We start from the raw sequence: 144,179 nt of genomic DNA, 5'->3' as shown, positions 1-144,179 counted from the left end.
TCACTGATTTACCTCCTTTTCATTCTTCCAGTCTTTCCTTTCTTACCTTCTTTTATTTAAAAAAATTGCATACCACTTGGGTGAAGACCCTAAGAATATAAAATTTTCTGTATAACAGTTTAATAATTCTTTGCCTTGAGTAACTAATGATATGATAGAAAAAAAACACAGATGAGTAAAGAGATAATTACAATCCAGTGTAATAAGTGCACATAAACATAAATATATAATGCAAGAAATAATATAGTTGGAGGGCATAGTCCAGATTGGGTGGGGGTACAATATTCAATGCTGGAAGGGAAGGCGTATTGAAATAAAAGTGATGAGTGATATAGCATGACACTCTCAGGAGAAGTTCAAGGTATTCAAAATAAGATTAATAAGAAATAAAACTGGAGTGTCATTTGAGTTCCTGTAGATAATGGAGAGGGTTTGGATTGTAACCTGGAAACAATGGGAAAACATTGTATAATTTAAAGCAAGGTCTTACAGAAACACTAGAGGTCCAATGCACGAATTTGTGCACAGGTGGGGTCCAGCTGGCCCAGCCCCAATCAAGGTGGATCGGGGCCAGGTCTGTCGGGAGAAGACAGTGGGAGGTTGGCTATCCCATCCCAATTAGGTGATTGGCCGGCAAGCCCAGTCCCCTATTGGGTGGAGGGGGCCATGGGAGAGGCTGTGCATGGTTGGCCAGCCAGCCCCACCCTCAACTGGTGTGTGTGGGGGCTGATCAGGGGCGGAGCTGGCTGGGGGGGGGGGGTGCTGCAGGCTGATTGGGGTGGTGGGGGCTGATCTGAGGTGGTCCAGCTTTGGGGCGGGGCTGTGGGCGGTGGACCAGCTAGCCCCACCCTTGAATGCAGTCGGGGGGATGGATAGGGGGCCAGCAGCCTGGGAGAGGGGCTATGGGTGGTTGGCTGGCTGGGCCTTCCCCTGATTGGAGTGGGGGGGGCCAGTCAGGGGTGGAGCTAGCTGGGGGAAGGGGCTGTGGGCCAATCAGGGTAGTGAGGGCTGATCTGGGGTGGGACTGGGTGTGGGGAGGAACTGCAGGAGGTTGGCCAGCCAGCCTTGTCCCCTGTTGGAGTAGGGGGGGTGATCAGGGGCAGGGCCGGCTGGGGGAGGGACCACAGGAGGTTGCAGATGGCTCCACCCCCGAATCGGGCTGGTTCACTGGCCTCAGTGGGCGTCATAGAGACCAGTTGTTCCAGTCATTACAGCATTCCGGTCATTGCTTTTTATATATAAAAAAGGTAGATCATTGAAAACAGTGAAGTGATATGGTTTCTGCAGAAAACTTAACAGAATAGAGATGGACTAGGGTCCTGTTGCAGCAATTCAAACATATTGAAGTTTTATCTGAGTGCTTTTAATAATCCCTTCATCATTTTTTTCCTATGTATCTATGATTCCTTTTCTGTCTCACATTGTTTCAGGTTCAAATTCCATTTCATTTCAAACACATTCTGTTCCTTCTCTCATATTTTAAGCAATCATCTCATTCAATATATAACCTTTGTAACCTTTCAATATATACTAGCAGTGCAGATGTTTGGAATTCTGATATGTATGCTTATTGATTGTATATCTGTGAATACATATTATGCATATGTGTGTGCCAGCCTCAAAGACTTTCTCATTTGATTTTCAGACCTCAGATTTTGCTCATGTTCAGAGTCATGCATATGGCACGGAGATAGTGGGAAGAATTTCTCCTCCCTGTTATGTGACATGGAGAAAAATGGCAATAGAACTCAGGTCTGTGTTATGATTTATGGTATGTCCACAGAAATTTCCTGGTATTGCTAAGGTACAGGTAAGAAGGATTTGAGTGACAATGTTAATCCTTGGCTGTTCCTGATAAGTGGCCTTTATGCCCTTTCTGTGTGCCCCTTCCCTCTGAGTGGAGTCATTAGAGAATTCCTATACCACAAGTTCAAATAGCAAGGACATACAATTATTAGAATCACCAATCCATGAAACATATCACAACAGGTAAGTTATGGCTATGTATTTCTCTGGTATTTCTTGTTCCCTCTGATTATTGGTTCTTATAGAACCAGAGAGTAATGACTTAGTTTCAGTTGTGAGGCATATTTTAATGGACTATTGATGCAACTTAAATCATGGGATTCTCTTTCTCCTTTGAGCTGTTGTACACTGATGAAAATCTACAGTCTTGACTAAGCCATTTGGTATAATCATATAAATCATTTATCTTATTTTCACATGTTACAACCCTACTTAGTGTTATTAAAGTTAAAATACAGATAAATCGATAAAGTTACTGCAACACCCATGATTATTTTGCTGTTATTGTATTTATTAATATTTGAGTGTTGATAAAATGCCAAATTCCTAACTATGGAATGCTAAAACTCTTACTATCCCAGCACACTCACTTGTTTAATTTGCTGTAATATATAGCATGCTCCAACCCAACAGATCTTGATATCAGCATGAACTTGAATTTAGTTCATGTCTCTGTGTGATTTTTACTCTTTATGATTTTACTAGAGGCCCAGCACTCAAAATTCATGCACGCGTATGGTCACTAGGACTGGCCTGTGATCAGGGCCATCTTCCCCAGCTTCTCGCAGCAGGCCCCTCCCTCCGCCACTACCCACCCTTGGGTCCCCATTCACCATTGGTCGATTGGAGCTTGACGGCCAGGGTTGGGCCTGAGAGGTCCGTCATTCCTGCCTGCTTGCTGGCCCCACCCCCACCGTGGGTTGCCTTCTGTGTGTGGGGTGACTGATGGGATGGGAGCCTTGGTCTGATGCCACCCACATCCTCTGCTACCCAACTCTGATTCCCCATTTGCCATTGGGTGATTGGAGCCTGCTGGCCAGGGAAAGGGACCAAGAGGTGGTCAGTGTGCCTCATAGTGACTGGTCAAGTGGTCATCTGGTCGTTCCACCATTAGGGTCAATTTGTATATTACCCTTTTATTATATAGGATAGAAGCTTGATGCACTGGTGGGGGCTGTCCGGCCTGCCCTGATGGGTGCCCCAGATCGGGGTGGGGGTCCCCGCTGGGGGATGGGGATGGCCAGGGCAAGGGGCCATGGCAGGTTTGCAGGCTGGCCACACCCCCGATCAGGGTGGGGTTCACCCGTGGAGAGCAGAGCCAGCCAGGGTGAGGGACCGTGGGTGGTTTGCAGCCCAGCCATGCCCCCAATTGGAATGAGGGTCCCCACTGGGGGATGGGGCCAGCCGGGGCGAGAGGCCACTGGAGGTTTGCAGGCTGGCCCCGCCTCTGATCAGGGTGGGCATCCCTGCTGGGGCATGGGGCTGGCCAGGGTGAGGGGCCACAGGTGGTTTGCTTGTTGGTCCCACCCTGCTGGGGGGTGGGGCCAACCGAGGTGAGGGGCTGCATTGGTTTTGATCTCCGGTCATTCTCGTCATTCTGCCATTTTGGTCACTGGGCTTTTATTATATAGGGTAGGATTACCTGAACTAGAGGCCCGGTGCATTAAATTTGTGCACAGGTGGGGTCCCTAGGCCTGGCTGGCAATCAGGGCCAATTGGAGCCAGGCATCAGGGCCAGGCTGGAGAGGAGGCAATGGTCATGGGGCTGGGCATGGAACAAACGGATGCCAGCCATCACTGCCACCATTGTTGGCACACTTCTACCACATGGTTTCCCACCTCCCCCCTCCTCCTTCCCTCACCACCATGCCACCACTGCAGTGGGCAGGAGATGGGCTGATTGGGCCTGCCAGCTGGGAGAAGGGACAGGGCACAGGAGATTGGCCATCAGCCCCAAGGAGGGAGCTGGCCCTTGGACCCCCTGGGAAAGGGGCTGTGTCTACTGCCACCAACCCCAGTTCCCTGTCCCAGCCCAGGGCCTGCCGGCTGGCGGGGAGGGACTATGGGAGGTTGGCTGGCCGGGGGAGGTTGGCAGTGGGAGCACACTGACCACCATGGGGCAGCCCCTGCATTTAGCATTTTCCCCCTGGTGGTCAGTGCATGTCATAGCACCCGGTCGTTCTGGTCGTTTGATTGCTTAGGCTTTTATATATAGACGAGAGGCCCAGTGCACAAAATTCATGCATGGGGGGCGGTCCTCTCAACCCAGCCTGCACCCTCTCCAATCTGGGACCCCTCAGGGGATGTCCAGCTGCCGGTTTAGGAACCGGAAATTAGATATCCCTCTCATAATCTGGGACTTCTGGCTCTTAACTGATCACCTGCCTGCCTGCCTGATCACTCCTAACTCCCCCCCCTGCCAGCCTGATCACCCCTAACTGCCCCCCTGCTGGCCTGGTTGCCCCCAAATGCCCCCCATGCCGGCCTGGTCATCTCCAACTGCCCCCTTCCCACCTGCCTGGTCACCCCTAACTGCGCCCCCCACTGGCCTTGTCACCCCACACTGCCCACCCCTGACAGCCTGGTCACCCCCAACTCCCCTCCCCCCCTTGCTGGCCTGGTTGCCCCATGCAGCCTGCTGTTCAGTCGTTTGGTCATCCCTCACTAACCCACCTGCAGGCCTGGTCACCCCACATAGCCTGATGTTCGGTCTTCCATCTGGTCGTTTAGGTCGTGATGGTCCCTGGCTTTTTATATATTAGGATAGATAATTATTTTTGTTGTTGTTGTTAATCCTTACCCAAGGATATTTTTTCCATTGATATTTTTTTAAAAGAGAGTGGAAGGAACAGAGAGGAAGGGAGGGAGGGAGGGAGAGTGAAAAGAGAGAGAGAGAGAAATGATGTGAGAGAGAAACATCAATTGGTTACCTCCTGCATATGCCCTGACCAGGCCTGGGGTTCTAACCTGCAACCCAATTACATGCCCTTGACAGCAGTCAAATCAGAGACCCTTTGGTGCATGGCTGACATTCTAACCACTTAGCAACATTGGCCAGGGCATTGACTGAATCATTATTTTGTCCCTTTTGAACTTGATTAATCCAACTCTATTTTCAAATTTTTACTCTGTTGCTTCCTTGGGAATTTACTTCCATTACAGGAGGCTCAATTAGTGGCTTTCTCTTTTATATTCACACATCACTATATTTTTTGTCAATAGCTATAAATGTGTCTGTTTTGTTAGACTTTTAGTTTCATAAAGATAAAGTTTTATTCATTTTGTATATCCATTTGTAATACTGAGAACACTTTAAGCCTCGCTGAAGTACAAGGTTTCTTCAATAGCTTGATTTTAAAAAACTGTGCTCTTTTTTCTATAGGATTATACTTAGAATATCAAAGGGGAGACATTTCATTGTTTTAACATGTTCTTTTTGATAATTAACTTTATTAAAAAGAGAAACATCTCAATCAAAGAAAAATTAATAAACTATTAAGAAATTAAGAAAAATTAAGAGATAAAATTGTTTTTAGACTAAAATTAATTAGATATGAGGTATGAAAGAAAGAGAGCAAACTATGATAATTTTAAAATTTCTATCTTCTTTTTTGTTTGTTTCATTAATCCTTACCTGAGGATATTTTTTAATTGATTTTTTATAAAGGGTGAAAGGAAGAAAGGGAAGGAGAGAAGGAAGGAGAGAGAGAGAAACATCCATGTGAGAGAAATGCATTAATTAGTTGCCTCCTGCACATGCCCACACCTGGGCAGGGATCAACCTGCAACCCAGATATCTAACTTTGACTGGGAATCAAACCTATGATCCTTCAGAGAATAGGCTGACACTCTAACCACTGGACAATACTGGCTAGGGCTTAAATTTTTTATCTTGAATTTATACATAAGAAAACAATGATCCAGTGTATGTGTGGCATTTTTATGTTTGGAACTGATATTGAGTGTAAACTCTAATATGTCAAATTTATGTGAGAATCACATGAATAAAATATAATTTTGCTTGGAAGTGAATGGGGGATGACTGCAATGGAAATTTTTTTTAAAAAAATTATCCATTCATAATTTTACTAAACATTAATTACTTACCAAACATTTACCAATGATCACCATGTTCTTTTCATTGGGAATGCCAGAGGAATAAAGTACTGATCCCCATTATCAAGGGGTATTTGAGCCTGGTAAGGAAGATTTTGTTTAATTAAAAAATCAATAGGCTGGGTGACAACATCCAAAATGAACTGAGAAAAGGAGAAGCCACAGGATAAAATCCTATATATTGTACCACATGTGGGTCAGGAAAATAGGAAAACCAGCATAAGCACTTAAGAACAGATGATTTAAAAAATAGGGAGAAAAAAGAAGGCATGATCCAATGGGAGCTGATGATTAAAAAAGGGGGGACAGTTCAAAGAATAATGTAATCAACAGTGGAAATACCTCAAAAAAGGCTAAATAATGCACAAATGATGACAAATACTATGTATTACATGCCTATAATGAGCCACAAAGACTGAAAAAGACCTTTCTATCTAATGTTTTATTTAACCTTAAAACAGTCTAAGATGTAAGTATCATTATCCCTAAATTTCAGATCAGGAAACTAAAGTTCATAGAGAATAAGTAAATTTCTTAAGGTCACGTGAGTAATAAGCACCAGAATGCAGGCTCAAATCTTAGTCTACCTATTTCCCTTTATATATATATATAATTGATTTCAGAGGAGAAGGGAGAGGGAGAGGGAGATTGAAACATTAATGATGAAAGAAAATCATTGATCTGCTATCTCCTACATGCCCCCTTCTGGGGATCAAGCCTGCAACCCGGGCATGTGCCCTGACTGGGAATCAAACCTTGACCTCCTGGTTTATAGGGCAACTCTGAACCACTGAGACACACAGGCTTCTAGTCTGCCTATTTTCAAAGCCTAAGACATATCTAAGAAATAAAGTGTTAGTTAACAATTAATAGATGTCTCTGGCAAGAGTATTATAAATGAAGTCATGCAGATTAATTATTGGTAACATTATTTTTCAAATATTTCTTGTGCCTACTAAGGTCGGCAACATATACTAAATTCTGGGGATGTAACAATAATAATAAGCCCTTCCTTCATACATCTTACAGAAGCTTTGATCTAAGGTGAATCGAAACAATAAATCGAGAATAATGCTAATGATTATTTTACTGCAATTATGCTATTTCATATCTAAAAAATGAGAAGTACAGTGCTCAAGGAGAATGTTAGAGATAGCTTAAAATCTGAATGAGGAAGAAGCAGTAAAATAAAGCTTAAGCCTCAGATTTTCTCTTTAGAATCTTTGAGGGTAGTGGAAGACGTTACCTTTTATATCACTAAAGAAAATTCATGACATCAGGAGAGTTTTAAAGACATTATGACTTACTTCAGGATAGGGCCCAATGGAGAGGGAAAGATGAAAAGAGTTGGAGAGAGGGTGGTAGTAAGTTGGAAAAGAGTATAAAGGCTAGTCTTGAACGAATGGGAACCCATTCCACAGTGGATGCAGAAAATAAAATTAGAACCTCTACAGATGTAGATATGGTGGTATTTGGGGGACGAGGACTTAGCTCATCTGATACCTTCTGTTTTTGTTTATCGTATGCTGAAGGTTAAGAGAGTGATGGTGTTAAGTAGGAAACCTGAGAATAAAGACGGTTTTAACGTTTCACTGAGGGAAAGGGGACAAGGAACCAAGAAGAAGTAAAATGATTGTTGAGTGGAATTTGGGTGACATGAGTCTGGTTCTGTTGTAGTTGAATTAGCTCCCAGTGGGACAAAGGAGCAGTAACTGATGTTTCTTTTGTGTATAGCTGTTCATTAGGTGTCTCCCATGACCTGTCTCCTGGATGCATCTGAATTGTACATTACCCAAGAAAAATAAGAAGACAGAATATGTTTCAAAATTTTGCATTTTACCTGTGAGTTAGCCCCTTCTATTTTGTCAATAATAAAGGAATGCCTGGTATGCTAATTTTGGATACATTTATCTGATGGCCATCCTCCATATATGATCAAAGATGAAAAAGAGAAGGCAAGAAATTATGGGAGCATTTGTCTATACCCCAAACAATTATTTTTTTTAGCAAAATATCTATTCTATATAAAAGGAGACCCTTGGAATTATGAGCACAGAAAGTAGAAATTCAGAAGTTTTGCTATACTTCCTAGCCCTTCCTTTCGCACTAAGAAGTGGAAAGTATAAATGCAAAATCAAATCATGGTCAAGGGTGTTACCCTGTGTGACACACAATAATGTGTCCCTTTGTAGCCAAGAAAATTCTGCTGTGTTTCTACTTTGCATATTGTTTAAGTAAATAATATAAGTTTACATACTTTATTAAAAGAAGATTATGCAAGTATTTTTAAGAGACTTGCAGTGAGGGTAACCTTATGCTTTATTGCCCAAACCAGAACACTTTTCAGAGTGAAAGGAGGCACTATAGATAGTTACATCAAGACATTAGGCATAAAATCAGATGTGTCCCGAACAAGCCAAGGTTACTCATGACCTCTTGGATGAAATTGGGAACAGAAGGCCAAGAGGTAACTTGAGGGTTTTAGAGAGTTGAGGGCTCTTGTGAATTCTCACAGTGGTGTAAGGAATCACCCTAGCTATTGTCACTTTTTTTCTCTTTTAACTTAAATAATCTAACAAGAAAATTAAAAAAATAAGTTATGGATATAACAGATTGGATTCATGAAGTAATTATCCCTTTTTTAAGATAAAGGAAACATGCAATCCATTTTTATTCATTCATTTATTTACAGTTTTGGCACTCTCATAAATGTTGCAAGTGATGAAACAGTAAAGTAGGCAATATTCAATGGAAATGAAATAATTGGAAAATCTGATGACTCCAGTAGTTAATATTTGTGGAAACAAAGTAGATATGCCACATTTTTTATCCTAGGTAAATGCAAACTTATAGCTTATTGTAACACCACAGGATATAGAAAGCATTATATCAGCTGAAGCCATGCACAAACAATCTCAGAATCAAAGGGAAAATTTTGATTGTTTTGTCTCAAAAGATTAAAAACTATATTTCTGTTGGTGATATAAATGTGTGTGTATATATATATATATATATGTATATATATATATATATGGAAATAAAAATAGTGAAATTAATATTAGTACATTATCATTTAAAATATTAGAAACATTAAGAATTAAAGTGGTTTATTTCATTTTTTAAGAATTGCATGAACACCTAGGCCCGGGTGAGGCCACGTGCCCCTGGGTCTGGGAGAGGCCAAGCGTCCCTGGGTCCGGGAGAGGCCAAGCATCCCTGGATCCGGATGAGGCCTCGTGCATCTAGGTCCGGGTGAGCCCAAGTGGCACTGGGTCTGGGAGAGGCCAAGCGTCCCTGGGTCCGGGTGAGACCATGTGTCCCTGGATCCGGATGAGGCCTCGTGCACCTAGGCCCGGGTGAGCCCAAGTGGCCCTGGGTCGGGGAGAGGCCAAGCGTCCCTGGGTCCGGGTGAGACCATGTGTCCCTGGATCCGGGTGAGGCCTCGTGCACCTAGGCCCGGGTGAGCCCAAGTGGCCCTGGGTCTGGGAGAGGCCAAGCATCCCTGGGTCCGGGTGAGACCATGTGTCCCTGGATCCGGGTGAGGCCTCGTGCACCTAGGCCCGGGTGAGCCCAAGTGGCCCTGGGTCGGGGAGAGGCAAAGCGTCCCTGGGTCCGGGTGAGACCATGTGTCCCTGGATCCGGGTGAGACCTCGTGCACCTAGGCCCGGGTGAGCCCAAGTGGCCCTGGGTCTGGGAGAGGCCAAGCGTCCCTGGGTCCGGGTGAGACCATGTGTCCCTGGATCCGGGTGAGGCCTCGTGCACCTAGGCCCGGGTGAGCCCAAGTGGCCCTGGGTCTGGGAGAGGCCAAGCGTCCCTGGGTCCGGGTGAGACCATGTGTCCCTGGATCCGGGTGAGGCCTCGTGCACCTAGGCCCGGGTGAGCCCAAGTGGCCCTGGGTCTGGGAGAGGCCAAGCATCCCTGGGTCCGGGTGAGACCATGTGTCCCAGGATCCGGGTGAGGCCTCGTGCACCTAGGCCTGGGTGAGCCCAAGTGGCCCTGGGTCTGGGAGAGGCCAAGCGTCCCTGGGTCCGGGTGAGACCATGCGTCCCTGGATCCGGATGAGGCCTCGTGCACCTAGGCCCGGGTGAGCCCAAGTGGCCCTGGGTCTGGGAGAGGCCAAGCGTCCCTGGGTCCGGGTGAGACCATGTGTCCCTGGATCCGGATGAGGCCTCGTGCACCTAGGCCCGGGTGAGCCCAAGTGGCCCTGGGTCGGGGAGAGGCCAAGCATCCCTGGGTCCGGGTGAGACCATGTGTCCCTGGATCCGGGTGAGGCCTAGTGCACCTAGGCCCGGGTGAGCCCAAGTGGCCCTGGGTCTGGGAGAGGCCAAGCGTCCCTGGGTCCGGGTGAGACCATGTGTCCCTGGATCCGGGTGAGGCCTCTTGCACCTAGGCCCAGGTGAGCCCAAGTGGCCCTGGGTCTGGGAGAGGCCAAGCATCCCTGGGTCCGGGTGAGACCATGTGTCCCAGGATCCGGGTGAGGCCTCGTGCACATAGGCCCGGGTGAGCCCAAGTGGCCCTGGGTCTGGGAGAGGCCAAGCATCCCTGGGTCCGGGTGAGACCATGTGTCCCTGGATCCGGGTGAGGCCTCGTGCACCTAGGCCCGGGTGAGCCCAAGTGGCCCTGGGTCGGGGAGAGGCCAAGCGTCCCTGGGTCCGGGTGAGACCATGTGTCCCTGGATCCGGGTGAGGCCTCGTGCACCTAGGCCCGGGTGAGGCCACGTGCCCCTGGGTCTGGGAGAGGCCAAGCGTCCCTGGGTCCGGGTGAGACCATGTGTCCCTGGATCCGGGTGAGGCCTCGTGCACCTAGGCCCGGGTGAGCCCAAGTGGCCCTGGGTCTGGGAGAGGCCAAGCATCCCTGGGTCCGGGTGAGACCATGTGTCCCTGGATCCGGGTGAGGCCTCGTGCACCTAGACCCGGGTGAGCCCAAGTGGCCCTGGGTCTGGGAGAGGCCAAGCGTCCCTGGGTCCGGGTGAGACCATGCGTCCCTGGATCCGGATGAGGCCTCGTGCACCTAGGCCCGGGTGAGCCCAAGTGGCCCTGGGTCTGGGAGTGGCCAAACGTTCCTGGGTCTGGGTGAGAACATGTGTCCCTGGATCCAGGTGAGGCCTTGTGCAACTAAGCCCGGGTGAGGCCACGTGCCCCTGGGTCTGGGAGAGGCCAAGCGTCCCTGGGTACGGGTGAAGCCAGATCCTGGGTCCGGGTGAGGCCGTGCGCCCCTGGATCCATCCGGGTGAGGCTGGGTCCCAGGCCCGGGTGAGACCACGCGCCCCTTGGGTATGGGTGAGGCCACGTGCCCCTTAGTCCAGGTGACGCCGTGCCCCTGGGTTCGGCCGAGACCAAACTAGAGGGAGTCGGACCTCCATTACCACCATTTGTCCACCATCCAGAGCTGAGGGGTCAGTGCTGACATGTACACATAAGGAACTACTGGACATCGAAATTGGGTCTCAAAAGAACTGTTGGTCCAGGGGGAAGCTCGCTACAGATTGATTCATTTGCCTGTCAACATAAATATTATTGCTCGTCTCACATTCAGTTCTTATTAGTATATATCTAGTGACATTTGATCTCATTCATCTAGAGGAAATGATGAACAACATAGACTGAGGAACAAGAACAGAACCAGAATCAAGGAGGCATCGATCGGACTATCGGGCCTCAGAGGGAGGATAGGGGAGGGTAGGGGGAGGGTGGGGGGGAGGGGGAGAGTTCAACCAAAGGACCTGTATGCATGCATATAAGCCTATCCAACGGTTAAGTTCAACAGGGGATTGGGGCATGCGTGGGGAGAGGGGTGGGATGGGAATGGGGGGATGAGGACAAATATGTGACACCTTAATCAATAAAGAAATTAAAAAAAAAAAAAAAAAAAGAATTGCATGAATGCATGAATAGTGGTACAACTTCTTCTGGGGTGGTACAACTTCTGACTAAACAGATTGAACATCTTTTCCATGCCTTACCAAACTGCTATACTTCTAAGTTGAGACCAGCTTTTAACATTTTATCCTTTGTGCTCTCAAAGATATGAAATATTTTCTACAGTTCCTTTCTACAGTGAAGTTTTTGGCTGGTACCATTTATCACAACTACTTTTCTTATTTATGTCAATAAATTTATTTAGTTTCTCTGAAGTAATAGCAGGGTCAACATTTCTATGGTCAGCTATTCCTTCTGTAACTGTATTTAGATGATTATTTAGGGTATCATTTGTACAGTGTGGTGAAAGTTCCTGTCATACTTCCTTTTGCTGTTACTTCCTATCAGGATGCTTGAATATTTTCAATAGTATCCTTCATATCATTTTTAAACAAAATCTCCACTAAAGAAGTGACATGACTGTAATATCAACAACCTGTCCAAATGTCTACCAAAGGTAAAAGATTTTAAAAGATGAAATAATGCTTTGGTTCATTGACTGGATTAATGAAGTTGTGTTTAGAGGTAAAAATCACATTATCAGCTCTAGCCAGTTTGGTTCCGTGGATGGATCGTCAGCCTGTGGACCAAAGGGTTCCGGGTTCAATTCCAGTCAAGGGCACATACCTTGGTTGCAGGCTCCTCCCTGGCCTGGCCCTGGTTGGAGCACATGCAGGAGACAACCAATCCATGTGTTTCTTTCACATGGATGTTTCTCTCTGTCTTTCTCTCTCTTCTCCACTCTCTATAAAAGATCAATGGAAGAATATCCTCGGGTGAGGATGAACCTAAATAATAAATAAATAAATAAATAAGTAAATAAATAAGCCACCACTCAAGGCCCTAAGAGAATGTGTGACATTTTTGTTTTGTCTTGTGAAGACAACAAAATTAGACTCCAGAAATTGAGTTTGTCTTTGCAAGCAATTTATTTAACACAGGCCAAAGCATACAAGAAAATCTCTCTTACTAAGCCAAATAAAGAAATAACATACTGCAAACCAATGTCAGATCAATCTCTCTATTGTTCTAGGCCAGGGGAGATGAAAGGAATAAAGTATAAATTGTGATATGCGAAGTTCTCTTTCTTCTGTTTTCAATTTCCAGATCACCTTTCCTCGCCCCATCTCTAAAAATTTCTAACGCTGACTCTCTTGACATCAGACTGCTACAACCACTACACAACACTGTTTCAGTCATCTTCCAACTCGTGGTCACTTCCCCGATTCCTTGAAAATTTCAGCTCACTGTTAATCTCTCTAGCACTAACACTCTCCTAATATTTAGCACTTTGTCTACATAGACCATTTTTCCAGCATTCTAGACACTTAATTACTTGACCTCTAGTAATCTTGTATTTTTTCTCATTTATTCTACTAACCCCTTTGGTCATAATCTAAAATTTATTATTGTCAATATCTGGAACCCCTCCATAATCGTAATTTGAAGTGACCCATGCCCTAAATTCAGCCTCCTGCATTTCCAAATCATTTCCTCCATTATTCAGACTCCATAATATGTTTGCTTCACCAGATCATATTATCCAATGGCCCTTTGCCCTTTTGTCACTTGCCTCCCTCATATTCTTACTCTCCTCATTTCTCACTTAAGTTAGTAAAAAATTTATAATCATCCCCTCAAATATACTCTCAACTCTCTTTCTCCTATTTTACTTCCTTATACTAGAAAAATACAAACAAAAGATACACTGAATCTTAGGCTAGCTCACACCTACACCTATTTAGTTGATAGTGAATAGACAAATCCATAACTTCTAACCTCAAGTAGGTCTTAACACTGCTAAAACCTATATTTAATCTCACTAGTTTATTTACTCATCAGTTCACCTATTTATTTCATATATTTTCCCTTCAAAATTTAAATACTTATTCCTTATCCTCACTCACAATAATAACCTTACTTCTTATATCACTAAAAAAAAAATAAATAAAAAATAAGTTCACTAATTCCATAACTAACATAGCTATGAAAGTATGTGCATCATTGTCCACATAGTCTGCTCTCATTTATTTTACTATGGATAGGATATCCATGATCCTAACAAACATTTCCACTTTTTCACTATATTCCAGCCCCACCCTGCTTTACCTACTCAAGGTATCATTATAGCAGTTTTCTTTTCTCTCTCCTATATTATCCAATTTTCCTCTCTACTAAATCATTCCCTCATACATAAAAACATGTACTAGTACTTCTTTAGCTATTACATAGTACCTTTTCTGCCCTTTATAGGAAAGTTCTAGAGTTGGAAATACATGTTGTTTTTTATTCTCTCCCTGTCCTCTCCTGAGCTTACATTAACCAAGCATTCTGTCATAACACCAAGTTTTTTTTCAACATCTCTGACAACAACATAAATGATGTTAACACTGGCACCAAGGAGATCTATTAAGAGGCTGTCAGGCTGTGTCAAAAAATATGGAGTAAATTCAGTGACTCAAATACAACTCTAATTTATGGTGCCTATGAGTGAATGATACAGACCTTCCAAAGTTACTATCAGGAAAGACAAATATGACCTAGTAAACTTCTTGCTAAAAGTGCCTTCACTATCTGTTTCAAATAATCTATTCTATTCTATTCTATTCTATTCTATTCTATTCTATTCCATCCCATCCCATCCCATCCCATCCCATCCCATCCCATCCCATCCCATCCCATCCCATCTTGTTCTACTCTATTCTATTTTATCGTGTTCTACTCTATTCTTTTCATCACATCTAATTCCTTTTTCTATTATACACATCATGCTCTGGAAATAATCTTTTCACCATTCCTGTCATTTTCGTTGTTTTTCTTTGCAAACTGGCCCATCATTGTACAATGTGCATCCCTCTCTTCTAAATCCGATATACTCCCATTTTATTAGAATTGGTAGGAGAAGAAATCCAAATTAAAGTCAACTTTATATTTAAATGACTAGATGGTAATATATTTCATAAAATGTAATATAAAGACAAGAAACATCTGAGAGATGAATTGTGTTAGAAACTCTATTGAGTTCAATTTTTACCACATGAATGTAAACATTTAAGATTAAATCTAAAAAAGAGAGAATGACAGGAGAGAGAGGAGGGAGGGAGGGAGAGGAAGTAAAATCTGGAGATATACATTTGAGCCATCAATGTGTATGTTTATTAAATACTTATTTAATAAAATGTGTTAAGCAGCAATTTTGTGGAAGGCACTTGGAATACAAAGCTAAATAAGTTATAGCCTCCCTTTAAAATATGTTAGAATTATTACAGAATAATAGGTGCTGGTTAAAATAATAAGAGTGAAGAATTAGGAAAGAAATGGCCAAGAACATAGGAGCATACAAGTTATGAAAGGGGAGTAGATAAGATCTATATATTAGTCAGGTTTCTCCAAAGAAACAGAAACAATAGGATATATTTAGATAAGAGATTTACTATGGGAATTGGCTGAGATTTGCCACAATCTGCCATGTGCAAATTGGAGATCCAGGAAGCCAGTGGCGTAATACAGTCCAAATCTGAAAACCAGAGAAATCAATAGTAGAAGTCCCAGTCTGAGGATAAAGGCCTGAGAACAGGGGTACAGGCCACTGGTTATCAATCACAGATTCTGAAGGCCCAAGAATCAGTAGCTCTGATGTACAAGGGCAGAAGATGGATTTCCAAGCTCAAGAAGAGAGAAAATGTGTCATTCCTCTCTGTCTTTGGTCTATTTGGGGCCTCAATGGATTGGATGATGCCCGCCCCGTTGTTGAAGGTGGATTTTCTTTCCTCCGTCGACTGATTCAAGTGCTAATTTTCTTTTCTTCTGGAAATAGACTCACAGATATAACCAGAAATAATTTTTTTTAAATCCTCAACTAAGAATACATTTTTATTGATTTTAAAGAGAGAGGAAGGGAGAAGGAGAGAGAGAGAAAGAGGAACATTGATCAGTTGCCTTCTGTGTGCACCCTGACCAGGGATGGAACCCCCAACCTAAGTATGTGTCTTGACTGGGAATCGAACCCATGACCTTTTGGTGTATGGGATGTGGCTCCAATCAACTGGTTCACACTGGCCAGGGCCAGAAATAATTTTTCACTAGCTATCTGGTCATTTCTTAGCCCAGGCAACTTGACACATAAGATTAACCATCACAATCAATCTAGTACTGAATAAGTGTTAGGTCTAGAAAGTTGCATTGTCCAAGGGAATGATATAAGTGAAAGTAGAGGAAGAAAAAAAACTTAGATGATAATAAGTTAATGCTTTTTTATCATAGCAGTGGATAAAATGACACTGCATAACATATTCTGGGAGTTATAATGTGAAGTACACAAGCAATTACCTATTTTTTTTATCACAATATGAAAACTTTTCATTATAAGAGAAGCTTATTAATGGGTAATTTTATTTATTATTTGCACTTTCTCACCTTTAAATTTCTTCTCAATACACTCTAGAGAACTTTAGTGAGTTAAGATCACTGTTGATCATAAAATTGCTGGTTATAGAGGCAGTTTTCAGTTCTAGAACATTTCACACTATAGATAACTAATGCCTTTGAAATGCTTTCATTCTTAACCTCACTCATGGTGGTCCTCTTGCTTCTTTGACTACTTTTCTACCTCTACAAACTCTTTCTCTCTCTCCACTGTCTTTTCTTAAAGTTCTATTTTCGACCTTCTTCTCTTTACACATGCCGTTTTCTTCAAATGCATAAATATTAACACCCAAATGTAGATAAAGTTCACATTATTATTGCAAGTAGTCCTCTCTCTTAATCTCCAGAGCAAACTTTTTATCTTCCCAATTGGGCAGGGTTTTTTTTCTGATTAATCCAAAACAATTAACAACATCAAACTCAATTAAAACTTCTAATTTTTCAGTGAAGAAATATGGGAAACATTTTCTATTACAATTTTACCCCCTCTCCTAACAGAGCCAAATAATTTCCAATATAGAAACTTTATTCTTCTATATGTCACATTCTCCACTTTAGCTCACTCTATGTTCTAATCATCTCTCACCACTGATGATGCAGTTTTCCAATGTCTCCTCAATCATTTTTTTAAAAAAATATATTTTTATTGATTTCAGAGAAGAAGGGAGAGAGAGAGAGAGAGAGAGAGAGAGAGAGAGAGAGAGAGAGAGAGAGAGAGAGAGAGAGAGAGAGAGAGAAGCATCAGTGATGAGAGAGATTCATTGATCAGCTGCCTCCTGCACTACCCCAACCAGGGACCGAGCCCAAAACCTGGACATGTGCCCTGACTGGGGATCGAACCATGACCTCCTGGTTCATAGGTTGACACTCAACCACTGAACCACATCAGCCAGGCTGTCTCCTCCATCTTAATGTCCGCTTTTAGATTAGTCATATTTCTTTTAAAAATCAGAAAATGTCCAATCCCTAATTCATGCATTTCATTGATATAGCCAGATTCTTAGCACATTTTTCACAAGGTCCTTAATTATGCACCATGACATTAATACATAGAACTTATGCCCAATTATATGTTATGCAAATGTACATGATCTAAACACATGATCCTTTTACTCTTAACCTATTCATGCTATTTAAATAGTAAACCAGTTTAAGATAACCCAGACCTTTGTAACTCTTTTCAGTTATTCCCTACTTCCCATTCCATTTACAATACTAGAGTAAAATAATTTTGATGGCTTCTGTTCCTTTTTCTCTTCTCCCAGAACATTGTGTGTCTATCTGCTATATAAAGCTCTTAATTATATAGAAATAAATATCTCCAATGTTATTTATTGTGAACCACATTGCTTCAGAAAATATCTATAATGCTTACTTTCCCCAAACCCACAATACACACACACACACACAGCACACACACACACACACACACACACACACATATCTTGCATCAAAACTTTTGCCTATGTTTCTCCTTGCAACTTTAATATTATATTTTACATTTGCCAGATTAATTGCTAACCATTATTCCACACCTAGTGCAGGTGATTTCATGTTAGTAGAACATATCAAAATCATGTAATCAATTAAAATCAACTTCACTCAAATTATTAATTGGCCAATAGTTGAGAGAAGATACAGAGTGGTGATCTCTTGAAGTAGCAGCAGCAGAAAGAAAAAAAAAAAGAACCACACAACTTTACTGTACTTCATTCTGAATTTCTAAATAAACAAGCTTTTTTATACTTTAATTTTACCTATCATCCAACCATTTAAGTCAAGCTGTTTATTGATTGTGAACTAGCATCCTACCTAATAAAATGGTAATATGTAAATTACCATCACTCCGCTACTCCCACGATTGGGCTAGCGGGAGGTGCAGGGGGCAGGACTCGGGGTGGCCGGGGTAGCCGATTGGGCCAGCAGGATGCTGAGCTCGCATCGCCAGCGGCGGCGTGAGCTCAGCGTCTGCGCGAGCTCAGCGTCTGCGCCATGGCTGTGCTGCGGAACAGAAGGGGCCTCTGGGGCAGCGAGCTCACGTCCCACCACGGACCATCAAAAGGGGGGGAGCTGGGTGCCTGTCTGCTCCAGCACCAGGCCTTTCAGAAGCCTCCATCATGCCGAGGCTTCCGAAAGGCCTGGTGCACCAGCGGACAGGCACCCAGCTCCCCCGTGATCAAAAGCGAAAGCGTGTAGGGGACCCTACATTCAATAATGCACTGGGCCTCTAGTCTGAACATAACTTTGAGCGCTACTATTGAATTCTTAGGAGTGGGAAATGTAGAGCATGGGTTTCCACTCAGCCCAAAAATATGTCTGCTATAAGCTTGCCTCACTCAGACCTTAGTAGAGCCCTTTGGAACGACTTCTGGTTTCTCAAGAAATGATGTTTTGAAGATGGAAGAAACACCCTTGCTCAAGTGTTGTAATCTTTTGTGAGATTACCACAGAGGATATCTTTGATGACTCAATCTTTTTTTTTTTTTTTTGACACCAAATATCTTCCAATTTCCCCATTTAGACTATGCATGCAATTTAGAATAACTGGAGAGGAAAATAAGAGAATATTTAAGATTAAATTGAAGGGGAAGATGCATACAAAAATTTTCCCCCAAAAAAATGTGCATTGCTTTCAAATATAGTAAGTGGAAAAATTAATTTTCTCTTGGGCATTAAAAATACAAAATTTTCATGTAGGCGATGGCAAAAAGTTACCACAATTCCTTTCTTTTTTATGGCTTAGAAAAGTGTGCACTTAAGTTTTCTATTGAGCATCTTATCGTCAATAGGTCAAATATTTTACCATGGATATGCTTTACAGAAAAAAATGCAGTCTTTTTCCTGAAAACTATATCTGTCACCTTCATTTCTTCCTTCATGACTATTGCAATTCACAACTTTTACTCTAAAATTCCTAAGTTGCATTCTCTGCTTTATACCTTTCAGTTATATGTTGGGGTTTTGGGACTTCACATGGACATAAATCTAAAGATTCTATTACATTCATGACTGCTCAACTGGAGCTTGGAAGAATTGCTCAGCACAAGTTTTTTCTAAGGAATTGAGTGATAACAGAATTTTTTAAATGATTCCAAGTTTTAGTGAAGTAACAGAACAAAAATGATCTGAGAGAACATAGAAAAAATATATGTTTTCCATTGTTAACTTTGATTTTAAAGCCTTGTCTTTTGTCCTTAAATCAAGAGATCCTTCCTACTTTCATAAGGCATAGAATAATAATTTTAAAAAGGTAGAAGACAACATGTGAAGAATTACTGATGAGAAAGAAGATTACAAGGCCAATCTGAAGTTTAAACCAGAACTAAAGATGGAAGCATAAAAATCATGTTTTTAAACTTTGCTAAGAACCTACCAAGATAAGGAATGACCTGAAAAACTTCTGTAGTACAATAGTGAATTCAATGAACAAGAGTTTTCATTCTCTGTATTGACCGTATGTTTTCCCAGTTTTGTTTATCATGTATTATGTTCCATAGTGTTCTTTGAAATAAAATGCTTATGTTGCAGCTTTTCTCAAAGTATTGCTACTTTTATTTTTACATTTAGATTTGAATCTGAAGTTTAGCTTCATGTATAATGTGAAACCAGGATCTACCTCTAATTTTACGCCTTTATAATTGGAGTTCTACCATGTTGTACCTTTGAAACAATACCTCAAAGGATGGAGAAGAAAATGATGCTAATGAAAAATTAATTTGTAAAGCACTTGACATTAAAAACAAATGATCAGATATTTCCTTTTTGTCTCACATGTGCCTTGTGATTTGCATAGATTATCATTCTAAGTCTCACAATTAAAAAGAAATTGAACTTTACAATTTAGGTTTGATGTCTAAGGTTGTATTTAACACATTATGAAGCCAAACATTATCATAATTCAATTATTCTTGTGCTCTAAGCTCTGTCTTTATTTTTTTTTTTTCATTTTAGTACATTACTATGGGACTTATATAATGGGAATAAATGGAGGACCATGACTATATATCATTCCACAATTCCTTTTATTTAATAGAAGTAGATATGGTTATAAAATTTTTAAAAGTGTTAAGAAAATATTTGATTAGAAAGTTCTAGGACTCACTCAGTTGACGCCCCTAGTCAGTAAATTAATTTATCCCCCGGCTTTTTATTAATTGGTTACAATTGTCTTTATTTAGTGGAAAGATGAGAATTATGACAATAGTGGTTAACATAAGATTAAATAGCATCAATAGTTTCCAGGTTGGCAAACCCATATTGTTCGTATGGAAAATAATACAATAATTAACAAATAATAATACAAGAATAAACAGTGTTTCAGGTACTCACAACTGTAAACCTACTTTTGCCTCACCCTGTATTTTCTCTTTTTGTTATATATTTACTCTTGAAGGCCTTGTCTTTGAGCATAGCTTTAAATAGGAAATATATACAATACTCAAATTTTGTATTTCTAGCTAGAAACAAATGGACCTGAGTAACACACAAACGAGAAATATGTTGTCTCCAAAATCCAAAGAGGCCCACTAGTCATTGTACCTGGTTTTGGTTGTATGAGAGCCCATCTACACTAATAAAAGAGAAACATGCAAATTACCATCACGCCGCTACACCCAACATCCAATCAGAGTGAGTATGCAAATTACTCTGAAAAGATGGCAGCATCCCCGCCCCCCAGCCGCTCTGGGCCTGTGGTAGTCGGAGAAGTTGGGCACCAGTGCCTGAGGCTGGCTGCAGCCAGGGAGCTCAAGATGCCACCTGCCCCATGATCCCAGGTCGCAGCCAGCAGCAAGCCTCACGTCCGCCTGCCCCACGTCCTGGGGGAGACCGAGAAACTGGGCCCCAGCTCCTGAGGCTGGGTAAAGCCTGGGAGAAGTAGAAGCTGCCTGCCCAGTGATTCCAGGCTGCAGCCAGCTGGAGAAGCCACCCGCCTCACATCCTGGGGGAGACAGAGAAACCGGGCCCCAGCACCTGAGGCTGGTTGCAGCCTGGGAGACGAAGTAGCCCCCTGCCCCATGATCCCAGGCCACAGCCAGCACCAGAAGCCTCACGTCTGCCTGCCCCATGTCCTGGAGGAGACGGAGAAACCAGGCCCCAGCGGCTGAAGCTGGGTGCGGCCTGGGAGATGAAGAAGCCGCCTGTCCCATGATCCCAGGCTATAGCCAGCCAGAGAAGTCACCCACACTGCATCCCAGGGAAAATGGAGAAGCCGCCCACCTGCAGTCCAGGCACCAGCACCTGCAGCTGGCTGTGGCCCAGGAGACAGAGAAGCCGCCCAATTCTGTGGTCCCGGGCATCAGCACTTGTGGCTGCATCCCAGGCAAAGCCACCTGCCCACCATTCCCTGCAGCTGCAGCCGGCCTGGGCACCTCTGACTGACCAGAGGGAGGGAAGCCCGGATCCCGGGTGCCTGTGGTTGGCTGGAGGAGGGAATCCTGGGTCCCAGATGTGGGGCCGAGGCAGAGGTGGTTAGGGGCAATCACGCTGGAAGGCAGAAGCAGTTAGGGGCAATCAGGTAGGCAGGCGAGCAGTTAGGAGCCAGCAGTTCTGGCTTGTGAGAGGGATGTCCGATGGCTGGTTATCCCCTGAGGGGTCCCAGATTGGAGCGGGTGTGTGCTGGGCTGAGGGACACCCTTCCCGCCCTCCCCCCCCAATCGTGCACAAATTTTGTGCACCGGGCCACTAGTATACAATATATAATCTTATCTTCAATTTCTTGATATGCTCTATAGCAATGCACCCCTAGAAATTTCACTGAGAAAAAAATGTCCCTATTGTAAAATTTATTTTCCCCCCTCTGACACACAAATGTGTTACCAATAAATTGAGAGTGGTTGCTACTTCTTACTCATTAGGTCCAGTCTGCATAAAGTCATCAATGTAATGCACCAGTGGGATATCTGTGGAATGAAAAGTTGACCACAATTCCTGTGAACTAAATAATGACATGGGCTTCGACATTCCTGAAGTAAAACAGAGAAGGTCTATTATTGGCCTTGACAGCTGAAAGTAACTGCTTCTGATTGGTTTTATTTGCCAGATTGATAGCTTAATACCAGCTATCAGGAAAGATATTAATTTGCTCAAGCAATGCAACTAAGCTGTTAGAGCAACTCCAGTTAACTTACAATACGCTACTTTCATTCTTCAGGACACATCTTGTCTTCTTCACAAACCAAATAAGCAAGATAAATGAAGATTGGATGGGAATCACCACCCCTGCATTTCTCAAATTATGGCAGATAGCACTGAACTCTAAATTCCCTCTATTCTTAGGGAGCTCATAGGATTTGAGTGGGACCAAATCCATGACTCATTAAAAGGAAAAAAGTATGACATTGTGATGACAGTGTACCACATCCTGAGAACCAAGAAGTGCAAGGTAGGGGTTTGTACCATCATGGTAGGCACTTCCCTTCCCCTCAACCCAGCAGGTTCAGCCAGAAATCTCTGTTCCTCAATAAAAAGAAGCTCTAGTGGATCTGCAATTCCCACCTGGATGTGCAAGACAGATCAGAAAAATAGCTTCTACTTGGACTTTCCCACCATAGTAGCACTCACTGCACAGATTAAGAAACCTATGTGGGTTGAGTTTATCTTTTCCAATTGTGCATTTCAGATAAGGAAAATAGCCGGATTGGTTTGGAGATCAACTGGACCCACTGTGAGAGTAATCAGAGCCAAAACTCTTGTGAACATCTGGCCTCCATAAGCATCTACTCTGACTGGTCAGCCACAGTGATATTTTTGGTGTCCTGGAATTAGTGTCAGTTTAAAGACAGCAGTCTCAATAGAATCAGCTAAGAACTTTCTTGCATCTGCCTCGTATGAATGGGTAACTTCTCACTTTACCCAAACTTTCTTCCCTAACCTCAAATAAGGACCTTGGAAATTACCACTCCCATCCAGACAAAAACAAAAATGAGACATAGGTTGCTGAGCAGTTAGTTAACTGTTTCTTGTTTCATTTGGTACTATAGATAGCAGGGGTAGGGGGGTGGGGGCGGGGCGGCTAACAAGGAAGGCCCTGGTTCGCCTGCAGGTAACAACAGACTGGAGGATGAAGGAGCAAAGTGAGGCATCTGTCTCCTGAAGGAGATGTGTGGAGCTTAGAAGTGGTTCTATATAAGTTATTCACTGGGAACCTGTCTTTTGTGGGAGAGAACCTCTGGGAGCTTTGGCATTGGACAGTGAGCTAACAATATAACATTTTATTGTCTATATCTTTGAAAAAAAGAATGAACTGTTGAAAAAATAATCCTAGATCTCCAACAGCAGAAAAACTTTAAAGAAATAATGAGATGCCCCATGGCTAAACATGGACCAAGAGGAAAAGCTGAAGCCCTACAGTAAGCAGCTCTGTGACAAATGGACACCCATGTGACAGAGGTCATGATGAACATGGGGTTTGAATGAACTCAGAGCCACAAGTCACTAAGAGGCAAGAGTTATGATGGTGTGATAACCACATACCTTAGTCTAAGTACCAAGAAATCCAAGATGGAGTTCTATACCATCATGGTAAGGTCCTTCCCTTTCCCTCAACCCAACTATTGTCCTTCCCCAACCAAGAAGGTTCAGCTAGAGGTCTCCACACCTCAATAAACACAAGCTGTACTGGATTTGCTGTTCCCACTTGGATTCTGTTAGTTGGCTAGTATATCTACTCCAATTGTGCATTCCAGATAAGGAAAGGCACAGGATAATTTGGAGACCTACTGGACTTGTTTTGAGAGGGACTAGAGATCAAACTCTATTGATTACCGACCTCCTAAAGCCCCTACTCTTGACTGGTCAGCCACAGTGATGTTTTGGGTCTCTTGGCATTAGTGTCCATTCAGAGCCAGTAGTCCCCATGGAACCAGCTGAGGCCAAAGATGCACTAGACTTATATGCATAGATAACTTCTCACTTTACCCAATGTTATTTCCCTCATTCTCAGTAAGTGATGCCATTGTAATTAGCTATTTATTAATAAAAGGAAAGGAGCATAGGGAAGGCCAGGCATAGTAAGCATGGTCATTTGACTGCTTAACCAATAAGCTACAATTCCACATTCTATGGGGAACTACTGGCTCATTCCCTGAAAAACATACATAAAGGGGTCCAACAAAGGGGAGATAGATGCATATATAGTGAATTGTGGTGAGGAGGGAAGGTGCTGGTCAATCAAACCTGGGGAACCATGGATTGGTTAGAATAGGCTGAGCCATTACCGTTCTGTGAAAATTTGGGAATATGTAATCCCCTAAACAAAGGAGTTCTTTCTCTTGACTCTCTTGTTGTGATTGGCTCTTGACTATCTTGCATTCGCCCAAATGGCCCACGACCACACAGACCTCACTCCTAATGGACTGATGACCTGCAGTAGGAAACAAACCAGCTACTCTGATGCTGGGCTGGAGGATGCAGACATAGAATGGACTCTGGCTCTGATTTTAGCTTTGCTGAAGCCCCAGATACTCTTCTTCTATGACTGGACTAAAGGAAATGGGACATTGGAAACTCAGGGATGTAATTCTGCAGAAATAAAAATCACTCATTCTCTTGTGCAAGTCTTAGGAAAATTATTTTTCTTGAAATATCGCAAGAATTCCGATTCCATAAGCAACAGGTGGGGACTAGTACCTCTCACCACCTATTAACATAAGGACCTTGGAAACTATCACTCCCATCAACACAAAAAAACAAAAATAGGTTGTTGGGCAGGTACTTGCCTCTTGTCTCATTTGCTACTTTCGATAGCACGCGGGGGTTTCAGCACTGCCAGGGTGGCCCAGGTTTATCTGCCTGCAATAACTGTACTAGAGTTTGGAGGAGCAAGGGGAGACTCTGTCTCCCAGTTTAAAATAATAATTCATTACTTTGTTGAAAAAAAAATGTGCATCCTTTCCATTTTAAAATTGTGGCTGATACACCTAAAAGATGTGCATACAAAATACATATGCCTAAGAATCACCCTGATATTATAAAATTATTCAAGGTATTGCCACTGAAAACACATTGTTTCTCATTATGGGACATGTGAATGGAGAGGACATGCAGATAATGTGTAGGACCACTGCATTGCCTGCAGTGAGGCCTGAGGCAAATTCCAGCAGCTGGTATTCACTGTGCTGGACTGCCAGCAGCAGGGCTCTGTCCTCAGGGACCTTGAAGCCAGTGAATGTGCCCTGTCATGAGGCAGTGAATATAGGCATGACAGACTTTGGCCTCCGCAATGAGTTTACCAGCTATAAGCTGAGCACTCTCTGTGACAGCCCCTCTTATTTCGTTCCAGAATTCTTCCTTGGGTCAAATCAATGCCCTGGAGTAGATGTGTGGAGCTTGGAAGTGGTTCTATGTAAGATGTTCACCGGAGACCTGTCTTTTATGGGAGAGGACCTTTGGGAGCTTCTGCAGTGAACACTGTGCTAACAATACGATATCCAATGTTTATACCTTTCCAATGAGGGTAGCTGTTAAAAATATTGATGACCATTGACCCCCAACAGCAGAGAAACTTTAAGAAAGTATGAGGGACATATGGCTATACATTGGGCAAGAGGAAGAACTGAAGACTTATAGTGAGTGGCTTTGTGACAACCTGGACTCCCCACATGGCAAAGGTCATTATGAACATATGGTGTGAATAAGATCAGTCACTAAAAGGCAAAAGTTATAACAACATTATGGTCATGTACATGATCCTAAGTACCAAGAAACCCAAGGTAGAGGTTTGTGCCATCATGGTAATGCCCCTCCCTTCCCCTCAACCCAACAGCTATAGTCTTTCCTCCGTTTGTGTGGTGGGGCTAGAGGTCTCCACCCCTTAATAAAAAGAAACTGTAGTGGGACCGCTATTACCACCTGTATCTGCAAGACAGATCAGCAAAGTAGCTTCCACTTGAACTTTCCCACCATAACAGACTCTATGTGGGGATTCTGCCACATAGTTTATCTATTCAGATTGTGCCTCCCAGAAAAGAATAATAACAGGATGGGTCTGGAGACCCACTGGACCCACTGTGAGAGGGATCTGAGCTAAAACTCTATTGGTCATCTGACCTCCATAAGGCCCTGCTCTTACTGGCTGGCCATAGTGACCTTTTGGGTTTCCTGGAATTAGTGTCAGTTCAGAGCCAGCAGTCCCCCAAAAGTCAGCTGAGATCCCTTATGAATGGATAATGTCTCATTGTACCCAATGGTTCTCCCCTTACCCTTAAATAAGGACCTTGGAAATTATCACTGTCATCCAGACATAAACAAAAATGGGTCACAGGTTGTTGAGCAGTAACCTGCCTCTTTTCTCATTTGCTATTCTCCATAGCATGGAGGCTGTTGGGCACTACCAGGGGAGGCACTGGTTCATCTGCCCGTAACAACAAGGTTTGATGTTGGAGGGGGGAAAAAATGAGGGTTCTGTCCCATATTTAAAATAATAAACCATTACTTTGTTGAACAAATGTGCATCCTTTCCATTTTTAAATTGTGGCTGGTACACATAAGATGCATAGAAAGTATATATGCCTACCTATACATCACCCTGACATCACAGAGCTATATAGGTGATTGCCACCAAAAAAACAGTGTTCCTCATTATGGAGCATGTGAATGGAGGGGACATATAATTGACAGGACCACTGCTGCATTACCTGCAGTGAGGCCTGAGGCAAATTCCAGCAGCTGGTATTCACTGTGCTGGACTGCCAGCAGCAGGGCTCTGTCCACAGGGACCTTGAAGCCAGTGAATGTGCCCTGTCATGAGGCAGTGAATATACACATGGCAGACTTTGGCCTCAGCAATGAGCTTATCAGATAAAAGCCGAGCGAGCACTGTGCCAGCCCCTCTGATGGCACCCCCTAACTCTTCCTGGGTCCAAAACTATGACCGCCCAGGAGTAGATGTGTGGTGCGTGGAAGTGGTTCTAGATAAGATGTTCACTGTGAACATCCAACAGCAGAGAAACTTAAAAGAAATCATGAGGGACCCATGGCTAAACATGGGTCAAGAAGAGAAACTGAGACCGTATAGTGAGCGGCTCTGTGACAACATGGACCCCTGTATGACAGAGGTCATGATGAACCTGGGATTTAAGTGGAACCAGATCCACAATTTATGAAGAGGCAAGAGTATTGATAGCATGTTGGCCATGTACCTTATCCTAAGGACCAAGAAACCCAAGGTGGAGGTCTGTACCATCACCGTAATGCCCTTCCCCTCAACCCAATAGCTATAGTCCTTGCCCAACCAGGGAGGGTCAGCTGAAGGTCTCTGACCACCAATAGAAGGAAGCTTTAGTGGGCCTGCTATCCCCATCTGGATCTGCAATACAGATCAACAAAATAGCTTCTACTTGGACTCTCCCACCATAAAAGTAGTCATTGCACATATCAGAGAACATATGTGGGTTCCAGAGAAGAATAATAACATGATGGCTTTGGAGATCCACTGGACCCACTGAGAGAGGGATCTGAGCTAAAATTCTATTGGTCATCTGATCTCCATAAGCCCCTACTCTTACTGGCTGGCCACCGTGATCATTTAGGACTCCTGCAATTAGTGTCAGTTCAGAGCCAGTAGACCCCAAAGAGTCAGCTGAGGTCTCTGTTCCAACTTTACCCAACGGTTCTTTCCTCACCCTCAGATAAGGACCTTGGAAACTATCACTCGCATCCAGACATAAAAATGGGACATAGGTTGTTGGGCAGTTACTTGTCTCTTGTCTCATTTGCTACTGCCCGTAGCCTGGGGGATGTTGGGTACTGCCAGGGGAGGTCCTGGTTCATCTGCCTGCAACAACAAGGCTGGAAATTGTAGGAAAAAAAGTGAGGCTCTGTCTCCCTTTAAAAAGAATTAATTTGTTGAACAAATGTGTATCCTTTCCATTTTAAAATTGTGGCTGGTACACATAAGATGCATAGAAAGTATATATGCCTACCTATACATCACCCGAACATCACAGAGCTGTATAGGTGATTGCCACCAAAAAAAAAACAAAAAAAAAACAGTGTTCCTCATTATGGAGCATGTGAATGGAGGGGACATATAATTGACAGGACCACTGCTGCATTACCTGCAGTGAGGCCTGAGGCAAATTCCAGCAGCTGGTATTCACTGTGCTGGACTGCCAGCAGGGCTCTGTCCACAGGGACCTGAAGCCAGTGAATGTGCTCTGTCACGAGGCAGTGAATATACACATGGCAGACTTTGGCCTCAGCAATGAGCTTATCAGATAAAAGCCGAGCGAGCACTGTGCCAGCCCCTCTGATGGCACCCCCTAACTCTTCCTGGGTCCAAAACTAGGACCACCCAGGAGTAGATTGTGGTGCTTGGAGGTGAAACTAGAGAAGATGTTCACTGGGAATTTGTCTTTTGGAGGGAGGACCTCTGGGTGCTTAGGTAGTGGACACTGGGCTAACAATATGACATCCTAATGTTTATATCTTGCATATTCCTTTAACTGCTGAAAACACTGATATCCAACAGCAGAAAAACGTTAAGGGACCCATGGCTAACCATGGGCTGAGAGGAAGAACTCAAGCCATATAGTGAGCAGCTCTGTGACAACATGAACCCCCATGTAACAGAAGTCATGATGAACATGGGATTTGAATGGAACCAGATGCTCAATTCATTAATAAACAAGAGTTAGGACAGCATGGTGGCCACATACCTAGTCCTAAGTACCAAGAAACCCAAAATGAAGCTCTGTACCATCATGGCAAGGCCCTTCCTTTTCCCTCACATCAACATTCATAGTCTTTATCCAACCATGGTGGTTCAGCCGGAGTTCTCTGCCACCTTTCCCCCTCTATAAAAGGAAGCTGTAGTAAGTCAGCTAGTCACACTTGAATCTGCACCACAGATGATCAACCTGAGCACCGGGAGTCAGGGCAGAAGGCTGCCACTCCTCCAACCAGTTCAAAGTTTAAGATAGCCACCTTAGGCCAGCTCCCCTGCATGGGTCTAGGGCTCCCCAGAGGGAACCAAGTGCCCCCAGGTTATTTCCTTCTATGCTGGGTAGCCTAATGGTGTGACTTCAGCCTTGTCACAGCCAGGTTTAGGCAGACAGGGAGCAGGGAAGGGGTGTTGCTGGGAGGTTCTTAAACTTTATGTTTAAAAAGTTCTGCTTTGGGCCATCCAACAAGAAGCAGCATGGAAAAAAACAGGGTAGAGCCCATGTAAACTGTGGACTGCCAAGGCAGGACCACAAAGACTCTGGGCAGTCAAATTGGCCTCCCTTTGTTTTAAATGCTGAACTTCAAGATGCTGAGCTCCGGGGATGCTGGCCCCAGTCATGAGGTGCAAGAGACTGGCCAGAGCCTGGACCCAGTCAGGGTTGGAGAGGTACAAGGAGTGCACACTGTGTGTGCACAGACCCCGGGCGAGAGGACTTGATTCAGGGGATGACGGAGGTATGCAAACTGCCACAATGTTCTCAGAATGGGATTAAAATCAAGAGGGTATCTGGCATCTTCATGGCCTTCAGAAGCTTTACAACCAAATACCTGGTGAGTTGGGAGGATGGCCTGGAGCCTGTGGACAGTAAGAGGAGAGGCCACTTTCACGGCAGGTCTGTCACTCGGCCCCAACCTGGGTGAAACTTCAGAGACTGGATTACTTTTCCTGGGACCCTTCTTACCTCCCATGCTCTTCCTTTTTTCCATGTTTGTGGGAGGGGGGATAGTTCTTACTAAAGTACTTGGCTTTTCCAAATCTTGCAATAATCTTGATGCTTCAGAAAGTTATATTGGATGCTCTGTTTTGCATTCTTCTGGCACAGAATTGGGCCTGGGCAGCCTCCAGTTTGAGAAGCACATAATGATGTAGTACTTGGAATTAATCACAGCAACTAGATGGGAGGAAAAAATAGAATTATCATGGTAATTCCTAACAGCAAGAAATGTGGGAAAAGGCTGTGAGCCACACTGCAGGGCAGAAATGGAAAATTGTTCCCTTTCTAACACATTATCAAATATTTGCAGAAGGACCGTGGAGAAATTTTGGTCCTCTGTCCTGTGTTAATTATGACCAAAAGGTCCAAATAAGATAACACAATCCTATGACCCAGCCTATTTGGGGAGTCAGAGAAGTGGCAGGGTGTGGGTCCCCCAAGCGACTGAGCAGTCACCTACCTGTGCAGCTGAGTTTCCCACTATAACACAGGAGCCAGGCCTTTCCCTTTCCCCTTCAGGAAGGAGCCCTGGAGCATGGGTTTGACCACAGGAAATAGAGAAGAGGCTTGGGGTCAGGAGGAAGCTGGGATGTTACTTACATACAGAGAGAGAGCTGGGGAGTAGGGGGTTGGACCAGCACCCCTTGCTTCCAGGACCAGCCCCACTGGTGCATTTTGCTCTGTGTCTCCATCGTTGAACACCCCCCAGCTCAGAGCCTGGAAAGCAGTCAGCTCCAATGACTGAATGCTCTACTAAAGAGACTTTCTCCTCCTGTGAGCTCTGACCTTGACCAACTGGGCTTGTGGCTGCCCCACATATCCCTCATTAGTCCCAGCTCAGTTCCACAAGAGGGGCTTTGAGTTGTGTTCTAAAGAGCAGTGGATTCATGAGCAGGGAGTGACATGATCAACTTCCACTGGACAAGACACCTCTGGCTGCATGTGCACAATGGGCTGGGGTGAGAGAGAGCCTCAGAATCAGGAATATGGAATCCTACCACGATTTGATAGAAAAATCTAGTGAAAGGTACCTACCAGCCCATGATTTTCAGCTAGTTCCTGAATTATGAACTACTTAATGCAATTTGTCTGATGAACCCAAGGTAGAGAATGGTTGGTTGGAGGAAGGAAACATTAAAAGAGGTATGGTGGATATGTCCAGGTGTCTCCTAATCGCCTTGTCCACTACTTTGTCTGAGCAACCAAACACCTGCCTTATGCGGTGGGTTACATGGTCACTTAAGACTACAAAGTTCTGCCCTGACCAGTGTTGCTAAGTGGTTAGAGCATCAGCCCATGAACCAAAGGGTTGCGGGTTTGATTCCTGGTCAAAGGCATGTACCTGGGTTGCAGATTTGATTCCCAGCCCCGGTCAGGGCGCATATGGGAGGCAACCACATGAATGTCTCTCTCTCTCTCTCTCTCTCTCTCTCTCTCTCTCTCTCTCTCTCTCTCTCTCTCTCTCTCTCCTTCCCTCCTTTCCTTCCACTCTCTTTAAAAAGAAAAACAATCAATGGAAAAATATCTTTGGGTGAGTATTAACAACAACAACAAAATGACTACAGAGTTCCCAGCCTCCTCTGCAGCTAGGCTGAGTGTGTGACCAAGCTCTCCTTGCAGGGTGGGAAAGGAAGCCATTTGCGCAACTTCTAGAATATTTCCTAGAAGAGAGAAGTGGGCCCTTCTCTCTGCTTCTTCTTTTGTCCTGTGGCTGGAAGATGCGCTTTGAGGCTGAAGCTTTGTCCTGGCATTTGTGGATGAGGGAAAGTCGTCTAGGATGATACGACTTGAGAGAGAGAGACCTTCCTGGGGCAGACTGAGCAGAAGAGAGTTGCAACCTTCTATTTTTCACTCTCGTGTAGATGAACCTTATCCTAACCAGGACAGCAGTTGCTGAGGGCCAGGCTACTCAAAGAGCCAAAGGGAACAGCTAAGCGCAGCTCAGTCTCCTCTCCTCTCAGGGCTCTTCTCTGGAAAGCTAACCTGTGAGGGACAATGCTCCCAACTAAACCAGCCTGGAGCGCGTCTCCTCCAGAGGCATCGCCTTGTTCACTCCTCCCACAGTAGTGTATCACCCACGCTCTTCCAAAGATGCAGCTTGTGAAATGTGCTATGCTGACACTTTTCGTGCCAATATCTGCAGATTCTCATGCAATAACTCAGGGAACAGGCTGTCTCACGCCTGGTGTAACTTAATTATTGCTACAAATTCCCTGCTAAACTGACAAGTTTAAAAGCTTAATGTCAAAAAAAAAACAACCAAATCCCACGTGCACTATGAAGGCAGAGCCTGGGACTTAGTCAAGCCTTGGCCTGAGCTCTCTGTTTAGAGAGACAGATATTTTGGAATTGTCTGGTATCTGGTCTTATGCACGTAATTCCCTACAGTCTCTCCACCCTTATGGTATCTGAGATTTTATGAAGAAAAATAATCCTAATATGCACTGAGTGGCCAGATTATTATGATCTCACATAATAATATGGCCACTCAGTGTGTGTGTGTGTATGTGTGTGTGTGTGTGTGTGTGTATATGTGTGTGTATATATATATATATATATATATATATATATATATATATATATATACTAGAGGCCCAGTGCACGAAATTCGTGCATGGGGGTGAGGGGAGGGAGGGTCCTTCAGCCCAGCCTGCACCCTCTCCAATCCAGGACCCCTCAGGGGATGTCCGACTGCCAGTTTAGGCCCGATCCCGCAGGATGTCTGACTGCCCTCTCACAATCCGGGACGACTGGCTCCTAACCGCTCACCTGCCTGACTGCCTGATCACCCCTAACAACTCTGCCTGCCTGCCTGATTGCCCCTAACTGCTCTCCCCTGCCCCCGCCACCATGGCTTTGTCTGGAAGGACGTCCAGAAGATGTCTGATCTAATTAGCATATTACCCTTTTATTGTGTGTGTGTGTGTGTGTGTGTGTGTGTGTGTGTGTGTGTGTGTATTAGAGACCCAGTGCATGAATTCGTGCATGGCTGGGGTCCGGCCAGCCTGGCCAGGGGAGGGGACATGGGCGGTTGGCTGGCCTGCCTGCTGGTCAAACTCCTGGTCGAGGGGACAATTTGCATATTAGCCTTTTATTATATATGCATTCAGGGATCAAAATAATCTGGTCACTCGGTGTATATTAAATTGGGATATTGTCAAAAAGTATAGAGTGCATTTGTTCTTATTTGTTTACTCTAAGTGTCTACAAAACATCTTGTATGTCTGGTTTAAAACAGAATGCATTGACCAACTGGTGTGGCTAAGTGGTTGAGCGTGCCCCTATGAACCAGGAGGTCACGGTTCAATTCCTGGTCAGGGCACAAGCCCAGGTTGTGGGCTCAGTCCCCAGTAAGTGTATGGTGTGCAGGAGGCAGCTGACCAATTATTCTCCCTCATCATTGATGTTTCTATCTGTCTCTCCCTCTTCCTTCCTCTCTGAAATCAATAAAAATATTTTAAAAATAGGATGCATTAATAGAATATATGAGGTTAATTGAGGTCAACAGATCAGGAGGTAACTGCCACTGAAAAGGTAGCTTATTACCCACAGTTCCAGAAGTGAAAGCAAGCCGTGACGCACAGGGCTGCACAGGGAAGCACGGGGTAGGTCAGGAGGCAGAGGGAGCCAAAGGAACTGTGGGAAGGAGCCTTTACTGTTGTTTCTGCAGGAAGGAGCAGATGAGGTAGGGTAAACAGGCTCAGGATTGGCTGGTTTGAATTAATTTCATGGGGTCTATAGCATGGGAGCTGCCCCAAGTTGTCTGGTACTTGTCCTTGGGTGGTTAGGGCACAGGGGGAGTGTCAGAAGTATGACAGTTGATAGAGGAGGTCGTTGGGCCATGTATACCGCATTGGTTGTTTGTATTTGAAAAGTGGGTCCCTAGAAGGACGACTCACTGGGGGAAGGAGGGAGGTAGCCAACAAGAGAGGCAGGAGGCCAAGTGGAGGTGACTCAGAATAAGGTATGTCCAGCATGTAGGTGCAGGGTAAAGTCATCTACCCTGCAGAAGCTAGAAACGCGGTCCATACAAGGGCTCAGCTCAAATGTCATCCATCCCCTTCGAGGAGCCTTCCCTGCCTACGCAATGTGCTGTGACAGTCTCCCCAGCTGGGACCCACTTCCTTCCCTTCATGGCATTCAGGGACCTGCCCTCTGCTCAGCACCCAGCTGCAGCTTCCCCCAGCCAGAGTAAAAGTCCTCACAGGGGCCAGCTGGCCCTGCATGATCTGAGTCCCTGACCTCTCTCTTCTCCTTCTCCTCTGTCCCCTCTTGGTTCACCCCAGCACCCACCCCGGTGGCCAGATTTCCCCGAGCTCTGCTTTTCTCGGCAGCACTTATCCTTTCTAACAGGCTGTGCTCACTGTCCCCCCTTCACAATGGCAGCTCCACAAGGAGCAGCAGGGTTTGTTTGTTTGTCTCCTTCTCTTCTGAGCCTACAACCCAAGTGAGTGCCCAGCATTTAATCGGGCCTCGGTAAGTAGTGAGTGGACAACTCATCACCACCGGAAACAGTCTTGTCTGTGGTCTGCAGTGTTTACTCACCCAGCACCCATTCACTGAAGCCCTACTGCATGCTGGGCCCGTGCCTGACACTGGGACACAGCAGTGGATGAAGAAGGCAGAGGTCTCTATTCTCACGCAGCAGACTGCCTAGTGGAGGAGACAGAGAAAAAAATAAGTAAAATGCATGCAAACTCGGGCAGGAATATGTACTATGAAGAAAAATAAAGTCAGGAAGAACATCTGAGGAAACTCCTGAAGGTATTTAGGGAACAAGCAATGTAGACGGCCTAGTGTTCCGCTCAGTCTGAGAATAACAAGAGCAAAGGCCCTCAGGTTGTGGAGTCTTAGATATGAGTGTGAATTCTTAGTTTTGTCTCAAGTCTGTATTTTGCTTTCATTTGTAATCTTTAGTTTAGTTTTTCTAACTAATCTACCTGAGCCTGAGTCTTCAATCTATTAATTCAGCAAACTCTATCTCAGGAATTTAACATGAAAAAGGGCGAATTTGGGTCAAGTCACCACATGTTTATTGAGTGTTGGGCACTGCAGGCTGTGAAATGAACATCACAGTCCGTCCACCCTGACAACCCTAGTTAATGAATGTCTAGATGTACTCAAGCCTTTTCCATTGTACCCCTACCCCATCTTGTCTAGGATCTACCTCAGAACCTGACCCTTTGTCACACATTTTTGCCCCTTATGTCTAACTCCTCATTCTGGGGTATTTGTTCCTGACCCTCCCTCCTGTCCAGTGCTCCTTCCCCTACCACGGCACACTCAACCCTCTGTTCTTATCTCACCTGATTGTAATCTCCTGGGGATGTGGGCTGCTGTAAACTAGTTCCCCAGCAGAGTTGGGTCTCTGACCTCTGCCCCCACCCACCCTTTCACCCTTGAAAGCAGTTCATGAGCTATGGTGCTCTGGCTGGCTGGCTGGTATGTCCATATTTGGACACCTCTAGGGCAGGCCTCTGACTTTTTTCCTCTGTGCACTGTGAGCCTTCACACAGTGGGCTTTTAGGCCCTCAGAAACCTCACCATCTGGGGATGCTCTCCCAAAGCCAGAAGCCTCTAGCCATCAAAGGCCATTCAGATTCACGTTGGCCCACGCACTGCTTCCTGGAACCCTGGGATTTCTACAGCCGCTTCATCTGAAGTGTGAGGTCCTGGCTGCCAGATCTCACCTTAAACACGCCTTCAGGTGCTGAGCTATTGATTTTTTTGACAGGTCACTCTCTTGCAGCAGCCATGGGAGGCCACAGTACAGGGAGAGGAGTGCATCAGCTGAGTTTTAAGGGAGACATGGAAAGGCCAGTGATGAATACAACCCATTCCAAACTGAGTGAGGTCCTCTGCATATTCTGGAAGAGACCTCTAGTGTGCAAGTGGGAAGTAGGGTTTCCCAAGGTCCAAATGAAGGAGATGTCCCCAGGCATGGTGGGGTGGGATGGGGGGTGAAGGTTACTTGCTTACCCTGTAGCAGCTCCAGATTCCAGCCTGCGAGAGGGGAATTGTCCAGGTGGTCACCTGAGCATGATTCTGTAACTGCCAAGCAAAACATGAGAAAGGGATGCTGAGTGTTGGGGAGCTAGGAGGGTACACATTGCTTCTGTGAGTCTCCTAATGGCCAATGGCATTTGCCAAGTCTCAGGGGCCCACAGTACCCTGGGAGTGGGGCTGGGTGGCTTAGCTCTTATCACATGGACAGCCACACCATGTGGCTTCCCAGAGTGCAAGCCGCAGACTCTGGGTTTGCAGTCAGGCCCCACACTTCCTCACTATGGTCCAGTCACTTCCCTTTTCTGAGCCTCCATTTTGCCCTCTAAAATGAAGACATCAGTTGCTACCTTATCAGGGTTAATCCCATGAGGATTAATTTGGGTAACATGAGTGGCCTGGCCTATAGCTGGTCCTCAACAGATATTGTTTGAATTCATTTGGATCTCTAGAATGAACTAGAGCCTTGCGATGTTATCTGGAAATTATTCCTTGAAGATAGCCTAAATCCATAGCATTGCTGTTCCAAGGTACTCTATTTACCAAGCTAGAAGGAACAGTCAGAATTTTTTTTGATAGCCAGTAACAGAAATCCCACAGTGGCTTAAACAAACCATCAAAGCAGGAGGAAATAGTTTATGTAACGAAGAAGTCTAAAGGCAGATAGCTTTAGGCAAAGCTGTACCTGGATGCTTGAGAACCTCAGCAGGAATCATCTCTCTGGACCTCTTGGCTTTGCCTCCTCTCCTCTCTGTTGCTGTCATTCTCTTTGGGGCTTTCCTTTTATGAAAGCAAGTTGGCCACCAACAGCCAACAGGATATGATCTCCTAACCCCTCAGCACTCCAACGGAAATAGAGCTTCTCTTCCCCTAGGATTCCAACACTAACTGCTGCCCTGTGGGAGCTGATTGGTCACATGTTCAGCCCTGAGCCAATCACTGTCCAGGAATATGGACCATGTTGATTGGTCCAGGTCATGTAACCACCCTCTGTGAGGAAATTTGTAAAAGAAAACCTGAGTTGGAAGGAATTTCCAACATCACGATCACCCACAGACAGTAACTTTTCTCAGAAACAAATTCTGTCTAGAGTCAAAGGAAGTTGGAGAAATGAAAATGATGGTCTTTTCATTTGGTAACTATTACAATAAAAATAATGTTTTCTACAATTTCCGTGTTAATGAATCTAAAAGATGAAAGGGCCTAGACTCTCCCCTTGCTTACCTCACTTCTGACCCCAACACCACAGAGGGCACAGAAAGCTCAAAATAATCCTTATGGCTTGCCCAGTTGCTTCTTGCTCTTTTTACTCCAATGAACTGATGTTTGGTTGCAGGCACCAGCTTACTTTATATCTGTAATAAAAAAAGGTGGCCTTTCTGTTTACACCAAGATCGATTTCTTAAAAACCTTGAAGGTAGCTCTAGCCAGTTTGGCTCAGTGGATAAAGCATCAGCCTGTGAACTGAAGGGTCCCAGGTTCCATTCCAGTCAAGGCACATGCCCAGATTGCAGGCTCAATCCCAAGTAGGAGGTGGGCAGGAGGAAACCTATTGATAATTATCATCATTGATTCTTCTATCTCTCTCTCCCTCTCCCTTCCTCTCTGAAATCAATAAAAAAATCTAATATATAAAAAAGCTTAAGCGACCAAATGACCAGAACGACAGGTCGCTATGATGTGCACTGACCACCAGAAGAAGACATTCAACCCAGGAGCTGCCCCTGGTGGTCTGTGAGCTCACACAGCAGGAGTGCCGCTCAGCTGACCGACCTGTCCTGGTGACCCACCAGCCCGGCAGCAGCCACCCACTCCCTCAGTAGTCCTGCAGGTCCAATTTCTGGAGAATGGGCCAGGCACCGACGGACTGGTGCCGCCGGCACGATCCTGACAGCACCACTGGCTTCCTGGAAGTTGGCTTCAGGCACCGCGACCACTTCCCCTCCCTAAACACTCCACAAGGAAGAAATGATATAAAAGTGGCTGTCAGGTAGCTCCCGATAACTGGTGTGAAAGTCCCAGGATGGATCTGGATCCTGGGCTGGCAAGGGCATCCCACTGCCAGCCCAGATGGCCGATGGCATCCCACCCTCCCACCCTCCCACCCCCCTTGGGCTGGGCACCAGATGCAAGACTCATGGCTGGTGAGCACCGCTATGGCGACATGAGCCTCTCCCTATCAGGACTGACTGGGTGCAAGCCCATGGCAGGTGTGGTGCAGAGGGGTGGGATGAGTGGAAACAGCAGGCAGGAGCAGCGGGCGGCATTGAACTGCCGGTTTCAGCTGATCCCCACAGGCCATGCTGAGGGACCCCACCAGTGCACAAATTTGTGTACCAGGCCTCGTGTGTGTGTGTGTGTGTGTGTGTGTGTGTGTGTGTGTGTGTGTATCCTATCTAATAAAGAGGGAATATGCTAATTGACCCTCACACAGTCACAAAGATGGCAGCGCCCACAGCCAATAAGGAGGGAATATGCTAATTGACAGCCCTGCCCTCAAGGATGACGGAGCCCACAGCCACAAAATGGCAGGGCCCAGGCGCCTCAGCCCTGCCTGGGCAGCAGGGGCGCAGCAAGGCCAGGCCCACACCATGCACCTGCCTCTGGAGTCCCCCAATACACTCAGCCTTCAGCCACCCAGGACCAGCCCGAGGCACATGCAAGCCTTGGATGGTGGCTGCCCAGCCGACGCCTGAGGCACAGGCAAGCCTCGGATCTTGCCCAAGGCTCTGGTAACCAGGGCCGGCTCAGGCTTGCACTGCAGGCAGTGGCAGCAGCAAAGGTGTGATGGGGGCATCGCCTTCCCCTGATCACCGGGTCACCCCTTACCCCTGAGGGCTCCTGGACTGTGAGAGGGGGCAGGCCGGCTGAGGGACCCGCCCCCCTCCAGTGCATGAATTTTCATGCACCGGGCCTCTAGTATGTATATATGTGTGTGTATATATATATGTATATATATATGTGTGTGTATATATATATGTATATATATATATATATATATATGTATATATGTATGTGTGTATATATATATGTATATATATATATACACACACACACAAACACACACACACACACATATATACATATATGTATGTATATATATATATATATATATATATATATAGAGAGAGAGAAGAGAGAGAGAGAGAGAGAGAGAGAGAGAGAGAGAGAGAGATGGGGGAGGGGGGGAAGAGAGAGAAACCTACATCTGCCTGACTTCAAAAATATATCATCTTAAGCACAAAGTGATACAACTCCTCAATAAAGACTAGGATGCATCTGTATCTTGGAAGCTAAGGCACAGTTTGAGAAAACTCAGGGGAGGTGCACTTGATCGTATTTATGTTATTATATATCTTGAAGGAGAGAGAAACACCCATGCTATTACCTGAAGTTAGGCTTATTTAGCAAGACTAACATAGCTGAGAAATGAAGAGTTACATTTGCTTCAGGACCATTAGTTAATTTTGGCCATCTGTTCAGAATCTGACCCTCACTTTCAGTCCTCAGCTTCCGAATGAATTCTCCATGTCCTAAGTTAATCATTTCCTCTTCCTGTCTTGCTTTGCTACCATCATACATACCCTGAGGGAAACAATGTTAATCATATGTTTGTTACATTTTTCTCTATACAAAGTCAAACATATACAAGAGTAATTACACATAAATCAGTCAGTATATAGCCTTGACTATATAGTCAACCTTAGCTTCAAATAATAATCACTGTGTTCACTGCTCCAACCCCATAGAATCCTCACCAATGGAACTAGCTCACCTGCTTTTTTTTACATGATAATGGAGGGTTGGCTATTTTGCCAACATATTACCCCTGCATTGACCCAACATAAAGGTCAGTGGAATGACCTCATGAAATGGTTTTCAACCTTATCAACACGTCAGAATCACATAGGAAGCTTTAAATGTTTTCAATACCTTGTCACACCCCTGATCAATCAAATCAGAATCATAAGAGGTGGGATAATCTCAGGCATCAGTGCTTCTTCAAAGCTCCTCATATAATTTCAGTGTGCAGACACACTGAGAACTACCACAAACCCAGACAGATCGAATTGCATATGGCCAGTCTGTTCTGACCATCCAATTCCTTCCCCTCATTAAGAAGTTGTTGATCAAAGTTACAACAATGAAATAGCTGCGATTAGTAGTTACTTCTGTCCCAGTTTTGACCTGCCCTGACCTTCACAGACCAAACAAATTTGCTAACATTGCAAAAGGAGCCATTCCTTTGAGGTGATGGATGTGGCAACTAAATACTGTGGAAATCATCTCGCAATACATTCATATATCAAATTATGATGATATACATCTCAAACTTATAGCAGCATTATATGTCTATTATCTCAATAAACCTGGGGGGAGGGAGAGTAAAATATATAAAATTAAAAAAAAATAGAAAAGAGAGAGAGAGGAAAGAACGAGCCATCCATTTTAGGGATGGTTCCTGCACCTTTGCCTCTGCATATTTGCTCAGGAAGTTCAGGTCATTTATCCAAACATTGCACAGGCTAAGTTAATAAGAATTACCAGTGGAGTTTGTGAAATTCACAGGATTTTTAATCCTGCTCCCCTCCTCCCCTAAGTCATTCTGAACCTATAGATCTTAGATGCAAACTTTTAAGAGACCGTTTGTCTAAATATGATGTGAATGCTGGTTTGGAAACCACATAACTACTCAATGAGGGAAGAAAAGTTATCCCAAATAAATACAAACACAACCAAGGGAACCAGGAAATTTGATTGTGTGTGTGTGTGTGTGTGTGTGTGTGTGTGTGTGTAATATCTTCCAGGAATATATCTTCCACGGATTTTGAGTAGGGGGGGAGAGAGAGAGAAAAAAAGAGAGAGAGAGAGAGAGATTCCTGGGATATATCATGTTTCATAAGCCAAGTTATCAGTAAGCAATAAGGATAAATTATTGTGACATAAGAGGTTCCCCAACAAGAGCTTTAGATTTACTCGTTACCTGTAGAGAGGTGCCAGGGATAGCATGCCGATGGCAGGGCAGCACAAGAGGTCTATGAGCAATAAGGTCTGATCAAATTCCAGAGCCACTCTAAGGTCAGAAACACAAATGTTCTCTTCTATTGAATGTGAAAGTCAGAGTGTACATGAGATGAGAATTAAAAGATACAAGATATCTGGGGGCTGGGAGGGGGAAGGGGGGGAAGGACCTGTAACTTCTTTTTTTATTATTATTGTCTAAAGTTTTACATATGTCTTCTTTTTCCCAATTGACACCCCCCCCAGCCATTTGTAACTTCTTTATAGGAACAAAAAATAACCAACCCAGATATTTTAATTATTAACAGCAGATATCTCAATGGTTAGAAATAGAGGAATAAAAGAAGAAATTATGTTTACTGTGGGGAGCAAGAAAAACCCAAATGTGTGGGAGTCAAGGGCACAGTCTTAAGCTTCAGAAAATAAAATTATCTTTGTAAGAATGACATTGACAGTAGCTACTACAGAGTAATGAAACAAAGTTGTTTTTCAATCCATGTATATGTAACTTGTATTGCAGTCTCTGTGTGAAAATTGGTAAAGCCTGTTTACTTGAGCAATGATGAAATAATGATCTCTAATAATTTGTGCTTAAATATGTTTTATTTGAAATTCTCGCTCAATTTTCACATTAGACTTTAATTCCTTTATTCTAGACTGTCTGTTGGTACAGATATAAAACGCTGATTAGCTCACAATTTTAAATCTTTAGAGAATAATAGGTTACTAGATGGTATGTATGAAGATATTCTTTAAAAAAAACGGTCAAAGTATTCTGAAATGCAACTAGCTTTGATGTTGGATCATATCAGTTTTTCCAGTAAATTCTATATTTTTGTTCTAGCAAAATCAGTATCACAAATTAGTTTACCATTTTCTTTAGCTTATACATAGCTGTGCAATTATATGAGGACATAAGAACCATATTTTTCATTGATATCCTCAAATCAGCAATTTTGTCCCAGAAAAACTCTTGACCTCTAAATTTCCAATGTTTATCCTGTAATGTGCAAGGACACCGACGAACTATGTCAAAGAAAAAATCTGAAAAATAAAAATTAATAATTCTAACATCTTAATCTCTCCAATTTCTTAGAACTTTTCTCAATGAAATAAAATCTCAACTATAAGAGAATAAACTTTGAATAATAATTCCCAGATTGCCACATGAATAACCTCAACATTACTAATTTAAATAAATGAGGATATAAAAGCTAAATGATGTGCTACTTCACCTAGATTACAAATGATCTAAATTTTAAAGATTATTAAAAGTGTATTTTCATAGGGAAGTGGAGGAGGGCGAGTTATGTTGTACTTGCAGGCTGATGCGGACCTGGTACACAGTGGTGCAGGCCCTCTATTTGCTAAGATATTTCCAAAGCATTTGGTATAGTGCTGCTGTCCAGAAACCGGAATCCCTACTTGGGGATCCCCCACCTGCTACATGATCCAGCAACTCTCGCAGCAAGATCTCCTGGGCCTTGCTCCAGGGCGATGGCCTGTGTCAGTTCTGACTGTTTAGTCCTCACATAGCACCCAGTGCACTTATGAATATGTAACAACAGAGCTAAAAAAGAGTCCTTTATTTGAGAGAGGAAAGTCAGTAAAATGATTTTGCGACAGAATAGGGCCCTAGAACAGCTAATCCCCCTAGGACTCCAGCAATAACCAGAACATCAGATCAGAAGGCATCAAAAAATGACATGGAGAATGTTCTATAAAGCACATTTATTTGCCTGATAGATTCAATACACAGTCACGTTTTAATATGTTTTTGGTTCTGGTTGGGTAGCTGTCTCCTTCCTCACATGAACTTAACCACAAGTCCCTCACTTTTTGGTGAATTTGGAAGAAGCCTATTAATCTAAGTCTTCAATCTTCACTAACGCAGCTGTCTTCTCACAAATCCAAGAAATCTCAGCACTGCAGCGGGAAGTGTAAGTATTTCCTTCTTGAAAATAGGCACATCCTTGGGATCCATTGATCTGGGCATATTCTCTAGTATTAAATCTGAAAATTAATCAATTCAAAATTAATTATATATTTTTAAAAGTTAAGTTATACATCAAATATTTTAAATTTGATCACAGTTCAATGTTCTCCACTACTAAATATCATATACCTGAATGTTGAGAGACTTATGCTTCCACAACACAACAAGATCCCTGAAGTTGGCAGATTTGAGTTCTTTATTTCAAGTAAATTATAATTACATGTGGAATTGTTTAAGAAGGATGCTTAAATTCTGGGTTGAGAATTTGTATTCCCCCCATTAAAATGGTAGAAACTACTATATATATATATATGGCTAAGTGAGTGCACTGACCACCAGGGGGCAGATGCTCAACACAGGAGCTGCTGAGCAACAGCAGCTTTGCAGAGTGCCCTCTTGCACTCCAGGACACCTTGGGGGAAGTTGGACTGCTGGTTTCTGCCTGATCCCTACAGGCCAGGCTGAGGGACCCCACCTGCCTGAGGGACTCTGCTCACTCCACAGACCTCGCCCAGTCTCGCCCCACTGGCCACCTTCTAATTAATTTCCTTTCAATGTGCACGAATCTGTGCACCAGGCCTCTAGTGCAGATTACATTAGAAGTACTAGATTTTCTTTAGTTTGGAACTTGATGAAGAAAAACAAACAAATGAAATAACTTTCTGTGTATAAATTTGTTACATTTTACTATGTACAAGTATATTTTTTATATATATATTTATATATATATATATGGAGGGTGAAAGAGAATAAGACAAAGTTAAGAGTGAAATGAATGTGGCCCTAGTATCAGTCCCCAGTTCCTCTGTCAAGGAATTGGTGATAACTTAAATAATGTCATTAGAAAATTATACTCATCTGATTTAAATTTTCTGTGTGCACCAATTCTGTCCCCGCTCCCCCCACCTGCCAAATGATCTGCCTTACACTGCAATGTTCTTTTCTTGCTTCAGGGCTGAACTTACTAAATCTTATTCCTAGTATGTGCGTTTGCTCAGACTGTCCTTTCCTCAGTAGGACATGGCCATGTGATCCTGAAGTTCAATGTTACTATGCTGAGTGTGCCGCACTGGTTTATCAGACAGCTCAATCTCAGGGAAACAGTGTTCCCAGGCTCTGAAACTTGCTGTGTGGGCCTCCTCCTCCATACTTCAATTAGGTGTAAATGGGGAGGTGGGGGGCCAGGAAAGATTAAAACTCTTTTGGGAAGAGGAACATATCTTCTTAAATTCCAAAATGGAAACAACTGAACTTGCATGGTGTCATGGTATGCCTGTGAAACCTCAGTCTAGCATCGTCAGACTCTCAGATTAATTTGTAATCATTTGATGCCCAATATTGCTCCATTGGTAAAGCAACTGTGATTTTTGTGTGTGTGTTTATTACCTTGCATGTGCTTTCTCCCATTATCTGCATAAACCCAGGTTAGTCAATTTAATGTAAGTAGTGGTGATTAGAGGGAGGGAAGATTGGGGTTGAGTAGAAAAGTCCAGGACAAAACTTGGGGAAATGAATGAAGATAAAGTGTAACCAGGGAGAAAAGTATAAACATATTGTTTGTTATTAAAGGAAGTCCATGAGTCACAACTGAAGCACAGTATCTTTGACAGAAAATGGGCAATTATAATTCAATTTAAGGAAACTTTGACAATACGCATTATTTTTTAAAATATATTTTTATTGATTTCAGAGAGGAAGGGAGAGGAAGAGAGAGAGAGAAACATCAATGATAAGAGAGAATCATTGATTGGCTGTCTTCTGCATGCCCCCCACTGGGGATCAAGCCCACAATCAAGGCATGTGCCCTTGACTGGAATCGAACCTGGAACCTTTCAGTCCACAGGCCTATGCTCTATCCACTGAGCCAAACCAGCTAGGGCAACATGCATTATTAAAGAGCGAAATAGGAGTTGAATCCTATCTAATAAAAGAGTAATATGCAAATTGACCATCACTCCAATACACTAGATGGCTGCCCCCAGGTGGTCAAAGATGGCTGCCCCCATTTGGACACAAGATGGCAACCATAAGATGGCCAGCAGGGGAGGGCAGTTAGGAGGGACCAGGCCTGAAAGGGAAGGCAGTTGTAGGCGATCAGGCCAACAGGGGAGGGCAGTTGGGAGGCACCCGACCTGCAAGGGAGGGCAGTTGGGGGTGACCAGGCTGGCAGGGAGGGCAGTTAGGAATGACAAGGCCTGCAGGGGAGGGCAGTTGTGGGGGGACCAGGCCAGCATAGGAGGGCAGTTAGGGTCAAAGAGGCTGGCAGGAGAACAGTTAGGCATCAATCAGGCTGGCAGGGGAGTGGTTAGGGGGTGATCAGGCTGGCAGGCAGAAGCGGTTAGGGGCAATCAGGAAGACAGGCAGGTGATCAGTTGGGAGCCAGCAGTCCTGGATTGTGAGAGGGATGTACGACTGCCTGTTTAGGCCCAATCCTGGTAGGACATCTCTCAAGGGGTCCCAGATTGGAGAGGGACACACACCCCCATGCACAAATTTTGTGCACCGGGCCTCTAGTATGTTATATTAAAAATACAAATATGATTGTATCATTTGAATTTAGTTGTGATGAGAGGTGTTCCTCAAAATATTTGGTTTTGCAGTGTCTGTTAAAAGAATTTTGTAAAACTTTGTGCCCCATGACATATTTTTAAGTTAACCTATTTTTTCATATCTTTTAATAGTTGCCAAAAATCCTTTTTTCAAAATACTATATAGACTATAAATACTTTAAATATTTTTATCAAAACCATAAAGTCGCTCATGTTAATTCATGAAAACATTTGCTATATAATTTAATTGCAAGTCCCCATTGTTAAACTGATCAACCAATGTAGACTTACTTTTTGTTAGAAAATAGCTAACAATTGTTAAATTTAAATGTGTGTTAATGTAGGTTCTTATAAAAAATACTAGAGGCCCAGTACATGAAATTCATGCATGGGGGGGGGGTGTCCCTCAACCCAGCCTGCACCCTCTCCAATCTGGGACCCCTTGAGGGATGTCTGACTGCCAGGAGTTGGACATCCCTCTCATAATCCAGGACTGCTGGCTCCTAACCACTCACCTGCCTGCCTTCCTGATCACCCCAACCGCTTCTGCCTGCCAGCCTGATCACCACCTAACCGTTCCCCTGCCAGCCTGATTGCCCCAACTGCCGTCCCCTGCCAGCCTGATCACCCACAACTGCTCTCCCCAGCTGGCCTGATCGCACCTCTAACTGCTTGCCCCCCTGCATTGGCCTGATCTCACCCCTAACTGCTTGTTTTCCTGCCATCCTGATCACCTCTAACTGCCTCTGCATCGGCCCTTGCCACTCTGGCTTTAACTAGAAGGAAGTCAGATGACTAGTCAACCCAGTCTAATTAGCATATTACCCTTTTATTAGTATAGATTATCCTTCTGGATTTTAAGTATCGAAGAGCCAAGGTAGCTGAGAGGCTGATCTCATGATCACAAGATTGGTCCTGATTTTGCTACTTATAAGCTGAGTGACCATGGGCAAACTATTTAATCTCTCTATGACAATTTTTTCACCTATAAAATGGGACTATAATAGTGTTTTAATCATAGGGCTAATATTTATAAAGTATTTCAAACATAGTAAGTATGATTTATGTTTGTTAAAGAAATTTAAACTAATAGATGAGAGTCAATGTCTTGACATGAGTTTGTCACACACACAAAGGAAGGTACTCCTCCTTTCAGTATTTTTTTTAATCCTCACCTCAGGATATTTTTTCCATTGATTTTTAGAGAGAGTATAAGGGGAAAGAGAGAGAGAGAAACATCTACGTGAGAGAGACACATTGATTGGTTGCCTCTCGCATGCACCCCAACCTGAGCTGGGGGCTTAGGATCAATCCTGAAACTGAGGAAGGTGCCCATGATCAGGAATTGAACCCAAGACCTTTTGGTCAGTGGGCTGACACTCTAACCACTGAGCAAAACTGGCCAGGGCATCAATATTTGTTACTGAAGCTCTATTTTCTTTGTAGGTTCTACTCTTTCTTATATCTCGATTTATAATTCTTAAAATTAACTTTTATTAAGGTAGATTAATTAATAGCATATGTTTCAGATGTACACTATTGTAATTTGATATCTATATTTACTCTAGCATATTCACCACCAAAATTAAAAAATAAGCAGAGGATCTGATTAGCCATTTCTCCAAGAAAGACCTACAGAGGGCCAACAGGCAAATAAAAAGATGTTCAACATCACTAATTATTATGGAAATGAAAATCAGATCATTTTGTCAAAATCCCATTTCTTAGAGTTATTAGCTTGGATTTTTTCCAAATAGAGACTTACAAGGATGGAGAGGGGCTAGAACCATCTTCCCACAGCCAACTTCTGCCAGATGGATCCCATGATAATCCCAACCAGAAGAAAGAAAACTTGGGTAATGGTTGTGACTTCAGAAAATGCTGAGAAAGAGAAAAGTTGCAGAAGTAAGATAAATGGAAACATACATTAAAACCATTTATTAATTCTCCTTCAAAATGTACTGAATTCCTACTGTGTGGATCAGAAATTCTATTTATTTGCTTTACATTACATGGGCAATTTCTGTAACCAGGAAAGGAGATTCTGACCTTTTCTTCTAAGCTGTCTATCTTCACCAAGGTGGAGTTCTTGTCCTTGCAGTTTTTTCTACTCTTACTCCAAGTTTTCTCTTCATTTGTTGCAAAATAATAGCAGCTGTTTTGGTGCCATTGCCACATCTTAGGACAAGGATTGCATTTGTGGTCTGAAAAAGAAATTATATCTAAAGGTACAAACTAAACAACTCTGGAGTGATTGGGGAAGGTTTTGGAAACTAAGCTACTTAATTTGATAATAGAGTTTGAGACCCAGCACCCTGAAAACATACTGTTGTAGGAACCTTTGAAAATGAAATCAACCCCAATTATGGGTTGGGGCAATGGTGATTAAAATTATCTTTGTAGGGCTCAGTCTTCTGGCCTTAGAAGGATCAGTTCTACTTTTAACTTCTTATAACACCAGGATCCCCTAAAAATAGATCATAAAGTGAAGGGCTGAAGTATCCAAATTGATATAAGTCCACGATGCTTCCCCAAATTTGCCTCTGTTTCAAAAATATTAAATACTTTAAAATCTTCCCTTGTCTTCTGTAAAATCAGTGTGATGTCATTAGTGGTCTTTGGACAGCATGACTCTCTCATACTCCCAGAGGTGATGCACATAATTAACCTAAACTGGGACAACAGATTTGATCTGATAGGTCATCAGATCCTGATTACCTGAGGTGTGAATGACTAGCTCTTGACAGAGTTTGATGGCCATTTGTCCCTGCTTCTTCAATAGATTGGAGATCTGTGATTTGAGAAGTTCCTCCTCCTCCGTGGGAAAGTTCCTATAGTTGCTCAGCTGCTGGGATAAGTTATCTTGCTGGTGGTGGACGGTTTTTTGAAGTTGACTCAAATTCTCTGAATCTGAGTTAATTTCATTAGAGGTCTGCAAAACTCCAAGACATAATAGTAAATAAGTTCATACAGCCTCCCATTCTCACGTTAGCCGTGGATAATTCTCTTAACACAGAAATATTTCTTATATTGTTTAAAATTTATTAGTAACTCCTAATAATGGGGGTATCTGGAAGAAGCCTTTCTATTTAAAGCTGTTTAAAGCTCATTCTTATAACTTTATTTATATTTAATTATTTTGTGCTTATATTAAAATAACAAATTGCTGATTACATAACTCTGACATTTCATCTAAGGCAGTGCGGGTCATTTTGCCATATGCTCGTTGGAAATTTTGTCTTTTTCTGTTTGGAGTTGGTTCACATAATTGTTTTAATAGAAACAGAATCCTTTGGAGAAATGGCTATCTCAAAGTATGGTCTGCAGACAGATTGTGTCAGAATCACTTGGGGTATTTGTTTATTTGTGTGTGTATGTTTTTTTAAAGGCAGATTTTAATGCCATACTTGATCATTTCTGATCTTAGATCCATAAAAATATTCATTTTTAATAAGCACTTTAGGTTATTCACCAGCAGAATAAATTTAAGAACAATTGCACTCTAAGCACTGCACTTTAATTGAAAAAAACTCTTCCTTCTATGGAGAACCAATGAATACATATTAAATCTTCTTTTTTATTTTCTTATTTTATTTTTTTAATATATTTTTATTGATTTCAGAAAGGAAGGGAGAGGGAGAGAGAGATAGAAACATCAATGATGAGAGAGAATAATTGACTGGCTGCCTCTTGCACACACACCCCTCCCCCCCTCTCCACTGGGGATTGAGCCTGCAACCCCAACCCGGGCATGTGCCCTTGATGGAATCAAAACCAAGACCCTTCAGTCCACAGGCCAATGCTCTATCCACTGAGCCAAACCAGGTACGGTGCATCTTAATTTTTTTAAAACATGCATCATTGTTAGGTGGGCTAAGGGGGTTAAGGGGAACATCTATAATAATGTTAATAATTTAAAAATAAAACATACATCATTGTAGAAGAATGACTACTAAGCTTCATAATGATTGGCTGCTGAATAGTTGTTACTACTGCTAGAACATAATACTTGTTTTCAAAAGAGCAAGTTACATCATTAACTTCTATTTGTATGTCCAAATAGGTATGTCTGAATCCTAATTATCCATGAGATTTTACACATATAAAAAAAATGAAAGTATCAGAGGAAATGTTGGTATCATTTAGCAAATAAATGTTCTTGATTGCAAATCCCTTGAAATTGAATACTGTGCTCACTCACTACTCTACTCTGTACATCACATACTTAACATCCTACAAAGTGTGTATTCTCAGGATGTTTTTGTACTTGTTAGTTCCAGATTCCCTACCCTGAATAGCCCTTACTGTCCAAATTATGGGTCAGACTAAAAACAATACTCTTTTCACTACTGTGCTTGGAAGTGGAGCTTCCATTGTTGGAGGTGGTTCAACTTTCTATTTTCTTGATTTTTTAAAATATATTTGTATTGATTTCAGAGAAGCAGAGAGAGGGAGGGAGAGATAGAAACATCAATAATGAGAGAGAACCATTGATCAACAGGCTCCTGCACGCCCCACACTGGGGATCAACCTGGGTATATGCCCTGACCCGGAATCCAACCATGACTTCCTGGTTCATAGGTCAACGCTCAATCACTGAGCCACGCCTGCCCGGCAGGTTCAACTTTCTATCTACTGGCTAAGGAATATCAGGCAACTCTTCCTCCTTGTTTGTATCTCTTTTTCATTTATAGTAGTCAGGCTGTTTCTGCTGCTTAGACGTTTCTCTTCTCTAGAAAGGTCTTACGTGAGCAGATTAAGTCAGTCTTGCACAAAGTCTTAGAGGTAAATAAAATGGTATGCTTTTCCTTGAACCCACCTTCCTTGGCTTTCTGTTTCTCACCATTGGAATCATAAGCGGATGTGTGCCTATGCAGAAAAGAGACTCTTTATTCCAACCAATAACTGGAAAAATAAAAGTTGACTTCATAGTCCAGTCTAGCTTATCAAGAGAAAGCAATGGACTTAGGGAAAAATCCTCATAATAATATTTTCCTCGTTGGTTTACCTTGGAGACAGGGGGAATGAGAGAAATAGAAAGTAGCAGAAAGCATTGGATGTTTTAGGATGCAGCACTTACCATATACCAAACCTGAATTCACATAGTTTACAATTGTGTTTCCTAATCATCTTCCTTGGGTTGGATGCAAATATACTTACACATAATCCCCAAGGTCACAAGCCCAACCAGCAGCAACAGACAAAGGGTCAGCAGACTCAGGGCTGCCCAACGCCATGTGTGGGATAGACCTGGAAACAATGAAGAAAGCCATCAGAGGAATGAACAAGCAGAACTCCCTTGTAGGAGTTGCATGTGGTGTTTATTTTTTCCCACCGAGGAAGCTTCCTAAGCTTCTTTAATGCCCCTTTCTAGAAAACACCTAAAACAATGTGCTGTGAGGGCCCCACCACCAGTGCTCCTCTTTTTATTCTTCCTTTCTTTCTTTTCCCTTCTCCTTTCCGTTATGAGTGTCTTCTAAGCGTTAGGCTTTTATTTTCATCATTACACACCTTTCTTCTTCAAGTTTATTGAATTCATGAATAAGATGTTGTAGAAAGTGGTTTTCTGGATGACCCTAACAGTAGAAGAGATCCCAAGTTTTTAAAATCACAAACCTCCACAACACAAGTGTTATTATGGGTTTTATTTTTATCTATTACCCATTTTATTTATCACCCATTAGATAATGAATGGATACTGAATAAAAGAAGGGACAAATGTACAATCTAACTTACAAACCACAGAAAAGACCAGGAAGCCAGTGAATAATACTTCAAAATTTGACATTCCATATACAAGGTGGGGCAAAAATAGGCTTAAATTAGTTTGTATGGAAAATAATACAATAATAAAAGAATAAACTTTGTGTTTCATGTACTCACAACTGTAACCCTGCTTTTGCCCCATCCTGTATATCTCACAAATGGTTCTCTTACATCATTTTCTTATTCCTCAATTCAGGATCTAATGGCATCTAGCCCAATATTTGAGAATGATTAATGTAACCTCCAGGTACACTATTACATATAATATATCCACTACTCCCTCTTTCTCAAAGATTAGAATTAAACTTTTCTAAAAAATAATGTATAACTACCTTTATTAGACAAATGCAAAGTCTATTCCCATCTTCTTTTTTTATATCACCCCCTCTCAAAACACACACACACACACACACACACACACACACACACACACACATACACACACACACTTAAATTAAAAAAAATAACTCTAAAGAAAAGAACATAGTTTATATATTTTAGTTGATGATTCAGGACAACAACCTGAACTGTCAATGGCTTTTTTAAAGTGAGGGATGTAGTCTGATACATTAAATTGGATTCTTGACCACAAACACCATTCTTTCTTTCTTTCAGTTGGATATAAGGGGATGAGTGAAAGGCTAGAACTGAGTCTGGACTCCACCACATGAACTTGGTTAAATCATTTAATTGCTTTTAGCCTCAGTTTTCTCAACACATTGTCAAAAGTACTAATATTACTTCATTTACTTAACAACTATATTTTAATAAAGATGTGATGCACAGCAAGTAATATACTTTTAAAAAATACTGTTGTTATATATTCAACACTACTCATTATTCTGGGAATTTCAATTTCTTATTTTTTTTAAATACTATAAAACTGAAACTATCATCTATTTCTGACTCACCCATTCTCCAATTATCCTGTTCAGTTTTTTATACCTTTGAAAAGAAAAATTTCCCTGCCTTCTATGTTTTAGAAGCTTCCAATCTGCCTTCTAAAAGATTCCTCTGGCATCTCTTGCAGGGACTACATTTATAAAAGGACTACATTTATAAAAAACAACCTTTTAGTCCTCAATGTCTGGCATGTCTAATCAACATTTTTACTATTACACATGGCTTCATGAAACATAATGATAACACACCATTTTTTCCTCAGTATTTGGAACACTTTTTCTACTAATATATTCCACAACTTTGTCTCTATTTCAAAGCTTTCACAGCACCCTTCTCTTTAGCACAGGTATCAAAGTCAGCACCTCAAAGCATTGAACACCTGTCCATCCCCCAAGGTCAAGTCTCACTTTCCCTGAATCCTTACCTTTTTTCCTTAGGTTATTTCTATTCTGGTTATTTCCTGCTCCAATAGAATCCTGAAATGAAAGTGTTGCATAGGTCACTTCTTCAGACATTGTAGAAGAAAGCACTACTGTAAATTGTGTAATTAATGTTTCAGTGTCTTCAGGCCTGAAACAAGATGTTCTTTCCAAGGCTTGGAGCTTTTATACAGACACTCAACTGGCTCAAGACACATCCCACTGCAATCTATGTAAGGACAGAATGATACTCTGTTTTTCTGCAGAGAATGTGAGTGAAGTCAAATAGTCTCCTTAGAAATCAGTATAGTGTAGATTCCAAACTGCTATTTCATTATTGTTTCATACTATGAAGCAAAGAAGTGGTGCTTGGAATCAGTGCAGAAGTGGTAGTTTTATGCAGGAAATCCTATGATCCTCAAGGTTTCAATAAAGGGTTAGGTTTCCTCTTTACATGCGTTAAAGGTAAGGCAAGCTAATTCTGCATGGACACATTGGATGTGGTTTATACTCACCTATATTAGATACCAAGCAGATACACATACTAAAACAGGAAGGAGTGTGTAGTCACATGTACTGAGATCTGTGTAGTTAAATACCAACCACACTTGGCTGATGTTTTAGGAAATTCAAGTGTGTGTGTGTGTGTGTGTGTGTGTGTGTGTGTGTGTCTGTGTGTCTGTGTGTGTGTGTAAGAAAGGGAGGGAGAGACAAGAGAGAGAAAGAGAGAGAGAGAGAGAGAGGGCAATGGGGCATGGAGAAGAAATGGATAGCTATTAAAAACGATGTGAATGGAGTTCCCTTCTGGCATGGCTAACTTCCTATGGAATAATCTTCCTGCAAAAAGCAACTAATATTCAGAAGAAGATTATCTTGGAAAAATAAAAACAATTAGAAGAGAATTTTCTCTGTTTCACTGACCAAATATACAAAAACATTTACCTCTGTATGCATGGTAATATCATTTTCAACCATCTTCCATGTTAAATTTTACAAACTCTTATCTATGTTCAATTCCATCTATACATTGAAATCCATTCCATCTACCTACTCAAAGATTTTCAACTTATAATTTTCTGTCTCTGGGATCATTATTTTTTACTGCTGGTTGACTCAACTTACAAATATGAGATATCTTCTATTTTAAAAATAAGCAGAAAATCTCTTGTTCATCCCCCTCACATGCTCTATACATTATCACCTCATTTCTCTAATTCTCTTAACAATTAAAGTGTTCAAAAGCTGTCTATTCCTGCTGTTTCTTCCTATTTTTCTTAAACCCACACTAATTAGTCTTTTCCCTTCATTTTATATAAAAATGCTTTTTTTCCAAGTCACCATTAACCTCCACAGTAACACATCCAAAGGCTATTTCTGAGGATTCATCTTAGCCTACAAGCAGCATTCAACATAACTGATATTTAAAATTCATCTTCAAAAATATTTACAAGAAGGGATGAAGAAAAGTAAAAATTAAATTTAGAGGCATCAAAGACATAAAGAGAAAAGCAAAAAGAAAAAAAAACTGGCCACAAGGAGGAGCCAGAGGATGAGTATAGGATGGAATTTATTTTGGAATGTATATTCATCCAATAAGGATAATACAATATCCTGATTAAAATAAAGGACTATGAAGGCAGACTGATTGACTCATTCAAATCCTAGATCAACAGCATTTCATAACAGGAAATCTTAGCTTTTTCAAAATTAAAAAATAAACAGTATTTAATTTGTGTAGGAGGTTAGTAAGTAAAAGTTGAACCAACACTTTTAATGCAGAAAACTGAAAGGGAATAGGATATCATCAATAAATGCACTGAAGGATTAGCCTAAAGGTTATACACATTTAAAAGTCCATTAAAAGATATCACCAACTGTAAAATGCTCAGCTTCTTTATATTTTTCAGTTTAGAGACACGGTTAGAGCATTCATAGTAGTCAACATTATTTCCTTTTTGTATACACTACTAACCATCATTATATATTTACTAGAGGCCCGTTGCACGAATATTCGTGCAATAGGCATTCCTTCCCCTGGCTGCTGGCACCAGTTTTCCTCCAACCCCCCGGGACCAGGCCACAGCGGAGCCAAGACTGCAGACTTCAGCCTTCAGCCTTTAGCCTTCAGCCTTCAGCCTTCAGCGGAGCCAAGCTTGCAGCCTGCAGGCTTGGCTCTGGCCGCAGGAGGAGCTTCATTCTTCAGTCTTCAGTCTTCAGTCTTCACTCCATGCCTGTGTATGCAAATTAACCCACCACCTTTGGTGGGTTAATTTGCATTCTCACTCCTGATTGGCTGGTGGGCATAGTGGAGGTACGGTCAATTTACATGTTTGTCTATTATTAGGTAAGATCAGTCTTATCCACAATGTTATGTATTCCACTAATTTCCTTTCTTATTGTATCTACAACTTGTCATTGTGATCCTATTTTCTTGTACTCATTCTCCAGCTAGCAGTATAGATAATGAAGTCTGGACTAAATTTAAAATACATCATACTGTAGAGGAAAGAATGTGGAGGTAGATGGTACTACTTTTTATAAGAAGTGTAAAAATAGAAAAGTCCCAAGATTCCTTAAAATTCTCTTTTTACATGTAGAATGAAAATGCCCATTGTACATGTATGTATGTATGTATGTGTGTATGTATGTATTCATTCATTCATTCTTTCACTCATCATATCTATTGGATGATTGCTGTATGTCAGTCACTATTTTAGAGTCATGGAATACACTCTTGAGGGGATAATTACAAAAAATTAAATATCTAGGGAGACTCTGTGTGTTAGAAAGGAGTGAAGCTTTTCTGTAGGGACAAGAATGTGGGCTGGTGTGTGGTGTGATGAGGGAAGTTGTTCTAAATTCTGGAAAATAAAAATTAGGTAGCAAAAATCTAAGATTTTATGCTCCATAAGGACTATTACCATGACTTTGTCCATGAATATTCACCAATGTCAGTGTTTGAAACAAAATGAACATCACTTAAATATTTACTTTAAACTAAAAGAGATAATTTATGTAATAGTGCCTCTTAATCTCTAAAATGTTAAACAAATAAAGGTTTTTATTCCAAATTCAAACTCATAAGGCTGTTTGGACTAAAGAACCATTTTTTCAGGATGGTGTTTTTTTCCAGTTTCCTGAGCTATGAAAAAAGGGAATAATAAAATATGCAAAAAATAAAATATGGCAATAACATGCCTTGTAGTGTGATTAAGAGATATTTAGCAAAGCCCCTGGATTTTGGAAAAGGGGAGGGGAAGTTATTACATCTACTTGCTTTCCTGCAGTTCTCTGATTAACTGTTGCTGAGTAACTCAGCTTGTATTTATAGGATATGTATAGCAAGAAAGCAGAATTAAGACTAAATGTTATCAGGAGTTCCTTTGACCCTGAGAGTCTCTATACTCAACTAGCGTATACTTAACACCGCAAAGCCATGCTTGGGGAATAAAAATAAAGGCAAATATATTTTAATGAAACAAATCTAAATATAAGACCCTTAGTCTGTGGCTAGAGTAATTGAAGTTCCAAAAACAATATGAATTACAAACCAGAAGCTAAGATAAAGCAAATAAATATCCTCTGAGGCTTACCGTTACCCTAGTTCAGCTTTACCTACTTCTGGTGTTAAATGTGCAGTTTTAAGAACTCATGGATCAAACTCAAGACCAGCACCTTCCTGGTGGTTTACAAAAGGAATAAATGGACTATTTTTATAATTAAGCCAATTAGCCAAGACCTAGAGAATATGGTAACCCTGACAAAGCAAGCTAATTGTTATGCTTCATACCTTCTTAAAGTGTCTGTTAATTGAACAAGAAAATGTTTACAAGAATTATAAGTGCTTCCAAATGCCCATCCATCTTCATTTACATATTTGATTTAATTTAACTGTAAATTTTCATAAGTTACCTACATGGTTATTAAGGGAACAGAGTCATGCTTTATTAAAAAGATGTCATTTGAACCATAACCTCCACATTCTTCTTTCTGTCACTTGGGCACAATTATTTTTCAGTGTTTCTGTATATTTTAGGGGGGAAAAACAACACTAAAGTAAGGCAGTGTCAGAAAAAACTGAAAAAGAGAGGAGATAGATGAGAAGAAAACCCCATGACTTGGTAGGAGAGTAGACGTGGGCAATAGAAGAGAGGGAAAGTCAAACATTCTCAGACTGTGGTGGCAGATTGGGGTGATCAATGTTAGGAAGAGTGAACAGTCCACTTTAACTGAAATATGTTACTTGAACAGAAACAGAAGTAGGTAAGTGGTAGAGTAATGATCTGAAATTACCCTGCTTATGACTGGGAATCACTGAATATTATAGCTGAGATAAGAAACTCAGTGACAAATATGGGTCTGGGAATTTTAAAAATTTGATTACTTAATTTTTATAACATTATTGAATTTGACTTCTATTTAAAGTGGGATATTTTATTAAGGATTGGGTTTTGGTGAAAATACTCAAATCATGCTAAGTTTGAGTTTTTAAAATCAGCAATGCCTTTCATGCTTGTTTTGTTTATTCTTTTCACCCCTTCTTAAAATAGTTTGAGGTGTGTATGGAAAGAAATTTTAAAGTAAAAGGTTATTTTATGTGAACCAACAAAGAATTCAGAGTGAAGGAGATAACAGGAAGAAAATATATGTATACTAGAAGCCGAGTGCATGAAAATTCATGCATAGGAGGGGGAGGTCCCTCAGCCCAGCCTGCCCCATTTCACAGTCCAGGATCCCTCAGGGGCGGGAGGCGACCCAGCGATCAGGGGACGGCGACACCCCCATCACACCTCTGCTGCTGCCACTGCTGGCAGCGCAAGCCTTGGTCAGCCCTGGTTACCTGAGCCTCGGGCGGCCCTGGGCGGCTGGGCAGCCTCCATCTGAGGCTTGCCTGTGCCTTGGGCGTCAGTTGGCCAGATACCATCCAAGGCTTGCCTGTTCCTCAGGCTGGCCCTGGGTGGCTGGGGGGCTGACGGGACTGGGGGACTCCGGAGGCAGGTGCGCAGAGTGGCTGGACCCACTTGGGGGCAGGCACGGCCATGCTGCTTGCCTGCCACCCCAACAGGGATGAGGGGACTGGGTGCCACCATCTTGTGGCTATGGGTGCCGCCATCTTTGAGGGCATGCCAGTCAATTAGCATATTCCCTCTTTATTAGAACAAGATGTGATAATTAGAAAATGAATAAATAAAATATCTGCCATGAGATCCTATGTAATTACTATATTGAATAATAAAGTCTAACACTATTAACTGAAGAAAGGGTAGAAATAAGATCATTAAGAAGACAAATGCCTAATAGTTTCAGAAGAAGAGTAGCTTTTCTGGCCCTGAAGTTTTAACAAAAATATGTAAGAACTACCCTAGTGACAGAGTAGATAGCACCCTCACCAATATTTTTCTAGTAAGCACAGCCGCTAGCTTTCTATGGTTGTTCTTATAAATACTTTCAATTAAGCTAAAAGGACAATTAAAAATCCATTTCATAAAGTTAAATGTGTGGGAGATCTGGATGTCATATGAAGACAGAAGCAGCCTCACTTATCTGTATCATCAGTGTGAGCAGACAAGCAGTTTTTTACTTTTTTATTTATTAACTAGAGGCCCAGATCACTAAATTCATGCACAGGTACAGTCCCTAGGCCTAGCCTGCAATCAGGGCCATCTTCCCTGGCTACCCGCAGCCAGCCCCACCCCACCCCCACCACCCACCTCAGTTTCCCATTCACCATTGGGCGATCGGAGCCTGCCGGCTGGGTAAAAGGATCGAGAGCTGGTCAGTGTGCATCATAGTGACTGGTTGAGTGGTCAGTCTGGTCATTCTGCCGTTAGGGTAAATTTGCATATTATCCTTTTTAATATATAGGATAGAGACTTGATGCATGGGTGGGGGCTGGCCAGCCTGCCCTTATGGGGGCTTCAGACCGGAGTGGAGGTCCTTTCTTGGGGACAGGGCTGGCGGGGTAAGGGGCCGCCCATGCCTCTGATGAGGGTAAGGATCCCTGCTGGGGGACGGGGCCAGCTGGGGCAGGGGCCACAGGCAGTTTCCAGACCGGCCATGCCCCTGATTGGGGTGGGGTCCTTGCTGGGGAGCAGGGCCAGCTGGGGCGAGGGGCCACGGTTGTTCTGGTCTCTGGTCATTCTGGTCTTTCTGCCATTTCGGTCGCTGGGCTTTTATTATATAGGATTCTACTTCTTGTTCCAAAAATGACTAAAGAATGGGACAGATTAAGTAAACTGCTCATATGCTAGACATTATAAGACTTCAATACATTTAAATCAAACTAAGTGGTGTTTTTGAGAAATAATTAACATTAAAATTTTGTTATGACAAAGGTTAAATGTGTGGAATAAATAATATATCATGATGTAAAGGACTAAGAAAACATTTCTTCTCCAAAATAATATCTCTTCAACTATAGCACCACTATGCTTAATATTACATTATTTCATTGAATTAGGATTTTTCCATTCCTGGGAATTCACTTGAAAGTGCAAACATTATTGAAAAGTAATAACACATCAAGTCACTAACTCTGCGTTATTTCACTTTATTTGATGTTGTCTTTTGAAGCCTAAACCTAAGAAATATGATGCCTGCCTCATGTGGAATCCATGAATTTATGAAGAATTTCATTTGAGAAAGATGCAAGTATTTGGTTGAATTCTAGGTCATAATTAGAAATAGCTCCTTCCAATGTAAGTCCATGAAATATCTAACTAAGCCCATATTTGATCAACTGCTATTAGCTTTTTCTCCTCACAATAGAATAGACTATATATTTACTGGTGTTTTGCCCCTGAATTCTCATCAGAAAGTAGTTTATTTTAACAACGTGATCCAGACTCTGTTAGGGTTAAGATCAAGCATGAACTTTTGTTCTTTGAAAGGATACACATGATGGGATATCCCTCCATTTAGAGTTGAAGATAAGGAAACGAGAAACAAATGCTGTTATCTACTCCTTTCAACAAGTTATTATTATTTTTGTGTTTTTATGTTCAAGGTTCATGTATCCCTAAGCAGCTATGAAAGGGCTTCCTGGAAAGAAAAAACAAAAACAAAACAAAAAATGGGAAGAAAAAAACCCCAAATCCCACACATCCCCAACTCATGGCTCCACCTTATGAGAGAGAGGAGGATCACAGACTGACAGACACTGAAATAATAAAAGTGGACACTACATTTTGCAAAGTCATTGGACCCTGAGCTCACTTGCAGAGCAAAGGAAACCATGCAGGATGAAGATGGATACATCACCTTAAATATTAAAACTCGCAAGCCAGCTCTCACCTCAGGTAAGAATGCCCAGAGCAAGCCATTTGAAAATTAATTATATAAATGGGTCAACTCTAGTTTTCTCTTTTTTTAAAAAAAAAAAACTAGTATAGCATGTATAGTTTTATTTTCCTAAATGGACTTATTTTCCTATAGCACTTGAATACTATCCACATAGATTCAGATAGACTTGTTTAGGCAGCAAACAAGAAAAGATACAAGCAAGGAACACTACTTTACACTTACAGAGTTTAATGCCAGAGGGACTAGAAACCATGAGGATAAAGGGAGAGAATGTTTGAAAACCCCATTTTTTAACATGTCAGCAAATGGGTTTGATTCTCTAGGTCTTGCTCATTAAAGCAGTTACTTATGGGGATGACCACAAAACAAAACAAAGACAAACACACACGGTGTAAGTTATATTTGGACTCAGAGAGACGTGCTCTGAGAATGGGAATGGATGTATGGAGTAGGGGTGGGTTGTGCTTACGGTTAATGATCACCAAGGGAACATGGCAAGATCTGCCCATGATGCTGTTTACATCACTGAAAAAAATCCGGAGAGGGCAGGGCCAGGAGGGTCGCTGCCCCATAACTATACCCACACCTGTTCCCTGACATCTTTATTGTATGTCCACAGTTGAGCCTGCGTCCTCGTCATTGTGGCGGGTAATGGCTTTGATTCTGCTGGTCTTGTGCATTGGGCTGGTTGTTGGACTCGTGGCTCTGGGGATTATGTGTAAGTGTTGACTCATTCAATGATTGCATGTGAGAAAGGCAATACCTGAGGGTCCTGGTGTATGCCACTGAGCTAACTGTATTTGTCACTACTCCAATATTTATTCTACCCATAGCTGCCATGATATTGTCATTAAAGGGGAACTCTGAACTTTCCCTCCTGATTAAAATCATCTTTTAGATTTCTTATTAGTTAAAAATTATTTTCAAGAATTTTAGACTGGTTCTTAAGTTTCTCCTCAGTATATTTCTACGCTATCTTTTGAAACTTTTTTTTCACTCTCCTGCCTATCTTAAGATCCTGCCAACAAGGAATTTTCTCCACTTTACAAATAAATTCTGTCCCTTGTCTGAGATTTTGTTCATTCTATTCCCTGTATTTTCCCTATAAACCTAAAAGCCCTCCAATGCCATATTATCATCTGTTTAGTTGTTGTTTGTGTTCCTCTATATTTTTTCATAAAATATTTTAGAATCATCCATTCAACATTTTTTACTTATGTGAATATCACAGTACTTTTAGCATAAAATAAATTAATATGCATTTTTAAATAAATGGATATTTTGGTAATACATGGATAACAAAACAATAGAGTTTATTCACCCACATGAAATCCGCTTAGAAATTTAAACTTTCAAAATAATTGCTGTGGGAATGCGATTTGATCATGGCATTTTCTTATTTGTTATTATTTCCTTCAAATAGTTCACTTATTATTTGGGATAACCCTGTCAGCTTTTCTTAGTTCTTAATTTGTTCTTTATGACCCCTCCTTTTTGCCTTGACCCCTTTTCAGCACTCATTTATTCATGTGTATCTAAAACAGTGATTTTCAACTGGTATGCTACAAGAATGTTTAAAACATGCATATACCTGACTACTTAGTCAGGGGCACTGACTTCTTTTCCCTTAGATTGTCAAATTAAAAAAAAAAACAATGACAACATCACACAACAATAACCATCCAGTGTGAATGAATCAAAATTATACCCTTTTTATTTGTCAGATTAGCAAAAAATATTTCTGTGTGCCTCAGTTTTATTAATTAGTTTATGTGTGCTATGAGATGAAAAAGCTTGAAAATCACTGAGCTAGTAAACACTTCATAGATTGATAACCCTAGTGAAATTAGTTTATTGAAAGATCCTTGCATTACCCTTATTATCCTTACTACAAATTATTAACTAACTTTCACATCTAGCTGTCACGCAGCAAAACTACCTACAAATTGAGAATAAAAATCTCTCAGGAATTCTGCAACAATTATTAGCAAACCAGTTCTGCCAAGATTTAATGAAACCATCAGAACAAAAAGACAGTTTCAGTAAGTATAATTTGGTAACCGTATCTCTTCTACCCTAGAGTATTTCTGTAATGCTATCTGTAGAAAACATTGAATTTAGAGGAAAAGTAAATTCTACTTAGAATAAAAGGATTCCTATGCTTGATTTCTCCTTAAGGCCATAAGGACAGCCCATGTGACAAAAATTGGAGACATTATGAAGGCAATTGCTATGGATTCTTCAGGCACAACCTGACTTGGGAAGAGAGTAAGCAGTACTGTGCCAACATGAATGCCACTCTACTGAAGATTGCCAGCCAGAACATTCTGGTAAGGAGATTCCCATGCCAAATATTTTGAAATCATAAGGAGAAAAATCTGAAGTGAAAAATTTGACTTAAAAAAAACACACACACACATAATTTTCTTCTCATGCCTTCTGGTTTGTGAAAAATCTGAGAACTTTATCAAGCTCAGTAAGTATCAACATGTTTTGTGTTTTTTATTTTATTTTTCATTCTCTAACAAGTGAACTTGGTACAATTCTAAATATCAAATATAATTAATTGATATTAACATAGACATATAATCTAACTTTTGTGCGGTCCGGGGTGTTATAACGAAGCTTTGTCTTTGTGCCTTTAAAGAACTGTGGAGTGAGTTGCCTCCTGTAGGCACCGAGACCCGGCATAGAACCTGCAACCTGGGCATGTGCCCTGACTGGGAATCGAACCCATGACCCTTCTGTTCACGGGACAAAGTCCCAACCAACTGAGCCTCGCTGGCCAGGGCCACTCACGGAAGTTTCAAAGGCCCATTGCTTAGAATAGTGCCTGGCCCATGGGGATGGTCCGGCACCTGCTGCCTCTTGGGGATGTTGGCCTTCCTGGTAAAACCCACTCCCAAGGTCTGAGGGACCCTGAAGACCACCTCAGAGGCAGAAGAATCCCACGGGGTCAGGAAATCTCGAACCTTTGAGTCAGTTGTAAGGGCTCTGAGTTCACAAAAAAGGGAAACTGAGGCCCCCAAAAGTGAGACTCATCCAGCACCCTCTGAACCATGGTGGGCAGCACGAGCAGGAGACCCCGCACCAGAACCCCAGGAAGCGGGCAGGAGCAGGAGAGGCAGGTGAGGCTCTGGCCCTGTTCCCCTGCCCCGCTGGGTGACTGGGGACAAGCCAGACCACCTCTCTGAGTCTGCTGCCCCAGCAAGGAAGCTGCGTGCTCTAAGAGGCTCAGGCCCAGGAGGGCTCTGGACTCACCCCTCCGGAGCCCCCCACCGTGGAGCCGCCTGGCCTTCCTGTTTACTCAAGGCCCCCCTGGAGGCTGGGAGGCGACAGCCTTGGCCTCTTCTGCTCCCCGCTTCCTTCCTCTCCCACTTGAGCGCCTCCGGCCAGGCCCTCAAGGCCCCCGAGGCCAAGACTTAGGAGCACAGTCCAGTGGGGGCAGCTGAGGCCACCACCCCAGAGGGCCTACCGAGGTCCATGCTCTCTCTCCGGGACCCTGAGGTTTCAGAGGCGCTGGGCCATCCCTCTGGCACCTTGGGACAAGCCATTTCCTGGAGTGTCACTGGAGACATGAAGACTGTCCTGGATCCGACACCAGGCCCACCTCTCAGCCCACCAGTAGAGGATGAGTACACAGGGACCTTAGAGGTGTCCCCTGCTCTCCCTCCTCCCTCCCCCTTCCCCGGCAACCGCCTCACTGAACTCCCCAGTGTGGGCCTCCCTCCCCAGATAGACCTGCTAAATCAGAAGCAGCTTTTTAGCGAGACCCTGGGGGGATTCGTGTGCCCTTAAAGCCAGATGCTGCCCAGCTGCCCATCCTGCCTGGTTTTAAAACCCTTGGGAGCCTCACCTATTCGGTATCCTTGTCCAAAAGGCTTCCCCTGAACATCTATGATATTAACATAGACATATAATCTAACTTTTGTGCGGTCCAGGGTGTTACAATGAAGCTTTGTCTTTGTGCCTTTAAAGAACTGTGGCGTTAGTTGCCTCCTGTAGGCACCGAGACCCGGCATAGAACCTGCAACCTGGGCGTGTGCCCTGACTTAAGTTTGACTCTAATAAATACGGACATTTGTTAGAATGTACTTCAGCGTACAGGAAATTCAGGGAATGGAGGAACAAGTCCAGCGACACCACAAGGAAGCAACAGACACATCTGGAAGGAGGAATTTTCTGCAGGACAACCGGTCCCTTCACAGGTCAATGTCATAAAAAGAAGGAGCGAGTCAGAGGTTGAAGTTAGATGGATAGCGAACATGCAACATGTGGTCCTGGATTGCCTCCCAGTTTTAACAAAGACATGTTTTGGGGGGAAATTGCATGTGGACTGATTATTACCTATGATATTAGTGTTAACTTAGTGTCTTCGAAACTCTGAGTTGTAGCTATATAGCAAAATGTCCCTTTTTATTATAGTCATACTGAAGTCACACTTTGGGAGTGAACTTTGTTCATATCTGTACTTTACTTTAAAATACTGCGACAGCAATAAAACAGAAGTGAAGGAAGTATGGGAAAATGTTAACGATTACTAAATGTTGGTGATGGTATATGAGTGTTCATTATATTATTTCCTCTAATTTTGTTTGTGTGAAACTTTTTATTAAAAATGACACTTTCTGGGCCTCCCATTGCCCTTTCTGGAAAGACTAGATACTTGGGTTGGCATTCAAGGCCCTGCGACCGTGGCTTCTATCACCGACCAAGCTTGTCTCCAGCTAGGACACCCCCTCTAGCCTGCCTTCCAGCCCCCACTAATGACTCAGCCCTCCCTTCACTCAATGGGTCCTCTCCACCTCTGCAGCTCTGCAGAGCGGTTCTCTCTGCCCTTCCATGCCCTCTGCCTCGTGGTGAAGTGAACTCCTCGGTGTCTTTAGGGCCCCACTCCAGAGCTCCAGGTCAAGGAACCTTCTGCCACCCAGGGCCCCTCTGAGCTCTGTGCTCTGAGCTGCCTAGAACTGGTCTCAGGTGAGTAGGTCTGATGGAGTTTTGCGAGCATGGGTCCCCTCCTAGTGCCGGGAGTCACAGCACAGTGGGCCAGGGCTTGTAAGCCTCCATGGCAGGTGAACACTCATATACCATCACCAACATTTAGTAATCGTTTGTGCTGCTGAAGGAACAAATGTGCATGAAGAAAACCCTCAAAGGAAGGTTAATAGGGGCAAAGTTTGGCTAGTAGTTACTAGAACTTTTAAAATTTTTGTTTGTTTTTAAGTTTTCAAGACTTTTTCTTTTTCTTTTTTTTTTTTTTGTGAACAGAGTGATTCTATGGTTAAGAATTTGGGTCAGCTTAGGTTTTCATAAATTGGCACACACCTGAATTCAGGAAGCTATAATACTAAAATAAAGGTAATGATGATTTAAAAAAAACACTAAGTTTTCTGACCATTACTTTTATCTGTGTTTGCAATAGGAATATATCAAATCCAGGACTGGATTAATTCGTTGGGTGGGACTGTCCCGACAGAACTCCAATAAAGTCTGGAAGTGGGAAGATGGCTCAGTTCCCTCCAAAAATATGTGAGTCACTGGGCACTCAGAATATAGTAATTTTTATTCCCGAGATACTCTATCCACTTGGGTACAAGTTTATAAATTGGGAGGTAGTTCTGTACCCTACTGTGGGTTATATAAGCGGAAGCTGAGTAACTTACACCCTAATCCTAACAAGAGAACACTGGTAGTAAGACAATTCTACTTGTATTATCCCATTCCTCTGTTCTTTACCTAAGTCACATTCTACCTCTATTCCCAATATTTTTTCTCATTCATTTCTACTGACCACTTTACTATTGGAACAGTTTATGTCTTTTTTAGCTTAATCTAATTTTCTTCATATATTTTTACAAGAAAATTATCTTTATTATTTTGTGGTTGAAAGTTATTCATGGATTCTTTTGACTTTTTTTGTAGCATCTACCTACCCTTCCACCCTAGGGGTCTCCAGGAATCAGACTCATCATCATTCACAAGGTGGTTCTGATGTCCTTGTCATAAGGCTCCATCTCTCTGCAAATAATCCAGTCAAAGGAGCCAATTGCATTGAGTTACTTAATGTGGCTTTCCGATCTTCAGTCTCAACACCTTTTGTTTATCTTGCATATCAAAACTGCAGTGTTTCTCCCACTAAAAGTTAAACTCATTAACCAAAATTTACACAATCTGATTATTACATTTTAATTAGTTTATTTACAAATATTTATTAAGTATTTACTATGAGTAGGAGACAAGGATACTTCAACTACAAGCAAGTCTTTTCATAGACCTTGATCTCCGATAACTTGCTGTCTCATTCACAATATTGCAAGCAAACTGGTATTCCCTCCGTCCTTTCAGCAAATCAGTATCCCCCAACTATTATGTAAGTTCCCCAGTAGAAAGGACCTTGTCTTTCTTAACCACTCTATCATTGACACAGAGAAAAACTTTGGCACATAGTAGGCATCCCATAGATATGTAGCAAATGAATTAATAAATTACATTTTTGTCCTCTTCTCATAAGCAGTGTGGCAGAGAATATAAACAAGTTAACAGGCAATACAATATAGTGTGCTGCTTTTTATATCTTCTATTTTATAACATAAACCTTTATTTCGAAGAAATTTTATCAACTTACTTTTCCATGAGCTCATTTCCATCCTATGCAACTACTTTCCCTCTGAAGCTCATCTAAATCCTACCCTTCCTTCAAGACAAAACTAAGGTATTATCTTCTATAAAAGATAAAAAGATAAAGCCTTTCCAATTACTTCAGATTCCCATCCATCTCTTCCTCTGGACTACTATTGTATTTACTGTTCACTTGCTGTTTAATCTTATTCTATTTTAAGTTATTATTGACCGATTCAAATGGACATACTTTATACTCCCAAGCAGATTGGCAGTCTCTCAGTGATCTGAATGTTGTTTGTAACTTTCTTTTCCCATAATTTCATCTCCACTTTATGTAACAAAATTGTACACAGAGTTTTATTGCTGATTGTTTGGCTTTCAAATGAACTCATGTCTACCTTTTTCATTCACAGGTTTGAGCTTTCTGAAAATGCAAGAGAAAATATGAATTGTGCTTATTTTCATAGTGGGAAAATTCACCCTAGCTTCTGCAAGAACAAACATTATTTAATGTGTGAGAGAAAGGCAGGCATGGCAAAGGTGGACAAGCTACTTTAATGCAAAGAGACGGGCAGGTTGTCACAGACAAATATTTGATTGTATAATAAAAGATCTGGATGAAAGAATCACTAGCCATAAAATTACTTATTTCTTCCTTTATTCCCCTTGGAGTCACCTTAACATTATGTTTCCTACCAGCACCACGTGGTCCCCTCTTTATATATCTCTTTATATGAAGGGGTAACTTGGTCTCTTCTTTAGACATCCAGAAGCTAGTCTGTGAGTTGATCTTTTGTTCTCAATGGTGCTTTTTCTATTAATTTCCCTTCTGCTTGTCTTCCATTCCTAATTATGTCAACATTGTATTATTCACTGTATCTTCAGACCTAAAATATATTTTCAATTGGAACAAAACAGATCCAGAGACAGAGAAGCATAGATCAGACTGTCAAACTTCAGAGGGAAGGCAGGGGATGGCGGGGGTAAAGGGGAGAGGTCAACCAAAGGACTTTTATGCATGCATAACCAATGGACACAGACACGGGGGGGGTGGGTGAGGGCATGAGTGGGGGGATGGGGGCAATGGAGGGTTAAGAACTCATATGTAATACCTTAATAAAGAAAAAAAAGAAAGGTTTGGACTTAGATGACTTAAGCTGTGCAAAATATTTAAGTTTGAAAACCATATCAAATATCCAAGTTTGAAAGACAGCATGAGGTGGTGGGAAAAATATGAATCTTGAAATCAGAGAATAATTTAGATGGTGTGATTATCTAAAGTACAAACACAGGCCAATTATGTAGTCTCTTTAACTTCCATCTTTGCATCTTTAAAATAGGTTAATACCTATCGTATATACCTCAAAGTTCTACAACATAGCATAAAACTTCAGAGTACTAACTATATCAGAAACTCCATGAAGGCAGACACCTTGGATTTCCTGTTTGCTAAGGACTAAGCACAGTTTCTGCCTCACAAGAAACAGAAAAAAATAGTGACTTCTCATTGTGTATAGCTCATTACAAAGCATCAATTTAGTAAAACACTATGTAAATACAATTTCTATTCTAAATCTACCTCTTGTGAAACTCAACAGCAGTAATTTTCTGTGCAAAGCAGGGAAATAAAGTTTGCAAGAAACCTGATGGAGTTTAAAAATGAGTAAATGCTTCTTATCAAGGCCATAGGCTAGGAGACAGATCAGCAAGTAAAAATACTTTATCTAGTTCTTTTCCTGACAGTTCTGTGCTTGTTTTTTTGCTGAGTAACTCTTGAAATATTTATAGACATGGGGAGAGGCACCCTTTAACAGGATAACAGGCAAAAAGTGCATTTCCTTGCCACAGCTCCTCTGAAGGTACACTTTCTTCTTAAATTAGTGCTAATAAAATTTATAAACATGATTCTCAAACTTCTCAACTGAGGTGTTTGTGAAAACACTAGTTGTTCAAATACAAATAGTTATGTTAAAAGGCTAAGGAGACAGTCCTATGTTTTTAATAAGCTCCCTTAATTGATTCTGATATGTCAACTTCAATAGATTTCAACTAATATTACTCTAGAACTCAATCCCTGTGTGGCTTTTGTAAGTTACTTAGTCTCTTTCAAACCCAGCTTTTTGGTGTCTATAAAATTAGTTTAATATTATTACCTTACTCATGAGGTAATTGTGAGGATTATTGTGATTATATAAAGCATCAAGCAGAGTACCAAGCATGTAATGAACACTCAATAAATGTGTATTACTTTTACAGCTTTGTATACTAACAGTGAAAGATATTTAAGTCTTTATCTTGTTTTATACTATCCATACATGAACAGGATTTTTTTTTTTTTTTTTTGCGGCGGGGCGGGCAGAGGGAGGAATAACAGAAATACCTCAGATTCTTCCTCCACTTAAAATGTCTCAAGATCTTGGCATTTTCAGGTTAGTATCACTATTTTTCTATTTTAACTTTTTATTTAGAAAAAACAAATAGAAACTAATAATTCCAAAAGCTATCTAAAAATCAATCATATCTCTGGACTTTAATGTTTTATGTGCCCCAAATGAAAAAAATATACATCACTATGGCACAACAAAATTTCAAAGATTAATATCTCAATGCATGGCAAAAATGTAATTAATTACAAATGTGACCAATAAAACTGTGCTTACAGAGATTCTTTGTTTTTTGTTTTTGTTTTTGTACTCATATCAAAAGCATCTTGTACATGAACTCGGAATACCACAGATTATAATAGCACAAGTACTGTGATCAGACCACTTGGTTTCAGATGCTAACTCTTCTACTCACTACATAAGTAAACCGGTAAATAACTTGACTTCTCTGTGCCTCAATTTACAAATAAGTTAATAGTAGCACCTATATCATAGATTTGTGACAATCACAATAATTCATGTCAAAGCCCTTTGACACAGTACTTGGAAAATAATGAATAGTAAATAAGTATGATTAAAAACATCAAATATAAAACAGGTAACATATTAGTCTTCTATTAGGAGAGCCCAATGGTATGTATTAGAGAATGCAAAGTGCTGATGAAATTTAAGAGAATCCAGAAATTAATGGCAACACTTTGAACAACGGTCCTGACATTAGTCTTAATGTACATTTGGTATGTTTATTGTTTCTACCTTTTTTTTCTCCTGAAGATAGAAATATTTCCATTGATTAAGTCACACTATTTTTCACATCAGAATCTCAGGTCACACGAAAGTCATATAAAATACTTGGAGGATTTTTTTGGATATTCTTCATTTGCCTCTTGAGTTCTTCTTATCCCCGCTCTGTGCCTTGGGAGGCAGAACTCAAATGAACAGCATGATCAGGGTAGACTTGGCCTGTGGCTTCCTTATCAAAACTTCATAAACAGCATCTGTATGAATTAGAATACCCTTGAGAGCCATTTGTTTCCTTCTGTAGCAGAGATCAATGATTGATCCAGTGAAACACTGACACAAAAGAGAACATTGCGATTTTGCAGACTGTTGGAGTTTGCAGACGGTAAATTACTGAGAGATGACCTTTAGCCCTAAGGACAAATGACCAATGATAATTAAAGCATCAAATTTCCCAATACCAGTGCAATAGGCACAGGATGTGGCAGAAATAGCCATCTAGCTACTAAATAATTCATGCTTTCCTTCTAGAGTGAAGTTGTCATAGAAAGTTTGCCAGCCAGGCAAAAGTTCCATTTATCAGGCCCAGCCTTAGATCCAAACACAGGTGTTAACATTAGTGCATGTGGAGGTGATCTGTTATATCTAGGTTATGGCTTTCAAGACGGGGATTTGCCATCTTCTTTCCTCTTTTCCAATGGCTAGAAGTAGAAGACTTAATGTTTCACAAGACAGAAGGCATCTGGGTTCCATTTCAATGAAAACTACCCAGTAACCAGGATTACTGGAGCTAGAATGTTATGTGAGCAAGAAATAAACTTCCATTGTGTTAAACTGGTATTTTGAGATTTACTTCTCACAGCAACTGCATTAGCCTAACACAGTGTGCAAATTTATTTTAGGGATGCAATCCCTTCCTAGCTTTCTTACTTAAGGATACACAGTGACGGACGATGACTCCTTACATCCTGGATTGCCCAAAGTGAGCTACCTTTGTATCTTTGCTGTCTAGGTCATTCCCATGCTTTGTGTCCTATAACAAATATAAGTACATTTTTTGCACTTCTTTTCATTGTAACAGTAACTCAGTGCTATCACCTTCAACATCTGCTACATCTCACAAACCAGACCAATCGCAGGTTCTATCATTGGCCATTTGAGTTCAGTTCCTTTCTCATTTCCTTCTTTAGCAAGTTGTGCTTTGGCTTAAACTTCATAAACTTCTACTTTCTGGATGAAGATGCATTATTCTATTCCTTAAACCCCAACATATTTTCCCACTGGTGTGTAAAAATAGCCAATTTCAGTTCTTTCACCGATCGGCTCCTGACAAAAGGAGTTATTTGTCTTAGCTTCTCGTGCGGACTGCCTCACCTATCAAAGCCCCTCAGACATGCAGGATGAAGAACTCTATACCTCCCTTCAGTGGGACACTCCAACACCAAACCCTTCCCAGAAACATCAGTCTTCCACCAAATGTTCAGGTAACCTGTTCTAATTATTTGGTCCAAGACTTTGCAGTGTATGTTTTGTTTCCCATTACATATTGAGCCCAGGTGAATTTTCTAGTGAGGTAACCCATTTTAGAATATGATAATGTGCAGGCTACGCTAACATTAAAAAATGAAATAGCCTGGCCGGAGTGGCTCAGTGGTTGAGCATTGACCTATGAATAAGGATCTCATGGTTAGATTCCTGGTCAGGGCATATGCCTGGGTTGCCACTCTATCCCCAGTGTGGGGCATGCAGGAGCCAGCTGATCAATGATTCTCTCTCATCTCATGGTTAGATTCCTGGTCAGGGCATATGCCTGGGTTGCCACTCTATCCCCAGTGTGGGGGCATGCAGGAGCCAGCTGATCAATGATTCTCTCTCATCATTGATGTTTCCTGGATCTCTCTCTCTCTCTGAAATCAATAAAAAATGTATATTTTTTTAAAAAGAAATGTCTTTGAACCAATCATGTTCAAGTGACACTAAAAAGAGATGAGGAGATGCACCATACCAGTAGTATTTTTGCTTTAAAAAATAAAAGGTTGCTGCCTGATTTGCGACAATCTCAAAAATATTTTGGAAAAGAACACATACGTATATCTAGTTAGTCAGTTTGTGGCATCACATATACATATAAAGGTAGAAGAAGTGTGTTATTAAAAATGTCAGTTTATTTGACATTTTTGCAATCAAATGTATTACAAGTTATAACTTGCATTTCAAAGAGTTGGAGTTCTCTTTTTACTGTTACAGTTACATGGTGTCAACAATTCTGTGGTTGAAATGCCTAAGGTTAATTCCTTCTTTCACTCAGTCTAGTCTTATCCTGGCCCATCCCTTTCACCTACTGTTTCTAACTCAATTTTATTGTCCCGACTCCTTGTTTAGGAACATGGTGTCTCATGATGGTGATAGCCTGTATTTTCTGCGTGGGCTCATTAACTGCCTCCATTTTCTTGGGTATTAAGTGTAAGTACAAAAGGATATCTTTAAAAAAAATCTGTATGTATTATATATGACATGTCATTTAACATGCAATTACATCTGTATATTATAATGAATAAAACTTCATAGTTTACAAATGGATAAATAAATCAATTACAAACATATAAATGACAAAAATAATAACTTCCTAAGGTAATTTATGGAACATTGGTTTAATATAACACTCTAAGCCCTTGGATGCTGTTATAACTTTTAATGTTCAATGGCATGGTGTTGAACTCAAATCTAATGCTATGAGTCTCTTTGGGGAAAATAATGTAAATAATTACTTATGTGAATCGTGTTAGCATGTGAAAAATTTCAGTAAATGCTCTATATATTCTAATATGCATTTATTCTAAACTTGTGCATATTATTTTAATATGAGTTTTCACTTTATTTTAGACAAGGAGCAATTTAATGTTTAATGCAAGCCTGAGAACTTTATTTGGGCCATATTTAATCACATTTATTTATTCCAAATTTGAGATGTTTCCACCTCTAGCAAGTGAATTTTTTATGAATTATAATAATTACAGAGCTGCAAGTTCCACAAAAATGACTAAGAAAATTTATTATCACTCATGCTACCTCCAAGAAATATGCTGAGACAGAGATGAAGGTTATTGTCGAGATAATTTTTCTCTCTTGCATGCTTTGGCAAATCATTTCTCTCCCTAGGAGGCATTAGCTGGTGACTGAGAATTATGAGTTCTGAAATGAAGAAGAGAAAGGCTCAGATTTGCTTCTACAAAAGTACAGGAAACTTGACCTGAATCATGTTATCTATGAATTCATTTTCCTGGTGGTTCTGAGAGGAATGCTTTAATAATTACTAGGAGCTCAAAAGTAATTGTTACTCTATCTATCTCCTCAGATAAAATTTTACAGCCTAGCATAAATATTAGAGCTTCCAGAAAGCTTTTTATATCATCCCATTCTCTCTCTGTGCTTTATTAAATATATACATACTTAAGTACATATATTTAATAAATACATTTAAATCAAATGCCAGTCTTTTTTTTTAAAAGAAACTCACATTTACATATTTGTTTATCTAGAAGATATACTGGAAGCAGATTTGCAGAGTTGAAAGAGAACTAACAGTTAAGTTAATTAACATACTAATCTAGTTTCTTCTGTAAAAACTGGGAACTTTAGAATATGGCCAAGTTTTATTCTAACTATAAGAATCCATATTTTTAAAAAATAAGCCTTATTTAACTGACATTGCAAATATCAACAGCTATGGTTTAAGTATCAATTCTATATAATAAATGTCAATGATGTGTTATAAACTACTTGGGATGAAAAAATGAAAGAAACTACAAAAAACACTTTCAATTAAAAAAAGGTTAAATGAAGATGCAACATTTTTAAGCAACATTTTGAAGTGAACAGGATATAGAATTTGTTTTTTATATAAAAACTAGAGGCCTTGTGCATGAATTCATGCACGGGTGGGGTCCCTCAGGGTGGCCTGCAGGGATTGGGCCCTACCTCTCACCCCCAGCCTAACAGCCCAGCAGCCCCACCTGGGACTCAGTCATGGCTTGGTGCCGTCCCCTCACCTCCTCCACCATCCCGCCTGCGGGGCAATCAATTGGGGCCGGGCCCCCCACCCAGCCCCCTCAGTGCCTGGGAGCCAAGCAGCCGCACCGCCCCCTGCCACCGCTGCTGGTTGCCATCTGCAGGGAGACCAGCAGGGCGATTGGGCCTCCCACCCACACCTGCCTTGGCGCAGTGCTGCTCGCTCACCTGCTCTACCATCCCACCACGGTCCCACTCTCATCAGGGCCCATCGGGGCCGGCAGTGCCTCCATTGCCTTCCGCTGCCAGCACTGCATCGCCAACGCCTGCCATGTTCTGAGCCACCCCCTTGTGGTCAGCTCACGTCATAGCGAGCAGTCAAACATCTGGTCAAACTCCCAAGGGGACAATTTGCATATTAGACTTTTATTATATAGGATAATTTATTTAAAAAATTAATAAAAATAATTTGTCATCTGCAATCAGCAATTCTTACATCACTGAAAAGAATGTAGTACATACTAAGTATGTTAATGAAAGCATACTGTAAATTTCCTCAAAAACTTGCTATCCAATGGATACGTAACTTTTTCTTCTCGCATAGTTCATGAAGTCTGTTTAGATAACAAAGACAATCATGTTCCTAACAAACTTTGTATTGGTTGGTTTTGACACATAAATCTCACTTTTGAAAAATTTTCCTGTAGATAAACCTGCATGTGTAGCAATAAGGAGTACAGTATATTAGACAAAACTCAAATGCCTATGATTAAGGGACCATTTAAATTAATAAAATTTAATTAATTCCACACTATGGAATACCATAAAGCAAAGCAGAGAAGGAGGAGGAATTAAAGGAGTGGTAAATTTAAAGATAAGTAGAAGTAATTTCTTGCTTCCATGTTACTATTTTGTATTTTTCTGGTTTTCTCTACCATATTACTTATATTAATTGACTTACTATTTTAAAAACTCAGTTGTGCAAAACATTTTCTAAGAAATCAGATTTTTCATTTGTTTTTACTATTCTTTTTTATTTTCCTGATTCATTAGTTAGGTAAAACATATAACATCTTATAACAAATACTTTTTTTTTACCCTCACCACTAAGCAACACTGGCCAGGCCTATAACAAATATTTTTATTTCCTTCTAAAAATATGTTTAGTATTTGGTAAATCATTTCCCCAGGTAATTATTTTGTTTAAATCTTTTATTCCTTACTGGTTCCAAATTAATTATAACCCCAACACTAATAAAGGTGCAGTACATTCCTTCCCTCTTGGGGCGAAACTAAAGTCTCATTTCCCTTTCTCAGTTTTATTACAGTTTTATGTGGTACAAGCTCTTCAAGTAGTAATAAAGCAAAGCAACAATAACCTCCCAAATATAGTGAATCTAAGATAGTCATCAAAATTAACCACTTTAGATTAATACTTCAAAGTCCTGAAAGGAAGTTTGTTATTTTTCATTGTTTAAATGTGCCAGGTTATTAATAGGATAAAGTAAATAACACCACTATCCTACTCCCCACTCATGAGATCCAGCCTTTTGTGAAGAAGGAAAATAAATAAGCCACTGACAGCTGCGTTACTTGTATTATCCAGAGATGGATGGGGCATAAGCATCTGCTTTCCCTAGTCCAAGGCTCTTGGTTTTAGCATTTCCTTCTCAGTAGCAATGTTGATGACTAAAACAGGTCAGAATATGCAGATACGCAATTAAATAGTTTATTGTGAATGTTGACCAGTTAATTGGGAGACAAACAACATGAAAATGCAAATTGCTTTTTTTTTATACACAAACTTCCCCTTCATGACAATATTCACTATTAGGAACACAGCAAAATTAAAGCTCAGCCTCCCTTTTTGAGGCAGAGCTAACTACTGTATGTGCAATAATAAACCCAAAAGTAGAAGAAAGAGAGTTGGGCAAAAGTAGTATAATTATAAGATCTATTGGATAAGTATTTTCCATAATTGATTAAAAACATTAAGCCACCGGTTCAAGAAATTCTATAAAAATCAAACAGGATTAAGAAAATTAATATTCATGCTTAGATAAATATTTAATTAAATAGGGATATATAGATACTTTATAACATGCTTTTGAAAAAGAACTGACTTAATGAGCTAGCCAGAGTTATAAGAAGGGAATAAGCAAAAATTAATATAAAAGTAATCTGAAAATAAGAGGAGGGTTGGCCCTATGAGATATTAAAGTAAAGTAAAAGTCTAAAGTAACTGAAATAATGTGGTGCTGATATATGAAAAGATAAGTAGAAAACTTGAATATCCTCAAAACAATAAAAATGCTGCATAATCAGGTACTTCGATGGACATTTGCAGTAATTGAAGGATGGCAAATAAAGAGTATGGAGAGGAAAGAGTCAATAAATGATACGAGACAACTATGAGCCATCTGGGGGTTGCTACAGAAGACTTGTAGGACAGTGATTCCCCAAAGTCAAAGCATTTACAGATCGACAGTTTATTACAAGAAGAGGATATAACTTAACAACGGTATTAATACGTGTTACAATAAGAGGCCTGGGGAGGCCAGATGCAGACAGGCATCCTTTTCTTCCCTTGCAAGGTCTTTTCGGGACACAATTTCTCTCTTGAATCAGGAGCCACTGATGTGTACACAGAACACCTTGGTACCAGGGAGTCCCAAATCTTGCTGGAAATTTTGATATTTTGCTGACCACCCAGGCACATTCCTTCTCGGTAACCAGCCTCAATAGCAGGGACTTTTCAGGGTCTCTTTGTAACCAGGGGTGAGTCATCAATCATTTGTCATTAAGACACAAGACTGCCTTAACCGGTTTGGCTCAGTGAATAGAGCATCGGCCTGCGGACTGAAGGGTCCCAGGTTCAATTCTGGTCAAGGGCACGTACCTTGGTTGCGGTCACAGTGCAGAAGGCAGCTGATCAATGTTTCTCTCTCATCGATGTTTCTAACTCTCTATCCCTCTCCCTTCTTCTCTGTAAAAAAAAATCAATAAAACATGTTAAAAAAAAAAAAAAAAAAAAGAAAGAAGACTGACCAGCTAGTATAATCTTGCCAAAGAAAATTCCCAGACTGATGGCCACAAAGCTACACTCTTTAATTAGTGTCTGAGGCCTTGTGCAGGGATCAGCTCCATGCGCTGCTTAGGCTGATTCCAGGCCTTCTCAATTAGGACAATAAGGAACTCATAGACACAAAAAGGAAAAAAAAAACAACTAGGAACCCAATGAAGAAATTCACAAAGGATATAATTATGCACTTCATTAAAAAAAGAAATACAACCGACTTTTATTTATATATATGCAAAAAAGGTTTCAACATCAAACATAAAAAGGGAAGTGTAAATTCAAATGATATTAAGATGGCATTTGCACATGTGGAGGGTAATTTGGAAGTATCCAATATGGTTTAAATAAATGCACAGAAACTGACCTAACAACTTATCTTAAAAATATACTTGCACAGGCGTGAAATTACATATGACTAAGGTTCTTTGTTACAGTAGTCAGTAGTCATTTCTGTAATACCAAAAGATAATAAATAGTCTAAAAGTCAATAGAAATTTTCTAAAATCATGATACATCCATTCAATGGACTCCTATGTAGTTATACTGAAATAATGAGAAAGTTCTTTATGTACTGACATAAAATTTTGTCCAAAATATATTTTAAGTACTTAAAGGTGCAAAACCATGTAAACAGGTTGTTACCATTTGTGTAAAGGTAAGAAAGGGCAGTTTATGTTCATTTGCTTGTAGATTCAAATTACCTCTAGAAGAATAAAAAGGAAATTACTTTAGAGGAATAGAATTGAGTGAATACAAAGACAAGGGTAGCAAATGAGCTTTTTGCTGTGTATTCTTTTTAATTTGTATTCTTGAACAATATAATTTTTTTCAATAAGTATTAATTTTATTAATAAAGTTTTTCTCCACATTTCCTTTAGCTATATATTTTTTAGTTTTATTTTTCAATTACAGTTTAAATTCAATATTATTTTTTATTAGTTTTAGGTGTACAGCATAGAATAGTAGATAATTCTTAAACAATGTAAATTTTTAAACAAAAACAAAATAATGCAAACTAATATCACAAAAATCATCAGTAATTGGTAGTTGTGTTTAAGTCTGTGTTGAAAGATGACTGTTATAAGTTGTCAGGAATTTAGTAGAAATGATTGTTATTGTTTGAAGTATTCCAGGTGTCAGCTATTGCAAAGAAGCAGCAAGAAAAACTCATGCAACAAGACAGAGCGCTGTTGAACTTCACACAGTGGACGACAAGCCATGACTTCCAGATAAGATATTGCCAAACCTTGATGCAAAACTCTTTCAGATCAGGTAACTGATATAAAAATAAGTTTTCACTTTGTAGATATGAATGTGTGCACCAACTTTGCACCCCAAATCAGTGACATTCATTTTATTCTCTGCAAAATTGTAGTCAGCATTTTATAATAGAAGAGACATCATTTGATCCACTCACCAGTTCAATCTTATTTCTGTACTAGGGGCCCGGTGCACGAAATTTGTGCACTGGGGGGATGGTGGTCCCTCAGCCCAGCCTGCCCCCTCTCACATACTGGGAGCCCTCAGAGGATGTCTTACTAACGGCTTAGACCCGCTCCCCTAAGCCACAGTCTGGCCTCCCTTTGTGGGAGGCGACTGGGCTGATCAGGGGAAGGCGCGAGCCCCATCACCCTGCTGCTGCAGCCACTGCCAGTCACCGCAGCCACCAAGGTATTTTCATCAACATGGACTCCAGTCCCTTCACCATGAAAAATTGACAACTTTCTTTAGGCATTTTCAGGATGTGTCTTTCATAGGATATGACATTTCTTTCTTTCTTTTTTTATCCTCACCTGAGGATATGTTTCCATTGATTTTCCTCCTTCCCTCTGATCGCAGGATTGGCCCCTGCCCAAGCCTAAAGCCTCCGCCTAATATGCTGGTCATCTGGTCGTTCATTCAACCAATCAAAGTGTAATATGCTAATGATATGTTAAGACCACTCAACCACTCGCTATGACGTGCACTAACCACCAGGGGTCAGACACTCAGACCAGTAGGTTAGCTTGCTGCTGGGGTCCAACCAATCGGGACTGAGCGAGATGGGCTGGACATGCCCTGGAGCCCTCCCACAATCCCTCCCCAGCTGGCCAACCTCCCACATCCCTCCCCCCCCAGTCCTGATCATGCACCACTGGGGTCCCTTGACCTGGCCTGAACCCTCTTGCAATCCAGGATCCCTCAGGGGATGTTGAAGAGCCAGTTTTGGCCTAATCCCACAGGGCAGGCTAAGGGACCCCACCGGTGCACAAAAAAGTGCACTGGGCCTCTAGTTTACATATATAACTAGAGGCCCAGTGCACAAAATTTGTGCATGGGAAGAGGGTCCCCTCAGCTCAGCCTGCACTCTCTCCAATCTGTGACCCCTCAGGACCTCTGGCTCTTAACCGCTCATCTGCCTGCCCACCTGATACCCCTAACTACTCTCCCCTGCTGGCCTGATCCCCCTAACTGCTCTCCCCTGATAGCCTGTTTGCCCTAACTGCTCTCCCCTGCCTGCCTGATCCCCCTAACTGCTCTTCCCTGCCTGCCTGATTGCCTCTAACCTCCTCTGCCTTGGCCCCACCAACATGGCTTTGTCTGGAAGGACGTCTGGAAGATGTTCAGTCTAATTAGCATATTACCCTTTTATTAGTAGAGATGCCACCTTTTCCTAAAAATGCAGGTTGTTAGCAGGTTTTCCTGTCGTGGAAGGGGATTCTGCAGTAGCATCCTGGGTTCTGACTAGGGCTTATGTGCTTGTGCTTTATCTTAGCAGATGTGATTCCTAGAAGAAGACTCTTGGATGTACCTTGAACATTTCTATCAAATTTGCCAAATCATCCTCCAAAAATGATGAACCACTTTAAACTCCCACCAAAAACCATGCATGTGCCCTCCATCCCATTTTGATGCCAATATCATTGATTTCCCCCTAGAAGCTTCCCTCCCGTCAGCCGGGACTGCTTGGTACTTGAGCCAACCTCATTGTTCAGCTGGGGACTTGATTTCCCAAGATAGAATTATGGAGGAGGAAAAATAGTTTTCCTCTACCTTTCTGAGTTCTTAGTGGAGGCCCTTATAATGAAAGACAGATCACCAAGAGAAAAACAAAAGTTCATTAGCATGTGTACCTCGTGTATACATGGGAGATCCCAGGGAAAAATGAGTAACTCCCCAAGGTGGCTTAGAATGCAGATTTAAATACCTTCTTCCTAGGGCAGTGATGGCGAACCTATGACACGCGTGTCAGCACTGACATGCGTAGCCATTTCTGATGACACGCGGCCGCATGCCGAGGATGAAACATTTGCTGCTGCTGAGGATGAAACATTTGCGACTAGAGTCTTGGGGTTAGTTTTTTTCCTCAAAGTGACACACTACCCGAGTTATGCTCAGTTTTTTGGCGAATTTTGACACACCAAGTTCAAAAGGTTGCCAATCACTGTCCTAGGGAAAGGGGATGGGAGTTGTAGGCCTCTTAGAGGAGAGTAAATGATTTTTAGGAAAGATGAATGGGGGTGGAGGGAGATAGTTTGTAACAAAGTTTGGGTGTGATGTCAACTTCTACTCTCCTGTCCTGTGACAGGAGTCAGTCTTCTTTGCCTGATGACACTTCTCCCGTCAAGGGGACCTATGACATTTAAGTTCTTTTGGGGGGTCCGATTTTAGGCAGATCAGACTTCAGTGAAAGCCTCTGCATGCATTTGCTGTTTTTCAAGCATCTGCAGCTCAAGATCATCAATATAACAACACAGCATATGTTGGGGTGGCATGTTCTCTGACCTTCAGAATAAACCCAACAAAAGCTTGTTTCCTCTCTTAGATGACTTGCCACAGTAGCGTTATTCCCTGAAGACGGTATTCTAACCAGACCTTCCTGGGAGTGGTCATAACATACCCTGTGCTTTTAGAAAGGTGTGGGCCACATCACTAAATAAACCAGGGTCAGTTTTCTCATCTTGTGGAAAGGGAGATAAAGTTATGATAGGTTATCTCCCTTTCCACAGGTTTCTTGTGGGTTTGTGTCTCGACCATGGGGCTTGGGGCTTGGGGGTACTGGATGCCGGGACTTTGGGTTTGTGTCTCTAATCTGTCCCCCAGCAGCCCCAGCGCCGCCATGGCGGGGTGTGGGGCTGCTTAGTGCCAGCCTCCCTGCGTGTTTTTGTCTCCGATCCGGCCCCCAGCAGCCCCAGCGCCACAGTGGCAGGCCTTGGGGCTGCTGGGGGCCGGGCCCCTCTGTAGGTTTGTGTCTCTGATCCAGCCCCCAGCAGCCCCAGCACCATGGTGGTGGGCCTTGGGGCTGCTGGGTGCTGGGACTACAGGTTTGTGTCTCTGATCCAACTCTTAGCAGCCCCAGCGCCGACATGGTGAGCCTTGGGGCTGTTGGGTGCCAGGTCTGCGGGTTTGTGTCTCTGATCCTGCCCCCAGCAGCTCCAGCATTGCCCGGCTGCTATGGGCATTGCCAACTTTGTTGGGTTAATTTGCATACTCACTGTTGATTGGCTGGTAGTGTAGCGGAGTGATGGTCATTTTCATGTTTCTCTTTTATTAGTGTAGATTGGTTTCAGAGAGGAAAGAAGAGAGAGAGATAGAAACAGCAATGATGAGATGGAATCATTACCGGCTGCCTCTTGCATGCCCCCTACTGGGGATTAAGCCCAAAACCCGGGCATGTGCCCTGACTGGGAATCAAACTATCACCTCCTCCTGGTTCATATGTCCACTCTCAACCACTGAGCAACACTAGCAGGGCAAAATTTTCATGTTTAACTCTCATAATTTAAGCATTAACTTGAGGCTTATTACTCAACTTGCCTAATGGTCCAGTACATTTCCAACTAGACTGGGCCAGTAGGATTAGCAGATAGAAAATTATAAGCAAACAAATGAGATCTATAAATGAGGTAAACTTAAGGAAAGGAGATATTTATAAAAATAGAATAATCATATCAATTATTATAGAAGAGGAACAATTTGCAAAAAGATATTCCCGAGTTAATTTTATTTGAAAATTACTGTATAAATCTTACTGTAGTCAGCCTCAGAGAAGCTGAAATTGGTAAGTACTGCAACATATGACCTATTCCAGTGGTCGGCAAACTCATTAGTCAATAGAGCCAAATATCAACAGTACAACAATTGAAATTTCTTTTGAGAGCCAAATTTTTTAAACTTAAACTTCTTCTAACGCCACTTCTTCAAAATAGACTCGCCCAAGACGTGGTATTTTGTGGAAGAGCCACACTTAAGGGGCCAAAGAGCTGCATGTGGCTCACGAGCCGCAGTTTGCCGACCACTGACATATTCGATTAGAGTGTTCAGCTTCACTGGGGATATTTCAAGGGGTTCTTTTGAGAGATGTTTTTCTAATATTTTTACAATAACTTTAATAAAGTAAAATGTTTTATTCAAAGCTCCTTGTCCAGACAACTGGATTCAGAATGGAAATAGTTGTTACCATGTCTTTGAAAATTGGAATATTTGGAAAACCAGTAAAGAGGATTGTTTGAAGGAGGGCTCTAATCTTCTACAAATAGACAGCAAAGAAGAAATGGTAAACACTGTTTTATGGCTTCATATCATTCTGAAAATACCATGTTACCCATTAAAAGAAAGGACTAATTGTAAATAAGATAGAATTGCTTAATATTTTATGACAGTAATATATTTGTTGTAGTAAAGGTTTAAAAGGGATAAAGTAGGAATTAGTATGATTTGTGTTTCTTTTAACTGGAGAAGCAAAACAAAAAACAGAACGGTTATCCTGAAGTCATTTAGCGGATGATAGATCTATGTCCTTTGTTAATCAAAGATGAGAACGAGTAAAAGAAATACCATTTTGGACATGCTAATCAACTCTAAAATATACATACATTATAATTGTATATATGTTTTAAGTTTATTATTTTTAATGTTGTAGGGAAAAATAACAAACTATAAAATTTTTTCAATTATCAAAAAAAAATCAGAGATATAAAAATTGAGGTGCTGTCATGAAATAGAAAGGTATATGAAAATAAGCATTTGCTAAATAAATTGTTTTAGTAACATTAAACCCAGTTTACTAACATCTTAAGTAAACAATGAAGTTTTCCTGAAATTATTCCATCCATATATATGCGTGAAGAAGCATTCATGGTTACACATTTCTGACTTTATTAAGTAGATGTAGCTATATTCAGTAATTAATCAAAGTCCATTTTTACAAGAATAATGGGGGAACATGTGTTAACTATATGTAGTAAAGCAAGGCAACTTGAACTAATTTACTACAAGTATGGGTTTTCATTATGTTTTCTGTGCAAATTTGGTGACAACATAGGTAATATTTCCTCTAACAAAAAATATACCTACAGTTAAGTTGCTTCTGGAATCTTCCAAACTATTTTTCATTTTGAAGTATGCTGTGAAAGAATGATCTACATGGTCTATGATGTCGAGGATACTTTACTTCTTCTGATAATGAGGATTCAGTATAACACTTACCTTGTTTGACATATAGCTCTGCCCAACTCTAAATCTGTTAAAACAATTTTAATACCAGTTGCCTATTTTTCCCATGGTCTTCAACACTACATTGATCATAACGCAATAGAAAAGAAGATCTATGAAATGTATTTCTTCTTTTAAATACACCCCCTCCTTTCTCCAGCTTTAAAGTTCCATTCATTTCTGTCTAGGAAAGTTGGCACACTCTATATTTCACGGTATTTTGTTGTTGTTTTCCCCACACCCTCAGTTCACCAGCCAGGTCTTGTTTCTTATAGGACTTCATCGTTGGCAGCCTGAGGAAGATCAAAAGTGACCATGATTACTGGGTGGGACTTTCTCAGGATGGACCCAGCCAACCTTGGTTTTGGCAAGATGGCTCCACTCCATCCCCTGACCTGTAAGTGTCTAAGGGAAAAATCACAACGCTTCAAGAAAATACATAAGGAAATTCAAATGCTCATTTTATTTTATACCTTAGATGTCCTCCAGAAAACATACCCAGCATTATCACTTCATAGACTTCTGATTGGAATCAAAGCTGAGTAATTTAAGAGTAGCTTCATGGCTTCTAAATCTTCTTCTTTTCTTCTTCTCAGCCTTCTTCTCAGCTTCACCGCCTCACTCTAGAACATTTATATCAACATCTGAGGGGCTGAACAATATTATTTACTTAACAAACATATTTTTCCTTTTTATAATTTAATAACTAGAGAGTGTTAAGGGAAAGATATTATAGTAATTATTAAGGAATTTCCATATTAAGCTTTTCAGATAGACCATAGGGAAACTGGTGAATAGAATCAGGTGCCTTAGTATTTTGAGAATTAAGAGTTAGGGAAGATATTCTACTCTAGAGCCTATCTGTGTGCTTACAGATGCAGTTTGTTCACAATATGCTAACATACTTTTATTGAGAGAAAACAGCTCTGTTCTTGAGGAAGGAGGACAAAACGACTATAGGAGGGTGCCATATTAAAACAAAATAGAACAAAATAAAAAGTTACACACCTCTCATAAGTTACCCACAAGAATAACTCCGTAAGCCCCATACGTAACCTCAGGTATACTGACTCATCTCTCCAGGTTACCAATAAAGAGACCCCAATCAACTCACCAGCTCTGTGGATACTTCAGAGACAAGGTTCTTTTTTCCACTAACTGTACCGTTTGGAAATACTTTATCTGTGAGAAGTACACATTAAGATCCCCTGCCTGAAAGAAGTTGAGTTCGAAGAAAGGCCAACGAGCAAGTGCAGAAGTGAACTTCTGTGTGGGCTAAACTAGCTACCTGGGACTCGAAACTTGTTTTTGCATTTACCGTGGGTAATATTATTTTGTACTTCATAGACATCCTTTTGACAATGTTCAAATTGCCAAGAATAAAATTGATTTAAGACAACAGAAGATAAAACCCTGAAAGGTTGAAAACAAACTGAAGAAAATCACTTTCATTTGTCCTTTTTGTTTAGTTTTCAGTCTAGATTGACTATAAACTCTACACAGAAATCTAATGTCACTGGGGAGATGATGCAGTTCTAGCTGACTAATTTTTTAAATAAATAAATGCTGCCTTTAAAACTCATTGTCTGCCAGATCTTTTTTTAAAATGTATTTGATTGATTTATTTTTATTTTTTTTTTTTAAAGAAAGGAAGGGAGATGGATAGAGAGTTAGAAACATCAATGACAGAGAAACATCAATCAGCTGCCTCCTGCACACTCCCCACTGGGGATGAGCCCGCAACCAAGGTACATGCCCTTGACCGGAATCGAACCTGGGACCCTTTAGTCCACAGGCCGACGCTCTATCCACTGAGCCAAACCGGTTAGGGCTGCCAGATCTTTTATGCATTTGCTAGGTTTCCAAGGCATCTTTATCAGACTGGTGGGATAGGAGCCCTGGGATATGGATTATCAAATTGGAAGGAAGAGATGCTGATATCTGCTGCCTGTAAGACAATACCCTGTTCAGAACTGTGGATTTCTACTAGAGAGATGAACTACCAGCACTCACATAAGTGGAAGGGATAGTCAGGCTGCCAATACCAGCCTGTCTCTGGTGAAGGAGAGCTGTGTGCTTCCCTTCTCCCTCTCACTGACCATCCCCACCACTCACAAATCAAAGGACTCTCAAAGGTTAGCTCTCCAGCACTTCTAACTGTATCCCTCTGTGCCTTAATTTCTCCACTGTAAAATAATAAGAGATCTTATTTCAAAATACTTTTGAGGTTCAGATCATTAATATATGTAAATTGCTAAGAACAGTACCTTGGGTAGCGTTTGACACTGTATTGGTGCTTGCTATTATTATTATTTGTAGTAAATCGCCAATCATCTCTAGGCATCTACCTTATGTTGTATTCCAGGTAAAAGTTATTCCTTTTCCTGCTCATGTCTCAGGAATATTGAAAGGATAAAGTTTATATGTAAAATGCCAGCAACTGTCTGAAGAGAATTTCTCTTTTAAAGTGAATAAATTTCTTCAAGTACATTTGTAGACAATTTGTGTCCTAGCTCTGTAGGCTCCTTGAACATGGATTAGCTTGTTCCCAAGAGTCAGTGGATATGCAAGTATCTTATGATCTATGGGAAGGAAAAATTCACTAGTTGTTATTACACTAGAGGCCTGGTCCATGAAATTCATGCACTGGGTGGGGAGAGGGGTTGTCCCTCAGCCCAGCCTGCACCCTCTCCAATCTGGGTCCCCTCAGGGGATGTCCAATTGGCAGTTGGACATCCCTCTGACAATCCAGGACTGCTGACTCCCAACTGCTCACCTGCCTGCCTGATTGCTCCTAACTGCTTCTGCCTGCCAGCCTGATCACCCCCTAACCACTCCCCTGCCAGCCTGATCGACGCCTAACTGCTCCCCTGCCAGCCCCATTGCCCCTAACTGCCCTCCACTGGAGCCTGGTCACCCCTAACTGCCTCCTCTGCTGGCCTGGTCGCCCCTAACTGTCCTCCACTGCAGGCCTGGTTGCCCCCAACTGCCCTCCTCTGCTGGCCTGGTCACCCCTAACTGCCCTCCCCTGCCAGCCATCTTGTGATGATGTGAGGGTGGCCATCTTGTGGCAGCCATCTTGTGATGACATGGGAGCGGCCATCTTGTGACAATGTGGGGACAGCCATCTTGTGATGACATGGGGGCGGCCATCTTGTGACATGAGGGCATAAGGATCAATTTGCATATTACATCTTTATTATATAGGATTACTCTGCTACCCCTTACCATCACTATAATAACTTACTACACAGTAGATTCTCATCAAATATTTGCTAAATGCAATATAATTTTATTAAATCTTTCATTTTTCACAAGGAGTAGCTGAGCTACACTAGATTCTCATCTTTCTTTATACTAAAGACAGCACTTAAATAAATAAAGTAAAATAAAACCTAATTCACTGAAATGGTGCAAATCATTTAAGCAAACCTGTAAGTCTATTGTAAAAGGTGACCTCTGAAGAGTAAGGTCCTTTAAGGAAGAGAATTGCATGTTTTTGTGGGTTTTTCTTTATTTACCTTTAACCTTCAGTTTAAATGGTGGGGATTTCAATATGAGGGATTTTCTCTAGTTTTCTGCTGAAACCTAGAAAAGGAGACAAGCGAAGAAAACAGCATGTGTTTGGTTTTCACAGCTGGCAGCTGGCAGCTGTATATAATAACCTGGAATAAAGGAGGAACAATAGCAATTTTTAGTAGTGAAGACTGTTTGTCTTCAAGATTTTTCAAAGTATTGTCATGAGCTATGTTTAGAGAAAGCATAGGAAGTGTTTAATAATTCTTCTAGGTAAAAGTACAATGAAGCAGAAGGCAAACATCCTTCAGCTGATGTCATCCCGCCAGTATGTGATGCAGTATTTACAAGTCAGAATTTTATCTGCAGTGCAGCTGGCAGAGCTCCTTTAAATTCCCTCAGTGGTGATATTGCCTTTCACTCAAGTACTACAGGTCGAAGATGTTGTCCTGCAGGTTGATTTTGGCCCAAAATGTCAAGGCCTTTTTCAAGGCAGTGGTAGGAGACTGGGCCTTAGCACTGGGATAATCAGTTTTATACCCTACCTAGCCCCACCAGTAACAAATTGAGTATCTTGATTCATCTCAATGAATTCCAAGTTAGCTTTTAAAAATGGGAAAGAACCCAGCCAGCCTGGCTCAGTGGCTGAGACATCGACCTATGAACCAGGAGGTCACTATTCAACTCCCGATCAGAGCACATGCCCAGGTTTCGGGCTCAATCCCCAGTGTGGAACATGCAGGAGGCAGCCGATCAATGATTCTCTCTCATCATTGATGTTTCTATCTCTCTCTCTTCTTCCTTCCCTCTGAAATCAATAAAAAATATACTTTTTAAAATGAGAAAGAAAAGAAAACATGAAAATCTGTCCTGCAAAAGTAAAGAGGCTTTGTAATGTGGTATGGTTAAAGAACATTAACTGAGTAAAAAGAAAAAAACAAAACATTAGAGAAATAAGATTGAAAGACTAATAACCGTTAGTCTATTAGTCTACTCATACAATGAACCTTGTAAAAAAAAAACTATGTACAATTTAACGTGAATTATGCCGCTTTTCCTATTCTTCAAAATTGATAAGAATCCCTTCACCAAGTATTTGACTCTCAAATATTAAGACCAGCCCTGAGGCAACCTAATAGACTATTTATTTAATAATTTGTTTATATCCCCAAAGAAAAAGCTCCCATTACACTGCTCACACTTCCTGCTGTTATAGGGCTCAAGACCTGTTTCCTGTTGATAAGTTTTAAGAGCTGGTTCAATATCCTCAGGAAAAGAAATAGCTCATGTTGTACCCTGGGGAACTGGGTCTACCAGGAAAGGCCATGTTCCTCGTTTGACTTTTCCTGCAATTGCTTCAGAATTACCTAAACACACAAGAGCCTAGACAAGGTCTTCTCTGGCAGAAAAACCAATTCGGGGGGCGCTGTCCTCTCTGATTCTCAATGGAAAATTGATCTCAGCAAATCATATTTTCCAATTAATGTTATAATTATTTTCTATTCTTAATTTTTTATTTCTTTTTTAAATTTATTGATTTTTTTTTGAGAGAGAAACATCGATTTGCTGTTCCATTTTATTTATGCATTCACTGGTTGCTTCTTGTATGTGCCCTGAACAGATATTGAACTCTCAACCTTGGTATATCAGGATGATGCTGTAACCAATTAAGCTACCTGGCCAGGGCCATTTTTAAAATTGTTTTAAATTGTGGAGAGAATGTTGCATCATACTACTTTTCTGTTTTTTAAAATATTTGCTCATATTCTGATCAGTATTGTGGGCTTTATTGTACAGATGATGGGGTTATTGAGGGCAAAGACAGAGAAATAGCTCAAGAACAGCCAAAAATGTCAAACAAATGCTTTTTTTTCCTTTCCTCCTTCACTGTCTAAAGTGATACTTTCCCTTAGATTGCAGATTTGGAGATAGAATACTCTTCAACACCCACCTTCCAGGCAGGTAAACTTTTTAAAGCAATGTCATCTAAAGAAACTTTTGTCATCCAACCCTGAACACAGGTCAAAATTTGTGTGTCTATATTTTACAAGTTAGTCCACAAAGTCATTTGATTTCCTCATATTAACTGTATTTTCTTGCTGTAGTAGCAAAATTTAAATAACACTTAACTGCCTAACTAAAGGTCTAATCCACATTTCATATTATGTGCTTACTACATTAACTGTGTGCATTAATTATCTTCATCATCATGGAAAAAAACTTGGTAATATCCACAGCTCCCCAATGTAAGTGCCTTTCTACAATTTGTTCATTAATGCAGGTCTCCAGAGAAGGTTGCTTATGCTTGTTTGTGCTCCCCTTTATTTTAAAACTAGTGTCCTGGTGCACAAAATTCATGCACGGGGGGGGGGGGGGAGAAGAGGGGATGTCCCTCAGTCCAGCCTGGGCTCTCTCCAATCTGGGACCCCTCAGGGGATGTCTGGCTGTCAGTTTAGGGCCTAAACTGACAGTTTGACATCCCTCTTGCAATCCGGGACCACTGGCTCCTAACGGCTCACCTGCCTGCCTGCCTGATCACCCCTAACCACTCTGCCTGCTAGCCTGATCACCCCTAACTGCCCACTCCTGGTGGACTGATTGCCCCCAACTCCCCCGCCCCAGCTGGCCTAATCACCCCAACTGCCCCCTCCACCAGCCTGATGGCCCCCACCTACCCCCCTGCTGGCCTGCCCACCCCCAAATACCCCCCTGCCAGCCTGCTTGCCCCCAACTTCCCACCCCACAGGCCTGCTCACCCCCAATTGCCCCCCCTGCTGTCCTGCTCACTCTTAACTGCCACCACCACCCTGCCGGTCTGCTTACCTCCCAACTGCCCTCCCCTGCAGGCCTGATCGCCCCCAACTGCCCTCCCCTGCAGGCCTGATCACCCTTAACTGCCTCTGCCTCAGCCCCACCACCATGACTTTGTCTGAAAGGACGTCTGGAAAGTCTCCCAGAAGGTCTCCCAGACTAATTAGCATATTACCCTTTTATTAGTATAGATAACCACTAAATCCCTTTCCCCTCTTTTTGCATATTTTTAATATCCTTTAAATTTTATATTACAGTTTAGATTATGGAAGTGACTTCACATTTACCTCATTTTAGCTAAATAATAATACTGTAAAGAAATTATAAATATTTTCATTTTATACTTAGTGAAATAAACTACTTGAAATAAAGTGATTTTGCAATAATAAAACAAAGGGATGTAAAATTCTCATTTTATGATCACAAGTGCAGATTTTACACAATATAATAAATCAACACAAAATTTGTTTAACACTGAAGAATTTTCCTAGCCAATGGACTGAAAATTGAAAGGAAAAATCGTAAAGGAGAAATCTGTAATTAGTAACTGATAGGTGACATAGTCTTATGAAAATTAACACAAAAATGTTCTCTTTATCATATGTTTGCAAACTTCATGTCATTTCACCATAAGATAGATGTTTACTGAAAATAAAACTGAAGAATTCCAGTTTCCACTGTTGAAAAATAAAGATTTATAATAAATTATCCTCTCTAGTGTTAATGGCCTAAAATGGTTTATCCATAAACAAATGAACAAGTGTTCATGATGGTGTTCTTTGCAATGACCCATGTATGGCTGTGCATATTGTCATCCGGAGAAAGGGACACTTCCATAAAAAGCCAACTATGTATGTCACAGTCTCTCACTTTCCATGACCTGATTAGATAATTTGCCCTACTACAATTCGGTTTACTCATCTTTAGCCACACGTTGATGACAAATTTGCTTCAAAGGATTTCATTTTTAAAAAGTCTTAAAACCATCCTTTTGAAGACAGAATGCATCTCAAAGACTTCTTATTTTCCTCAAATAATCAAAGAATCAGTACTCTTGCAGAGCCCATACAATGTCTCATAAGGCACAATCAAAACACTTCTGTCATGTTTTGAAGAGCATTTTCACACTGACTTTTCCCCCAAATCACAAATTCATTCTAAAATCACACACACTTCACATTGTTTATTATTATTAAATCTCCAGTACCTGAGAGGTATAAACATGGATCAAATGGAAGAAAATAGGAACTGAAACTAAGCTATTCCAGATGCACATAAACAGACTGATTTTTGTTCTGGTTGTCAATCTCTCTGAAAGAAGTATCAGGGATAGTAATTCTGATATGGAAGCAAGTTGAGACTATTTCTATCCTAGAAGAATTTCCTAGGAGACAATCATTGGAATCTTAAATAGATATGAAGAGGTATGTTTGTAATAAGTTAAGATTCTCATAAAGAGAATTAGCCAGAGCAAATGGGGGCTCTATCGAGAAACTGAGAAGGAAAAAATATGAATTTAAGCAAACCAAATGAATTAGCTTTGTATGTGTTAGCTCAGTGTAAGAAATGATTGCTAATTTCTCATGGACTAATTGACTGTTGGAGCAAAGGATCTTACATACATTTAGTTCCTCTGTTTAAGTTTCTCACTCCAAATATTAAGGAAGACATAGAAACAAACAAAAAAATGATATTAGATGCTGAGAGAGAAGAAACACTAGAAAGTTATCTCAAAATCGAGAAGGTGGATTACAACAACCTTATGGGTTTCAGGGGCCGGGTGGTGATACGTAATCAGGACTTCTTTGTGACTGGTGAATATGTGCATGAACTTCCAAGCTCAGAAGTACTGGTGATCTTGAGCAGGAAATATGAAAATCCTTCTTGTGCCGGTCAAAGCAATTGCCTTTCCAGATTTTTTTCCATTTCCCTATGTCTCAAATATCCTTTGGATTGACTTTGTGTGGCTCAAGCTTTTTGTTGAATTGTTGCATAAACGTGGATCAAATGAAAGAGAATAGATTGAAACCAAACTATTACAGGTGCACATAAAGAGAATGACTTTTGTTCTGATCTTCAATTTCTCTGAAGGGAGGAAGCACACAGTTGTAGTCATAGCTGGAGAGTCAATCACCTCATAGAATAAATGATTCACAGACGCTAAGGGAGTCTCTCTAACTTGACTGGGGTTGCCACTGTTTCACATGCACACCGCCTCAACTCTTGGCAGTTCTTTGAGAAAAACATTCCACTGAGAATGGTCACACAGTCCCCGTCTCCTAGATTGGTGAAATCTGTTTTAATCTTAAACCTTAAAAAAGAAAAAAAAGTTAACTTAATTATATTTTATTTATAGAAAGAAATACTAAACACTCAGAAAGTACATAGGAAATATTCCTAGCTTAATACAATTATAGAATAGATGCCCAGAATGAGTTTACTAGAAAGATGAAGTCAACAACCGCTTTCTTTTCAGCCCCTCCATTTCCATGGTCATTCTTTGAAGCATCAAGTCAACCAAAACAACAAAAACTATTTCTATCTAAAACTATGGTACATGTTATCATCCAACTTTAACATGTACTTTTACAGCCATCTGAAAAATTGCCTTCTCTGTGACTCAGTTTATTTAACTGTAAGATAAAAATGATTGCCTTAACCGGTTTGGCTCAGTGGATAGAGTATTGGCCTGTGGAATGAAGGGTCCCAGGTTCTATTCTAGTCAAGGGCATGTACCTTGGTTGTGGGCACATCCCCAGTAGGGGGTGTGCAGGAGGCAGCTGATCACTGTTTCTCTCTCATCGATGTTTCTAACTCTCTATCCCTCTCCCTTCCTCTCTGTAAAAAATCAATAAAATATATATTTTTAAAAATAAGTAAAAATGATTAAGTTGTATATTTCTTATTTCCTACAATTTTATTAACACTTTTATCTGTCTGCCTCAGGACAGCCTCCTACAAACATAGTATCCAATACAAAAAGGATGTTCAGTTAGTGCTTATTGAACCCATTTGTTGGTCTGTCACTCTCTATTACATGCCTTTCCCACAAAATATTCTGAAGGCTTACAGTTCAGAAGTGTAAGGAGCTCCATCCACCCACAGCCAGGCCTTGTCACTGTCGTTGCGGGATAGCCCTATCCAGTAAGAGTAGAAAAACTCAGAGTAGCTCTGAGGCATGGCAAACTGCTGCAAAGGCACACAAGAAAACATTTAGCTTTTAGAGATATTATAATACACACATATATACACAGAGATGTGCAGTGCCAGCCAACACTTTTAATATGAGAACAAGACATGACTCCTACCTCACATAGATAATAATTCATTTAAGCGAAAGCATCTATGCTAAGGTCAGTTCATTTGTTCATGCATGGGCGACATACTGATATTTTGAAACAAAGAAGCGCATCAACCAAGATTTAAAAGTGACTTATTATTTTCAAGTCACAGGGTAAACACTAAGACACATATAAAAAAAAAATACAGGAGGCAGATTTATAGAGATGTGAAGTGATTCTGGGAAATGGAAGAAAAAGTGCAGGAATGGGGAAGTAACTTTTAGAAATACATGCAGAAGGAACTAACCAAAAGGAAAAAGAATAATGAAAAGATTTAATGTTAAAAGAGATAAAAGAAGAATTTGGAAGGATGACTTATGTCTCAGACTAGGAAGGGGAGAAAGAAAAAATTATATATATATATATATATATATATATATATATATATATATATATATATACACACACACACACACACACACACACACACACATACTAGAGGCCCAGTGCATGAAATTTGTGTGTGGAGGGGGGTTTCCCTCAGCCCAGCCTGCACCCACTCCAATCGGGGACCCCTCAGGGGATGTCCGACCGTCGTCAGTTTAGGCCCAATCACAGGGATCTGACCTAAACTGGCAGTCAGACACCCCTCTCACAATCTGGGACTGCTGGCTCCTAACTACTCACCTACCTGCTTGCCTGATTGCCCCTAACCCCTCTGCCTGCCTGCCTGATCGCCCTTAACTGCCTCTGCCTGCCTGCCTGATCACCCCTAACTACCCTCCCCTGCCAGCCTGATCTCACCCCCAACTGCCCGCCTCTGCCAGCCAATTTGGTTCTGATTGGTCAGTTTCTATGTCAGTCAGTGTCAAAAGCTCTGCCTCCTAGGCAGCCATTGGTTCCTTACATTCACCCAGTTTTGGTTCTGATTGGTCAGTTCTATGCCAGTCAGCATCTCTGGGCCTATCAATGGGGCCTGATCAGAAAGGCAGGGCTGATCAGCAGCCCGGGTGGAGGCCTGAAGAGAAATGGAGGCCCAGCTGTTGGCCAGGCGGGAGAGAAAGAGGCAAGTTCTGATCAACGGATGCCACAGAGGCTATGGATCAGACCCTGCCTCTCTCTCTGCAGGCCTCTCTTTGGGCTTGATCTACAGCCCCCTAGGCAGTCAGAGCTGGGTTGGGGTGCTGGCAGCAGCCCCAGTCAGTGCTGGGTCACCAAGGCAACCCAGCACTGACTTCTGGTCTGTTCGAGCCTTTGGTCGTAATGGTAGTTACAACCCTGGCTCTTTATTATATAGATACCCTATATAATAAGAGAGGAATATGTTAATTATACATTACGCGTGAGGCGTAACAACCAACCACGTAACGACCAGATCATGGATCAGCAGGAGGGTGGGGCAGCGAGCTACAAGTGGGTTGTGGAGAGCTACAGGAGGGGGCAGGGCAGCAAGCTATTCTTTTTGAGAATACTTCAAACATTGACCAAAACTCAGCACCTTACCAGTACTTCCTGTGTGTTTATCTTCAGCATGGTTGAGTTTTCAGCAGTACAGAAAGAGTCACAGTCCTGCCAACTCTTGCTCTTTTTAAAGAACTGGTAGCATTTGTCCCCATGCCATTTCCAATTTTCTGGGCAAGGGCTACATCTATGCTCTTGGAAAGAAACCAATTTTAATAAGTTATTTTCTACATAGATCTGTTTTCTTGCCTCTCTTAAAATTATATAGTATTTGATGACCCAAGAAAAAATGAACTCCCTTTCTCTTAGATATTATTTGCCGACACAATGATAACTACAAATGTTTACCTAGCACCCACTATATGCCAAGAATTATAATTGGTCCTGTGTACACAGTGGACATTAAAACAGACACTACCTGCTTTCATGGATATAGAATCTAACAGTGAATGATTGGGACTTCCTTGCTCCTTGCCCTGTGCAATTTAGCACACAGAGAGGATGTCCAATACATACAGAACTTTGCACATGTTCAGAAACTCAACATACATTGTACTTAAGAATGTATGTACAATTGAAGTTTTAATAATTTTCTTCTTCAAAATCCTCATATATAATAGCAAATGGGGTTTTTTAATGCAATATATACAAATAGGGTATGAACTCTTTTCTCATTTTAAACACAAATAAATAAACTTTTAGAAAAAAAAATACTTAAATACTTAGCCAAGTATGAATTAGAATGGTAAATATCCATGTATCAGAAATTAAGATGGGCATCCAAGTTAGAGAATTAAGTACAGAGGTGAAGGGTGAGATGGACTACTGTGGGTAGTGGTTGTAAATATAGGAACTAAGCCCTGACAGCCATATCTATGTGGGAACATGGACTTGGCCTTTGAGGGATGGGTTCCTGTAACCAAGTCCCTTGTTGGTATATGGTAGGATGGAAACTCAATAATTCCATAAAAATGTCTTTATTTTCAAGACAATCCAGTGTCAAAATGTAAACATTGAAATCTGAGTGGTCAATACAAATAGATATTATATTATTGTTTGTATTTTTCTGTATATTAGAAATATTTTATAAGGTAAAACAAAGTTTTAAACAAATAAATAATTTATATTTCTTTGTAAGTCAGTTTGTATTTCTGGCCTAGACCTTATCTCTTGTATACCAAACTGCTATCCATATCTCCACTTGGATATCTAGATTATATTTCAAATTCAACCTGCCCAAAACGTCATTCTTGTTTCTAACCTTCCCTTTTATAACCACAGAATTCTTCTCCGTTTCACTTGATTACATCTCTATGAATCTAGTTGCTTTGATCAAAAACTCTGGAGATATATTTGACTCCTTTATTTCTCTCACAGCCCATTTATTACATCATGCATTCATCTCCACTGATCATATCCTAGTTTGAGCCACCATTATCCTCTTACCTGGATTATGGCAATAGCCATCTCTTACATGATTTCTCTGTTTCTATCCTTCCCTCTTCCAACGTGTATTCATTCTCCAACAGAGTTGCAGAATGAGCCTTTTAAAATTCATGTCAGACATGTATTTCCTATGCTCAAGATCCTGTAATGAATTCTCCTTTTGCTCCAAATGGAAGCCAAATCCCTTACGATGTTCCCTAAACCATAAATAATCTTGACCTCATCTTTTATTACTCTTCTACTCACTCACTCTGGTCCAGGTACACAGGTTCCTTATTATTCCTTAAATATGCAGTTATATTCACATCTTAGGTCTCTTGCATTGTCTAAAATGTCTGAGTTTCAATAATCCCTTCATGTGTTGCAACACAGATGTATTTGAGCTAAATGATTCCAATAATTGGACATGATCTGGATGCCCAAACTATTAAGTTTGCCAGACAACTAGTTAAATAATTCAACCAATTAATATATTGGTTCCCAGATACACTATATTGACAGATATCCTGAGGGTAGGAAGAGCTTAGTGATCAGGACTCACCTCCAGTTTTATTATAAAGCTCACGACAATATTTTTCAACCACCTGTTGCAGAGTTTCTACAAGTTTCCTGTTCTGGGCTTGGAGAGATTGCAGTTGTTGGGAGAGATTCCCCGATTTTTCTTCCAGTTTATTAATGCTGTCTTTCTGAGTATTGGAGAGCTGGTAGAACTGAAAAACTAAGCCAATTTACCAAGTTAGACTAGACAGTTTATTTATTTCCATGTCTATTTTCTACATATGGGGAAGATAAAACAGTATCTTGTTCATGAGCGTAGGCTCTGAGATACCTTATTACCTATATTCAATTTTGGACTGTGGTACATAAAAAAATTGTATTTCTGTGAGCAAGTTAAGTTCTCCAAGTCTGTTTCCTTATCTGAAAATCTGGAGTCATAGTAACAATTTCTAACTTCAGGAATAAATTCCTTAACCATGTTTACTGTTTAATAAAAATTTTTGTATATTCTAAAATCATTACTCAACCTAAACCCACAAATCCATTTATCCTTTGTCTATTATATTGAGCATTGACAATGTATCATAGATTATCCCATTCAGTCATTAAAATGGTCATATTATCATTTCTATGTTTTTATACATTTGTGGTTTGACTCAGTAAGAATAAGTTACTATCATTTGATTAAAAATGTTCAACACTCAGGTTTAAACTCCAGGTTTCTACTATAAATCTAAATGCAAAAATCCTTTATGAAAATAAAATCCTTTATGAATCATGAAAGTTGCTCTATATCCTTAAAAAGAATGGTGGTTGCAAAACAATAGTTAGTTGTATCAAAATAAAGTAGGAGTTTTGGGATCAGAGTAGAAACTACCTTTTCTTATTTTAAAATTTAAGATAGTAAAAGTTTGCAGATTTCCTGTAATTTTTTTTTTACATTAAAACTTGCTCATCAATGTAACCTTTTATTTTGAACCACCTTCTTCAACTGTTTCAGGGAAGATTGCTGTAATGATCAGATGAAGCAAATATGCCCACTTCCTTTTTTTAAGTTTTTGAACTTGTCCTTACTAATTTGAAATTTAAAGAATTTTATGCATGCTTTTTTTCCTTTTTTGATTTTCATAGATTTTCACAAAATGATAGTATAACTTCCTGGACCTTTTGAAAAATATTATAGTGATTAAGGACCTGGTCTTTCTCCTTATATTGTGGGGGTGGGATATAAATGGGGGAAGTCTTCCCTCTGTATTAGCCCACTGAGCCAGGCATGCTAACGGTGAAAACGACTGCCTCAAATCTTTTGTGAAATGGAAGAAGCTGAAGCACGCATTTATGAATAATAGTTGATTTTAAATATTGGCATTTTTAAACAAAAACTTCTTATCTCAAACAGAACATAAAAATCTAGCTAGCAATTGATTTCTGTATTTTAATGTTTCTTACACTACTCACTATTTAAGTGGTACTTTAGAACAAGGTACATTGAATTTATCCACGGAATCTAGAAGTAAAAAATAATAAATAAAAATTCATAACAAATATTTCTCATCCTAGACAAACCTTGGAGCCAGGATCCTCCCCCAAGTCAGAGTGCAGACTTACACACAAACCCCAGTACTGCCAGGCCAATCAGCAGCACCAGGCACAGAATGATCAGGATCAAGGCCACTGGACGCCATGCTGAAGAGGGAGGTGGCTGCTCTGCAGGGAACAAAAGAAAAGACAGGGTGTGTTTTTTGGGGTGTTTTTCCTCTTGGATGTATGTCAGCTGCAAGCAAGCGAGAGGAGTTGGTTCTGGGAAAGAACAAATCCTGCAGAACAACAGTAGTCAGGGACTAGATAACATTCTTTCTGCCCTCGGAAACATGATCATAATGCTCCAGGCCAAGCCTCACTTTCCAGGGCTAGATTCTTTTTACAAGCCCCACCCATTTCTTCCTCCCACATCCACCCAGTCTTTGCAGTGAGTCAAGTTATGCATTACTATTATCTTTACATATCTTTGTATAACTTTACTTTTATCAAACTTTGAGTTACAAAAGAATCTCATGTAAATGCCTTGAGGAACAATTTTATACATCATCAAAGAAGAGATGAAATTAATTTTTGTCACTTTTGCAAAATATCATCCCTCCCAAGTTTCATATGCCTCTTCCAAAAAGCAAATTGCATATCAGTAATGAGAAATTATTTTACTGTTTCTTCTAAGGATTTCTTTGTTGAAAAGTCCCTCTTTTGTAAAGATTTTGTTTGTTCTTTCAATTTATAGCTCTCCAAAAATAGGTTATACAGAAATAAATCATTGCCCTGGCCAGTGTGGTTCAGTGAGTTGAGCATCGTAGAGTGCACCAAAAAGTTGCCAGTTGGGTTGCCAGTTAGATTTCTGGACAGGGCACATGCCCAAGTTGTGGTCAATTCCCAGTAGGGTTTGTGCAGGAGTCAGCCGATCATGCTTTTCTCTCATTGATGTTTCTCTCTCTTTCTCCCTCTACCTACTTTCTCTGTAAAAATCAAAAACATATTTTTAAAAAAAAAGAAAAGAAAAAGGAACATGATCATCAATTTCTCGAGGATAGATCCAAGCTATCTCAATTTTGAGCCAATCCTATAAAATAAAGAGCTAATATGCTAATTAGACCAAACACCAGAATGACCATCCAGACTACCTTCCGGATGACCTTCCAGACGAAGCCAGGACTGCGAGGGCCGGCTGAGGCTGCGAGGGGCTGCGAGGGCTGAGCCCCTTGCACAAATTTTGTGCATCAGGCCTCTAGTCTATATATATAAAAGTCTAAGCTACTGGAACGACCCGAATGACCGCACTGCTATGATGCGCACTGACCACCAGGGAGCAGAAGTTCAATGCAGGAGCTGACCCCTGGTGGTCAGTGTGCTCCCATAGCCAACTTCCCCTGGCCAGCCAACCTCCTGCAGTCCCTCCCCCCAGCCCCTGGGCTGTGATGGGGAACCGGGGGTGGGTGGTGGCGGATGCAGCCCCTTTCCCCGGGGTCCGAGGGCTAGCTCCCTCCTCAGGGCTGGTAGCCAACTTCCTGTGCCCCATCTCTCCCCCTGGCCGGCAGGCCCTGATCTGCCTGCTGCACACCAGCCGCGGTGATGGCGTGGTGGTGAGGGAAGGAGGAGGGAGAGGTGGGGAACCACACAGTGGCAGGGTGCTGACGATGGCAGCATAGGAGTCTGGTGTTCTGTTCCTTCCATGCCAGGCCCGGCAACCATCGCCTCCTCTCTGGCCCGGCCCTGATTGGCTTGGTCCCCAGTCAGCAGGCCTTGATCGCTGGCCAGGCCTAGGGACCCCACCGTGCATGAATTCTGTGCACTGGGCCTCTAGTTAAGTAATAAAGAAGCTTATAGACAACATCCCTTGTCTATACCCCCACAAGCTTACCATGTGGTAATTTTTTTTATTTTAATTTTTTTTTTTACAGAGAGGAAGGGAGAGGGATTAAAGAGCCAGAAACATCGATGAGAGAGAAACATCGATCAGCTGCCTCCTGCACACCCCCTACTGGGGATGTGCCCTCAACCAAGGTACATGCCCTTGACTGGAATTGAACCTGGGACCCTTCAGTCCGCAGGCCGACACTCTATCCACTGAGCCAAACTGGTCAGGGCTACCATGTGGTAATTTTAGGAGCTCTGCTTAGGGGAAGTAAACCTGTCACCTAATGAGATCAGCTATCAATCTGAATGAACCTATAAATCTGACAAGGAAGACTCCCTGATAAGGTGCAGGTAGCATCTAGCATTGTGATTAAAATGAAACCTAGGGAGAGAGAAACCCTAAAACAAACTGATCTCTTTATGACTTGTGAGTTTCACTTCATTAGGAATTCAAGTCAGGTTCTAAAACAAAAAGATTAAAGAAACATAATTTCAATTCCTCTTTAGAAGAGTCCTCTACAGAATTTATTCTATGTACAGAGATTTGTACCAAAAATTATTTCCAAATAGGGAATGATAAGTGATAATGATATATAGAAATAGAAAATATCATCACTACTATCCTTTGGAACTTACAATCTAGTAGGGAAATTAAGTGAAAATAAAGGAGCAGCCATTGATATATTTTAAAATGTGAATCTTAATTTCTCTTAGTAATCATCTCCTTCATAAAAAACTTTCAATAGTTTGCATTACAATTTGAATAAAATCTAAATCACTTTTCATAAAGACTCAGATTGCTCTTTTTTTTAAAAAAATGGAAATTTGATCATGGTACTTCCAGACTGAAAACACTTCCAATATCTTTATTGCACTTAGAATAAAATTCTCTGAGAGCCTTTTTCCGTCTAGACCCTACATGACTCATCATTTTTGCACTACTCAGCCCTCAGGCAAATGCTCTACTCCAGTGGCCTCTGTTTATCCTTGAAACAAACAAGCTTGTCACAGTGCTTTGTGTTAGCTCTGCCTCCACCCCAGCAGTAATTAATCCTCAGGTGGGTTTATTGGTAGGCTACTTCCTGGTATTCAGCTTTCAGTTTAAATGGCACTTCCTTAGCAGATGTCCGTGCATCCATCTCTAGCACATTACCCCATTGTGTCTGATTTTTAAAACCAAGATTATTAGGTGTTATTTTCATCGATTTGTTTGTTTTTCTCTATCTCCTCCCCCTTAAATGTATACTCCATTTAAAAAGTGATCTTGTCTACTTTGTTCACCAGTGTATTTCTACTACTGAAAATAGTGCCTGGCACATTAGGGCTGGATACATATTTAATGAGTAAGTGAATGAAGAGTGAACTTATAAAAAAAAATTACTACTTCTTAAACTACATAATATTTACAAAGGCACGGAAGATTATCTAAAGTTAAACCTTACAGATTGACTTTTTAAAATCAACTGACTTTTCAGCAACCTTTCTGTCAGCAGAGGGCAGACTCAGCTAAATTCATCTCCTGGCTGTACTGGCTTCTATCCATTGACATGTGAGATTCTGAATCATGAGCAGATCTGAGAGATCTGGCCTGTGTGCTTTGATCTAAGTTTTCCTGGAAATTGCTGATTTCTCAAGGCATTGTCATTAAGAGTGTCTCAGAGCAGCAGAGCACAAGAGAACAAGTCTAAACAAATTCTCCAAAACCTTGTCTTTTTAAAGTTCTATATTGCCAAAGAACATCAACCAGGTGGGTGTTTCTAGATTCCAGAGATACACGTGCATATGTGGACCAACCACCATGTTGGCTTTATTTTTCTCCACTTCTCTTATTACCACCAGATATATTACATATCTTATTTCCTTTGCTTTATATCTGTCAAACCCCAGTAGAAAGTAAGCTCCTTTTTGGAAAAGATTATTGTTATTTTAGCACATAGACATCAGTTGAAATAAGCTCAATTACTGTTATATATATACACTGAGTGGCCAGATTATTATGATCTCTGAACCCATAATAATCTGGCCACTCAGTGTGTGTGTGTGTGTGTGTATGTGTGTGTGTGTGTATATATATATTAGAGATCTGTTGCATGAATTCATGCATGGGTGGAGTCCGGCCAGCATGGCCAGGGGGAGGGGGAAATGAGCAGTTGGCCGGCCTACCTGCTGGTCGAACTCCTGGTCGAGGGGACAATTTGCATATTAGCCTTTTATTATATAGGATATACACTGAGTGGCCAGATTATTATGCGTTCAGAGATCATAATAATCTGGCCACTCAGTGTATATACTAGAGGACCGGTGCATGAAATTTGTGCACAAGGTGGGGGGTGGTTCCCCTCAGCCCAGCCTGCACCCTCTCTAATCCGGGACCCCTTGGGGGATATCTGACTGCTGGTCTAGATGGACATCCCTCTCACAATCCTGGACCACTGGCTCCTAATCACTCACCTGCCTGCCTGCCTGGTCGCCCCTAACTGCCCCCCCTTGCTGGCCTGATCGCCCCTCACTCTCTCCGCATCCAGCTATGTCGCCCCCAACTGCCCCCTCCCTGCCAGCCTGGTTGCTCCTAACTGCCCACCCATTGGTCTGGTCACCACTAACTGCCCCCCCCCCCTGCCAGCCTGGTTGCCCCCAACTACTCCCCTCTGCCAGCCTGGTCATCCCTAACTCCCCCTCCCGCCAGCTTGGTCTCCCCCAACTGTTCCCCCCACCAGCTAAGTCACCCCTCACTGCCCCCTTTGCCAGCCTCATCACCCCTCACAGCCCCCCTGCTGGCCTGGTCGCCCCACACAGCCTGCTGTTTAGTTGGTTGGTCATCCCTCACTAACCCCCCTGCTGGCCTGGTTACCCCATGCAGCCTACTTGTTCAGTCATTTGGTTGTCCCTCTGGCTGGCCCTGGGCAGCTGGGAAGCCGACATCCAAGGCTTGCCTGCACCTTGGGCCTGCCCTGGGCTTCTGTGTGGCTGAGGGGACTCTGGAAGCAGGCGCACAGAGCAGACCCGCCTGGGGGTGGGCCTGTCCATGCTGTGTACCTGCTGCCCTGGCAGGGCTGAGAGGACTGGGTGCCACCATCTTTGAGGGCATGGCAGTCAATTAGCATATTCCCTCTTTATTAGATAGGATATTAAATTTCATTTCAAAGGAATCATATTTCCCTGATCATTTGGAAATTTTTCTACTCTGACTCTTCTCTCTTTCTCTCTCTCCCTCACCCATTCTCTCCCTTCCTCTCCTTTCCTTCTTCCCTTCCACCTTTTATCCCTCAGTATTTAAAATATCTTCATGTTCTATCTAAAGACCCAGAGAAACAAAACCCTAGGGGGTTTCTATACTAGGTATGGTCACTTCTAAGAAACCAGACCTTCATGATGGAGAGACTATAAAGTTGCAAGTTTCACTTTTTCTTTTTCCTCCCTGTAGGTAGTTTTTCCTAACTCTGGTTTTAATATTCCTGAGTTTTAATCCAAGTGTGCTGCTTATAATGTGATCTCTCTCTAGGGATCACCCCCACCCTAAAATAAGAAAAATAATCTGCTTGGGAGTTGCTTCGGTTTGGCTTGGCTTCATTGTGTCTCTATTTTTTGGAAAAGAACTCTGATGCTGTCTCCTGAGGCATGTTTAGAAAAAGGTGTGGACAGTCCAAGGAATGATACAAACATCCCTAGGAATAACAAGATATATATAGAAAAAAAAAAAAAAACAGCCTTTCCTGTATCCTCTTACTATAACTATACTATAAAAGGCTACAGTGCTAAGGTCAAATTTTGAACGCAAATTCCTTTGTAGTTATAAGAAACTTTGTATATGAAGAGAGCTGTCACACCAAGCAAGTTACTCTTCTTCAGGCAACAGAGAGGGGAAATTTTATACCTCCATTCCTTGGGCCTATAAACAAATGAAACAGACATTACTAAATTAATCTATTTAGTATGCTTCCAAAATGAAAGAGATCATAAAAGCTGGAAGAAACAAAGAGAATTCAAAAATGTGTGCGAAGCCACATTGCAAACTTAGTGGCAGAGCCAGGATTACATTGTCATGCCTAACACCACACTGTATATGTATGTCACTGTGAACCAGGACTCACAGAGAAATGAGCTAAACTGGTGACACTGAATATTTCAGGAAATGCGTATCTCATCCTTTAGGTCACTGTTCTTTTTAAAATTTTTCAGTTATTGCTAGCTTACACCTGATCTTTGATTATAGTTTTAAATTTTTTTAATTTTAAATGTTTTTTGTTTTGTTTTTTTTTTAGCAACTTCTTGTTTCCTTAATCTTCACACGTGGCACATAGTAAGCCCCTCTTGGGAGAGCGCTCGAGGCTCTGTGGGCTGAGAGCACTTTCCAGGGTTCATAAGACTGCATGTTTCCCTTAGTTAGATAAGAAACCTGAAGTGCTGGGGAGTTACTTCATTGCTTGGAGTTGAGCAGCTAGTAAGTGATGGAGCCAGAAGTACTCTCTAAGTACTCTTGTTCTAGAGCTGAATATTCTTTTGTTGCTGTTGTTTTGCTTTGTTTTTTTTTTTTGTTTTTTAGTGAATCCTCACCTAGGATATTTTTCCATTGATTATTTTAGATAGAGTGGAAGGGAGGGGGAGAGACATTGAGAGAGAAACATCCATGTGAGAGACACATCAATTGGTTGCCCCTTGCACCCAGGGCCAGGGTTTGAGCCTGCAACTGAGTTACATGCTCTTGAGCTGAATTGAACCCTTGACCCTTTAGTCCGTGGGCTGATGCTCTATCCACTGAGCCAAACTGGCTAGGGCCAGAGCTGAATGTTTTAAGTCATTTTCTTATCCTCCCAACAAACCTCACATTAATATTTGCCTTATATGGCAGTTCTATATGGAATTATAGAAAGACTCTAGAGTTTTATCACTTGTAAATTGCCACTTCTATATTGTGAAATATCTCAATAAGAGGCACTTTAAATAAGACATTTTTCACTCTATCACCAAAGTGAACTTTATAAAGTATAAATGTAGTATCTTCCTTAAGAAACAAAGTTTCTTAGCATGCTCTATAAACCCCTGCATAGTAGGATCTCATCCTACATTTTGCTTTATCTGCCCAGATCTCCCTCATACACCCCTCCCTTCAAGGACTAACATTCCCCATCGTCTATCTTGTCATCATGTTTCACACTGTTGATAATTTCCAAAATTATCTTTTCCTGATCTAAATTCCAATCCAAAACTAACACTTCAACTTTTCCCTCTGAACTCTTGTCATTCTTAATTTTAACCATTAACACACTGCACCAAGCTAGTTCCTTACCTCTCTGTTGTTATCTTCGCACATGTGGTATTCACAATGGAAAAGCCACCCAGTGCCTCATCTTGCTCTACCTGCAAAACTTGTATTCAACCTTACAGACCAGATCAAATGTTACCTCCTTCAAAAATATGCTCATGAATAAACACAGTAAGTTATTCATGCCTATTTGCTTTTGTGGCCTCCTACATATATTCCATAGCACTACATAACATCTATATATATATAAAAGCCTAAGCGACTGGCCAACTGCCCGACCACCTGACCGCTCGGTAGCTATGACTCATACCGACTAGACAAGAGCTGCCAAGTGACAGCAACTTTGCAGAGTGCCCTCTCGCCCTCTGGGACCCCTAGGGGGATGTCGGATTGTTGGTTTCAGCCTGGTCTCACAGGCCAGGCCCAGGGACCCCCCGAATAAGGCTTCATATTGAATAGGTATGCATTAAAGATTTATTGAATTGATTAGATGTGATTTATGCCATGACTTTTCAAGGGAGGGGTTATGTTGGAGATGAGAAAATAAAGCTAAAAATCTAAGAAAAATTGGAGAATATTGTCATTAATATAAGTAAGGAAAAGTAAAACTTGAATTTATCAATAATTTTTTCCTTAAATCCAAATAGGTTTTCAGAGTCTTTTGTTGGATTATATTTAATCTTCAACAGAAATTTTGGGTTATCAGTTATTTCATTTGCTCTCTTCGCAGTATATTATTACTGTGAAGTGTTCCAACTGTATTTCTTTCAAGCTACAATTGAGTTAGAATCTCCTACACCCTAAGAATAATTTTTTACAAGTATTCATGCAACCCCATAATACTCAGCTCTAACACTTTATTTTTTCTCTTTACACCTAGCTTCCTCATAAAAGAAGAGAAAAAAATTTAAAAATAAGAAAATGACAAATATTTATTTTCCTACTTAACTATTAGTTGCTTTCATACCCGTGCTATTAAAAAATAGCAATAATCCAGTTTCCTTCTTATTGTTAAAACAATATATTGTTTTTAGCATTCCTCTTATTTGAACTCTCGGCAGCATTTACTATTATTTTTTAAATTCACTATTCACTACTGTTGACTTTTCCATTTCTTTTGAAGGTACTGCCTCTTTGCTTCCTAGATGACGCTCTCTCTCCTGGTCCGCTTCTATCACTGTCCACCATTCATTCCTAGTAGCTCTTATTGAAATCTCTTGCTCATCCTTCACCTCAATATTGTAATCCCTAAATTCTCTCGTTAGCATTCTTCTTCTCACTTTCTTTTTGTCTTTTCATTTAACATTTTCTTCCTCAGTGGCATCATTCATTTTCAGAAAGTTTGCTAGTAATTCCTACCTAAATGTTGACAATTTTCACATAAATATGTAGCTCAGAATCCTTACTTCCAATCTATATACTATATACTAGTGGCCCAGTGCACGAAATTCATGCATGGGGTGGGGGGGAGAGAGAGAAGGCCTGCACCTTCTCCAATCTGAGACCCCTCGAGATCCCCTCAGAGATCAGGCCTAAACTGGCAGTTGGACATCCCTCTCACAATCCGGGACCACTGGCTCCTAACAGCTCACCTGCCTACCTGCCTGATCTCCCCTAACCACTCTGCCTGCCAGCCTGCTCGCCCCCAACAGACCTCCCTGCCAGCCTGCTTGCCCCCAACTGCCCCTCCTGCAGACCTGATTGCCTACAACTTCTCCCCCTCCCCACTGCTGGCCTGCTCACCCCCAACTGGCCCCCCCACTGGCCTGCTTGCCCCCAACTCCCCCCTCCCCCCCCATCGACCTGATCATCACCAACTGCCCTCCCTACTCCCCTCCTGGCCTGATCGCCCGTAACCACCTCTTCCTCGGCTCTGCCACCATGGCTTTGTCCGGAAGGAAGTCTGGAAGGTCTCCTGGTCTAATTAGCATATTATCCTTTTATTAGTATAGATACTAGTACAAGTGTCTTTGGGCAACACCAACTGCATGTCCCTTCTAACATAGGCATCTCAAACTCAAACTGAATTCATTATCTTTCCTATTCTTTCTATAGTTGCCATCTCAGTTAATGGCAGCATCATCAACATACTATCAGATGGAACCTAGTCAACCTATGCTCTCCCTTTGTCTTCCCATTTGTAGCCTGTCACCAATTATTTAAATTCTACCTCCTTAACATCTTTCATATCTGATTCTGCCTCCTCATTTCCATACTACCTCAGTTCAGGTTCTCAAATCCCATGCTCATACAGTGCACACTCTGTGTCAGCTCATCCAGTTTCATACTCCTTTCATCTATCCTCCTCAGTGTAGCTTAGATGGTCTTCTAAAAACACACAATTGATGATGTTACTACCTGTTTAGATCCTTTAGTTAACTCATTTTACCTACTGAATAGAATCAAAATACCTCCGTATGACACAATAGGTCCTCCTTACCTTTCCAGACTTAACCTCTGATCAAGCTTCCCCCCTCCAACTTTACATCTGAGCCATAATATATTGCTTATAGTTCTCTGAAAAACAAAGTTATTGAAGACCTCCTTGGCTTTTCTCTCATGTGTCTGTCTGCCTGTAAGGCCGCCAGCCTCTTAAACCTTCCCATTTCTGCTTCCATATCATGAGGAACATCTTAAAGTCAACTCAACTCAATGGTCACTCCCGCTCTCAAAACTTTCCTGATCCCTTTGACCCTTACCAGATAGAAGTAACCAAGGTCTCCATTGTACCGTGTGCATGCTCTCATCATGGCACTTACCACACTTATTGCTGAGTTGAGAACTGTATTAGACTTTAAGTTTCCTCATAAACAGAGATCATATCATATTTGGCATTATATCCTGTACTTTGCAACAGGCCTAGGGTAGCATAACCCCCAATGTAATTTGTGGGAAGAAGGCATGAGGGTATTACCTTATATCTTTGCTTTCTATCTTTCTAATTGTTTAGGGCAGTGATGGCGAACCTATGACACGCGTGTCAGCACTGACACACGTAGCCATTTCTGATGACACGCGGCCGCATGCCGAGGATGAAACATTTGCTGCTCCTGAGGATGAAACATTTGCGACTAGAGTCTTGGGGTTAGTTTTTTCCTCAAAGTGACACACTACCCGAGTTATGCTCAGCTTTTTGGCGAAGTTTGACACACCAAGCTCAAAAGGTTACCCATCACTTGTTTAGGGGGAAAAAAACATACATAACTTTATATTGAAAAGATGAAAATTTAGAAAATAAATGATTGTATGTTGTTTATTTTTGTTAATTCTAAAATATTCCAGTTATAATTCTGCCATAAATTATGTGGAATCTGAATCATCTGCATTGCCAAAAAATAAAAATCTCAGAGTGATTTTTTACTCTGTTTTTTTAAGAGCAAAAGTATTTCAGACCTATTTTCCTAAGAAATAATTAGACTTCTATCCTATCGGGAAATTGCTTTAAATATCTGCATTATCGCAAGGTGAAAACAAGACATCATACACGTAGGGTAAAATAACTATTTTCAGATGTTTTCCTGGAAGACACTGCTTTTAGCCTCTACTCCTAGTGTTTTAATTTCCACTTCTCACAAAAAAGTTGCCAGATGTTTCAGTAGTGTTTTATCCCTTACACTTCCCTCTCCACCCTCCAAGCTCAACAGAACTTACTTGTACACCCTGTTCCTGATTATGCTGATCACTAATCCTGTGAGAGTTCCTGGCTCTTGTCAAAGGTGAAAAATTAAGTTATACACAAGCCACTTAAAAACCACAGCCCTAAAGGCCATCTCTTCGCAAGATTTGTTAAAGGAAAACATATCATATCCTATTGCACATATCTAGTGGCTGCAGAAACTCACATCCCAAAGTTGCACTTTGTTTTTCATCAAGGAGGCTGGAAATCCCCCAGTCCCCCCTCACAGGTTATGGGAAGCCACATCAGTGAGTCTCAGGAGGCAGATCATTCAATAAATAGAAAGTGAATGGAAAATGTTAAAGGGGAAAGGAATAAAACCTAGATAAAGAGAAATGGAAGAGAACAGGGGAAAGGTGTGTATCCAGATTCACCAAAGGGAAGAAAACCTGGATGTGGTCAAGAGAGGAAGGACATGTTCAGATCCAGACTTTGAGTGAGGATCTTTCTGATACAGACTGACACAAAAATGTTACACAAAACACTTTAGGAATTCTCCAGGAATGGAATAGTGGGAAAAAAAAAAAAAAACCTCACATTTTTGGTATGCCTGCAGTGTACCAAGGACTTTGCATAGCTCATCAACCTTAGTATAATAGCCACCTTATAAGAGAGGCTTTGCTACTTCTATGTAACTTGGTTATAAGTTCATATGAAATACCAGTAATATGTACAAAGCACTTAAAACAATACCAGGCACATAATAACCAAGGTATACATATTTATCATCACTAGCATTTTATAAATGAAGAAACTGAGGCCTAGAATACTTAAGTAACATGTCCAATATCACACAGTTAGTAAGTGACTTTCCAGGCATTAGAATCTAGTCCTGTCTACATGACAGTATGAGGCCTTTTCACAAGACCTCAAGACATATATCTGCCTTAGATTGGCTGAGTTGCCTGGGAAATAAGATCCTTCTCTAGTCCTAGCCATCCTGAATGTGGGAGGCAACCAATGGATGTGTCCCTCTCACATTGATGTTTCTCTCTCTGTCTCTCTTCCTTCCACTCTCTCTAAAAATAAATGGAAAAATAACTCAGGTGAGGATTAACAACAATGACAAAAAAGATCCTTCTCTACATATATGAATTGTCTCTTCTTTGGACTAAAAAATATATATTAACATTAAAAATATATATTATAATAAATAATTTATTAACATGTCACAGGGTAAATTATTGGAGATAAAAGCATAAGATGGAAGTTAAACATAACTGAAATTAAATATTTTCATAATTCAATTCAATCATCTTGATAATATTCTGGAACTCAATAGAACAAAGGGGAAGGAAGAAATAGGATGTAATTGCACCTGAGGGCACCATTTAAATCCCTGAAACACAGAATGTCAGAGCTGAAGGGGCCTTAAGAGGCATTTGCTTTAATCCCCCCTCATTCCACAGAGGATAAAGCCAAACAGTTGATGTTGATATGACTCTCCAAAGGCCTCACACTTCACGATGAGGAACTATTATAGCAAAATACCAGGTTTGATGTATCTGCTTGGAAAACTCCCTCCAAAGCCATGAGTTCAAAACTAGCCAAAAGGTAGCCTTTAAAAATCTAACTTTCCAGAGCAGATCACAGATGGTAAATAAAACAGCATTGGATTTGGCCCTCATGGGATGGCAGGAAGGAGAAGGGACAATGCTTTACTCGTACTCACAATCTCAACTTTGTATGACATACCTAACTGGTCAAAACAACACACCCTCAACTGCAAAGCCCTCTGCCAGCAAGAGAATCTTAGAAAAACAAACGTCTGCGTATATACGGAGTTTAATTATTTTTTTTCCAGATAGTCTTAAAGGAAGTGGAACACAAGTGGTGGAAAGTGAACAGTTCACATGATTGCAAATCATGAAAACATTCACCTGTCTTTCCCCTATTTTGTACATTCCTCGGAGAGATAGCTTATCTCATGCATTTCTCAAGGATCTGGCCCACTTGGACTCCAGAGGACAGAGTACCTGTGTGCCCATGCTTTGGGCGCTGGGATGGAGTAGAGGTTTGAGAATGCAGGCTCAAGGTGGTGCGCCATTCATCATCCAGCATGTTGTTCGTGCTGAAGTATTTGGCCTGCATCAGGATTCCTGCAAGGTTGAGGGTGAGCTGTGGCTGGATTTCTCTGAGCTGCCTGGCTTCTATGGGACAGTTCAGGAACGCAGGCACTGAAAGGCATTCCTAATGTTCTTCTCTCCCAGCAAGTAGCAGGGAAGCGTCTGACTCCAGTTCCTGCCTGGAGAGGCCCAACCCCTCGCCTGTAAACTTGTACTCTGAATGCCAAATTGGTCAGGCAGAGGGGAAATAGCATGTGTTTTCTGTTTGGGCGGTCTCTGTCTAACAATTACCGAAGCGGTGGTGCTTCTCAGATCTCTTTGGTTCATCTGTTTGTACTTCCTGTTTAACTGTGTAAAGAAGGCAAGACCTTACAATTGCAGAGAGTCAATTACAATTTTCAGACTCTGCAAACAATAATAAGTCAGAGGGATATATTACCTACTTTCTTACCCATCATACACTCCCTGAGGCACTTATAGTGAATTTAACCTCTCTGTGCCCTTGAGAAAACAGAAGTGACTACAGGACCAGCCTCTTCCTTTCTCCAAGGCTATAGTGTAAAGCATCATATACAAGGAATGTCAGCACAAAAGAGTCCTTTTGAGGATATCTAATTGATTCTATTCTTTTATTTTATAAAAGGGAGATTGAAGCCTAGCTAGGTGAGAAATTACTCTAAAGTCACAGAGCTTCTTAGTGACAGAACTAGCCTTAAAAGCACTTTCTGCCCCTGGCTGGGTGGCATAGTTGGTTGGAGTGTTGTCCCATACACTAAAAGGTTGTGGGTTCAATCCCCAGTCAGAGCACATAAGAGAAGCATCAGATTAAGGTTTCATTCTCTCTCTCTCTCTCTCTCTCTCTCTCTCTCTCTCTCTCTCTCTTCCTCTTTCTAAACATATCCTCTGGTGAGGATTAATAAAATAAAAAAAGGAAAGAAAAAGAAAGAAAGAAAGAAAGAAAGAAAGAAAGAAAGAAAGAAAGAAAGAAAGAAAGAAAGAAAGAAAGAAAGAAAAAAAGAAAAAGAAAGAAGAAAGGAAGGAAGGAAGGAAGGAAGGAAGGAAGGAAGGAAGGAAGGAAGGAAGGAAGGAAGGAAGGAAGGGAAAGAGAAGCACTTTCTGGTTGTCAGTTCAATTCAATAATCTTTCTTCTTTCAGTATGAAGACTCAATTTAACATTTTATATCACATGGTACATCATGATAATGAACACAATTTCCTAGAAGTAAAGACTTTTAGAATTATTACTAACTACCTGTGACTTTAGGAAGCTAGAAACAATTGGTGCCTACATTTCCTAAGCTGAGAAGGAAATGAGAAGTTTATTTTAGATAATGTCCAAAAATTCTTCCCAAATCAGTATAATCTATACTAATAAAAGGGTAATAGGCTAATTAGACTGGGAGACCTTCCGGGAGACCTTCTGGACATCCTTCCAGACAAAGCCATGGTGGTGGGGCTGAGGCAGAGGCTGTTAGGGATGAGCAAGCCAGCAGAGGGGGGCAGTTGGGGTTGAGCAGTCCAGAAGAGGGGGCAGTTAAGGGTGATCAGACTGAAGGGGTGAAGTTGGGGGTAATCAGGATAGCAGGCAGTGTGGTTGGGGCAATCAGGCAGGCAGGCAGGTGAGCAGTTAGGAGCCAGTGGTCCAGGATTGCGAGAGGGATGTCCAACTGCCGGTTTAGGCCCGATCCCTAAACTGGCAGTTGGACATTCCCTAAGGGGTCCCAGATTAGAGAGGGTGCAGGCCGGGCTGAGGGACACCCACCCCTCCTCCCCCCCACCCCGTGCACAAATTTCGTGCTCCAGGCCACTAGTAGAATTATATTATTCTACTAATATATTTCTATATTTAGGGGTGATAGCTTGGCTAAATCAAGCACACTAAATATAGAGTGTGGAAGATGCTTGGATTAGGGCCACCAACCTCTATGAGGGATGGGTCAGAAATTATATATTGTGGATTCATCATGCATCTCAACCTATGTATTGTTTACTGGGTTATTCTAAATAAAGCAAATGAAAAGAGACCTTTCTCTTGCATAATGCCTTGTAAAAAGTAGGAAATCAAAAATCATTTGGTAATTTTCATTGTGTTGATGTATTAGAAAGGTATAGAAGAGAAGGAAATAAAAAAATTTTTTTGAAGGAAATGGTAAGTGAAGCACATATGAGAATGAAGCAAAAAGATGAAATATTAGAAATCAAAACAGGGGCCTGAAAAATATACATTAAGGAGATGCTGATAATTATGATTCTAATGAAACGTCAATGAAAACTTTTTTCCAAACCTCAGTTATTCACATAGATCTTTGGCAATTTTTGCCAAACTATCTACATTAGCATTTTACTACTTGTCTTTAAATTATTTTTTTCAACAATGACAAAAACATTCTTTGAATTCAGGTACTATTATCTGAGACATATCAGTATAAAATAAAACTCTTTCCTTTTAAAGCCTACATCCTATGGAGGAAAGCAGCTGATATACTAGAAAATAATAAGTAAATTGAAGAGTTTACTAGATTCTGATAAGAGTTATGAGATAAGGGAGATCAGGAATATACAGGAAGGAGGGTTGCTAATTTTAAATGAAGGCGAGTCAGCCACATTAAGAAAGTGATATTTTTTCAGACTTAAAAGAGATGTAAGGGTAAGCCTGGACATTTCTAGAGTAAGAATCAGTCAGATAAAGAGAACAGGGAGCTGAAAAGGTATGAGGGGAAAGCATGCCAGCTCTAGTTGAGAAACAATAGAAAAATCAGTGTCCTAAATGGAATGAGTTTAGAGAAGAATAGATTGACTCAAAAGAATAAAGTAGGCCACAGTAATTGTCTTATAGACAATTTAAAGGTTTTTACTTTTTATTTTGATTTTTTTTCACTCTGAGATATATGAGATATCATAGAGAGTTTTCGTAAAAGGCTGACATGTTTTGCTTTCAATTTAATGGAATCACTCTGCTATGTTTGAAAATAAACAGAGAAAGGTGGATGCTGGGAAACTACCTTTAAAATTACTGCAATTGCCCAGGCAGCGTTGCTCAGTGGTTGAGCGTCGACCTATGAACCAGGAGGTCACAGTTCAATTCCCAGTCAGTGCACATGTCCAGGTTGTGTTCGATCCCCAGTGTGGGGCATGCAGGAGGCAGCCGATCAATGATTCTCTCTCATCATTGGTGTTTCTAGTTCTCTCTCCCTCTTCCTTCCTCTCTGAAATAAAATATAATAATATATATATATATATTTTTATATATATTTACATACACACACACACACACACAAAACTCTCCAGGAGTTCCAGTCCAGCTCAGAGGGTACCAGAGACATACAGGGAGAAAACTGAGTTGTGTGGCTTTAGGGTGAGGGCCACCATTGTCATTGTGTGGGGCCCTCCCCCAACATGAATCTGAATCTGAGCAAGTTGGAACTCTACTTGCTCCAACCTGATGACTTCCTGGGTCTCCAACCCACCACAAAGGTCTGTAGGCCCCAGGCAGTGGGTGACTGGCCTCAGTGTACATACACTGTGACGTTTGATGAGTGGCCTCAGGCTCAGCACTAGCACCAAATCTGAATCTAGATGAACCTGGTAATCATGATTCATCCTACTCTCATGACTCCCAGAGACCCTGCTTCATCCAACTTGCATACCACTCCAGGCCTTTTCAAGGACAAGCCTTCCAGGCAACAGGCAGGCAGCAGCTTATCTCAAGGTGCCTTGTGACCTATGCTGACCTGCCCTAGGCCCAGTACTGGTGGAAGCTGGCCTCACAGTATGCATTTTCCCATACACATCCAGGTCCAACAGAGGCAGCTACCAAGACATATCACTTAGTGGCTCCTAGCAAGTATACCCAGGCCAGTCATAGGCAGCATCTGGCATTGGCCTGCACCGGAGACTCTCCCAAGAGGCCTCAGAACCAACACCCCCAGTGGCCAACTTCAGACCACAGCAGAGCACCACCTGATTAGCATCACAAATGGCACAAGCAAAGGGTGGTCTAAACAAGCACCAGACCCTTCAGGGGCAAATCCTGCTCTGTGGGTAAACACCTACAGAGCAGCTCATATGCCAACATTCAAAGTGAGTCATCCTGAAGATCAATCCCACCCACTGACATGCCAATAGCAATCAAGGCTTAACTCCAACAGAAGGGCACACACAACCCACACAAGGGACTTTCCTGAAACACCCAGCTCTTTGATCAGGGAGTCTCACCACTGTGCACAACAGGACATCTACTACATAAAACCACCCTGCCAAGGTTCCCACCTTAGCAGATATAACTAATATAGAAAAAATAGAGAGAGAGGAAGCTAAACTGAGGAGACAATGAAACAACAAAAGAAATATACAGGAAAATAACAAATAATATGGAGGGAAGCAATCTATCAGATACAGAATTCAAAACAATGGTTACAAGAATGCTCAAGGAACTTAGTGAGAACTTCAACAAAGAAATAGTAAGCATAAAAAAAAAAAAAAAAGACCATAGAAAGAACCAGTCAGAAATGGAGACTACAAAAACTGAAGTAAAAATACATTGAAGTTCCCAGCTGGCATGGCTCAGTGGTTGAGGGTCAACCTATGAACCAAGAGGTCATGGTTCATTTCCCAGTCAGGACACATGCCCAGATTGTAGGCTCAATCCCCAGTGTGGGGCATGCAGGAAGCAGCTGATCAATGATTCTCTCTCATACCTGATGTTTGTATTTCTCTCTCCCCCTCTCCCTTCCTCTCTGAAATTAATAATTTTTAAAAAAAATACACTGGAAAAAATCAATAGCAGATTAGATGAAGTAGAAGATCAATTCAGTGATTTGGAAGACAAGTTACCAGAAAATATTCAATCAGAGCAGCAAAAAGAAAAAAGAATTTTTAAAATGAGAATACTTTAAGGAACCTCTGAGACAACATCAAGCATAACAACATTTACATCATGGGTAATACCAGAAGAGAAGAGAGAGAACAAGGGACTGAGAAACTATTTGAAGAAATAATAACTGAAAACTTTCCTATTACAACATTAAAAAGATCATCTACCATTTCCAAGTAGGATTTATTCCTGAGATACAAAGTTGGTTCAATATCCGCAAATCAATTAATATAACATATTACATTAAAAAAAATAAAGAACAGATGTCATACAATCACATCCACAGATCTAAATAATGCATTTGACAACATCAGCAATCATTTATGATAAATATTCTCAACAAAATAGGAATATAGGGAACATACCTCATCATAATGAGGGCTATATATGACAAAGCTGCAGTAAATCACACTCAACAGGGAAAAGCTAAAAGTGATTTTCTCAAGATCAGGGACAAGGGATTGAGCCAAAAATAAATAAAAGAAAAGAAAGAACTCATGGACATGGACAACTGTGTGATGATTGAAGGGTGGAGAGAGGTGGGTGGAGGTAGGAGAAGGTACAGTGGGGATAAATGGTGATGAAAAAAATAAAAGAAAGAAAAAAAATCAAGAAAAACACAAGTTGTTTACTTTCACAACTTTTATTCAACATAGTACTCAAAGTCCTAGTCACAGCAATCAAACAAAGAAAAAAAAAGGCATCCAAATTGGAAAGAAAGAAGTAAAACTGTCATTTTTTTATAGATGACATGATACTATATAGGGAGAATCTTAAAGATTTCACACACACAAAAAAAAAAATATTGGAATTAATACATGTATTCAGTAAAGTAGCAGGATACAAAATTAATATTCAGAAATTGATTGCATTTTTATATACCAATAACAAACTATCAGAAAGAAAAATTAAGAAAATAATTCCATTTACAATTGCATCAGAAAATAATAAACTACCTGGCAATGAATTTAACCAAGGAGGTTAAAGACCTGTACTCAGAAAAATAATTATAAGAAGATACAAATAAATGGAAGCATATACCATGTTCATGGATAGAAAAAAAATTATCATTAAAATGTTTATACTATCCAAAGCAATCTATAGATTCAATGCAATCTCTATAAAAATACCAATGGCATGGCCCCTTGCTGTTACCTAGTGTGGGCAGCACGAATCCCTCTCCAGGCGCAGCCCCACGTGCATTTTCCCGGCTCCCTCCCCCTCGTAAGTGGCTTGAGCTGAAGGTGTGCAGGGCCTGAGACACTGGAGAAGCCTGAGAAGTGGGACTGGACACGGAGCTGTATGGAGACAGTGAATAATAGCTCTTCCAGTCTGCAATAAAAAAAAATGGCCTCCAATAAAACTACATTGCAAAAAATGGGAAAGAACAGAATGGAAAAAGTAAAAAAGTTGAAGAAGCAGAGCCTGAAGAATTTATAGTGGAAAAAGTATTGGACCGATGTGTAGTGAATGGGAAGGTGGAGTATTTCCTGAAGTAGAAAGGATTCACAGATGCTGATGAGAAAGCTAAAAGGCTAATTCCAATGTAACCCTGATATTTGGGGGTGGGGGTGGGGGGGGGGGCTAGCAATCTGAATCTGTGCCAGCAAGCCCAGTGTACATTCTTGATAACCTATAATTAAGTAATTGCGCCTTTCTCCACAAACTGGTCTTGCAAGACCTGTTACCTAAATGCTCACATTTTTACAGAGGCCATAAACCATGACACAGCCCCCGGAGAGGGGTTATCAGCCTGGCGCCAGGCCAAGCCCTTAGGTATGGTCTCAAGACCCCAACACCTGGGGCTTTTTGCAAAGCCCATGAAAGGTCCAGAAATATAATACATATTTGGAGGACAAAAGAAACCAAAAGGGGATAAAAGAGGAGCTTCCAGCCCTAACTCGTTTGGCCCAGTGGATAGAACATCGACCTGTGGACTGAAAGGTCCAAGGTTTGATTCCAGTCTAGGGAATGTACCTTGGTTTCCGGCACATCCCCAGTCGGGAGTGTGCAGGAGGCAGCTGAATTGATGTTTCTCTCTCATCGATGTTTCTAACTCTCTATTCCTCTCCCTCTCCCTTCCTCTCTGTAAAAAATCAATAAAATATATTTTAAAATAAATAAAAAATAAATAAATAAAAGAGGGGCTTCCACCATATTGGTTTGCTCAGAATTTGAGAGGTAACCTCCTCTGAGGCCGCTGGCATAATAAAGCTGTGTAACTCCATTTCTCTAAGTGTTGCTTGGTTTGTCTCCTGTCGACAATACTTGGGAACCTGAAGAAAATTTAGATTGTCCAGAGTTAATTGAAGCATTTCTTAATTCTCAAAAAGCAGGTAAAGAAAAAGATGGTACAAAAAGAAAGTCTTTATCGGACAGTGAATCTGATGATAGCAAATCAAAGAAGAAAAGACATGCTGCTGATAAACCAAGAGGCTTTACCAGAGGTCTTGATCCTGAATAAATAATTGGTGCCACAGACAGCAGTGGAGAGTTAATGTTTCTCATGAAATGGAAAGATTCAGATGAGGCTGATTTAGTGCTGGCAAAAGAGGCAAATACGAAGTGTCCTCAAATTGTAATTGCTTTCTATGAAGAAACACTAACTTGGCATTCTTGTCCAGAAGACAAAGCCCAATAAATGTTTGCATTGCTTTTTATATATATTTATACATATATATAAAATCTGGGTCTTGTTTTTTTTATTTTTATTTTATTAGTGTGAAGAAAGAACTACATTATAATGAAAATCAAGTTTGATATGTTTGTTTTGAAGTAGTGCTGGGGAGTTGTTGGGGGGTTGCATCTATAGCAATGGTTACTTTGAACAAAAGCTTTCTGTAGTTGCTTCCTTTATCAGAAAAGAACATTTGATACCATGTTGTTGTATTTTTTCCTCTGCATTAGAGAAGCTTTTCTAAATGTTGGGAGAAATCTCCATAGTCATTACTCAGTCAGAATTTGTATGTGCCTAAGGATCATTGTGGGTTTTTTGTTTAGGGGGAGGGGGGGTTAGGAGGGAAGGTGTGTATACATATGTAAATGATTTTCTTTCTCTCTTTTTTTCTTTCTTTCTTTCTTTCTTTCTTTCTTTCTTTCTTTCTTTCTTTCTTTCTTTCTTTCTTTCTTTCTTTTTCTTTCCTTTTACCAAAACAAAACCATTTCACAACCATAGATAAGCTCATGTTTCTGAGCTGCCATCATTTTCAGCAACCTAAGAAAAAAATCATTTGAAGTTAAATTGAAATTTTTCCTGAAGCTTTTAATGTTTGAAATTAGATCATTTGTAATTAATTGGGCAATTTAAATATAATGTAAGCAGTTTAAATTGGACAATTTAAAGTAGACATATCAGAATCCATATTTACAATCATAAATGCAAGTTTATTTGCAAAACACCCTGAAAAGAAAATTTTATCACTGCCAATAACCTCCTCACCCAAATGAGAAAACTAGGCAAACCCTGATGTGTTTTAATTAGTTAAGCAACACTTATTTAAAGGTTTCACCTCGTAAAATGTTCCTTTACAAGAGGTTGAAATCCCTGTGCTATATTGACTAAAAAATTAGGGTCAAGGAATGTGTAAGACTTTATTCATGGATACCTAATCAGATTGTTAGAGACCGTGGCAATTTAGGACCTGCTGTAATAAATGGGTGAACAAACTTTTTGTAATCTAAACTCTTGATCTGCATATTTTCTCTTTACTCCAACTCATAAATTTTAGAATTATCTCTTCTAGATCCATGAAAAATGTCATTGGTATATTTTTTAAGAAATATAAAACTATTCCTTCATATTTGCCTCTTTTGCCAGCACTAAAATTTAAGCAAATAAGTGTTGCTTAACTAATTAAAACACATCAGAGTTTGCCTAGTTTTCTCATTTGGGTGAGGAGGTTATTGGCAGTGATAAAATTTTCTTTTATGTAGGTTCAGTCTCAGTATTTGGGGCACTGGTTCAACAAAAGCCAGGAAAAACAATAGCTTTGTAGTAAACAGAATGTTACCCAACTGTATATTGTTTACTTTATTGTAAATACTGGTAAACAGTGGTTAATAGTTTTATATTCCTTAAAAAATATACCAATGACATTTTTCATGGATCTAGAAGAGATAATTCTAAAATTTATATGAAACCACAAAAAATCCTGAATAGCCAAAGCAATCTTGAGAAAGAACAACGAAAGTTGTAGATATCATGCTACCTCATAGCAAACTACACTACAAGGCTATAGTAATCAAAGCAGCATGATATGGGCATAAAAACAGACTGAGATTGATGGAACAGACTAGAGAGCCCGGAAATAAACTCATGCCTATATGGTCAATTAATCTATGACAACAGATCAAAATATACAATGGACTAAAGACAGTTTATTCAATAGTGTTGAGAAAATTGGACACATACATGCAAAATATAAAATGAAATTAGGCCACGTTCTTACAACATATAAAAGACAAAATTCAAAATGGATTAAAGACTTAAATGTAAATCCCCAAACCATAAGACTCCTAGAAAAAAATATAGGCAGTAAACTGTATAACATTGCTCTTAATAATGTATTTTCTGATATATCTCCACAGGTAAGGGAAACAAACAAAAAAGAATAAGCAAATGGGACTATATCAAGCTAAAAAAGTTTTTGCACAGCAAAAACAAACATCAAGAAAATGAAAAGACAACTTACTAATCCTGAGAAGATATTTGCCAATGATAAGGGGTTAATATCAAAAATTTTAAAGAACTCATACAACTTAATAAAAAAGCAAACAATACAAATAAATGGGCAGACGACCTGTATACACATTTCTCTAAAGAGGACATACAGATGGCTAATAGACATATGAACAGATGCTCAAAATCACTAACCAGAGAAATACAAATTAAAACCACCATGAGATACCACCTGTCAGAATGGCTATAATCAATAATCAACAAACAACAAGTGTTGGTGAGGATGTGGAGGGAAGGGACTGTTGGTGGGAATGCAAATTGGTGCAGCCACTGTGGAAAACAGTATGGAGATTCCTCAAAAATTAAAAATAGAACTACCTTGCCCTAGCTGGTTTGGCTCAGTGGATACAGTGTTGGCCTGTGGACTGAAGCGTCCTGGGTTTGATTCCGGTCAAGGGCACATGCCTGGTTTGCGGGGCTCAATTCCCAGTCAGGGGAATGCAGGAGGCAGCTGATAAATGATTCTCTTTCATCATTGATGTTTCTATCTTTCTCTCCCTTTCCTTTCCTCTCTGAAATCTATAAAAATATATTTAAAAAATAATAAACTACATTATGACCCAAAAATTCTACTTCTGGGAATTTAGTCAAAGAAATCCAAAACACTAATTCCAAAAGGTATATGCACCTCTATGTGCATTGCAGCATTATTTATAATAACCAAGATATGGAAGCAACCTAAGTGTCCATCAATAGATGATTGGATTAAAAAGAGGTGGTACATATGCAATTGAATATTACTTGGCTATAAAAAATGAAATCTTACCATTTGAGACAATAGGGATGGACCTTGAGGGTATTATGTTAAGTGAAATAAGTCAGACAGAGAAATACAAATACCAAATTATTTTATGTTTATGTTTAATCAAAAGCACAAAATAAACAAACAAAACAGAAACAGGCTCATACATACAGAGAACAGTCTGATAGTTGACAGATGAAAAGAGGGGTGGAGGGCTGGGTGAAAAAGGTGAAGGATTAGTAAGTACAATTTGATAATTACAAAATAATCCTGGACATGTAGAGTACAGCATAGGAAATAGAGTCAATAATATTATAATAACTATGTATGGTTCCAGGTGGGTATAGGATTACCAGTGGGATCATTTGGTAAAATATATAAATATTTAACCACCATGGTGTACACCTGAAACTAATATAAAATAATATTGATTGTCAACTCTAATTGAAAAATAAAAGTATTAAATTTTTAAAAATGTGACTAAACAACCAAAAAAGGAGAAAGCTTTCTTTTAGGAGCAGTTTCCCTACAATTACACATTACAGGCGATCTTATTAATCGGAGATGTGACAGACATATTTTCTGGGCTATTTAATTGAAAAGGGAAAAAAAAGATAGAATTCCCACTTTTTATGGAAGTTTTGGTCACAATTATGATCATATTGATGAACAAAATAAAAAATAGCTCTGATTATAGTGAAGCTATTTTGATTTTTTTATTTAGCTATGCAGAATTATATTGTGCCTTTGACCTGTGTCTGATGATGCACTGCTAAACGTGGAGGAACAAATCGCAGAGACACCCCATGTACACTCCAGTGGCACTTTTTAAGGATAAGAATTACTTTGTTAGAGCCAGAAATTAAGATCTCCTGAAACACCAAGGAATTCTGATTAATCCCAGGTAAATGCCAGGTCAATTGAAGAATAAAGATTCAAGTTATGCTATACTAGCTCCATTAGAACATAATACTGGACTACCAATTGAGTTAATGTACAGAAATCACAATCTTTCCATCCTGTCTCTCAGCTAAGATTAAGGTTGGCTGAGCTCTTTAGATATTTCCAGCATTTATTTTGACCTCAAATATCTCTCATTTGTGTTTTGTTTCCTTCCCTCCTTACTACCCTATATAATAAAAGTCCAGCAACCATAACAGTGTAATGACCAGAACGACTGATTGACCAGTCGCTATGAAGTGCTTTGGCCACGTCCCTCCAGCCCGCAGTCTCAGATTGCTGGATTGCTAATGGGGAACTGGGGTGGGTGGCAGTGGGGCAGGACTGGAGACTGGCAAGTGGGCAGAAGGCAGACCTCTTGGTCCCTGCCCCAGCCCGCAGGCTCAAATTGATCGCCCGGCCAACCAAGACTCGGGGTGGGTGGAGGCGGCAGGGCAGGACTGGGGACTGGCGAGCAGGAGAAAGATGGCCCTGATCACAGGCTAGGCCTAGAGACCCTACGCGCACATGATTTCATGCACTGGGCCTCTAGGCTTATATACTTCACTCGGCTCCCCCATGACAACACCCACATCATTATATCAACTACTTCTTCTCACAAATGCCATATGAGAGCACACTACAAAGCTGGTCATAAATTATTGACATGTGAATCCATACACAATTGTGGGATGAGTTTTCCTGGGTAGCTGTGCTTCTGATTTGAAACCTATTAAAATAAAATGCAATGAGATAATTAGAACAAACATAAAGAATACAGACTACTATTCACACAATGCTGAAATAAATTGTTGAGGATATTAGTAAAAAGAATTCGTAAGTGTCTACATTTATTAGAAAAGGAGACTTGAATTTAGATTGCGTTAGTTCTCAAATGGTAACATATCCTTCATTATCTATCTATATATATATAAAAGCCTAAGCAACCATTACAACTGAACGACCAGAAAGGTCAGAACAACTGGTCAACCAGTCGCTATGATGTGCACTGACCAACAGGGGCCAGACGTTCAATACCTGGAGCTTCACCCAGGTGGTTAGTGCACTCCCACAGCCAACCTCCCATGGCCCCTCCCCCTATCCGGCCCGCCAACCTTCCACAGCTCTTCCCACGGCCGGCCAGCCCCCCAGTAGACCTCAATCACCGGCCAGGCCGAGAGACCCCACCCATACATGAATTCATGCACCAGGCCCCTAGTTAAGGTATAAAAGTGACTGAAAAATGTGTTGTTTTTTTTAATTGAATTTATTGGGGTCACATTGGTTAATGAAATCATACAGGTTGCAAGTGTACAATTCCATAAAACATCATCTGCATACTGCATTGTGCACTCACCACTCAAAGTCAAGTTTCTTTCCACCACCATTTATCCCCGCTTTTGCCTTCTTCCACCTCTCCCCACCCCCTTTATTTGTTTGTTTAGTTTTGTTTAATCCCTTAACCTTTTTCACCCAGCTCCCCAACCCCTCTCACCTCTGACAGCTGTCAGTTTGTTCTCATTATCTATGAGTCTGCTTCTATTTTGTTTGTTAGTTTATTTTGTTCATTAGATTCCACATATGAATGCACTCATATGGTATTTGTCTTTTTCTGACAAGTTTATTTCACTTAGCACAGTACTCTCCAGGTCCATTCATGCTGTCACAAAAAGTAAGATTTCCTTCTTTTGTATGGCAGACTAGTATTCTATTGTGTAAATATACCACAGCTTTTTGTTGTTAATCTTCACTGGAAGATATTTTCCATTGATTTTTAGAGAGAATGGAAGGAAGAGGGGGAGACAGAGAGCAAGAAGCATTGATGTGAGAGAGATATAATAATTGGTTATCTCCTGCACATGCCTGGCCCAGGGCCAAGGGATCAAACCCACAACCATTCAGACTGCAGGCTGATGCTCTATCCACTGAGCAAAACCAGCTAGGGGCCTACCTCAGCTTTTTTATCCCCTCACCTATTGATGGGTAGTGGGTCTGCTTATGTGTTACTGTTTTTATTTGTTTTATTTAATTTTTCTAAAGGTCTGCTTATGATTTTAAGAAATAGTACTACTTGCATGAAATTAAATAAAGCTTCAGACAAAACAATTAATATTCTATAGGCAGTTCTTTGCTTATCTCTCAAACTCTTTTCTAGAAGTATATTTATCAAATAAAGCAACAGTTTAGTGAAATTATTATTGGGTATATTAGTGAGTAGACCAAGTAGAATAGTTACTGCTGAAAATGATCTAGAACTGAATGAGGAATCAGAGATAGCAAAGGCCATTTTAAGAAGGGGAGAAAAAAAACTATATATTTCAATGCATCCTAAAAGCAGGATTATATTAGCATACAATGTAAAAAAAAAAAAAAAAAGAATACAATGTCAGACAATTACATTAACTACCATGGGTAAGTGGAAGTATGGCTCTGTTCTATTTGCTCTTCAGTCTCCTGAAGGAGCAGTACTAAATACTCAAGCTACAAGGACATCACTGAGCCTCAGGGTAAAAATTATAATCTGATACTCTTCATCTTGCCTATCTATCTCCCCTTGGCACTGTGCTGGAGGATTGAGAGAATTCTTCTGTAAAAAGGACTAGGCTAAGGGCATGAAACAATTTTGATCAAGGCTTCTGGGAGAATTCTGACCAGTGTTCTCCAAAAATCTTACCTGACATCCAAAAGTTTTTGTTGTTGTTTTTTTTTTTTTTGGATATGGACATATCTAGATTAAATTACAGCCACCCAGAAAACCAAGGCATAGTAATGTATCAAAATATTAATTTGGAACCCCTCTTTTGATTTTAATAAGAGAACATTATTTCTAATATGAGAGGCCCAGTGCACGAATTTGTGCACCAGTGAGGTCCCTCGGCCTGGCCTGCGAAATTGGGCTGACCCCGGCTCTCTGACATCCCCCAAGGGGTCCTGGATTGCGAGAGGGTGCAGGCCAGGCCGAGGGACCCCACTGGTGCACAATCGGGGCCAAGGAGAGACATGGGAGGTTAGCCAGCCGTGGAGGGATTGTGGGAGGGTTCTAGGGCAGGTCCAGCCCATCTTGCTCAGTCCTGATCTGCCAGACCCCAACAGCAAGCTAATCTATCAATCAGAGCATCTGCCTCCTAATGGTCAGTGCACATCATAGTGAGTGGTCGAGCAGTCTTAGCATATCATTAGCATATTACGCTTTGATTGGTTGACCAGTCGACCAGCCAACCAGATACTTAGCATATTAGGATTTTATTATATAGGATATATCATCAGGCAAGAGGGACAAAAGAAAGAATAAACAAATGGGATTACATTAAACTAAAAAAGTCTTTACACAGAAAAAAATATCAAGAAAATGAAAAGACAACTTACTAATCCTAAGAAGGTATTTGCCAATGATACATCTGGTAAGGGGTTAATATCCAAAATTTATAAAGAACTCATACAACTTAATAAAAAAAAATACAAAAAAAAAATGGGCAGAGGACCTGAATACACATTTCTCCATAGAGAACATACAGATGGCTAATGGACATATGAAAAGATGCTCAAAATCACTAACCATCAGAGAAATGCAACCAAAACCACTATAAGATATCACCTCACACCTGTTAGAATAGCTATCATCAATAATCAATAAACAACAAGTGTTGATGAGGATATGAAGAAAAGAGACCCCTCGTGCACTGTTGGTGGGAATGCAAATTGGTGCAGCCACTATGGAGATTCCTCAAAAATTAAAAATAGAACTACCTTATGCCCTGCTAGTGTTGCTCAATGGTTGAGCATTGACCTATGAACCAGGAGGTCATGGTTCACATGCCTGTGTTGCAGGTTCAATCCCCAGTGTGGGGCATGTGGGAAGTGGCAAATCAGTGATTCTCTCCCATTATTGATGTTTCTATCTCCCTATCCCTCACGCCTTCTCTCTGAAATCTATAAAAATATATTTTAAAAAATAGAACTACCTTATAACCCAGCAATTCTACTTCTGGGAATTTATTCAAAGAAATCCAAAACACTAATTCCAAAAAAAATATGCACCCCTATGTGCATTGCAGTGTTATTTACAATAGCCAAGATATTGAAGCAACCCAAGTGCCCATCAACAGATGATAAGATGAAAAAGAGGTGGTACATATATCCAATAGAATATTACTTGGTCATAAAAAAATTGAAATCTTATAAGTTGTGACAACATGGATGGACCTTGAGCATATTATACTAAGTAAAATAAGTCAGACAGAAAGACAAATACCATAAGATTTAATTTATATCTGTAATCTCTCAGAGGGAAGTGGGGGTGGCAGAAAGAGATTAACCAAAGAATTTATATGCATACTAGAGGCCTGGTGCATGAAATTCATGCACGGGTAGGGTCCCTAGGCCTGGCCAGTGATCAGGGCCAATTAGGGCCTTCCTTCCCCAGTTGCCGGCTGCTGGCTGCCAGCTGCAGGCCGGGGCCTTCCTTCATTCTGCCCTTCCCCTGGTGGTCAGTACATGTCATAGCCAGTGATCAAACTCCCAGTCACCTGGTTGAACTCCTGAGGGGACACTTTGCATTTTAGCCTTTTATATATATATAGATATGTATTGCTCATGGACATAGACAATAGGGTGGTAAAGGCCTGGGATGGGATAGGAACTGGGTGGAAGAGACAAATCAGGTTCTTAACTGCTTGATATGTTCTTCCTTTTCTAAGAAAAGGTATGAGAATTTATCTCTCTAGATCAGCGGTTCTCAACCTGTGGGTCGCGACCCCTTTGGGGGTCAAATGACCCTTTCACAGGGGTCACCTAAGACCATCGGAAAACACAGATATTTACATAACGATTCATAACAGTAGCAAAATTACAGTTATGAAGTAGCAACGAAAATAATTTTATGGTTGGGGGTCACCACAACATGAGGAACTGTATTAAAGGGTCGCAGCATTAGGAAGGTTGAGAACCACTGCTCTAGATACTTACAAGTTAGGAGAGAACTTTGAGCCATCCTCCCAGAGCCATGGTCCTTCAGCCTGAGGGCGAGAGAGCCCTATCCAAAATGAGTTCTCAGGTTGGGAAGACACTTGCTTTGCTATAAATTCCTGTAGGGAAACATAAACACAAATACACGTCAAGAATAGAGAGATAAACAGAGATGATAGAGATAGAAAGACAGAGAAGAGACAGAGAGATGTTCTTATAGGCACCATGAGTCACCTTGGTGAAGGATACATGTGTACACTGGCATCAACCTCGAGAGAAGGTCTTTATCTGACCTTCAATCCTAAATGATAGCTTTGCTGGGTAGAGTAATCTTGGTTGCAGGTTCTTGCTATTCATCACTTTGAATATTTCTTGCCACTCCCTTCTGGCCGGCATAGTTTCTGTTGAGAAATCAGCTGGTAGGTAACTAACTGTTTTTCTCTTGCTGCTTTTAATATTCTCTCCTTGTCTTTTGCCCTTGGCATTTTAATTATGATGTGTCTTAGTGTGGTCCTCTTTGGATTCCTCTTGTTTGGGGTTCTCTGTGTTGCCTGGACTTGTAAGTGGTAGGGGAAGTTCTCTGTCATTATTTCTTCAAATAGGTTTTCAATATCTTGCTCTCTCTCTCTCTTCTTCTGGCACCCCCATAATTCAGATGTTGGTACACTTGAAGTTGTCCCAGAGGATTCTTACACTATCTTCATATTTTTGGATTCTCTTTTCTTTTTGATTGTCCGGTTGGGTGTTTTTTGCTTCTTCATATTTCCAGTCTTTGACTTGATTCTTGGTATCCTCTAGTCTGCTGTTGAATCTCTGTATATTATTCTTTATTTCAGTCAGTGTATACTTAATTTATGATTGGTCCTTTTTCATATCCTTGAGGGTCTCACTAAGTTTCTCAGAGGTTTCTAGAAGACTCTTGAGTAACCTTATAACTATGGTTTTGAACTCTATATTCAGTATTTTGCTTTCAGCCATTTCTTTCATTTGTGACTTGTTTATTTGTCTCCGCATTTTGGCTGCTTCCCTGTGTTTGTTTCTATGTACTGGGTAGCTGCTAAGTCTCCTTGAGTTGATAGAGTGACCTTGTGTGATAGGTGTCCTATAGGGCCCAGTGGCTCAGCCTCCCCAGTCACCTGAGGTGGACACTCTTGGTGCACCCCTTTGTGGGCTATTTGCACAGCCTTGTTGTAGTTAACCCTTGATTGCTGTTGGTATCACTGGGAGGAACTGACCTTAAGGCCAATTGGCTGTGATGACCAGATGCGTCTACACTGAAAGATATGTTGTGCAGGAGACACCCTTATGGGGCAGGACTTACTTCAGTGGGGCTTTGGTGCTCACTGAGTCTGCCCCTTGAGTGTGTCTCTTATGGATGTGAAGAGTTGTAATCTGGTATGGTCTCACTCTGACCACTGGATACACTGGCTCTTGGATCTCCAAGGAGGTGCAAGGTTAGCCACTGTCTGGAGCCACCCAGCAGGAGCTACAGAGACATCTGCAGATTCCTCCTCTTTGTATGGGGTTCGGAAGTGCCTAGATGAGGCCCAGCTGTGAAGCAAGGCCAGCTGCTGCTGCTGGGCCTTGGGCCTTCTTTTGGGAGCTCTGGGCTCTCTGACCCAGCTGCAGTTTGACAGGTTTTAAGCAGAGAAAGGACAGGCCATTCATATGCAAAAGCTGATGCCTACAGCTTGGGTGGGGTTGTACATTGGGTGTGGCGAAGTCTCTGGGAATCAACAGGGCAGAGCAAATAGCAATGGCTGCCAGTCAGCCCTGCACTGGAGAGGTCCCTGGGTCTCCGCGTCCCGCGCCCCCATGCAGGAACAATGATCGCTGCAAGTACCTACGCGAGAAAGCTGCACTCGTGTTCCTGTCCCGATGCCAGATAGTCCAGTTTCTCTGCATATGTGTCTGGGTCCCCCAGAGTCTCACCTGGAACTGGAGTTCAGAGCAAGTGGGAGCCTGTATCTCCCTCCCGATTAAAAGAGCAGCACATCCAGGTGCCAATACTTTCTGTGTCTCTGCACATCTTACCAGTCTCAATGCTCTTTCTTCATCTCTCTAGTTGTGGAACTTCCACTCAGCCAGCTTTCCTGCAGTTCTGGGTGGTAGTTGTTCTGCCTTTTAGTTGTAATTTTGATGTGGTTGTGAGAGGCAGCAAGTATAGGTGTTTACCTATGCCACCATCTTGGTTCTCTTCCAATATCAGTTTTTCTTAAGGAAGATTATCATTACCTGGAATCTATCTCTATTTTTCTGATCAATATAGACTACAGATAACTATAGCTGAAATCTACACTTACCAATTCTTTTGAACTATCTATCTTCAGGAGATAAGAGTCCAGTTGTGAGCACTGTCTTTTACTTTCATTCCAGGAATTCAGTGATGTGCCAAATAGGTAACAGCTATTCTCGTGTGCAATCCAGTTAGGGGGACAAGAGCTGGAAAGAACTCCTGGAAATAGAAGATAACTATGATGTGGTGCAAGCACCATGCATCCTGAGGACACAATAAATAATTAATGAATCACCATCAAAATATTTCCTTTTCAATTCAAACTATAAGATATGACTTTACAAAATAGGACATATTAAAATGTCCCCATTCATTTAAAATTTAAAATTGAATTAATTATAAAAGTATTTTAGACAGTCAACCTTCCTTTCTTTCTTATCCATCATTCCTTCAAATTCAGCTAGGAACTCCATTTCTTCATAATTCTTCAAATAAATCAACTCAAAATAAATCATTGAGGTATATGGTAATTTCATGTTAACTTTTTACAGGTATGAGATCCATTTCAGAAGGCAATTTTCCAAATGAAAAAAGTGTAAGAACAGTTATTCATGTTACAGATTATTGATGTTTCATAATATTAGCTACTTGATACAAATCATGAGGAAGGATGGGTACACAGATGGAAAATTGAAGTAAAAGTGTTATCATATTCAATTATGATACAATTAGAAGATCAAGTGTATATAAAATTGTAGTGAAATTGTATGATAAAAAATTAATTTAACTAGAGTTTTCAGGAATATATCTATTAGGTCTATCTCTTCTATATATGTGTCATTTAGCCTCTTAATTCTTGCCAACATGTTTCCTTCTTTCCTTTATCTCTCCCTTTTTTCCTTTCTGATGTGCTATTTTTTATTCTTAGTATATCACTGTAAAATGTCAGTTCCCCAAAGGCAAATAATATATTTCAAATTATAAAATCTCCTGTAGATCTAAACACATAGACAGGGATAAATGAGTTACTGATTTGGAAAAAAAAATCCAACTTAGAACTGTTCAGCCAAGTACATGGATATTTATGATGTAACATCATCGTATATATGACAGGGGCATTTTAGACTGAGATAATACTGATGTGTGCTTTCTTTGAATGTACAATCACTGCATATAAAAGTTTTCTCTTCCCCAACCCTTCCAAGCCATAACACTGATAATTAACCCTCCTGAATCAAGAATTCCATTAATCATTTAACTTTGCCCTTGCCTGTGGTTGTGAGAGCTTTGGGATAATCCACAGCCTCTTCTAAAGATGATTGTGTGGGTTGATTGTGGTTCTCTTTATTTCTTGATGGAAAATTCTCATTCTTCAATGAGTTGTTTCCTGAATTGGATCTCCAAATACCTTCATATACCAATAATAGTGACAAAAGGATCATTCTACTATGTTTGAAAATTTAAACTCCAAAATCCATATTTTTGTTGTAATATAAAGACTAATTCAAAAGAATATATGCATTCCGTGTTCACTGCAGTCTTGTTTATAATAGCCAAGATATGGAAACAACCCAAGAAACCATCAATAGACAAGCAGGCAAAAAAGGTGTGAGGTATATATATCTATCTATATATATATATAGATATATATAGATAGATATATATATATGGAATACGACTAAGCCATAAAAAAGAATGAAATCTTGGAAGATATTATGCTAAATGAAATAAATCAGTCAGAGAAAGACCAATACCATATGATTCCACTTACAGCATATATGGAATCTAAAGAACAAAATACATGAACAAGTAAAATAGAAACAGATTTGTAGATATATAGACAGCAGACTGATGATGGCCAGAGAGATACTTTTTTTTTTAATCATCTCCCAAGGATATGGGTTTTTGTTGTTGTTTGTTTGTTTTACTGATTTTAAAAAGAAAGTAAGGAAGAGGGCCAGGGAGAGAGAGAGAGAGAGAGAGAGAGAGAGAGAGAGAGAGAGAGAGAGAAACATTGATGCAAGAAGCATTGATCATTTGCCTCACACACATGCCCAGACAAAGAATGGAACCTGCAATCTGGGCCTATACTCTGACTGGGAACTGACCATGACCCTTTGGTGCATGGGACGACACTTCAACCAACTCAGCCATACCAGCCAGGGAAAGCGATACATTTTTTATTAATGATAAACAGATAACACATTGCTGATGCAGAGGTAAAGATTGATAGCTGGTAGATAAATAGATGATAGACAGATTAAATAGATGGGAGGGATTCAACTATTCTACCATTAAGATGGTATAGTAAAACAAGGAAAAAGGAAGCAGAGAAGAAGAAAGTATTAAAGAGAAAGCAGGAAGCACATAGAATAAAGTCAATTGCAGCTATGATAAATTTTAAATAATAATAAATCTTCTATCTTTTTTTTTTTACTTTTTTAGAATGAGAGCTCCTTGAGAACCTGCCCAGTACCTATAACGTAGACTGTACTCAATAAACATTTGATAATTAAATAATCTAATAAAGACTCTCTGAAGGCAAAATAGTACTTTATTGACAATGGAATGCATGAGATATAAAATCTAAGGGGATTTATTCATCCATTATAAAATATCTACTAAGCACTTAATAAGTGCCTCAGGTAATTTCTGCTGTTTCCCAATGGCATTTCTATTAAAGATGAGGTATAAAACAGTTTTCTTAAATCAGAATAGCTTGTAGTCTTGTTAGGGAATTTATTTTATTAGAAAGATAGCACCACTTTGTACTTTCTTCTTCACTTCCACAGGTTTCCTTTCATTAGTTTATTCCAGAAATTCCACAGCTTTGAAACCAGGAAGATAGTGGAGCAATGTAGTTCAGAGTATGAATTTTTTAGACACGTTGCCTAAATTCCTAATCATGGTCCTACCACTAACTAGTTTATGATCCTTAAAAAGTAAAATAGCCTCCCAGACTCTTACTTCCCTTATAAGTAAAATGAGAATTAATAGCACCAATTGAATAGGGTTAATATATAGACTAAATTACATTATGCATGTCAAGCTTTTAAAAGAATGTCTGGCACATTATAAATGCTTGTTAAATATATGTTGCTGTTAATCTTCTACAGTAGTACTCACCCATAGTACCCAGGACTATAGCTATCACCAGTATTACCAAGCATAGGATTCCCAAAGTCATAGCAATGGAACGCCAAGGAAGAGATGCAGCACAAGGTCCTGATGGAGACAGAGGGAACAGGGATTGGATGAAGAAATGAGATGCCTGGCCAGTGTGACTCAGTGGATGAGCATCAACCTGTGAACCAGGAGATCATGGTTCAATTCCCAGTCAAGGCAAATGCCTCCTGGTTGTGGGCTCGATCACTAGTAGGGGGCATGCAGCTGGCAGGCAATAGATGATTCTCTTTCCTCATTGATGTTTTTATCTCTCTCTTCCTCTGCTTTCCTCTCCCTGAAATCAATAGAAACATATTTTATTTTATTTATTTTTATATATATTTTTACTGATTTCAGAGAGCAAGGGAGAGGGAAGAGATAGAAATATCAATGATGAAAGAGAATCATTGATTGACTGCCTCTTTATACCCCCCACTGGGGATCGTGCCCACAACTCAGGCTGTGCCCTTGACTGGAACTGAACCCGGGACCATTCAGTCTGCAGGCTGATCCTCTAACCACTGAGCAAAACTGGCTAGGGCAGAAACATCTTTTTAAAAAAAGAAATAGGATGATGGATCATGGTACACTTCAATTCTGCAATTCATCCAAATCTGGCAAATTCTGAAGTGAATCATTAATCACTGATATCCTGATTATCTAGTTATCTAGGATTAGTCTGAATTTTTACCCACCTTTAGCATATCTCTTTGGGTTCTGGAATTATAATTTGAGCACAGTGCCTTTGTAGCTATGCACTCCTAATTTCAGTTCCACATTGATGTCTATAGGTCTTGACATTACCAGGATTCCTGAAATCCCACTCATTCTTAGAAGAGATAGCTTCATGTAGGGGAAATAATAGTGATTACTACAGGTGATCTTCCCTTTTTATGTAGGTGTTGCATGACTTAGGGCAAATTACTTCTTTTTTCAAAAAAATTCTCCTTGTGAAAAATGAGGTAATACTATTTCAAAGAATTATTGTGGGAATTAAGCAAGCTAACACATGGAAAAGCACCTAGTTTAGAGACTACTAGCAGATTATAGGTAACTCACTGTGTGTCTATACATATGCATGAACACACACACACCTTCCTACCACTTGCATCATCCAGTTTTTCCACTCTTTCCCAACAGGTTGCCCCAAAAAAAGAATTGTGTAAGTGGTGAGAGCAAAATAATTGTGCAATGTGAATGACCAGAAAGCAGAAGAGAGCAAATTCTGATGTCAAACCCTGTGAATAATTTTTTTCTTGATAATAGGGAATTCATTTTATGTTAGCATCACCACTCCAAGAATATAGTTTTGCCTCTGACTGAGGATAAGCAGTTAAGAGCACTTCAGAGAATTGTCAGATAGGAGTATTACAGAGGAGACTAAATGGAAGAAAAAGATCTTTTAATGCTCTTCTCCATATTCCACTTCTTTCACATTTTCTTTAAGACTCATGAGTTACTAATAGGACCTTTTCATCTAACGCATATATTTTTCTTCACTGGTTTACAAAAAATTCCTTTTGTTTTTTAAAAACATCCAAATCAAGCTCTTACCACAAACACATAAAAAATCAGATTCAGTATTCTAAAGCCTATAACTTCCAACTTCCCTTTTGGCCTTTACCACAAAATCACAGTTTGTTTTTATCTCTCACCTATCTTCCATCTTTTCATTCTTCTCTTTCTTATCTCTAATATCTTGATATGGTTTATGTATACACTTATTTCAGTTTTCTTGACCTCCATTCTACAATTTAATTCTATCAAACTAGTCACTTTTATTGAAATTCTTTCATCTTTGCAGCTTATCATACTTATTACCAGTTCCTCGCTGCTGACCTATTTCTGTAGAACAGATATTGTGAGTACTTTCTATCATCCTCATAATTAATTTAAATATGAATGATTAGTCACTGAATGGTTGCTACAAGAAAAGGCTTATCTTCAGTGACTTTGGAAAACCTTTTAAAATATTAACATATTAATATTTTAAAATATTAATGTATTAATATTTTAAAAGGTTTTCTGAACTTTGTACTATCTTTGCAATTTGTCTTTAAATCTAAAACTGTTCTAAAAAGTAAATGTTTTTTGAAAAATAATATATATATGTCTATTAATAAAACCTTTACATTCACAAGTCTTTCAAATTTTCTCCACTTGGTTAAGTTTTTTAGTTGATGAGAATGAAAATGTGGAAAGCAGAAAGTAAAAAAATACCTTTCTCTGAGGACACAGGTCTCCTGGTGATGCCTCTAGAGCTGAACTGCAATTGAGTATATCCATCTTCATCCAAATTTTCTAGCTCAGATCGGTATGCCATTATTCCATTGAGTTCCTCAAGTGACACTGCATTCGAGAGCTCTTCCCTCTCTTCTAAGACAATTGCCTGTGGACCAAAGAGGATCTATGAAGCAAGTCATGTGTGTTATGCATTTAATGAGCTTTAACAAGTTGAGCTTAACTAAGTAGTACAACCAGTTATCCAAAAGCAGGAAATGAAAACTATGCCGTAAGTTCCCATTTGTATCTTTAGATCCTGTTTCTGAGACTGATGACTTAAAAAAAATTGTAAGAGAGCACCATAGACAGGTCTTTATTTCAGACCAAAAATAAGAAACATAAGAAGATCAATATTTTATGCTGTTTTCATTACTTTCACAAATAAATTTTACATCATTAATTGGTTTGGCCTATGTAAACTATCAAACAATTTTGGTACTTTAATTTTATCATTACTTTGTTTTACTATACATTCATTCATTTATTCATGTAGTCCCTCATTCACTAAGCATATATTGAATATCCATCTTTTGAAATGGCAGGAGCTGGGAATACAAGGATAAATGAAGAAACTCATTCTCTCACAGTGGAAACCTATAGATAGGTATATGAAGGATGCTATAAAAAGGTACATTGTTAAAACAACAGAGACTAAACAAATTTCTTTGGGATTTGCCAGGGATTGATAATACAAAGTAGTAATTATTTATTGAACAATTACTACAAGCTAGGTACTAGCCAGTGAGCGTGTTTTCTCATTCAATCTTAATTTTCCAACAAGAACATGGGATGGGTATTATTTTTCCTATTTTTAAATGAAAAAGTTAAAACACAGTAATTTTAGTCCCTTGCTCAGTTTTAAGAAGATAGTAAAAATATTGAAGCAAGGAATCAAACTAACATCTACTCTTGCTGGAAAATGTATGATCTTTTCTGTTTTGCTACACTGCTTCCTTCACCATTTCATACACTTATATTTCTAGTAACATTATAGAGAATTCTGGGACTGAAATATTATGCTAAGTGTTGTTTTTTTCAGTATTCCAATTGCCATAGTAATGCCCCCCAAAACACTCATCATTGTTGGAAACTAGACATGTATCCAACCCATTTACAAGACTTTGAAGCAAGTAGAATGAAGGAGGCATGTAACATTGAAGCAGTGAGGACAGATTTCCTTTAGTAATCTTTCTTTCCTACTGAAGGAAAATAGAGAAGAGGGCCAGCTTGGACTGCACGCAACTTCCTCAAAACCAAAGGCTAGAGACTTTTTAAAGGCTGGAGTGTGCTAAGGAAAGGTTGCTGAGTGGCATTAAGGAGAGTTAATCCATGTGACTAGATCATGTGGATTTTTTAATTATACTTATCCAGAAGAAAAAGAAACCTCTGTCCTATGACAGGAAGCAATGGTGCCTGTTGAAGCTGAGTGGTGCTTCCACTGAAGTTTCACATCCTTATCCTCCCTCCCACAGGGACTTATCTCCCTAACTCCCTGAATGCATTCAAAGAGACGTCTCTAAGGTCCTTGAAGAAAGTTTGGGGTGGTAGATTTTTACATCTTAAAGAGCAGGTAAATAACTTATAATTGTACTAGAGGCCCAGTGCACAAAATTTGTGCACGGAAGGAGGGTCCTTCAGCCCAACCTGCATCCTCTCACAGTCTGGGAGCCCTTGGCAGATGTCTGCCTGCTGGCTTAGGCCCACTCCCCAAACAAGTTTGTATATTAATCTGTTGACAAAAATGTGGCCAGATGCTCATAGGAACCTAACCGGAAGCAATAGTTATTCAGGGTTCTCTGTGACTTCATAGACCTCTGCCATGAATAACAAGAATTGACTATATAGACAACGAGATAAACAGATAGTTTTAAAACTTAACAGTAACCACAATAATTGTTTAAAGCTTTGGCCAACAAAATATACTTTCAGGGAATATTTTATCACTGACATTGTTTAGTATGGTAAATGGTGATAATAAAAAGCAGACTGACTTTTAGTACACTTTATTATTTTTTATTCTCTACAGACAATTCACCACCACCACTTTATTGCCTAATGAACATTCCTTAGGATAGCATCTCTTCCCTAAAAGGATCTAAATGATGTAATGTCTGACTACCGTTCTAGCTTCATTTCCTAACCATCTTCCCTTCACTGTCTTAAAACATCAGCCTTCTTTTTTTAAAATCACAGGAACATACCAATTTTATTTTTGTCTCAGGGACTTTGGACTTCCACATAGGCTGAAGTGCTTTGCTTTGAGAACTATGCCTGGTGGAATTTTTCTTGATAATCAGTTTTCAATTCAAATATCACCTCTCCAACAGGTCTTCCTTAATTGCTCAGTCTGAAGCAGAATACAACCAGGATGCCTGAATCATAACAGTCTGAATCATATCATACAGTTGTTTGTTATTTCTTTAAAGCACTTTACAATATTTGGATATATCTCATCTGTTTATGATTAGACTCACTCATCCACATGTTTGTAAGCTCGATGAATTAAGAATCTTGCTTGTCTTTGTCACTGTTAGTTTCGAAAAACTTAGACTAGCTTCTGATTCATTGTAGGTTATCAATAAATATATGTTGGGTTGATGTATAAAAGAATGTATATAAGTAATGGGAAATACTTTAAAAGTAATACTATATGTATGAAATATATACAAGTACCTTTATATATTATAGTCTAAAATTACTAAATTCTACTGTCTGATCTAGTTTATAAACTCCAAAAGTACAAGCATTCTATCTCTATCGGTATTCTGAGTGTGATGTCTAGCATAGTGCCTCAATATACTCTCTAATGAGGAAGATGGACAGAAAAGAAGCATATTTATACTTCTTATGAACTAAGAAATAAATTTTAGGTAATTCCAATTTCTAGTCCCAAATCACAACCAAGTTGTCTTCCTTTCTTCCTTCCTTCCTTTCTTTCTTTTTTTTCTTTCTTTCTTCCTTTATATTTATTTTTTATATTGCAATATTATATTCTACTAGAAGCCCGGTGCACAAAATTCGTGCATGGAGGTGGGGAGTCCCTCAGCCCAGCCTGCACCCTCTCCAATCTGGGATCCCTCGAGGGATGTCTGACTGTCCGTTTAGGCCTGATCCTAAATGGACAGTCGGACATCCCTCTCACAATCAAGGACTGCTGGCTCCCAACTGCTCGCCTGCCTGCCTTCCTGATTGCCCCTAAATCACTTCTGCCTGCCAGCCTGATCACCCCCTAACCACTCCCATGCCAGCCTGATTGATGTCTAACTGCTCCCCTGCCAGCCTGTTTGCCCCCAACTTCCCTCCTCTGCCAGCCTGGTCACCCCTAACTGCCATCCCCTGCAGGGTTGATTGCCTCCAACTGCCCTCCCTTGCAGGCCTGGTGCCTCCCAACTGCCCTCCCCTGCTGGCCATCTTGTGGTGGCCATCTTGTGTCCACATGGGGGCAGGATCTTTGACCACATGGGGGTAGCCATATTGTGTGTTGGATTGATGGTCAATCTGCTTATTACTCTTTTATTAGATAGGAGGATAGAGGCCTGGTGCACAGGTGGGGGCCAGCTGATTTGCCCTGAAGGGTGTCCTGGATCAGGGTGGGGTTCCCTTGGGGCATGGAGCAGCCTGGGTGCGGGGCCTGTGGTGGTTTGCAGGCCAGCCACGCCCCTGACGACCCAAGCAGAGGCCCTGGTATCTGGAATTTATTTACCTTCTACAATTGAAACTTTGTAGCCTGGAGTGGAGCCAAGCCTCCTGCTCTATCCATGACTGCCGCCATTTCTGTTTGGATTTGTTTACCTTCTATAATTGAAACTTTGTATCCTTGAGTGGAGGCCTGGGCCTGCCAGAGTGTATGGAAAGCTTGGCTTCTTCTGTTGCCGGGGAAACCCAAGCCTCCCTCTGGTAGTCATCTTGGCTGAGGTTAATTTGCATACTCACCCTGATTGGCTGGTGGGCGTGGCTTGTGTAGCAGAGTGATGGTTAATTTGCATATTACTCTCTTATTAGAGAGGATTAGTTTCTGGTGTATAGCATAATTGTTATGTTATTGTATTGATTATCTAGTTATTAATATTAATAACTAGAGGCCCAATGCACAAAATTCATGCATGGGTAGGGTTCCTAGGCCTGGCTGATGATCAGGTCCAATCTGCAGGGCAATGGGCAGGGCGATCGGGGGTGGGGGGCCTCCACTGGCACCCACCTTGGCCAGTCTGGCTGCCCACTCGCCAGCCCTGCCCCCCACTGCCACACTGGACGCCTCCCTCTGTGGGGTGACTGGTGGGGCGATTGCGGGGTCCTCACTGGCACCCACTTTGGCAGGCCTGGGGCCTGCAAGCTGGTGGCAGCTCCTGCATTGAGCATCTGCCCCCTGGTGGTCAGGGAGCATCATAATGACCGGTCGTTCCACTGGTCTTTCCTCAGTTTGATCAATTTGCATATTAGGCTTTTATTATATAGGATAGGAAGGAAGAAAATGAGAGGCCAGACATTATAAGCATGGTCATCTGGGCAGTGTCACCAGAAAGCTACAGTTTCACACTCCCCAGAAAACCACCTGTCCATTTCCTGCAGATCACTAGGGGAATGGATCCAACAAAAGGGGAGATGGGCTTATGCACAGCGAAGGTGCTCGCTTATCAGTCTAACCTGGGAAAAAGGTAATTGGCTACGGGTGGTGAAGCCACTGCAAGCACATGAAATCTTGAAGGGTTAATGGATTACACTCCAGGTTATAATCCCCAGACAAAGAGCACCCTCTCTGTTACACCTCTTGTTCTGCTCTTGTGCTTTGGTGCTCTTGCTCTGTGACCCACACTCACCTCATGCATTGTCTGTTCTCTCTCCATAGCCATGTAATCTTAAGCAACCCCATGGCCCAGGGCCGTGCATCCTACTCTACATGTAGGATGCTGGACTGGACTGTGCTTTAGTACGGAGTGAAGACTCCGGGAAGTGGTCTTAATTCTTATCCTACTGAAGACAAGATTGGACTTCTTCCATGGCAGAACACAGGAAAATGCAACATTGGGAACCCAGTGGTTTAATTCCATGGCAATAAAGATCACTCATCCTCCCGTGTGAGTCTCAGGAAATTCCTTTCCTTGCAACATCGCAAGAACTCCACGTCCATCGGTAATAGATGGGGACACAGATTGCATTCACTGATAACAGTTAGACAATCATATACTTGACAAAATGTTCTCTCTGTTATTTCCAGTACCTACGTGGCATCATACATAGTTATTACAATATTATTGACTATATTTCCTATGCTGTACTTTACCAAGTTGTCTTTACATTGCCTTTGGAAAGCAAGGGGTAGACTAAGAAGGGTTGGTGTTATTTTGAAGTGGGAAGTTTTTTTGTATGTATATTTGTTTGTTTGCTTTCAGTTACATGTGACATTATCTTTTTTCTTCCACCCACAGTGGCCCCTCCTTCTTCTTTGCATTTGCTTTCGTCACTCTATAGCCATCCATGTTTTGGTTAATTGAATATATTTGCTATATTTCGTTTTGTCCTGTGCCCTTTAACTCAAAATCATCTCTAATAGGAAGGAAAATCTAGCAAAATGTGATGCAAGATAGGCCAAATAGAAAAGTCTCTAGACTTCCCAGTATTGATACGGCTAGAGCATATCTGATTTTGCTTGTTTTATATTTGGAAATTTCATAAATAATTTTATTTAGAAAAAAAAACATTTGAACCTACGAAATATCTGGAAGGAATTCACCTGGTATACTCCATTCATTTTTAAATGGGAGGGGGTGGGGGGCACAAGATAGGACCATTTAATTGCATAAGGGAAATAATATCTGTTATTGGGAGAATTTCTAAATTCAGAGTCCATGTTCTATCTAATAAATGCATCATGTTGCCTTGTTCTTAATTCTGACACTGAGTGATTTTAGATGTGTTATTTAATTTTCTCTACTTGTTTCTTCACCAGTAAAATAATGATGGGTCTTAAATCTCTGTTGGGACATTTGTACAGTGAATAAGAGAGGATCGAGCTAACTAAAAGATGAAAATAGATTTCCCGTGGTGTGTGATCTAAGTCAGTATGAATTTATCAAAAAGATTTATCAAAATCAGGCCAGAGTGAATGGTATGGTGGTGCCATCTGCTGCTTTGTATTAGAAATGTCAAGGCAAGTTGGAGGAAGTTGAACTGTTTTAATAACACTTGTGAGTAAAATTGAAGAATCTCTGCAGGCTGGACCTGATTCATAGTAAAAATGTGACATTCACTCTGCTTAAAGGCATCTCTATATCTTCACCTCTAAGGAATTGTGGCTGTTAAGAGTTATCTTTGATTATAAGAAGCCATTGGAGTCCTTTAATAATTACCATATCTTTATTTTATTTTATTTCTTTTGAGTTTAAATGCATTTTATTTAAACCTATATGACATGTTTAAATAAAAATGACATGTTTTTTCTTAAAAACAATACCTCCATTCTGAATACATCAAGGTCAAAATAAATGAAGAGCTCAAGATAACATCAGTCCTGTTTGTCCTCGTCTTGGTGTGGGGATGAAGAGCCGCAGCCAGTATGATGACAGGTGATAGATCCAAATTGCCAAATTTGTAAACATTTTTCCATTTCTAAGCCATCCTTAAAGAAAATCATACATGGGGGTCACACCATCCTCACGTTAGTCCAGAAGAGCAACCATGCCATCTGGATTCATGTTCTCACCAATAAAGAACTGCTAGTTTTTGAAATTAGCAAGGATGTGCTTGACTTGTTCTGTAGCCCCTGTCATAAAAGGCTTTATTCTTTCTGTTCTTCAAGTTTCCCTGTGATGTACTTCCTGTAGGCTTCTTTTGTGAAGCTGGTTTCCTGCAAATGATGGTTCATGATAATATCAACACAGGGGATTGCTGTGCTTTCAGTATCTTCACCCTCAGGGCCTTCAGCGGAGGCATTTCCACCAATAAACAAGTCATCAATGTTACCCTCTGTCCTATTGACCTTCTTCCCCTCTTCCTTCAGGCACAGCCTGTCCATGATTTCCCGGATCTTGTAGCTATCGGAGAACATCTCATCATGGCGGATGAGGTCCCAAAAATGATCATAATGACAGTTTTGCTTCCTCCTTTCCAATTTGGATGCCTTTTGTCTCTTCTTGTCTGATTGCTATGGCTAGGACTTGCTGCAGCGCTCGGGGGGAGGGGAGAGCAGGCGGAAAAACTCTTTATTTTTAATTTCTGCCACCATATCATAAGTTTCAGAGAACAGGAACTTCTGTCTTTGTTCACCGATTCCCAGCATTTAGAATACCACTTGCATGTATTAAATGAATGAATAAAATAGTGTATATGTAACTAATAATTTAATTGTTCATTTTCTTCCTCCACACTAGATTGTAAGTACCTTGTTAGCACTAAAGAAAGAAGGCATTTGATAGAGAGTTGCTAAATGAATTTTTAAAAAGTAAGAAAAATTTCTAATGCAAATCTGTTTGCCAAAGTAAACTAGAATAACTTATAGAAACCATAATATCTCATACCATTGTTTTGATATTTAAGTTACTGAAGTATATACAAGTAATGTTGATTAATGATGGAGATATGTTCTGAGAAATGCTTCGTTAGGTGATTTTGTTGTTGTGTGAACATCACTGAATGCACTTACACAAGCCTAGATGGTATAGCCTACTACATACTTAGGCTATATGGTATAGCCTAGTGGTCGGCAAACTCATTAGTCAACAGAGCCAAATATCAACAGTACAACGACTGAAATTTCTTTTGAGAGCTGAAAACTGACTTCTGCGCATGGGCCACGAAGTTTCAATCGCACTGTACGTGCACGCCCGCACATGGTATTTTGTGGAAGAGCCACACTTGAGGGGCCAAAGAGCTGCATGTGGCTCGTGAGCCGCAGTTTGCTGACCCCTGGTATAGCCTATTGCTCCTAGGCTATAAGCCTCTATAGCATGTTACTGGAGTAAATACTATAGGCAATTATAACACAACTTGAGGCCTGGTGCACAAAATTCATGCACTCAGGGCGTCCTTCAACCCAGCCTGCACCCTCTCACAGTCCGGGAGCCCTTGGGGGATGTCCGACTGATGGCTTAGGCCCAGTCTGACATCCTTAGCACTGCTGCAGAGGCGACAGAGGCTCCCGCCACTGCTGCTGTGCTCACCAGCCATAAGCCTGGCTTCTGGCTGAGTGGTGTGCTCCCTGGTGGTCAGTGTGCATCATAGCAACCCATTGTTCCGCCATTTGATCGATTTGCATATTAGCCTTTTATTGTATAGGATGTTAAGTACTTGTGTATCTAAACATACCTAAACTTAGAAAAGTTATGATAAAAGTATGGTATAAAAAAATGAAAATAAAAAGGTACACTTGTATAGGGCACTTACCGTGAATGAAGCTCACAAGAGTGAACATTGCTCTGGATGGATAAGTGAGTGAGTGGTGAGTGAGTGTGAAGGTCTAGGACATTAGTGCACATGCCTGTAGACCTTATGTAAATATTGTACATGTAGGCTACACTACATTTATTAAAATCATTTTTATCACTCAGGAATAAGTTCAGCTTTGCTTACTATAAATTTTTACTATAGAATTTTTTTAACTTTTTTTACTTTTGTGATAAAACATAAAATACAAACACATTGTACAGTTGTACAAAATTATTTTCTTCCTTTGTATCTTCATTCTATAAGCTTTTTCCTGTTGTTAATTAAAAATTTTTTTTTTACTTTTTAAACTTTTTAAAAAATATATTTTTATTTATTTCAGAGAGAAGGGAGAGGGAGAGAGAAACAGAAACATCAGTGATGAGAGAGAATCATTGATCAGCTGCCTTCTGCACACCCCCTACTGGGGATCAAGCCTGCAACCTGGGCATGTGCCCTTGACTGGAATCAAACCCGGGACCCTTCAGTCCACAAGCCAATGCTCTATCCACTGAGCCAAACCTGCTAGAGCCTTTTTAATTTTTTTGTTAAAAGCAAAACACATACAAATCAGCTTAGGCCTCCACAGGGTCAGGATCATCGGTATCACTGTCTGCCACCTCCACATCCTGTCCCATTGGAAGGTCTTCAGCTGCCATCTCCTATGATAACAATGCCTTCTTCTGGAATACCTCCTGAAGGACCTGCCTGAGGCTCTTCTTGAAGAGGTTTCATTACTCTTTAGAAATATGTCCATGGTGGCTTACTTGTATGTGTGGGTTTCTTAGTCATAGATTTAAGTAGGTAATGCACCATGAACATTTCTCTCCAATAATAGAAACCTTTTGGTGTTGAGTCCATGTTCTCTTGCCTCTTGAGCTATGCATTCCTGCTCCAGTTCCAACATCTTCTCATTAGACATTTTCTCAGGCACTATCTTTAGGGGTTCCTCAATGTCATTCTCATCCCCACCCAGGATAAAATTGTTTGGCATCTCAATTGCAGCCTTGTTGATTTTTACAACTTCCCCATCTTTGGCAAATTCTTTGAAGTCATGGTGGAACCTCTTGAGTGTCTTTTTCCATATGTCATTCATACACTTCCTGGTGACATTACCCCAAGTCCAAACAAGGTTCTTGATGCCATCATAGATGTTGTAATCTTTCCAGAATTGCATCAGTATCTTTCTCAGTAGCAACAATAGCCT

The 144,179-nt window shown here is 40.7% G+C and overlaps 5 protein-coding genes, 1 long non-coding RNA gene, 1 other non-coding gene and 2 pseudogenes across 17 annotated transcripts; 3 read left to right on the top strand and 6 right to left on the bottom strand.

The window, feature by feature from the left end:
* Nucleotides 1–20,983: 20,983 nt before the first annotated feature.
* Nucleotides 20,984–21,058, bottom strand: MIR9342 (microRNA mir-9342). Its single transcript, NR_130580.2, has one exon. It is a non-coding gene; the product is annotated as a microRNA mir-9342 (primary transcript).
* An 8,882-nt stretch (nucleotides 21,059–29,940) lies between these two features.
* Nucleotides 29,941–35,977, bottom strand: LOC129149686 (uncharacterized). The gene is made up of 3 exons (XR_008556531.1): nucleotides 35,903–35,977; nucleotides 34,469–34,576; nucleotides 29,941–30,100 (listed from the first exon to the last, which is right to left on the bottom strand). It is a non-coding gene; the product is annotated as an uncharacterized LOC129149686 (long non-coding RNA).
* A 6,711-nt stretch (nucleotides 35,978–42,688) lies between these two features.
* CLEC12B (C-type lectin domain family 12 member B) lies at nucleotides 42,689–52,714 on the bottom strand. Of its 2 annotated transcripts, XM_054718522.1 has the most exons (7): nucleotides 52,587–52,598; nucleotides 51,005–51,069; nucleotides 50,654–50,743; nucleotides 48,212–48,433; nucleotides 47,543–47,697; nucleotides 47,259–47,374; nucleotides 42,689–42,961 (listed from the first exon to the last, which is right to left on the bottom strand). In XM_054718522.1, the coding sequence occupies exons 2-7, from the start codon at nucleotides 51,030–51,032 to the stop codon at nucleotides 42,811–42,813; spliced, it is 762 nt and encodes a 253-aa protein (XP_054574497.1). In that variant the 5' UTR covers nucleotides 51,033–51,069; nucleotides 52,587–52,598; the 3' UTR covers nucleotides 42,689–42,810. The 2 variants fall into 2 exon arrangements, with proteins under 2 accessions (XP_054574497.1, XP_027999684.2); XM_028143883.2 differs by lacking the exon at nucleotides 51,005–51,069 and having other exon boundaries at nucleotides 52,587–52,714.
* Nucleotides 52,715–59,797: 7,083 nt separating this feature from the next.
* On the top strand, nucleotides 59,798–67,081 carry CLEC1B (C-type lectin domain family 1 member B). The gene is made up of 6 exons (XM_008140402.3): nucleotides 59,798–59,879; nucleotides 60,503–60,601; nucleotides 61,803–61,925; nucleotides 62,062–62,213; nucleotides 65,306–65,412; nucleotides 66,918–67,081. Exons 1-6 carry the CDS (start codon nucleotides 59,816–59,818, stop codon nucleotides 67,060–67,062), a joined length of 690 nt encoding a protein of 229 aa, XP_008138624.2. The 5' UTR covers nucleotides 59,798–59,815; the 3' UTR covers nucleotides 67,063–67,081.
* A 3,941-nt stretch (nucleotides 67,082–71,022) lies between these two features.
* CLEC9A (C-type lectin domain containing 9A) lies at nucleotides 71,023–84,406 on the top strand. The gene is made up of 7 exons (XM_054718625.1): nucleotides 71,023–71,113; nucleotides 72,012–72,092; nucleotides 77,842–77,988; nucleotides 80,390–80,407; nucleotides 82,113–82,252; nucleotides 83,466–83,587; nucleotides 84,274–84,406. Exons 1-7 carry the CDS (start codon nucleotides 71,023–71,025, stop codon nucleotides 84,404–84,406), a joined length of 732 nt encoding a protein of 243 aa, XP_054574600.1.
* A 6,279-nt stretch (nucleotides 84,407–90,685) lies between these two features.
* CLEC1A (C-type lectin domain family 1 member A) lies at nucleotides 90,686–110,816 on the bottom strand. The gene is made up of 6 exons (XM_008140836.3): nucleotides 110,524–110,816; nucleotides 97,812–97,910; nucleotides 96,247–96,423; nucleotides 94,302–94,453; nucleotides 92,588–92,706; nucleotides 90,686–91,828 (listed from the first exon to the last, which is right to left on the bottom strand). Exons 1-6 carry the CDS (start codon nucleotides 110,636–110,638, stop codon nucleotides 91,678–91,680), a joined length of 813 nt encoding a protein of 270 aa, XP_008139058.2. The 5' UTR covers nucleotides 110,639–110,816; the 3' UTR covers nucleotides 90,686–91,677.
* A 5,294-nt stretch (nucleotides 110,817–116,110) lies between these two features.
* Nucleotides 116,111–134,745, bottom strand: CLEC7A (C-type lectin domain containing 7A). 10 transcript variants are annotated; one of them, XM_054719273.1, is made up of 7 exons: nucleotides 134,492–134,745; nucleotides 132,233–132,331; nucleotides 130,377–130,514; nucleotides 129,174–129,325; nucleotides 126,871–126,989; nucleotides 122,587–122,635; nucleotides 116,111–116,818 (listed from the first exon to the last, which is right to left on the bottom strand). In XM_054719273.1, exons 1-7 carry the CDS (start codon nucleotides 134,592–134,594, stop codon nucleotides 116,642–116,644), a joined length of 837 nt encoding a protein of 278 aa, XP_054575248.1. In that variant the 5' UTR covers nucleotides 134,595–134,745; the 3' UTR covers nucleotides 116,111–116,641. The 10 variants fall into 10 exon arrangements, with proteins under 10 accessions (XP_054575248.1, XP_054575249.1, XP_054575250.1 ...); XM_054719274.1 differs by lacking the exon at nucleotides 122,587–122,635; XM_054719275.1 differs by lacking the exon at nucleotides 130,377–130,514.
* On the top strand, nucleotides 116,834–118,184 carry LOC129149823 (chromobox protein homolog 3-like; annotated as a pseudogene).
* A 6,311-nt stretch (nucleotides 134,746–141,056) lies between the features above and the next one.
* LOC129149729 (translationally-controlled tumor protein-like) lies at nucleotides 141,057–141,614 on the bottom strand (annotated as a pseudogene).
* Between the last annotated feature and the right edge of the window lie 2,565 nt (nucleotides 141,615–144,179).

The sequence above is a fragment of the Eptesicus fuscus genome, chromosome 7, assembly GCF_027574615.1.
Source record: "Eptesicus fuscus isolate TK198812 chromosome 7, DD_ASM_mEF_20220401, whole genome shotgun sequence".
NCBI classification, from domain to species: Eukaryota; Metazoa; Chordata; class Mammalia; order Chiroptera; family Vespertilionidae; genus Eptesicus; species Eptesicus fuscus.
The sequence above is the reverse complement of the archived record's forward strand: the minus strand, read 5'-3'. Positions and strand labels throughout refer to the sequence as shown.

Bases quoted from the DNA above. Each gene is read 5' to 3' on its own strand.
- CLEC1B (XM_008140402.3), top strand. From the start codon at position 59,816: ATGCAGGATGAAGATGGATACATCACCTTAAATATTAAAACTCGCAAG. The intron at 61,926-62,061 runs GTAAGTATAATT...TTTCTCCTTAAG, and splicing joins AGAACAAAAAGACAGTTTCA to GCCATAAGGACAGCCCATGT. The intron at 62,214-65,305 runs GTAAGGAGATTC...TGTTTGCAATAG, and splicing joins TTGCCAGCCAGAACATTCTG to GAATATATCAAATCCAGGAC.
- CLEC12B (XM_028143883.2), bottom strand. From the start codon at position 52,677: ATGTCTGAAGAAGTGACCTATGCAACACTTTCATTTCAGGATTCTATT. The intron at 48,434-50,653 runs GTAAGTATATTT...TATGTCTTGGAG, and splicing joins TGTGACCTTGGGGATTATGT to TTTTGCAGACCTCTAATGAA. The intron at 47,698-48,211 runs GTAATCAGGATC...TTTCTTTTTCAG, and splicing joins GCTAGTCATTCACACCTCAG to ACCACAAATGCAATCCTTGT.
- CLEC1A (XM_008140836.3), bottom strand. From the start codon at position 110,638: ATGCAGGCCAAATACTTCAGCACGAACAACATGCTGGATGATGAATGG. The intron at 96,424-97,811 runs GTAAGTCTGCAC...AAATTGGCTTAG, and splicing joins GGCAGTACTGGGGTTTGTGT to TTTTTCAGTTCTACCAGCTC. The intron at 91,829-92,587 runs GTAAGCCTTCAG...TTCTTTTTTAAG, and splicing joins GCTCCTTACACTTCTGAACT to GTTTAAGATTAAAACAGATT.
- CLEC7A (XM_054719273.1), bottom strand. From the start codon at position 134,594: ATGGCATACCGATCTGAGCTAGAAAATTTGGATGAAGATGGATATACT. The intron at 132,332-134,491 runs GTATTTTTTTAC...TGTCTCCATCAG, and splicing joins ACCTGTGTCCTCAGAGAAAG to GACCTTGTGCTGCATCTCTT. The intron at 116,819-122,586 runs GTATGGATTCAC...TTTTTATTGCAG, and splicing joins AAAACTCATCCCACAATTGT to ACTGGAAGAGCTATTATTCA.
- CLEC9A (XM_054718625.1), top strand. From the start codon at position 71,023: ATGCAGGATGAAGAACTCTATACCTCCCTTCAGTGGGACACTCCAACA. The intron at 82,253-83,465 runs GTAAACACTGTT...TGTTTCTTATAG, and splicing joins TAGACAGCAAAGAAGAAATG to GACTTCATCGTTGGCAGCCT. The intron at 83,588-84,273 runs GTAAGTGTCTAA...TCATCTCTCCAG, and splicing joins TCCACTCCATCCCCTGACCT to GTTACCAATAAAGAGACCCC.